The sequence below is a fragment of the Vulpes lagopus genome, chromosome 1 (assembly GCF_018345385.1).
Source record: "Vulpes lagopus strain Blue_001 chromosome 1, ASM1834538v1, whole genome shotgun sequence".
NCBI lineage: Eukaryota > Metazoa > Chordata > Mammalia > Carnivora > Canidae > Vulpes > Vulpes lagopus.
This window is the reverse complement of record NC_054824.1, coordinates 48,574,890-48,697,742: the sequence shown is the minus strand read 5'-3', so window position 1 is coordinate 48,697,742 and position 122,853 is coordinate 48,574,890. Positions and strand designations below refer to the sequence as shown.

The 122,853-nt window shown below is 40.2% G+C and overlaps 3 protein-coding genes across 5 annotated transcripts; 2 read left to right on the top strand and 1 right to left on the bottom strand.

Annotated features, from left to right (window-relative positions):
* Positions 1 to 1,983: 1,983 nt before the first annotated feature.
* BAG2 (BAG cochaperone 2) lies at positions 1,984 to 17,113 on the top strand. Its single transcript, XM_041773931.1, has 3 exons — positions 1,984 to 2,280; positions 13,486 to 13,595; positions 15,694 to 17,113. Exons 1-3 carry the CDS (start codon positions 2,168 to 2,170, stop codon positions 16,104 to 16,106), a joined length of 636 nt encoding a protein of 211 aa, XP_041629865.1. The 5' UTR covers positions 1,984 to 2,167; the 3' UTR covers positions 16,107 to 17,113.
* A 3,550-nt stretch (positions 17,114 to 20,663) lies between these two features.
* LOC121496248 (prefoldin subunit 1-like) lies at positions 20,664 to 34,816 on the bottom strand. Of its 3 annotated transcripts, none has more exons than XM_041764655.1 (2): positions 34,704 to 34,816; positions 20,664 to 21,517 (listed from the first exon to the last, which is right to left on the bottom strand). In XM_041764655.1, exon 2 carries the CDS (start codon positions 21,365 to 21,367, stop codon positions 21,011 to 21,013), a length of 357 nt encoding a protein of 118 aa, XP_041620589.1. In that variant the 5' UTR covers positions 21,368 to 21,517; positions 34,704 to 34,816; the 3' UTR covers positions 20,664 to 21,010. The 3 variants fall into 3 exon arrangements, with proteins under 3 accessions (XP_041620589.1, XP_041620568.1, XP_041620578.1); XM_041764634.1 differs by having other exon boundaries at positions 34,652 to 34,749; XM_041764644.1 differs by lacking the exon at positions 34,704 to 34,816 and adding an exon at positions 28,208 to 28,263.
* Positions 34,817 to 35,068: 252 nt separating this feature from the next.
* RAB23 (RAB23, member RAS oncogene family) lies at positions 35,069 to 70,884 on the top strand. Its single transcript, XM_041764622.1, has 7 exons — positions 35,069 to 35,334; positions 44,421 to 44,636; positions 49,778 to 49,863; positions 61,015 to 61,171; positions 62,705 to 62,787; positions 64,228 to 64,320; positions 67,792 to 70,884. The coding sequence occupies exons 2-7, from the start codon at positions 44,482 to 44,484 to the stop codon at positions 67,929 to 67,931; spliced, it is 714 nt and encodes a 237-aa protein (XP_041620556.1). The 5' UTR covers positions 35,069 to 35,334; positions 44,421 to 44,481; the 3' UTR covers positions 67,932 to 70,884.
* The last annotated feature ends 51,969 nt before the right edge of the window (positions 70,885 to 122,853 follow it).

Here is a 122,853-nt window from a genome sequence, read left to right as displayed (position 1 = left end):
AATGACCACATTGTACTTATAATTTGTATGTTAAAGTCGTCAAACACGGTTTTAGGAGGTAGTCATGAGCTAGACCTTAAGGACATCTTCAGGAGCTTGCTCAATAGTGAGGAGCAGAAAAGATGATCCAGAAAGAAGAGTGGTGAAGCAGATGTGGGGAAGAGAAATCAACACCTCTTTGCCAGAGGTGCCACACATGTACGTTCTGTTAAGCTTTCGTGGCATGTATGGTAGAGAGTAAATGAAGTTTTTTATATGACAGTAAAGGGATATTTCATCATGACCCTTAAAAAAAGATAGTTGGGTTGCTTAATGTTTTAATTAATAATTGTCACTGATTGTATTTCTACTTAAGCAATTAAAAATCATTTTAAAATTACTTCATAATTTGAACTTAATTTAGACACAAGTAATCGGTGGGTATTACAGAAAGTTATATGGATTATTAAATTATCAAAAGTAAATGTTTCCAAATTTGACAAATGCTTATCTTTTCATTACATCATTCATTCACTCCCTCACAAAGTATTTATTGAACACTTATCATATGCCAATGATTGTTCTAACCACTTGGGATATATCAGTGAGCAAAGCAAAGCCCACACTCCTTTATGGAGCACGTAATAGGGGGAAAGAGGGTTGGATAGAGTATTCTCCATTATCATAAGTAAATGTGTCCGGTGGTGGTAACTAATGAAGGAAAATTAGAGAAGGGAAAGATTGTGTTTCTGAGAATAAGTGGTGTGATCTGGCTTATTTGGAAGCATTACTGTAGTTACTGTATTGAGAACACACACACAGCAGAGGCAAGAGTAGAAGCGGGAAGACCAGACAGGAAGGTGTTGTAGAAATGCAGGTGAAAATTGATGGTGGTTGGGACCGGAGTGGTAGCAGTGGAACTGGGGAGAAGAATCCTAGTATATTCTAAAAGTAGAGCTGAGGGGATTTACTTAGGGATTGGATCTGTAGGATAAGAGAGAAAAAGAATCCAAGATAATTCTAAAAGTACATGGTAGACTTTCAAACCATTCCCAGCATATCTTTGGATTCCAAGTCTGTGTCCTGATAATGACAAAATATATGTAATGAAGTCAAATAATACCCTACACAAATAGTTTATTAGTATGTAGATTGAATTCAGAGGGAACTGGGATCCAGGCTGAAGGCCCTGTCTCCGTTCAAGTAGTTAAATGGCTTTGATCTCAGATAAAAAGGTTGTGATTCAGCTTTAAAGTGTTATTATCATTTTATGTGCCCTGTTCATTCTCATCCTTGCAATATAAGGCATACAGCTATAACATGAGAGCAAAGTGCAAATTTTTAAGTACATAAACCTGTGCTCCCAGTCCTGCTCTTACTGACCTTTATAGTATATGCCCCAGTAACGTGCCACGTTTTTTTAAATTACAGGAGATTTAAATAAGTTGGGTGTCAAAGAAAGATGGGATAGCTTTTTCTTTTTTCCCCTGTAAGCCTCAGTAGTGGTGTCCAGGCTTTCATTATTTCCACCTCAGAAAAGGGACTGGTAACAAGCTGAGGCAAGCCCAGACTGCCTGGGAGCTGTACTTAAGTGCTATCCTTTTCTTCCCATGGTTTGGGTTCTGACACGAATGATGGGCGCTGGGAGAAAGTGAGCGAAGCCGGCCCTGGTCATCTACCCACAGCCTACCACCAGGTACCTCCGTGTGGGGGGAGTTGGTTACATTCAAGCCGCACGGAGTCCCGGGTTCCCGGGGCGGGGAGGGGCTGTTCCGTGGGTCTCCGCTGGGCTTTCGGTCGTTCTAGGGTCGCGGCAGAGAGAGAGAGAGAGAGAGAGAGATCCGGCGGTCACGTGAGGCCCCTGCCCGCGCCCGCCCCTCCAGGTGCCTCGGAGGCCGCGGGGCGCGTTTCCTCTGGCCTCGGCCCGGGCGGCCCACCCTCGAGGCCCCGTGGCCAGCGCCCTCCCGCGGGCACCGCAGCCCCCAGCCCGGCGGGCGGCGCGCTTGTCCTTGTTTGGCCACGCGGCAGCGGCGGTGTCGGCGCGTCCTCCCGGGCCGCCCCCCAGCGGGCGTCAGAGGGGGGCGGGCGCCCCGCGCGGTGACGGCGACGCCTGCGGCCGCCGGACTCTCCACTCAACGTCGCCCGAGAGGCCGGTGACCTCTTGGCCGCCCCCGCCTCGGAGGCTCAGATGGCTCAGGCCAAGATCAACGCGAAAGCCAACGAGGGGCGCTTCTGCCGCTCCTCCTCCATGGCGGACCGCTCCAGCCGCCTGCTGGAGAGCCTGGACCAGCTGGAGCTCAGGTGAGCGGCGCGGGCGGCGGGGCGGGCGGCGGGGCGGGGGAGCGCGTGCGCCGCGGGCGGGCCCCGCGCGGCCCCGGGCGGCCCCGGGCGGGCTGCGGCCGGAGAAGTTGCCCGCCTGAGATTCGTTCCCCGCGGAGACCGTGCCGTGCCGCCCGGCTCCGGGGGGCCGCCGCCTCCGCGCCAGAGGAAACGCGCTCGACCTGAGCGAGAGCCCGTGAGCGCGGGAAGGGTGGCCACATTCTCGTGAGCAGACCTGGGCTGTGGGGAACTGAGAGGATCACGGGAGGTAAGAGTTACGGTGGCGTTCCCGGAGGTTAGAGACCGTGACACCCCGTGACACCCGGGTCTACTGAAGGGCTAGAATTTTCTGAGTGCCGCTATGTGGTTCTCCCCAGATGTCTCTAACTTCTCTTTTTCTACTATGCATCTGTAAGAAAGGCGATAGTTCAGGGCCCCCCCCCCCCGCCCCATGTGACTGATAAGTTTCTTTGCTCCAAAACACAGAGAGAGAAAAAGAAAAAGTAAAAATCCAGAAATCTGTCTGAGAGCAAGAAGAGGGAGGAGTAGGACAGATGAGGGGCCGCGGGGTGAACGGCCGCGGGGTACTTGGTGGAGGAAGACCCTGCGGCTTCCATTTTCCCCCTAACCCCGCAAACTGAATTCAGAACTTCTATTAGTTTCTCGCTATTTATTGTGTACCTCCTTCCTTAGAAGGCACCTTCTCGAAAGTGCTAGTCGTTGGCCTGATAGCATAAGATAGGTTTTGTTTGGTTTTTTTTACTCCTCCCACTCACCCCCCCCCCCTTAACTTAGGCTTATATACAATTTCTAAATAACGAACAGCAAATTTTGGAAATTCTTGTTTCCCTTAACAGCGTCTGAAAAAACTTTCACGTACTTCCTCTAAGAGTTTGTCACCAAAGTTACTGTGTAAGTGGTGTGCAGGTGTAGATAGGTCAAAATCTTACTAAGACTCCACAAACCCCTGAGGCTACACGGATTCCCCCCCCCCCCACCCCGTAGTTTTCACCGGGTTCTGGGTGAGCAAAGAAGCACGTCAGCCAAAAATTTTAAGAAGCAGCGCGTGTATGTCTATCTCCCTCAATTTATATACCAAAGCAAGAAGAGGGGTTTATATGCCAGGAGAGTGCATTAATAACCACAATATATCTCAGCAGTTGAGGCATTTATGATTATTATTATTACCCTGAGAGAAGAGTCAGGAAATGAGAAATTCTCCATCCACAACGATTTTGTGGATGACAACAGAGAAACCGGAGTCCAAAACCACATTCTAGGGTTCTGCCCAGAATGACACATATGGAACCAGAGAAAAAGTAATGCTTCCCCTGGGTTGAGCTTGATGCATTTACTCCCCAGAGAAAGTGGAACAAAACTAGAGATCGGTGGCTTCAGCTACTTAATGTCGCCCCAAAGAATAATATTTCTTTCGGTGGAGCAGCACATTACAAGTAATTCACACATCTCCCCAGGTGTTTAGAACTTTGATAATGTGTTCCGAACCATTTCAGGGCTCTCTCCGCACTATCAGAAAAGATTTTTTTCTGAAAGGAATGAGGAACGTTGCCCCTCCCTTCTTCAAGCTGAGTCATTCCCCTCAAACTTGAATTAACATCTCGTGTCTGATAGACACAAAAGCAGTCAGGTACTCATCTTTAAAAGAAGGCCTCTGGTTTTGAGTATTCGTATATTCTAATATTTGATTAATGTAAAGTGAACTGATTATTATACCAGTGATTAGATTATGACTTGCTTAATTAACCCTTGAGCTGAGGAGGAAAGACTAAAATGTGCTAATTGCTCATTTTAAGGACTACGTTAGTAGTTTTAGAGTTTTGTAAGCTTTGTTTCTTCCTTTAAAAAAAAAAAAATGTAGGGCAGCCCAGGTGGCTCAGCGGTTTAGCGCCACCTTCAGCCCAGGGCCTGATCCTGGAGCCTCCGGATCAAGTCCCATGTCAGGCTCCCTGCCTGGAGCCTGCTTCTCCCTCTTCCTGTGTCTCTGCCTCTCCCTCTCTCTGTGTGTTTCTCATGAATACATAAATAAAATCTTTAAAAAATAAAATAAAATAAAGTGAAATTGAGTTTTAAAAAAATAAGTAAAAATTTTAAAAAGTAATTGTGATCTAAGGAAGTGTTTTAAAAGGTAGTAAAAATAAAGAAAAATACTAATGATCCGTTAAAGTTCCTTTGAAACTACATGGGCAGTATCACAGAGCACCACATTGTTAAAAACTAGCATCATGCCTAGAAGATTTGTAAAAGAAACATATAGGTAATTTAGCTCTAATAGTTCAATTTCATATTAAGGATGACTCATAAAGCATTGTTTTAGGTAGAATAAAACACTGTAGTTTGATACTTAAAGTTTGCATGTAGTTCCCCAACTGATTTTATCACTAGTGGTAGACCTTCTTCCATATGAGACTAAAGACAGAATTACGCTAAATGCTTTATGCCTAATGGTGGGCGTGATTTTTTAATCACGTATGGCAGCATTCTATATTGTTGAAGGAATTCCATTTGTTTCTAATACTTTACCATGACACTAGCCTCTTTCTTGACTCCACCTCTTTTCATTTTTTGCTTCCTCTTAAAAATGATTCCTTCCTCTTAAAAATGATTCCTTCCTCTTAAAAATGATTTCTTTCTCTCTCTCTCTCTCTCTTTTTTTTTTTTAAGATTGTATTTTTATTCAAGAGTGAGCGGATTGTGGGGGGGCAGGTGGGAAGAGCACAGGAGGAGGGAGAGGGAGGGAGAAAGAATCTCAAGTAGACTCAGTGCTGAGCCCCATATGGGGCTCCACCTCACAACCCGGAGATCACCACCTGAGCCGAACGAAACCAGTCTTAACAGACTGAGCCCCCAGGCACCCCTCTCTCCCTGTTTTTGGACCAGTTCTAAATGGTGTCCGAGTTTTGCATTCTTTAGTGGCTCAGTGCACCCTAATTTATAAATAATATATGCTAACATTGATTCATTAAATGAGCACTGACTCTATACCAGGCCCCATTCCTTTGTGGAAGTTACTTTCACCTCCATTCTCCAAATGGGAAATTGAATCTTAGGAAGTTAAATGAGTTGTCTAGGGTTCCCCAGTTAGAACACAGGAAGACTGGCTGTAGAGCTTAATAATTCATCCCTGAATTTTCTTAAAATTAGATGTGTCTTATTGTTACCAGGATTTGCCTCTTGTCAGGTATCAAGCCAAAAGACATAACCAAACAAAGAATAGGAAAAGGAAGGGTTTTACTTGCAACAAATAAAGGGGAGAACATGGGGATCTTTCCCAAAGAAGTGACTCCCGAAACAACAAAATTGGGGAAGTTTTAAGTTAAGGGTGCGTACATATTCATGAAGAGGCTTGCACACTGGGGCATACAGAATGGAATTGGGGTGACTAAGTCCAAGTCAAAGTCACATGGGCCATCAAGGTTTGAGCGTCGTCAGTTCTCTGGCTCCAGTTGGTTTGGTATCTGAGTGCTCACAGGTTTAAATCCTACAGAGATACTCAAGAGTGTGCATTAGGTCTGTCTTCACTTCTGAATATGATGAGGCTATCTCCTGGCGTCATGGTGACTCTTCTCACATTCTTTCACAAGATGGCTGGGGGCCTAACATGACTCTTCTTATGTCAAGAAAGCTGTATCTGTCTTTCTTCACCCAGGCAGAGATCCCTAACTATTTCTGCTTAAAGTATTTCAAAATGTAGGAATAGTATATGGATGAATATATGATTTTACTGAAAGAGGTAAAAATTCCATTTGTTTTTCTATTTATTTTTTAAGGATTTTATTTTTAACTAATCTCTACACCCAACATGGAACTTAAACTTACAACCCAAGAGTCACATGCTGCCACCAACTGAGCCAGCCAGGCACCCCAATAATTCCATTTAAATTGGTTGTCAAATTTAGTAAATATCGAACACCTAGTGAGTGCCAAGTACTGAGTGGCCCCTAGAAGGTTCTGAACAGTAATGAAGATGTTTATGGGTTGTGGAAGATGGCAGAGAGGAAGATGTTAGGCCTGGGAGATTGATTGTTCACGAATTTCCCCAAACTGGGGAAACTCCCCAAACTGTCTTAGCTCCTTCTGCCTCCTGTCAGCCATCTGCAGTGACTTTCCTCAGCAGCCAGGGAATGAATGGTGGGGGCCTGGAGTGATACGGATCATTTGGTCAGAAGTTTCCTGTTGCTGAAAGTTTCTTAGGGTGTCTCCCAGAAGTTGCAAAACAAGTGGCATCATAGTTAATACTGAACAACAGCCTATAATTTAAAAGAGCATTTCATAGGTACATTGTTATTTGAACCTTACAAAATCCTTTGAAGTAGAGAAGGACACATGTATGTTAATCTCTCTTAGAAATAAGAGAACTGAGGTCCAGGGGGATTGAGTGGTTTTGCTGAAGGCCACAGTACTGATGAGTAGCTCCTAACAGCAGTCCCGTTAAACACCAGTTTCATTTTTACACTAAAGGGTCTCAGTGGTGAATGTATTTTAATATTTTGGTGGTGATTAGGAAAACTTACCAAAATCTTACGTTGCCAAGAATATAAGTGATCTTTGTAGCATTCTTTAGATACAAGAATTTTTTTAAAAGGTTCATTTATGAGAGAGAAAGAGAGCAGGGAGAGGGGTAGAGGGAGAAGGAGAGAATCCTAAAGTGGACTCCCCGCTGCACAGCCCAGTATGGGGCTCAATCCCAGGACCCTGAGTTCATGACCTGAGCCAAAATCGAGTCAGGCACTCAGCTGACTGAGCCACCTAAGCACCTCACAAGAGTATTTTTTTATTATAACTTTTAATTTTAATTCCAGTGTAGTTAACATACAGTGTTATATTAGTTTCAGGTGCACAATTTAGTGATTCAACAATTCTTACATCACTCAGTGCTCCTCCAGATAAGTGTACTCTTAGTGTGCCTGGCTGGCTCAGTCAGAGCATGTGACTCATGATCTCAGGGTTGTAAGTTCAAGCCCCATGTTGGGTATAGTAATTACTTTAAATAATATCTTAATGAAAAAGAGAGAGAGACATGTGTACTCTTAATCCTCTTCAGTCCCCTTCACCTATTTCACCCTGCCTCCCCCTGGTAACTGGCCATTTGTTTTCTATAAATAGGAGTCTATTTTTTTGGTATGTCTCTTTTTTTCTCCCCCTTTTTCATTTGTTTCTTAAGTGCCATGTATGAGTGAAATCATACCTAATTTGTCTTTCACTGACCGACTTACTTTGCTTAGCCTTATACTCTGTAGCTCCATCCATGTTGTTGCAAATGGCAAGATTTCATTCTTGCTGAATAATATTCTCTGTTTATTTAACACATCTGGGGCATCCTGCATGGCTCAGCGGTTTAGCGCTGCATTCAGTCCAGGGTGTGATCCTGGAGACCCGGGATCGAGTCCCATGTCAGGCTCCCTGAGTGGAGCCTGCTTCTCCCTCTGCCTGTGTCTCCGCCTCTCTCTCTCTCTCTCTCTCTCTCTCTCTCTGTCTCTCATGAATAAATAAATAAAATCTTAAAAAAAAACAAACCACACATCTTCTTTATCCATTCGTGTATTGATGGACACTTGGGCTACTTCCATAATGAAGCTATTGTAAATAATTCTGCAATAAACATAAAAGTACACATATCCCTTCTAATTTGTGTTTTCATATTTTTAGGATATTACCCAATAGCGTGACTACTGGATCATAAGGTAGTTCAATTTTCAAAAAAATTTTTAAAGATTTTATTTTTTTTTTTAAAGATTTTATTTATTTATTCATGAGAGACACAAAGAGAGAGGCAGAGACACAGGCAGAGGGAGAAGTAGGCTTCATGCAGGAAACCATTTGTGGGACTTGATCCCAGAATTCCGGGATCATGCCCTGAGCCAAAGGCAGACACTCAACCGCTGAGCCATCCAGGCATCCGTAAAGATTTTATTTTTAAATAATCTCTGCACCCAACATGGGGCTCAAACCCACAACCCTGAGATCAGGAGTTGCATACTTCACCCACTGGATGGATCCGCAATAACCTCAGTCTGGTGAAGTCACTGTCCGGCCTATAAATCTCTCAACAACGTGTCTTTTTGATAGCTAGGCTGCAGAGATTTGTGAGGTATGGGAGACCTGAAGACTAGCCAAGGATGGGTGCACTTCAGTTTTGCCCTCATAAGAATTTTCTGACTAAAATTTCTTTCTGTCATAGCTGGCTTCATTGTAATTTCATGCAGAGAGTTTTCCAGAAGTACAACCCGGGCCAGCCTTGGTATGAGGAGAAGTTCTTCCCAATTTTGGAAATGTAGCTCTTCTAGGATCTGTTAGTAAAAACAGAACCACCCTTCCCCGCCAAGAGAAGTATTGTCAAATGATGTGTTAAAGAACATGAAGGATAAAGTGAAATGGCTCAACACTTGTCTAACCAGAGTTCCAGAAGAAAATAATATAATGGAAAACGGAATATTTGAAGATACTGTAGCCATATAGTATCTAACGATTTTCTAGAACTAAATGAAAAGGTTGTAGACAGAAGGATTTATATGTGAGATGAATTTAAGGATCTCAGTAACTGAGAAGCAGTACAAATATTACTTAAATAAACTAAGTAGAAATTTAGGTTCAGCTAGAGAGAACAGCAAATGTCAGTGGTACCAAAAAACAAAACAAAATAAAATCCCTTAAAATTCTTTACATTCTGAAGAATGGCGTTTTACCTTTACTATGAAATGAAAAAGGTAAATACAAAAACATATATAAGAAGGTCCACACAAGATGAAATCTGTTTTTCGCAGAGAAAACACCCTGGCAATTTCTAGCATTGGGGGAAAACCAAAAAACCACAAGACTTCAACATTCCATCTATTGTCTGCTGTATTTGGTCTCATTTAACAACAAAATATCTTCCTTATATGATATTTATGTTTTTTTCTAGAGTGTGTCCTTTTAAACCATTTTCTTGTTAACAACCCCCTGAATTTAACTCTTGTAACATGTTGTAAATGAAGCCTTCCGTTTTTGAATAGCATTAAATTCTCTATCAATGTACAATGGTACATTTGAGTACAAACTCAAGAGTCTTGAAAAATTCATTTCTTCTTTCAGCATCTTCTCATTTACCAATTACATGATTCATCTGTGTCATTTAAACACCAGAGTCATGGTTTGTGTTTTTAGCATGAATATTTCATGTTAGTGCCAACTCAATCTCTCTCAGATATACTGGGCCCTAGTTTATCTGTCTGAGAGTTTGCCAACATAAAATGTGTACATAATGATACTGAAGTGGGCCTGCTGTTGTATTCTATTTTATAGAATATTGTTTTTTATTGTATTTTCCAGCCACATTTGTCACATAAGATTCTTACCAGCTCTTTGGTTTTCCCAGCTCTTATAAATACAAAGTTCAGCATATATTTAGTATCTTGATGAACAAAGAGAACCTGTGACTTTGTGACCTATCAGTGCTATTTTGGGGTATAACAGGTGGATGGCTGTTGGGGAAAAGGCAAATGTGGGGTTGGGATGGGTAGGGGAGGGCTTAAATGGAATGGACATGTGCTCAAACATTAGTGAAGTTGTTCCTTCTGTGCCCACTTATGGCAGCAATCAGGATTAGATCTTCCATGATCTCATATTTCTAAGGCTATCTGAATACTAAGGGTAAGTCTGTCAGTGTTCATTTTGGAAAAGTTGGCAACTTATTTATGGGATAACATATAACAAGAAGTGCCCTGAAAACAAAGCACTTTAAATATACAGGATTTTCCTTTCTCTTGCTTTCATGATTCCACAATTTTGTTCTTTAGTGACTGTGTTCATGTGTATGTATAGTTAAGTTCATGTGTGTTTATACTTGAGGGAGTTAGGGAAAGTAGTGCTTCTGTAGTTTGATACGGGCTTTAGACCAAAAACCTACACAGGCATTTCCTTTAAATTCAGGAAAAGACAAAGACTCCGTCTCTCATCACCACTGTGTAATAAAGTAACAGAGGATTTTAGTCAATACTATAAAGAGATATAAGCTAGTAAGATTTAAAAGGAAGAGATTAAACCTGTCATTTTGTGTAGATTATATGATCATCAATCTAGAAGAATCAAAAGACAAATCATTGGACAGCCCGGGTGGCTCAGCGGTTTAGCGCCGCCTTCAGCCCAGGGCCTGATCCTGGAGACCCGGTATCAAGTCCCACGTCAGGCTCCATGCAGGGAGCTTCTCCCTCTGCCTGTGTCTCTGCCCCTCTCTCTCTCTCTCTCTGTGTGTGTGTGTGTGTGTCTCCCATGAATAAATAAATAAAATATTAAAAAAAGACAAATTAAAATTAATAAATCTGTTACCAATTACAAGATGAACCTTACAAAAAACAGCATTTTCTGTTTTCCTAACCAGCAATAACAAGTGAGAAATTATAATTTAAAATAGGGCACCTGGTTTGTTCAGTCTGAAGAGCATGCAACTTTTGATCTTGGGGTCATGAGCTTGAGTCCCACATTGGGTGTAGAGATTACTTTTCAAAAAACTTAAAAAAAATAAAAACATTAAAGATAATTATAATAAATAAAATGTATTATTCACAATAACAGTATCCACAAAGGATCAAAGCACTCAAAAGTGTCCACAAAGACTGTTAAGAAAACTTCAGGGCACCTGAGTGGCTCAGTTAAGCATCTGCCCAGCTCAGGTCATGATCCCAGGGTCCTGAGATGGAACCCCATGTCAGGCTCCGTGCTCAGGGGGGAGTCTACTTCTCCCTTTCTTGCTCCCTGCTGCTTGTGTGCTGCCTGTCTCTCTCTCTCAAAATAAATACATAAAATCTTAAAAAAAAAAAAAAAAAAAAGACTACTTCAAAATTCTAATAAAGAATATGGAAGATGATCTGAATATATAGATGGGTGAAATGACAATATTCTATCTTTTTTTTTTAAAGATTCTATTTATTTATTCATGAGAGACACAGAGAGAGAGGAGACACAGGCAGAGGGAGAAGCAGGCTCCATGCAGGGAGCCCAATGTGGGTCTGGATCCCGGGGCCTCAGGATCACACCCTGAGCCAAAGGCAGATGCCCAACCGCTGAGCCACCCAGGCATCCCGAAATGACAATATTCTAAAGATGCCATATTTACCCCAGTTCTTTGAGAAACCTGATAAACTTACTCGAGAGTTAATATGGAAGACTAAAACTCTAAATAACTATCTTTAAAGAAGATTAGAGGGCTGGTTCTACCAAATATTAAGGCATATTACAAGGCTATTGGTATTTTTTTTAAATGGGTATTGGTGTAAGAGCAGTTAGATACACTACTAGATGGAACAGAGATTTCAGAGTAGACAATGTATAAATCAGAGGAAAGATGGATTTTTGGTGGATATAATGTTGGAAATGGTTCACTATTTGGAGAAAAATAAAACAAAAAATCCTTACCTAAACACAGACAGGTGGATTCTAGATGGACTAAGCCATAAATATGAGAAAAGTAAAACAATGAAGTTAATAGAAAGAAATGTAGGAAAATACCTTATGACCTCAGATGTAAAGACCCTTCAGAAGCATAAACCACAAGGCAAACAAAACCAAGAAAGTATTAATTTGATCACTTCAAAGTAAGGATATCTATTCAGTGAAGAATATCCCAGGCAAAATTCATCTATGATAGGATGGAAGAAGATTATTACAATGTCTGTAACTAAAAAAAAAAAAAAAAAAAAAAAAAAAACAATGTCTGTAACTAACATGGGACTAATTCCTTGAGTATGCAAATCAGCAAGAGGACAGTAACCCCCATTTAAAAAAGAAAAAACAAAATAGGCAAAGGCTGTGAACAGGCTAACAAGAATACAAAGAGATGTCCAAAATTATTAGTAATGAAAGACATGCAGATTAATTATGAATATATCACTGTATACTTAGTAGACTGGCAACAAATAGGAAATTGGAAGATGCTGAGTGTTGGTAGGGATGTGGGAACACAGGGATTCCAATGCTTTGCTGCTGGGAATATTGTGAAGGGGTTCAGGACAGGGCTCCCCAGAATGTGCCACTTTGGCATGTGGGTTCTTTTGAGCTGAATGAAGGCACTTGAGAGCCTGCAGGCTCAGGAGAAACTTCTGCCCCTCCCTTAACCGCACAGAAGAATCTAAATTAGGGGTCTTTCCCAGAATAAAGGTTATAAGCAGAGATAAATTTTATCTGAGTGGCCCATCTGTATGGCAGGGCAAACATCTAATTACCAAACATCTGCTCTTCTTATCACCCTGCGTTCCTTTTCTTTGAAGTCCCAGACCATTAACCCCCTTCTCCTTCTTTTCAGAATAATAGGTATACCTCATTTTGCCTAGTTGTCTTTGGAATTTCCATGTGTATGTGGATTCCCCTAGGTACACTATTAAATTTGATTTTCTCCTGTAAATTGTCTCATGTCAATTTGATTCTTAGTCCAGTTAGAAGAACCTTTGAGGGGACAAAAATACTTGCTTCCCAACAGTGGTCTAGTGTGGCCATTCTGGAGAACAGTGGTAGTACCGAATTAAATGGTGGGTGCACATACCCTGTGTCTCAGCAGTTCTGCCCTGGGATAAATCCTAAGAAGGTTCTCATTCAAGTCCATAGGGGACCTGTATTCATTGAAGTGCTTTTTTGTGCTTATGACAAGTAAGGGGACATGGTAAGCATTTCCACTGGGAGAGAGGAGGTGAAAGCAGGTGAATATACATGGAGTATCATGCAGCAATCAGAAGCTACTGATTAGATATTCACATAGGAATCTGGATGGTTCTTAATAAAATGCTGAGTGAAAAAAGAAACAGTGAAATATAAATTGAAAATAGATGAAAACACAAATACAGATTTTGTTATGAACGAATACAAAATAGATAAACACTAAATAGAATGCCATACATGTGAGGAGGAAAATGAAACTGGGGTGGGTGGATTTAAAACAGTAGAAAAAAAATTTTAATATATATTTTTTTGACAGGCAGCAAAGCAGAGTTTATTGAGCGATAGTAAAGTGATGGTACAAAGCTCCCGAAGAGGGTGGGCCCCAAGAGGGTTGCCTGAAAAATTTTTAAGTTTTTTAAAAAGAATAAAGAACTTTTCAAAAGTGTTCCTAAGGATCTTTAAACTTGAGATGGAGCAAATAATAGAGATGAGGAAAAGGAAACTTCCCTGTGATAACTTTTGTTTTCCCAATTTATATAGGGTGGAAGCCTTGAGAGAAGCCGCAACTGCTGTTGAGCAAGAGAAAGAAATCCTCCTGGAAATGATCCACAGCATCCAGAATAGCCAGGATATGAGGCAGATCAGCGACGGTGAGAGCATTTCCACAGAAGGGAGCTCATCTTTTCCACTCTTTCATGGGATTTAGGATAAGTGTGGGTCCATTTTCACTTGACTTGAGGAATGAGTACACTTGGCTTCAGCATTTCCCGTGAGTAGCGGACAACAGCTGTCAATTTATTATTACAAGAACGATTTACCCAGAGGTCACCCTTCTGGCCTGCTCCCTACCTCAAGGGCATGGTTAGAAATGTTAAAAAAAAAAAAAAAAAAAAAAAAAAAAGGCCTCCAAGCTCCAGAAGAGGTGGTCCCAAGCAGTAAGGTGATGCCTTTGACCTCAGGTTTACAGTCCTGACTTCAATTCCTCAGAAGTTACTGGATGATACAAGCTGTATGAGCAGAGAGGACAAACGAGAGGGGTTGAGGTATTGAGATAAAATGCAGGGGAAAGAAATAATGGACCCAATAAAACCCCATTAATGTAAAAATGTGCTATATGAAAAGCATGACTTTCCATGGAGGAATAGGGCACTTGTATTTCCTTTCACTGGCGGCGATCTTCCTAATTTGGTTGCTCCAGGGCCTCCCTAGACAAGCTCATGGTCCAACAGCTGGTGCCACGAGTGTACAGTTTAACTCCAGGCCCTGCACGGTTAGACACACATGGCAGGATCAAGATCTGGCCGGTCTTTTCATCATCCTGGCCAAAGATTGATGAATTAAGAAGGGAGTTACAGAACAGGACAAAGAGGAGATTGCTGACTTTTTCATGTAAATAATGAAATGTGGATCCTTTTTCCCACCATTGCCTCTCTGTGCTGGCCAAGACTTAGAAACCACTGGCCTGCTTAAATTTCCCTGGAAAGGATGAAGTCACTGCCGAATTTTGAGGCCAGCTTTTTCTCCACCATCATGGTTATGTTTTTTTCAGCCAAAATTGGAGCATTGTATTCTGATATCCATGCAAAATATACCACCTCAAATTTTGCCTCTTTGGCATAAGAATTATTTCAAGCTGATTATTTTTGAGAAACTGCAGACACAGGAGAAGCTCTGAAAACAGAATAGAAGTTACTTGTTTGTAAGGGAAGTTTACATTTATAAGGGATATTTCCATTTGTAAGGGTGCCTGCCTCTGTATACCAGGAAGGATAACTGTAAATCACAAGAAACCCTTATATACGCCAAAGGCAAAACAACCCTTCCCTGGTTTATCCTGCTTTTACTGGTAACCTCACTAAGGAGGGGAAGGCCTCCCTCAACATCTTACTCCTTAGCTGAAGATGGTTTTTAAGGTGGTGGCTTGGACTATCCATCTGTGAGGGAGGCCATCTCAGTGTCCCTAAAATTCTGCTATGTATATGTGAAGTATACATGTTAATAAGCTTCTGCTTTTTTTCTTGTTAATCTGTCTTTTATTACAGGGTTTCTCAGCCAAGAACTCAGAAAGGTACAGGGAAAATTATTTTTCCTCCCCTACATGCACAACCTTATCAAGAGATCCACTGCATCTGATCTCTTGTAACCAGCACAAAACCCTGGTTATGCACGCCATTTGCTCTATGTTAAGACTTGATCTCCATCCGAGTTAGAAATGCATACCTGCCCACACTTTTTCAAACGTGCCCACTTGGAAAAGTCATCTGGTATCCCATGTATAAAAGTTGTCAGAGAATGGTGCCTGGGTGGCTCAGTCCATTAAGCACTCCAACTCTGGATTTCGGCTCAGGTCATGATCTCACGGTTGTGAGATCAATCCCCACATCAGGCTCACACGCTACACATGAAGCCTGCTTGAGATGGTCTGTCTCCCTCTCCTTCTGCCCCTTTCCCACCTGCACACATATGTGCTCACTCTCCCTCTCTCTCAAAAAATGAAATAATTTAAAAAAAAATAAATAATAAAAAAAAATAGACTTTCAGGGAAAGGTATTCTGCAACCTCTCTCTGTAATATAATACAGTTCATTAGTTAATCTTATGTGCTATAATTTTGACTTTTACATTTAAAAATGTTGTAGCCAAGGTGCTTACAGAAAATAACTTTAGCCATAAATGAATGCCTAAATGTTTTCAATATAGGTAAGTTTATGTCTCATATTGATTGATATTTCAAACTTTCCATGTTTAGGAGAAAGAGAAGAATTAAATCTGACAGCAAACCGTTTGATGGGACGAACCCTCACCGTTGAAGTTTCAGTAGAAACAATCAGAAACCCCCAGCAGCAAGAATCCCTAAAGCATGCCACCAGGATTATTGACGAGGTGGTCAGTAAGTTTCTGGATGATTTGGGAAATGCCAGGAGTCACTTGATGTCCCTGTACAGTGCGTGTTCATCCGAGGTGCCACCGGGGCCTGTTGACCAGAAGTTTCAGTCCATAGTAATTGGCTGTGCTCTTGAAGACCAGAAGAAAATTAAGAGAAGATTAGAGACCCTGCTTAGAAATATTGAAAACTCTGACAAGGCCATCAAGCTGTTAGAGCATTCTAAAGGAGCTGGTTCCAAAACTCTGCAACAAAATGCTGAAGGCAAATTTAATTAGTTTTGAAACATAAGAGCATTTAAAAATAATGGCATAAAAATGATTAAACACTAGTTCTTTATGTTAGGTATAACCTTTGATATTGATTGTTGTTTCAGATGAGGAAAATATTCCAGTGTCATCAGTTTTGTGAGTGATACAATTAAAACTAGAAATATTTTAATTATCTTTCTAGAAGTTTTTAGAATGGATTCTTGTCTTGTGTTAGGCTCTAGCATCTAATATATATATATTTTTTACTATTCTGTGGATGAATACTTAGTATATAGGAAAGAGTAACTGCTCAGCCTGGGCACAAAGCATTATTGTTCTGTCCTGGGCTTTGTCTGGCATGGAGATACTCGGGCACATGGGGCATTAGGTTGACTAGAAATTCTTGACCTTAGGCAGCACACAAACTTACCACCACACATCTACTGTTAACTATGTGGTGTGCTTAAAAGGACAGAAGAAATCACAAAGTAAGAAACTTTCCCTACATTATCTTTTTCAGAAAGCACTTTTTTTGGACATCTATCAAATTATTTTGAATTTAAGATTTATGCGTCTGATAATATGAATATAAGTCTTGAATCATATAAAAACTTGGCGTAAAGTGTGAGAGAATTCAACTCTAATATTATCACTGTGAACAACTATATTTCCACCTCATCTTTTTCCAAGTGCATAATTTCTCTAAATTTTTAATCATTACAAAAAACAGTGTTGTACCTTGCCTTTAAAAAAAAAATGCTGCTATAAAGTCTAATTGTCAACTTTAAAACCTCTATTCTGTATGGTTGTATAATTTACTTACCTATTCCCCTTAATAGACTTTTAGGTTGTTCTAATTTGTTGCTTATTCCTGCAACATACTTATATACAGAAACTTTTTTCCTTCTTTGTTTCTGATTTTCTTTATGTAAATTCCCAGTAGTGGGACTTATTGGGTCAAAGGTATATATACATTTTCAAACGTTACATCAGTTTATACTGTCTTCAGTAATTAAAGTGTAGCTGTTTCACTAGAAGCTTTCCAGAACTGAGCGTTATTTTTTCCTAACAATAGATAAGAAACACCTTAATTTAGTTTGCGTTTGTTTACTAACAAGGCTAACCAATGTATTGATTATTCTATTATCTGTGATAAATGAAGCAACTTTAGAACACTTTTGTTTGAAGTAACTAATACTATTGATACACAAAAACCTTAACTCCCCCTCAAATACTTCTTCAAAATGAATACATCAGACTCCATTTTCATGGGAATGTAGGTATTCTTTCACATTGGGGGTGGGGGGGTGGGGGAGTCAACATCCAGATTGGTTTTATATATTTAGATCTCTCAATGCAAACGACATTGAGCTTCATTTTTTGGCCAAAAATGTCAAATTAGTCTCTCTTCATAAGAAGCAATTACAATCTCAGAACATTATGTTTTTGATTGCCATTGCTAAGCCTGCCTCATTTAAATCTTTCCATTTCATGGGAAACATTCATTCTCCTTGATAACTGTGGCAAAGCTTCTTGATTTGTCAGTTGACTCTCATTTGCTATCATCAGGTTCACTGTCAGATAAAGGTTTTCTTTCTGTGCCATCTTTATCAGTTTTTTGAAAATGAAGAACCAACAATCAAGTTTTCTTCCAAGTTCTCTAGGACTGTCAGCATCTTTAAATCCCTTCTACCCTGGAAAATACTCCCCCTTCCCATTCACTCATTCACTCCATGTCAACATAGGACATTCTCTACCACAGAGTATTCAGGCTCTTCCTCCTCAACCTTTGTGCTCTTCACACTGTTCCTTTACCATTTTTTGCAACGGAGTTTTATTAGAGGCCATTCCTTATCACTGACTTGAAGAGCTGTGACCTCTCATCTCCAAGCCACCTCAGTCCTTAGACTTCAGCATTTCCAGCTTTGTACTTCCAGCGTGGGACAAATTCAAGGGGCAGGGACCTCAATGTGTTAATACTTAACATTTTCATTTATTATAAGAATGGATGTGGGTGCTCAGTTGGTTAAGCATCTGCCTTCAGCTCAGGTTGTGATCTTGAGATTGAGCCCTGGTGTTGGGCTCCCTGCTCAGCAGGAAATCTGCTTCTCCCTCACTCTCTACTGCTCCCCCTGCTTGTGCTCTCTCTTTCCCTCTCTTGCTCTGTCAAATAAATAAAATCTTTAAAACAAACAAACAAACAAACAAACAGAATGGACGTATGAGGTGCCTGGATGGCTCAGTCAGTGAGCATCTGACTATGGTTTCAGCTCAGGTCATGATCTCATGGGTGGAGAGATCAAGCCCCAAGTTGGGCCCCACGTTCAGCACAGTCTGCTGAGGACTCTCTCTCCCTCTCCCTTTGCCCCTTCCCCTGCTCACATGCACTCTTTCACTCACTGTCTCTCAAATAAATAAATCTTTAAGAAATAAAAAAGAATGGAAGTGTAACTTCTTTTTAAATGATGAAACTACCAAGAATCACGTTTTACCTTTATCTGTCATTTTTTAGATAAATAATAGTTTGGGACTATAATGGAATTCAGAGTATATTGTCTTTTATTCATATGTTCCCTAATAGCCCCATTCCAATTTCATAGCATTTCTAGAATGTAGCATACAGTTTTAGGAGAGCCATGCTGCCATCCCTCATAAGCACTGCTTCCCAGTAGAGTCCCCATTTATACCCTGGCTCTTCTAATAGGTAGCTAGCAGGACCTGCAGAGTTCACAGAAGAGCACTCAGTGTGCATCAACTGAGGACAAAGTAACAATGCTGTCCAATCTGACGACTGTGCAGTTGACCCTCCTGCTATTTTAACATCGGAACCCTTGACGTTGAAAAAAGAAGGAAAAATCCTGAAAGCTTTCAGAGGGATAGGAAGAAAGGAAGAGAGCGAAACGGTAATGAGTGTAATCTGGGCCTTGCTTCCCTCCCAGTACCAATATTGTATCCTCTAGGGGGCGCCCTTCACACTGTCTTCCACTGGAATGATGTCCTTCAGGAATACATTGGCCAAGTGAGGTATTCTGCTGAGGGACACAATAATGAGTGCAGACAGGGTCCTCTCTATTGATGCAGCTCAAGCTAGCTCAAAATGCTTGGAATTCACCCGACAGAGATGATCGACTAGAGAATTCTGCTTTAACGTTTTAAAATTGGAAAGCATGAAATAATTTTAACAACCCCTGAAAGTAACAGAATGAGGATCTGGCAAATAAGTACATGCAATGATTTTTAAGTAGGAAATATCCACGCATGTATCCCTTTGAGATGACTGTGACAAATGCTGATACATTTGGAGTGCACATATGTGATAATGCTATTTTTGGAGGCTGAATTTTGCAGTTATTCAAAGACAAAAATGAAAGTAAAAGCTGAGAATTTTGGAAAAGAAAAGGCAACAAGGGCAGTGAGATTGAACTTGTTTGTGTGTGTCTATTCAGAACAAGCAAGTAAAATGAAATGGACCTCTGTTTAGGGACATATTAAGTTTTCAGTCATGACCAAAGAGTAAACGACCTGAACTGGGCCACACCAGTCTTCAGTTATCCACCTCAAACCACTAAATATCGGGGATGCCTGGCTGACTCCATCAATAGAGCATACTACTATTGATCTCGGGTTTACGAAGTCAAGCCCCACATTGGGTGGAGAGCTTACTTAACAACTAACAAATTTTAAAAGCCTAAATCTTGTAGCAAACATATTTCACTTGCATATAGTTGGCATTCAAATCACGATGGCATTCACTCACAGCTGTTGGGTGAGGGCCAATTTTAGTATCTAGTCCTGCTTTAATCTGCAACTAAGTTGGGCACAATTTGTGCAGGAATTCAACAAAACCTGTCAGGAAAGATTGAGAAACTTGGCATTGGAAAATTGACCCAGAATTCTAATCCAGGGAGTATTATAAATACATCTCCAAATGTAATCGTCAGACCTCAGGTCTAAAGAGGGTACGGCCCTGGTACGTATGTAGTGGCCTTAAGCTTTGCTGCAGAAAGAGCTGGCGAGCTCCCAGCCCAAGCTCTTATCAGCAGAGGGCCCCACCAACGTCCCTGACTGACCCAACTGTAAAGTCAGGATGATAATGGGCCTGTGAGTTACGAACTTTAAATGAGATGCAGTATGCACAGTGCTTGGCATGGTGGCTCACACAGAAAATGCTTGTTAAATAAATTTGAACAAGGGGGTCTGGCTGGCTCAGTTGGTGGAGCATCCAACTCTTGATCATAGGGTTGTACGTTTGAGCCCCACCCTGTGTGGAAAGATTTCTTTACAAAAAAAATTTTTTTAATTCTACAATTATGGGGATCCCTGGATGGCTCAGCGGTTTAGCGCCTGCGTTTGGCCCGGGGCGCAATCCTGGAGTCCCGGGATCAGGTCCCGCGTCGGGCTTCCGGCATGGAGCCTGCTTCTCCCTCTGCCTATGTCTCTGCCTCTCTCTCTCTATGCCTATCATAAATGAGTAAATGAATAAATCTTTTTTAAAAAATCTATTATTTTGTACAGGGCAAAGTAAATTTATTATTTGGGGGTGGGACACAAAAACCTCAAAATGGAACGACTTTTTTTGGGGGGGGGGGAACACATGCCTTTTATTGGTCTAAGGAGCATAACTAGTTCATAGGCTTGGGCAGAGCTCCCCTATCTGTATGGTTCCCATCTCCCTCTCCTGGGAGTTTGTGACTCACCCCCAGGGAGAAAAGTGTTCTGGACAGGGGTGGCAGACAGAGCCAGGATAAAAAATACAGAACTGGGGTCTGAAAGGGTATCATGGTGAAGTAGAAAACACAGGGTTATGAGATCATCCAAATAAAAAGTCCACCCGGGCAGAAGAGAAGTTTCTCCACGTGGGCCCCCCACCTGCCCTTGCCAGGAATGGGAGGGGGCAGGAAGCTTCCGCTGGAGATTTCCTATTGTGCCCTTCATGCCATCAGCATCTCCCGGATGTTGTCCTCAGCTTCCTTCACACTCCACTCCAGGTAGGATTTTTTCTGTTCTAGTTCTTTAATTTTTTGTTCTGCTATTTTCTGTTTCTCTAACAGCTGACTGTGAATTACCTCCTTGGACTGAAGAATAAACATTCTTCCTACACCTTCATACATGTTAGTCTCATCTACCAAAGTCATAATCTCTGTTTCTGTAAGATGTGCGTGCTTTTTCGTTCTGTTTAGCTGTTCAATCTGTATGTCTGCAAGCTTCACCTTCTGTTGAGTGTCAATAACTTTGGCTTGAAGTTCTGTGAAGGCCTTCTTCAACTCCAGATCCACAGGAGCCGCCATCTTGGTTCTGGAACGACTTTTCTTTACAATAGACTGATAGGTGTCTGGATGACTCCACTGGTTAAATATCCAACTCCTGGTCTCAGCTCTGGTCTTGAGCTCAGGGTTGTGAGTTCAAGCCTCGAATTGAGGTCCACACTGCTGTGGAGCCTACATACAAAAATACAGAAAGAATTAAAAAAGAAACTTCATTTCTTAGACAAAATTATTTAAAGCATGGTGCTACTAAATATCCACCATCAAAGCCAGTATGCTAAATATTGGCATAGTATCTAAAACATGATATATTTTTTATAAAGATTTTATTTATTTGAGTGAGCAAGTGAGAGCACAAGCAAGGGAGAAGGGCAGAGGGGGAGGGAGTAGTGGATCGACCCTAGGATTCAATCCAGAGGCAGAGACTTAACCAACTGAGCCAACCAGGCACCCCATGAAACATAAAATATTTTTAAGATGTTTCAAATTTTAAAGAAGTTACATTATACCTTTTACTACTTTGTTCTGCATTGCTGATACATGTCACAAAATTCTAGTTTTTAAATACATTTATTTTTTGATTATCGAAATTCATCTTTTTAAAAAAATATATTTTATTTATTCAGGAAATTAGAGAGAGAGAGGCAAGGCAGAGGGAGAAGCAGGCTCCATGCAGGAAGCCTGATGTGGGATTTGATTCCGGGACTGCAGGATCACGCCCTGAGCCACAGGCAGATGCTCAACCGCTGAGCCACCCAGGCGTCCCAGAAATTCATCTTTAATGAACTTTTTATTAAGTAGAATATTTTAAATTAAGCTTGAGGGCATAATTGCAACCCAAATAGGTGGTTTTCCATTCAGTTAGTAGTAGAACAAAATTTAGTAGTAACAAAAATACAGAAGTTCAGTTTTCCTTTTAATCCAAAGGTTTTTTTTTTTTTTTTTTTTTTTTGCTTTTTTTTAGAGAGAGAGTGTGCATACGCATACGCAAGGGGAGGCAAAGAGACAGAGAATCTCACTCAAGATGACTCCGCTGAGCCTGGCATGAGGCTCAATCTCACAACCCCTGAGATCATGACCCAAGTGAAACCAAGAGTTGGACACTCAACCAATTGAGCCACCCATGTGCCCCCTAGAGTTTTTTTTATTTTTAAAGAACCATTTACCAACATCCTATCATAGATATTTCAAGGGACAGAAGAAAAGAGTATCAAATAGTAATTATTACAGTCGAATCATACAATTACCTAGGAGTTAGGTGATTAGACACTTCAGAGTCCACTGTGGTTTTAAATATTTTTTATTACCAAATAAATTCACTTGTACAATAGACTTATGTATTTTAGGGTGAAAACCTAAAGTGTTACAATAGTACACATTTGTAACAGTTAAGACTGCATAAATCGAGATGCCTGGGTGGCTCAGTGGTTGGGCATCTGCCTTCAGTTCAGGGTGTCATCTTGGGCTGGAGTCCTGGGATCTAGTCCCATGTCGGGCTCCCTGCATGGAGCCTGCTTCTCCCTCTGCCTGTGTCTCTGCCTCTCTCTGTGTATCTCTCATGAATAAATAAATAGAATCTTAAAAAAAAAAAAAAGACTGAATAAACCTACCTGTTAATTAGATCACTGCACAGCATGGGACAAATTTTCGCCTTGCCAGTCATTTTATTTTCAGATAAACAGGTACTCTATTGATATAGTAATAGGATCAGTTCAGCAAGTTACTGGCAACGATTTCAAACGTTTGGAAAAAGATGCTGACGGTTAATAATATTTTATGTTAAAGTCATATTTGCTTTAAGTTAAACATTAGGTCCTGAGACCAATTCTTCATTCTAAGGTCTTCAGAAAAGATCCCAGTCCTTGAAAGTCATAGGCACAGTGGAGTACATTACTGGGAGTTCTTCCTAAGCTTTGCATTCTGTGACCAGAATCTTCTTTGGGTATATCAATCCCCACCACCACCACCACCCGACTATTCTTTCCTTTTATTAACCACACCCTTAACTACACTGTCAGGACAAAATGTCTTGGATCTGCTCTGGAGATATGACACACACCTATTCCTAACATTCTTCTCCTGGGTGGTCGCCCTGGGTCCCCAGCTGGTCCCCCAGCATATACTCCTCAGCCCCTAGACTATATAAACATGTCCTACAGGAGGTGGAGTTGCAGAGATCTACTTGTCTTGCTGCCACCAAAGATGCGCTTCTTTCCTCAAGTCTCCTTAATAAACCATTTCTTGTCAAGCTAGACTTGTCAGTCTTTTTTCTTCAGTCTTATGGCTCCTTTTGCTTTTAGAATGTTTTGCGTAAACCTCCCATTCATGGAACACATTGCCTAACTTCATTCCACGATGAAGAAAAATGTTCACCCTCTTTCTAGTAGTGTTTTACTTTATTTTGAAAAGTACATATGTGCTATCAATATTGGGCAGACAAAGGGAAATCATTTAGCCTGGTTTTATTTAACTACAGTTGAGCCTGGGTCAATCTGGTGTAACTAGATGCAGGAGTGCAGGAGCACCTGGCTCCTGGCTTCCAAACAGACCACGTTTAGCCACCACTGACAAAATCCAAAGGTAGAGAGACGAATGGTGGTGAAATAAGAGAGGGATTGATTTCAGTGAGACAACACTGGGAAGACAGAGGACTAGTGTTCCAAGAACTGTCTTCAAAGTTCTGAAAATATTTCTATTTTTATATAAGGAAAATGTGGGACAAAGGTCAATGAGTACATACAGGTGGGCAGTAAAGGTCAGGTTGACCATTGTCTTGGGGTCAATCATGAGGGGTCTTGCTGGCATCAGGGCAGCACTTACTACTCAAGGGATTGCTTGGTTCCCATCACAGTATGCTTCACCTCTTGGGTCTTTTGCCTGAGTTAAAGTATAAGCCAGAGGGGTGCCTGGCTGCTATTAAGAAAATCATAAGAGGTACGCCTGTGTGGCTCAGTAGTTGAGCATCTGCCTTTGGGTCACAGCATGATCCCGGAGTCTGGGGGTCGAGTCCCACATCAGGCTCCTTACATGGAGCCTGCTTTTCCTTACCTCTGCCTCTGTCTCTTGCCTCTCTCTCTGTGTCTCATGAATGAATAAATAAAATATTTTTAAAAATAAAAGAAAATCATAAGAGAAACTACATTTACAGTACTGTATTTATCAAAAATATATATATATAAATACAAGTGGACCCATGGCCCATGCAGGTCAGGGTCAACTGTGTATCTGTGCCTATATTTCGCTTTCACTGGAAAGAGAAAGAATGTTCTGATTATTGACTCATAGTCCAGCGTTTTAAAAAGAAATTCCTATAAAATATGGAAGATCAATTCACAGATTGTCTTCAGTTTGCTAGAAATTCCTTCCAAATCATCTAGTTCTATTTGCTTTAATTTTGTGCTTATTGAGCAGCCTTCTGACTTACAAATTGATCTTCTAAGTACATAGCCACAAGAAAGAAAAAAATCAGGAAAGAAAAATGAGAAAGGTGTGGGTGGGGATAAGATGGAGGCTTCCTCTATTTCTAAACAAGAGATGGTGTTTTGTAAAGAAAGCTTCAGGTCTGATTATCATCCTTGGTATATATATCCTACTGTGAGTTATGAAACTAGCATTCTACCTTATGTATATAAGCCCCTTGGAAGATGGGTAGTTTCCCAGTCCCTATCATCGCTTGAGTGAACTGGTAAATTTTAATTCTCAAACATACAAATCTGAGGAGTAGAATCTGGACCCAGCATGTTTCCCTGAAACAACCTAAAACCACCTGGACATGTCTCTGTAATCATCATCAATTCATCATCAGTGCAACAAAACTTGTTTAGTCCCGCATTCTTTCTGTCTCATTTTAATAATGTCTCATGAAAGAAAAATATTTTAGGGGGAAATTCAAGACAGACTATCATTTTTTAATAGAAGTTCTGAGTCTCTAAAGGCCTGATAATGCCAACGTTTAGCCTTTAGAAGGAACCAACTGTAACTTGGGATAGAAAAACGTATAATACTTTGCTTGGGCCACAGACTCTATATCCATTTGACCTTAAAATCTGAGATAATTGAGCTCATTGTACCTGTAATATTAAGAACTAATATACAGAATAATTACAGAATATAGTGTAAATGAAATTTTTACACCGGGAAATATAAGTTTGCCATTTTGATATATTTTGCCAGATTGTTTTCTAATCGTACTGATTTCATTTCTCTTCCAACAATATATCAGGCTTCCCCCACTCCTGTAAGTAGAGCAGTCCAATGAAACTTTCTTAAGCAAAAATGGCATAAAGCAAAGAAGCAATTACCATTAATTTATTATTTTTTTATTACCATTAATTTATACGGGAAAAACTTTTTATCATTCCCAGACCCCCTCCCCCAAAATAACTTCTTGTAGTCTTTTCTGATATTTCAGCACACATCCTGCCGACAGATGCACAAAATAAATTGAGGCAGAGCACAGATGCTTACAGACACAGCTCATGCCTATGGCAGGTTACTGACATGCTGGATGTGATTCTCAAGGAAAGAGTGTGGTGGAGCCATTCTCATTGCTCCCTGTGTATGCTCTCTGCAAAACAAATGCTAAACACTATTTTTGCTTTTTGCCTTTTGTGTGTGTGTGTGAAAGTGAAAATCTTCTTTGGATTTTCTTTGGTTAGTGAAAACATGTACTAATGTAGGTCTTCTGTATAAGCAAGGTGGCATAATGAGAACCTGTGAAAAGCAGGGGATAACTATATATCTGTTCACTCATAGCTTTATTCACATTAAGTAGTATTAACCTGTTAAACTTTGTTAATGGAAAGATGTTGATCAAGGGTACAACTTTCAGTTCTAAGATGAATAAGTTCTGGGGATCTAGTATGTTGTATGGTAATTATAATGAATAATACTGCATTACTTATTTGAAAGTTGCTAAGATGGTAAATCTTAAATGTTCTTACCACAAAAAAGAAATGGTAATTATGTGATATGATAGAACTGTTATTTGACTCTATGATGGTAATAATCTTATGCAGTATGTAAGTATATCAAATCAACACCTTGTATGTCTACATTTAAACAATGTTATACGTTCATTATATCTCAGTAAAGCTAAAATTTTAAAAAACTATAAATAAATCTTAAAAAATCAAATAAAGAGGAGCAAAGTATAAAAGGATCTGGGACACTTGACTGGTTCAGTTGGAGGAGCATGCAACCCTTGATCTCGAGGTTGTGAATTCCAGCCCCACAATTCATGTAGAGATTACCTAAATAAAAATAAAACTTAAAAATAAATAAAAGGACCTAAAAGGTACATTTAAGCCTCTGAATTAGGAAATAAATAATCTTTAATTTAACTTTATTTTTTTAAGTAAGCTCTATGCCCAGTGTGGGGCTTGAACTCACAACCCTGAGATCAAGAGTCACATGCTCTACTGAACCAGCCAGGTGCCCCAGGAAATAAAGAATCTTTTAAAGTTAAAAAAAAAAAAAAGTAATATATTTCTCCTCCCTCTACATGAAAGGAAACCTGACACAGTATTTATGTGTCTGAGCTCCTTACACCTAGTAATATAGAATAAATGTTTGTGATTCCCTCTCTCCAATTAATATGTAAAAGCCCTGACCACCCTCACCCCCACCCCCACCCTCCAGTGTGATGGTATTTGGAAGTGGGGCTTTAGTGAGGTTATTAGATTTGGATGAGGTCATGACAATTAGTCTCCCATGATAGTATTAATGTCCCTATAAGAAAAAGAAAAGGGGGGGGAGGAAAGGAAAGAAAAAAAGAAGAGAGACCAGAACACAGTGAGAAGGTGACTATCTGCAAGCCAGGCAGAGGGCTCTTAAGAGGAACCAAATCAGCTAGGATCTTAGTGTTGGACTTCCAACCTCCAGAACTGTGAGAAATAAATTCCTGTTTTTAAGTGAGCTCTACACCCAATGTGGTGCTTGAGCTCAAGACCCCGAGATCAAGAGTTGCGTGTTTTACCAACTCAGCCAGCCAGCCAGCCAGCCAGGTGCCCTGAAGCAAACAAAAATTTACATTTAGTTCCTTCAAAGGGGACTAAACTAAATCATCCCAGAGATGAACAGAATAGACCGTGCTTTCCAAAGAGAAGTCAAGTGGCGTTTCGGTGCAAGCTTTCTCCGGTATTCCTGGTTTCTAGGCACTAAATAACAATAGCATCCTCAAGTCATTAAGATAACCACATTTTCAAATGTCTTCACCATTTTCACCAAGAGGTGGGTCCTTAGATTGAAAAGGCTTATGGAAATAGTAGGTTCCCAAGTTGCAGTGATCTGTGCCCAGATTTACAAGGAGATATATAGTAGGACTTTTTTTTTTTTTTTTAAGATTTTATTTATTTATTCACGAGACACAGAGAGGAAGAGACATAGGCAGAGGGAGAAGCAGGCTCCATGCCGGGAGCCTGACACGGGAATTGATCCCAGGACTCCAGGATCAGGCCCTGGGCCAAAGGCAGGCACTAAACCACTGAGCCACCCAGGGATCCCCAGGTCACTGATGATTATGATTGACCTAGTACCAGCGGTCTTTCCCCAAGTTTTCCCAACTGTGCAAGCATCTGGCAGCTCTTATGCAATTGTAGAAATGCAAATGTAGTAGGCAACTCCTACTTAAAGACTGATGTTGGGGGGTGTCCAGCTGGCTCCGTCAGAAGAGCATCTAACTGTTGATCTCAGGGTTGTGAGTGTAAGCCCCACATTGAGTGTAGAGATTTTTGAAAAATAAAATCTTTTAAAAGAAGTAAATTAATATAAAATTTTAAAAACCTCACACTGGGCATCTTATAACCCTAGCAAATGAGGGCTCAAACCAGAATTACTTTGATATAGAAAATCAAATAGGGCTACCTTGGTGGCTCAGTGGATTAAGCATCTGCCTTCAGCTCAGGTTGTGATGCCAGGATCCTGGGATGGAGGCTCAAGTGGGCTCTCTGCTCAGCAGGGAGCCTGCTTCTCCCACTTGCCCCTGCTCATGTGCGCACACACTCTCTCTCTCTGTCAAATAAATAAAATCTTTAAAAAAAAAACATAGTAAAACAAAACAAAAAAAAAACATAGTAAAATAAAATGAAACTTCTTGTTCTGTACTAAAGTTAACTGAGTTGATATTAATCCTCCTGCTATCTATCTATCTATCTATCTATCTATCTATCTATCATCTATTGAGAAAGAGACTTGATAAGCACAGGTAAGTATATATAGTTGGATAAACTCTAACAACAGCAAAAATAAATGAACAAGGTGGTGCCTGGGTGACTCAGTCAGTTAAGTGTCTGCCTTCAGCTCAGATCATGATCCAGGGTCCTGGGATCGAGCCCTGTGTCTGGCTCCCTGCTCAGCTGGGGGTGCTGCTTCTCCTTCCCCTCGCTCCTACTCTCACTATGTCTGTCACAAAACAAAACACACACACACACACAAAAACACACAAACAAAACCCAAAAAACCCATAGTGTAAATCAAAAGAAAGAATTCCCAGCACCCTTGGCAATCTAGGAAAGTGCTACATGTGAGGCTCAGAACAGAGGCTGTAATGCCTCCAAGGAACTAAACATATGTCGTAGTCTAGAGGAAAGAGGGAGCTGAAAATGAGATGTTCACATAAAGAAAGACAAGACAGAGAAACCACCAAATCTGTGAGAAGGGAGCTAGAAGAATTCTTTCCAGTAGAACAGAGAGAAGTAGCAAGGAAGCCTATCCCCAATGGTTCTCTCGATTTTTGTTGTTTTTAAGGCTTTATTTATTTGTTTGTTTATTTATTTGAGAGAGAGAGCATGAGAGAGAAAGAGATCATAAGCAGGGAAGAGGGGCAGAGGGAGAAGCAGACTCCCTGCTGAGCAGGGAGCCTAATGTGGAACTTGATCGTAGCACCCTGGATCATGACCTGAGCCGAAGGCAGATGCTTAACTGACTGAGCCATCCAGGCACCCTCCCCTATGGCTCTCAATGAAGAAAATGTTTCTGGGAAGAATCAAACCTCCAAACCTAAACTATGAGTAGGTATGGTTTCTGAATGTATACTATCTATGTGATGTGGAAATTACAAGCTGAAACTGTAATAGAATATCCACTTCATTCGCTTCTAAAAATAGAGTTAACCATTTATTTCCCTTCTTATTTTAAGAATTTAAACCAAAGCGTCTCCTGCCTGAGTGGCTCAGTCAACTAAGCATCTGCTTTCGGCTCAGGTCATGATCCAGAGTCCTGGGATCGAGCCCTGCATCAGGCTCCATGCTCAGCAGGGAGTTGGCTTCTCCCTCTCCCTCTGCCTGCGGCTCCCCCTGCTTTGTGCTCTCTGATTCTTTCTCTGTCAAATAAAACCTTTACAAAACAACAAACGAACAAACAAGAATTTAAATCAAAGAGTGGATAACAAAATGCTGATTGTGAATAAGCTCTTAGAAACACACTGCCAGATCATTGAAAGGATGTCTACACAAATGATCCAATAGCTGTACTAGGAAGAGTATCACACAGATACACCATGTACCATCAGTGAGGTCCTCAAAAATTGGAAAGTTGCCCAGATAGTACAGCGCTTTCAGAGGGGACATCTCTTGGCACAGTATTTCAACAAAAGCAAATTTATACATGAGAATGACCTGGCAGTGAAGGAAAAAAAAAAGATTTTTTTATGTTCTAATGATTGATAAGCACCCTAATCCCAGAAATGTATGTGATGGTAAATACCAGTCTGTATGAGACAAGAATAATTGATGACAAACCAAAAATGGAAATCTAGAAAGAACTGACCTATTCCCAGACTCCCACTTGCTAGGGATTATTAGTAGTACCATAGTGACCACTATTAGCAAGGTGATGTGATATTGCGATTTATTTATTTATTTATATTTAAAGATTTTATTTATTTATTCATGAGAGACACAGAGAGAGAGAGAGAGAGAGAGAGAGAGAGAGGCAGAGACACAGGCAGAGGGAGAAGCAGGCACAATGCAGGGATCCTGATGTGGGACTCGATCCCGAGTCTCCAGGATCACGCCCTGTGCTGAAGGCATACGCTAAACCGCTGAACCACCCGGACTGCCTCGATATTGTGATTTATAAGTATGTTTGGTCCTTGTCCCTGTTCCTGGCATGGAACTCCTAAAACCCAAGAAATTTCCTAAATGTTGAAAGCAGCAGAATCAGGATTTTGCTAGCCACCAGAGGGGGGGGGGGGGTGCTCCCTATCAGGAGAACCAACCATGTGATCAGAAAGTTGGAATTTCAAGTCTCACCTGCTCCCCAAGAACTCGCATCATCCCCTGAGGGAACGCAGAGAGCCTGGAGGTTGACTCAGTCACCAATGGTCAATAGTTTAACCAATCATGCCTATGTAATGAGCCTCCATAAAAACCCAAGAGGACTGGGCCAGAGAGCTTTTGGGTAGATGAACCAATGACGATGTGGGAAGAATAGACACCTGGAGAGGGCATGAAGCTCCATGCTCTTTCCCTATGCATCTCTTCCATCTGGCTGTTCCTGAGTTATATTCTTTCAGAATAAACTGGTAATCTACTAAGTAAAATGTTTCTTAGTTCTGTGATCCACTGTAGCAAATTAATCAAAACCAAGGAAGAGGTCATTGGAGCCTCCAATCTATAAGGAATTGGTCAGACGCACAGGTGATAACCTGAGCTTCTAAAATGTGTGTGTGGGTTGAAGGTGGAAGACAGTCTAGGAGGATTGAATCCTTAGCCTGAGGAAACTTATGCTATCTCTAGATGGTAAGTGTCAAAATTGAGTTAAATTGTGGGACACCCAGCTGGTGTCTGAGAATTGCTTGGTGGTGGTGGTGGGGAACCCCCCACACATTGGAATTAGGTGTCAGAATCTCAGGTGGTCATTCAAAAAACCTGTGAATCATTCCTGACATTCCCTCTTGTTCCTGTTTCATAGCCAAGTCCTATGGATTCTACCTCCAAAACTAAAAACAAATCCAGGGGATCCTTGGGTGGCTCAGCGGTTCAGCACCTGCCTTTGGCCCAGGGCGTGATCCTGGAGTCCTGGAACTGAGTCCTGCATCGGGCTCCCTGCATGGAGCCTGCTTCTCCCTCTGCCTGTGTCTCTGCCTCTCTCTCTCTCTCTCTCATGAAAAAATAAATAAAATCTTTAAAAAAAAAAAACAAATCCATCCACTTTTTCTGTACCACCTCCATTAAGCCTCCATGATCTCTCTTCTGGACCAGTCTTCCACTGGTCCCTTAGTTTCATCTGTTCTGTGCTTTCATTCATTAGACAGCAGTGAGAGAAATCTTCCAAGTAGATCTCCTTATCCCTGCTCTAAAAACCCTTCAAAGGCTTCCCAATGTACTTGCAATATAATCCAAATTGCTATATTGACCCACAGGGTCTTCATGATCTGGCCTCTGCGTCCCTCACTACTTCATGTTATACCACTTACCACCTTATTCTTGCACACTACCTCCCTTTTGATTCCTCAAACCCACCAAATTACCCCCGTACGTGTTTCTCCTTCTACGTAAAGTCTTTTTCTGCCTATTCTTTTTTTTTTTTAAGATTTTATTCATTTATTTGACAGAGACAGAGAAGAGAGAGAGCACAAGCAGGGGGAGTGGTAGGTAGAGGAAGAGGAAGAGGCTCCTCGCTGAGCAGGGAGCCCAACAGGCTTGATCAGGCTAGAACCCTGGGATCACAACCTGAACCGAAGGCAGACACTCAACCAACTGAGCCACGAGGGCGCCTCTCCTGCCTATTCTTTACCCAGCTAACACATTTATCATTTGTTGATGCACATTTTGGTTGCTTCCACTTTTTGTAAAGAATGTTGATGTGGACATAATTGTACAAATATCTGTTTGTTTCCTTGCTTTCAAATCTTTTGAGTATATACCCAGAGGTGAAATTGCTGGATCAGATGGTAATTCTATTTTTAATTTTGTGAGGGACTGCTATACTGTTTCCCATAATGACTGTGCCATTTTACATTTCTACTGGCAGGGAACAGGGGTTACGATTTCTCACCATTCTTGCCAACACTTGATATTTTGGGTTTTTTATTTTGTTTTGTTTTATAACAGCTATTCTAATGGGTGTGAAATAGTATTTCCTTGTGGTTTTCATATGCATTTTACTAATGATGAGTGATATCTAGACTCTTTTTGTGTAATTATTAGCCATTTGTACATCTTCTTTGGAGAAACGTCTATATAAATCCTTTGCCCATTTCTCAATTGGGTGTTTCCTTTTCTTTTAAAGGGAGTACATTACTCAAGTTGAAGAGACTACCAACCAAATCCTAGAGATAAGTCCACTGGCTACTTGACATTAAATTTCTTGTGAATAATCACTATGTTTATTTTACTTATTCATCAGAGACACAGAAAGAGAGAGGCAGAGATGTAGGCAGAGGGAGAAGCAAGCTCCATGCAGGGAGGCCAACGTGGAACCCAATCCCAGGACTCTAAGGTCACACCCTGGGCCAAAGGCAGACACTCAACCCCTGAGCCACCCAGGCATCCCAATCACTATGTTTACATTTACAAAAATATATTGCAATTATAGATAAAACAGATTCAAAATTTTTAATTCTAAAAACTACTGTATGTAAAATATAATTCATATACAGAAAATGTACATGAGAGTACAGTTTGGTGAATTTTCACAAATGAACACACATGTGTAACTAGCACCAAGATCAACAGAGAGCCTTACTAACACCTTGGAAATTCCTCACCCAGGCACTATCCCTTTTCTTTTTTTTTTTCACTATCCCTTTTCTGCCAAGGTAACCGTTATCCTAAATTTTAGCAGATAATTTTTTCTGTTTTTGGCTGAAATGGACTTATTCAGTATGCACTTTTTGCACCCTCCCATTTTTTTTTGAAGATTTATTTTAGAGAGCACATGCATGCACATGCTCGTGCCTATATGCAGGGGACAGAGGCGATGGGAGAGGGAGAGAGAATCCTCAAGCAGACTCCCTGCTGAGCACAGAGCCAGATCCCAGGACCCTGAGATCAGTACCTGAGCCAAAATCATGAGTTGGCTGCTCAACCCACTGAGTGCCCTAGGCATCCTGCATCTTACTTTCTATGCTCAAATTTACATTTCTGAAGTTAAGCCATTTCATGTTGGTCACTGTGGGTCATTCTTCTCATTGTTGCATAGTATTCCATTATATGAACACTGTAGATTTATTAATTTATTCTATTGTTTATGGTCTTTTGAGTTTTTCCATTTGGGGGCTATTAAAACAAGTGCAGCTGTGAACATCATATGCCTGTTTATTGGTGCACCATTAAATACTCATGTCTCCTGGCTGGCTTTGTAAAGGTGGAACTGCTTTCTGGGTCATAGGATGTATTTCTTCAGGAAATAGAGCCAAACTGTTTTTTAAAGGAGTTGTCCTAGTTTACATTCCAGAAGCAAGGTAGATGAATTCAGTTACTCCACATCCTTGTGATGTGGGAAACAAAGGCACAAGGAGAAATTGAATTTCCTTACTACTTATAGCCCATTGACAAATCCTTAAAACAGGGAGATTGACATTCGTCTAGGAACTCAGCTGCCTCGAAGTTAATACTTTGCTAAGGGTAAAAGGTAATCTTAGCTTAAAATTATCCAGACACCCCCCCCCAGGATCCTGTAAGTCTGCTTTAACACTTAAAAATTCCTTTGAAAGGCTTCCTTTATTTCTACTCTCCAAGATATATGTTAGCAATCATTCTCCAAGCATATGGCCCACTGATAAACATCTGAAGGGCTCATGACTTAGGCTTTATTAGACTGTAATAAATGCCGTTTTCCTAACAATAACTAGCCCCCTCCAGGTCCTGGAAACCTTGCTTCCAAAATTCCTTAGAGATTTAACTATCCCTAATCCCCTCTCAACTTGAAAATATATAATCTGCCACTCCTCATGACCCCAGAGCAGCTCTTTCTGCCGAGTCCTGTCCCAGAGCTTTAATAAAAGCATCTTTCTGCACTGAACACTTCTCAAGAATTCTTTTTTTTTTTTTTTTAAGATTTTATTTATTTATTTATTCATGAGAGACACAGAGAGAGGCAGAGACACAGGCAGAGGGAGGAGCGGGCTCCATGCAGGGATCAGGCCCTGAGCCAAAGGCAGGTGCTCAACCACTGAGCCATCCAGGCGTCCCTCAAGAATTCTCTCCTAGCGATGAGCTCCGAACCCCAACATTTCCTAGGTCACTTGGAGTATTTTGCCAACACTTGGTATTTTCCTTTATTCCCTCTTTTCTATCGTATTCTGAAATATAAAAATAAGTCAAGCAAAGTTTCTATTGCTTTTTTTTTTGGGGGGGGGGGGACCTTTCAGTTGTTGGTTTGGTTCTTCGAATTGTTAACTATCTCGGACATGTACATTGTCCAGCTGCAACGCGTGGCCCGTGAGTGCGTTCTCGGTCTTGCTCAACATTTTGGCTCATTCTACCCCTCGGTGCCACTGGGCGAAGAAGATAAGGTGTGCACTCGAGGCGGGGCAAGTCCTCGGAGTACTCTGGAAGCCCGATCCCTTACGCGGACCGTCCTCTGTCAGTCCTTTGCTAGGGCCCGCGATCTCGGAGGTCCGGGCCGCCGCCGGGCTCCCCAGCGTCCCGCGGCCAAGGAGCCGCCCTCGGGGGCAGCCGCCAGAGCAGGGGTGGAGCGGAGCGGGGCCCCCGGCCGCGCGGAGCATGCGCAGACCAAGCCCGGCGCATGCTCCGCAGAGCGGCGCGTCCCCGGACGAGGCGAGTCGAGTCTCCCGCGCCCAACCGTCCTCGCCGGAGTTGCTGCCGAGACGCCGCTCCCGAGCCCCGGCCGCCAATAAAGTTCGTTAAAAAAAAATCCTAGTCATCTTAAAAGAGCGAAGGAGGGCGCGAGCCAGCCAGGCGGCCCCGCCGAGGGAGCTGGCGCGGTGGGCGGCGGCGGCGGCGGCGGCGGCGGCGGCGGCGGTTGCGCCGCGACCAGGAGGAGCCGGTGGCGCCGGACGGCGGGTCCGCGGCCGGCGGGGGACGGTGAGTAGCGGCTCGCGGTCCGGGCGGCGGCGCGGCTCCGGCTCGCCCTCCGCAGCGGCGGGGCGCTCCCCCGGCCCCGCTGGGGCAGGGCCCGCCTCCCGCCGGGGTCCGGGGACTGTGGAGGGGCGTGGGGGGCAGGGGCCTCCAGGCCCGGGCGCCCATCCCCCGGCCCCGGCCGCCGAGCACCCCGCTCCGCCGCCGCCGGGCGCCGCGTCCAGGCTGCTGCCCGGCGCCCGCCCTCGGCGCCCGGCGGCCCGGGGCTCCCGGTGTGGGTCCCCGGGGTTGCCCCGCGGGGCGGGGCGAGGCGAGGCGAGGCGCCGGCCTCCAGCCCCCGGGAGCTGGCGGCTTCTGCACTTGGCCCGCGGCCGCGGGGAGGGGGCGCCCCAGGCCGGGCGAGACCCCAGCCCGGGTGAAGTCGGCTGCGCCGGAGAGCGCCCGGCCCCGCCCGGCCCCGCCCGGCTCCCCGAGCGCCTCCTAGCCCGCGGCGCCCCGCCCTTGGAGACCCGCTAGGCTATGAATGAGCCGGGCTGCGCGGCTTCGTGGGCACTGGCTGCCGCGGCGTCACCAGGTCGGGGACCGGGCGGCCCTGGGCACCGGCGGGCGTGCGACAGCGTTGGCGTCGCCCTCGGGAGTGCCGGGAAAGTCTGACCCGGCCCTTCACTTCTCTAGGCTTTGTAGAACTCCTCGTATTTTCTGCGCAATCTCCTTGAACCCTACAAGTTCTTCAGTGTTTATAAACACAACCGTGCCTGTGCTCAGTACAGCCCGAGATGGAAAAACAACAACAACAACAAAAAAACTAAAGCAAAACCAAAACACAACTCTTTTGATCAGTCACACAACTCTTGATCAGTGACTTAGCTCATCCCGTCCTTTTCTACTATGATTAGACTGCATTGGCTGGGAAAATCTTTAAAATTAAATTTGGGGAAAACAGTATTTAGAGAAGAGGATTTATGTAAAGCATTATTGTCCGCTTTTTATTTATTATGCTCGGAATTATTTTCTCTCTCTCTCTCTCTCTTTTTTTTTTTTTTTTGAGATTTATTTATTTATTCATGAGAGAGAGAGAGAGAGAGGCAGACACAGGCAGAGGGAGAAGCAGGCTCCATGCAGGGGACCCGACGTGGGACTCGATCCCGGGTCTCCAGGAACAAGCCCTGAGCCAATGTCAGGCGCTAAACTGCTGAGCCACCCGGGGATCCCCATCAGGATTATTTTCTAAGAACTTAACTGTTTTGGTATAGTGCTTTACATCTACGGAGTAGTAGGAGCTGATCATCACAGGAGTCAGACTGCCTGTGCTAAAATCTGATTCTACTTCTTTAAAATTTAGTTTTAAGATTATACAATAAAAATTGACTTTTTAAGGAGTGCGCGCGGTTCTATGAATTTTAGATGAATGCAGTCACCATGTCAGGACATAGAACAGATCTTACCACCACCACCCCATCCCTGTTCATGCTATCCTTTTATATCCTTCCTCTTACCCCTAACCCCTGGCAATTACTAAATTTTTCCAGGTGTCATATAAGTAGAATCATACAATATGTAACCTTTTTTAAAAAAGATTTTATTTATTTATTCATGAGAGACACACAGAGAGACAGGGGTGGGCAGAGACACAGGCAGAGGGAGAAGCAGGCTCCATGCAGGGAGCCTGACCTGAGACTCCATGGTGGGTCTCCAGGATCAGGCCCTGGGCTGGAAGGCAGACTCTTAACCCCTGAGCCACCCAGGCATCCCAGATATTGTAACCTTTTGATGCTGTCTTCTCTCACTCAGCTTAACGCCTTTGAGATTCTTCAAAATTTTTGCCTGCATCAACAGTTTCTTCTTTTTTCATTGCTAAGTAGTGTTCCATTAGGTGGATGTGCTACAGTTTGTTTATACATCCACCCACTGAAGGACATTTGGAGTGTTTACAATTCTTGGTGATTTTATTTTATTTTATTTATTTATTTGTTTTTAAATTCTTGGTGATTTTAAATAGAGCTGTTATAAACATTCATGTACAGGTTTTTTGTTTTTGTTTCTTAAAATATTTATTTATTTATTTATTCATGAGAGGCACAGAGAGAGAGAGGCAGAGACACAGGCGGAGGGAGAAGCAGGCTCTTTGCAGGAGCCTAATGCTGCACTTGATCCCGGGTCTTGGGATCATGACCTGAGCTGAAGGCAGCCACCCAACCGCTGAGCCACCCAGGCATTCCTCGTGTACAGGTTTTTGTGTGAACATAAGTGTTCATTTCTGTAGGGTGTTGCTAGGAGTGGGATTGCAGGGTCATATAAAGGATGTTTAACTTTATAAGAAACTGTCATGCTGATTTCCAGAGTGGCTGTATCATTTTGCATTTTTACAAGTACCATGTGAGGGTACTAGTTGTCCACATCCTCCTAAGCACTTGGTATTTTCAGTAATTTTAAATTTAGTCATTCTAATAGGCATGTAGTGGTATCCCATGGTTTAGTGTGTCTTTAACTAATGGCTAATGATTTTGAAGATCTTTTCATGTGTGTATTTGGCATATATAATCTTTGATGAGAACCTAGGCAAGAGTATTGCCCATTTCTCAAATGGGTAAGGTTTGCTTTCTTGTGGTGAGTTTTGAGGGTTCTTTATATGTTCTGGAAACAAGTTATTTGGTAGATATGTGCTTTGCAGATGTTTTCTCACAGTCTGTAGCTTGTCTCTCATTCTTTTAACAGTATTGTCCACAAGGCAAATGTTCTTAATTTTTGTGAAGTCTAATTTATCGATTTTTCCTTTTGTGGAAATTTTTAGTATGATGTCTAAGAACTCTACCTAACCCCAGGTCAACATTTTCACCGTCTAAAAGATTACTTCTAAAAATAATGGTTTTACTTTTATTTTTTTTAATATGTAAATGGTAGAGCCTTTGTTAGAGGGTGTCTGGCTTTTTTTTTTTTTTTTAAAGATTTTATTTATTTATTCATGAGAGACACACACACAGAGAGGCAGAGACATAGGCAGACGGAGAAGCAGGCTTCATGCAGGGAGCCCAATGTGGGATTTGATCCCGGGACTTCAGGATCATGCCCTGGGCCGAAGGCAGGCGCTAAACCACTGAGCCACCCAGGGATCCCCATGGTTTTACTTTTATTTTTAAATTTTTTATTAAAGATTTTATTTTATTTTCTAAAGATTTTATTTATTTATTTGAGGGGGGGCAGACTCCCTGCTGAGCAGGGAGCCTGACATGGGGCTTGATCCCAGGATGCTGAGATCATGTCCTGAGCTGAAGACAGATGATTAACCTACTGAGCCACCCAGGTGCCCCTGAGATTTTAAGTAATCTCTACACCCAACATGAGGCTTGAACTCAAAACCCCTAGATCAAGAGTTGCAAATTCTACCGACTGAGCCATCAAGGGCCTGAATAGTTCTACATTTAGATGTATGATCCATTTAAAATTATTTGCATTCGGTGTGAGGTTTAGGTAAATGCTTACTTGTCTACATCTGAATGTCCAATTTTCCATCACCATTTGTTGAAAAGTCTTTTCTCCATTGAATTGTTTTTGCACCTTTGTCAAAAATCAATTGGCTGAATTCATGTCAGTCTATTTTTGGGCCCTCTGTTCTGTTCTATTGATTTATATATCTTTCTCTTTACCAGTATCACACTCTCTTGATTAGTATAGCTTTATGGTGTCTTAAAATTGGCTGGTATGATTTCCTCCAATTTTATTCTTTTTTCAAAATTGTGTTAGCTATTCTAGTTTATCTGCCTTTCCATATAACATTTAGAATCAGCTTGTCTCAACTACAAAAAGTCCTGCTGGTGCTTTGGAACTGAATTAAACCATGGATCAGTTTGGGGAGAAGGCTGTTTTTACTTTGAGTCCTCCAGTTTGTGAACATGGCACATCTTTTCATTTATTTAGTTCTTTGTTTCATTAGTGTTTTGTAGTTTTCAGCATATAGATCCTGTACATGTTTTATTAAATTTACACCAAAGTATTTAATTTTGGGGGAACTTTTATAAATGTCACATAAACATTTTGGTTTCAGAGGCACCTGGCTGGCTCATTTGGAAGAGCATGCAATTCTTGATCTCAGGGTTGTGAGTTCCAGCCCCACATTGGGTGTAGAGATTACTTAAACAAATACAAACTTTGGTTTGAAATCGTACAGTGTTAGGATATAGAAATACAATTCACTGTTGTGTTTTGCCTTGTATCCAGTGTCCTTGTTAAACTCATTTATTAGTTCTAGGATTTTTTTAAATTCCTTGGACTTTTTTTTTTTTTTAATTTTTATTTATTTATGATAGTCACAGAGAGATAGAGAGAGAGGCAGAGACACAGGCAGAGGGAGAAGCAGGCTCCATGCACCGGGAGCCCGACGTGGGACTCGATCCCGGGTCTCCAGGACCGCGCCCTGGGCCAAAGGCAGGCGCCAAACCGCTGCGCCACCCAGGGATCCCCCTTGGACTTTTTTGTAAAGACATTCATGTAATTTGTGAATAGAGATGTTTTTATTTACTTTTCCCCTAATCTGTAAGTGTTTTTATTTATTTATTTATTTTTTTGTCACCTGTTCCCCCTGGCTAGGACTGAGTATGATAAATAGGAATAGTGAGAGTGAACATACTTACCTTGTTCTCAGTCTAAGGGTAAAAGCAGTCAGGCTTTCAGGGGTGCCTTGCTGGTTCAGTCAGTAGAGCATGGGACTCTTGGTCTTGGGGTCATGAGTTTGACCCCCATGTAGTGGGTAGAGTTTACTTAAAAAAAAAGGCAATCAGGCTTTCAGAGATAAGTATGATGTTAGCTGTAGAGGTTTTTAATTTAATTTTATTTATTTATTCATGAGAGACACAGAAAGAGGCAGGGACACAGAGGAAGAAGCAGGCTCCCTGTGGGGAGCCTGATGTGGGACTTTATCCCAGGACCCCAGGATCATGACCTGAGCCAAAGGCAGATGCTCTACCACTGAGCCGGGTTTCCCTGAAGAGTTTTTTAATAGATGACCTGTATGAGTCTGAAGTAGTCGTCTTCTGTTTCTGGTTTGCTGACTATTTTTCTGACAAATGGACGTTGAATTTTCTTATGTTTCCTCTGTTTCAGTTGATATGGTGATGAGGTTTTCTCTTTTACTTTGTTAATTTGGTAGATTACACTGATTAGTTTTTGAGTATTGAAGCCTTGCATTCCCTGAATAAAGCCCACTTTGTCCTGGCTATTCTTATTATATGTTCCTAGATTTGATACACTAATATTTTGTTAAGGACTTCTGTGTGCCTTTGTCCAGATTTCTCTTTTGTACTGTTTTTGTGTGGTGTTGGTATCAGAATAATAATGGCTTTATAAAATAGGTTGGGAAATATTCCTTTCTCGTCTGTATTCTGGAAGAGATTGTATATCACTGCTGTCAATGCTTGAAAAGTTTGGTAAAATTCCCCAGTGAAATCACCTGAACCTGGAGATTTTTCTTTGAGTTTTTAAGTTACAAATTCAATTTCCTTACAGTTATAGGGCTATTCAAATTATCCGTTTCATATTGAGTGAGTTGTGATAGTGCTGTTCAAGGAATTTGTCCATTTCATTGGTCAGTTTTTTTTAAGTGAGGGGAAGGGCAGAGGGACAGAGAGAGAGAATCTTAAGTGAAGCTCAATCTCACAACCCTGAGATCATGACCTGAGCTGAAATCGAGTCGGACGCTTAACTTTCCCTAAATTGTCAAATTTATGTGTGTAGAGTTGTTTGTTACATTATCCTTTTGAGTCTGCAGAGTACAGAGTGACATTCCTTAATTTATTCCTAATATTGGTAATTTGCATCCTCTCTTTTTTCTGTCAATTTTATTAATTTTGAAAGAATTTTTTTGTGTAATTTTTCCTATTTTTCTGTTTTTAATTTCAGTGATTTCTGCTTACTTACATGATCTCTGTCCTTTGCTTTGGGTTTATTTTGTTCTTTTTCTAGTTTCTTGAGGTGAGGGCTTAAATTATTGATTTGAGTCTTCCCTTCTTTTCTAAGGTAAACGTTTAATACTATAAATTTTCACTCTTAGCACTACATTAGTTATGTCCCACAAATTTTCACATTTCTTATTTTCATTTAATTCAATTTTGTTTTTTAAGAAAATGTCTTTTGAGTTTTTCTTTGGCCCACCGGTTCTTTAGAAGTCTGTGTTTTTAGTTTGCAAATATTTGTAGATTTTCCTGTTATTTTTCTATTACTGATTTCTAGTTTGATTGCATTATGGTACCATTATTTTGTTTGATGAGGTTTGTCTTATGGCCTAGAATCTGTTTTGTCTTGGTATATATTTAGTGGGTACTTAAAAGAAGTATATTCTGGAGCGCCTGGATGGCTCAGTCAGTTGAGTGTCTGACTCTTGATTTTGGCAAAGGTCATCATCTCAAAGTCATGAGATCAATCCCCAAGATAGGCTCTGAGCAGAGTCTGATTGAGATTCTTTCTTCCTCTCTTCCCCTCCCCTGCTTGCACTCTTTCTCTCCCTCTCAATAAATAAATAAAATCTTTGAAAGAAAAAAGTAAATTATGCAGTTGTGTGCACAGTTATAAAATGCCAGTTAGATTCTGGTAATTTTATTGTGTTATTAGACTTTCATTTTGTTTTATTGTAGTGTTTTGGGTTTTTGTTAGATTTTTAAGTTTATTCATATTGAGAAATAGAGAGAGAGAGCATGAGAGAGCAGGAGTGGAGGGGAAGGGTCGGTGGAGAAGTAGACGGCCTGCTGAGCAGGGAGCTTGATGTGGGGCTGGATCTCAGGGCCCTGAGATCATGACCTGAGCCAAAAGCAGATGCTCATAACTGAGCCACCAGGTGCCCCTATTATAGTGTTTTTGAATCTATCTCTTTGTGTACCTTCTTTAGTGTTTGCTCTAGGTATTATACTACATACACTACACATATGTAATTTATCACAGTCTCTTGGTGACAGCATTTTATCAGTATAAGTGAAGCATAGAAATCTTTCCTCTTTTGGGGCACCTGGGTGGCTCAGTCGGTTAAGCGTCTGCCTTTGGCTCAGATGGTGATCTTGGAATTCCAGGATTGAGACCCACATTGGGCTCCCTGCTCAGCGGGGAGTCTGCTTCTCCCTCTAACCCTCCCCCCTCTCAACGCACGTTCTCTCTTTCTCTCTCTCTCAAATAAAATCTTAAAATCTTATTCTCTTTACATTCCTTTATTCTCTCCTGTTTATAATTAATTATGCTAAATATTTTCTCTACACATATTGAAAACCATACTATTGTGTTTGAGTCCAACATAATTTAGAACACTCAAGAGAAATCTATTGTATTTACCTGTATTTTTGCTTCTATCACATTCTTCTTGTCATTCTTTCTACTTTTTTAAATGTATCATTTAGTTATGTTTGAGGTGGAGACCTAGAACCTATACTTTAACAAATCTTCCTAGATGATTCTTATGATTGTGCAAGTTTGTGAAGCACTAAGGACAATTACTGAGACTCCACAGGGAGCAGGAAGGAATGTTCTTCATGTTTCAGACTTGTTTTGTGTAGTGGTTGTTTGGATGGGTTTTTCAGTTAAGGGAGTTGAAATATAATATTATAACATATAATAGTAGTCAGGAACTTAACTAGTAATTTTCTAAGAAATATGAAGAAATTGACTTTCTGTTCTTTTCAATCTAAAATGCAAGCAGTACACATTGCATTACTTTAATTATATGAATAACTGTAACTAGTCTGAAACTAAAGAAAGAACGTATGGTATAAGATTATTTGTAAAGGAGTCATTGTAACCTGAACAGTAAAGCACTGTAAAGGTCCAATGCTGTCACACAGTTGTGTATTATTATGTAAGTCTTTCTTTGGGGTATTTTTCTAGGGATATTAATTATTACCTGTGAGGTTGAAAAGGCAGTTTCCTTAGATTTTGTATTTGTTGCCCATATGGTGGTAACTGTGGAGGATTTATTACATTGTGTAGAACGAAACTAGCATTTTTTGAAAGCTTAGTTTTCCCTATGCTAAGTGCTTTTTTTCTTTTTAAAGATTTTATTTATTTATTCATCACACACACACACACACACACACACACACACACACAGGAGAGGGAGAGAGGCAGAGACACAGGCAGAGGGAGAAGCAGGCTCCCTGCAGGGAGCCTGATGTGGGATTCATCCCATCCTGGGACCCCAGGATCATGGCCTGGGCCAAAGGCAGGCGCTAAACAGCTCAGCCACCCAGGTGTCCCCTTTGCTAAGGGCTTTTTATATGTACCACTAATCAACAATCTTTTGAGGTAAATATCCTTTAGTAAACTGAAGCAAAAAGAGGCTAGCCAGCAACTTCACTAAAATTGCAGAACTAGTAAGTGGCAGCTGTATTAGACCTCAATTCTAACACCCCAGTCTTAGTCTTATTAAAAGGTAGAACTATACAACTACACATTTATTAATATCTGGATGTCATACATTGTGCTATTTTTCAGGCTTCAAAAATGAATGATGTTCTTGTTCCTTCTTTAAAAGAATTTACATGTTGGGATCCCTGGGTGGGCTCACTGGTTTAGCATCGCCTTCAGCCCAGGGTGTGATCCTGGAGACCGGGATTGAGTCCTGCGTCGGGCTCCCTGCATGGAGCCTCCTTCTCCCTCTGCCTGTGTCTCTGCGCCCCCCCGCCCCCCGTGTGTGTGTGTCTTTCATGAATAAATAGTAAATAAATCTTTAAAAAAAAAAAAGAATTTACATGATCTAAACAGGGTGGTAAGAGGACCTCCATCATGGACACAAATTCTTGCAATGCAATATAATTATTTCTTCATAAAGCATTATAATTTATTTTGTACAATTTTTGAGGTTCCTGGGTGGCTCAGTCATTTAAGTGTCTGGCTCTTGGTTTTGGCTCAGGTCATGATCTTGGCGCTGTGGAATACAGCTCCATGTCAGGCTATGCCCTCAGCTGGGAGTTTGCTTGAGATTCCCTCCCTATCCCTCTATCCCTCCCCTTGCCCCTTGCTCATGTATTCTCTTCTTGCTCAAATAAATAGATAAATCTTTAAAATTATAATATTTTATATACTTTTTATTTTATGAAAAATCATTTCATTTTAAACTACAGATTTGAGAAGATCTGATCACCTGGAATTAAAGTTGGTTCAGAAACCTTTTCAACTGCAAAAATGTTGGAGGAAGATATGGAAGTGGCCATCAAGATGGTGGTTGTAGGGAATGGAGCAGTTGGAAAATCAAGTATGATACAGCGATATTGCAAAGGCATTTTTACAAAAGACTACAAGAAAACCATTGGAGTTGATTTTTTGGAGCGACAAATCCAGTATGTACTTGGCCATTTTATCCCTTCAGTTTTGATTTCTGAACTGTATCCCAGGCTTTCACTGGAATAATTCTAATTACAGTATAGTCCAAGGTTAGGAGTCTAGTGGCCGTGGCTAATGGAACAGTTGGTGGTGGTTTTCAAATACTCATTCCTGTGTTTGTCTTTTTTTCTTTTCTCTTTAATGTTTTAAGTTTTTATTTAAATTCTAGTTAGTTAACATATTTCTGTGTGTATCTTTATCCTTCTGTCTTTTTCTTGCCTTTCATCTGTTTTCCCCTCATCATTTCCCCCTTTTTTATACTCCCCTCCTGACCCTTTCTATCTCCTGTTGGTCTGTTTTATATATATTGGTGGCATCTCACATACTTCTTAACCACAAACCAATGCTTGACTCTAATTAGATTTCTGTCCACTACAAGCACAACTTGGAGATTTTGTAGGTTCAGTTCCAGACCACTGCAATAAAGTGAGTCAAATGAATTTTTTGGTTTCCCAGTACATGTAAAAGTTATGTTTACATTATACTGTAGTCTATTAAGTCTGTGGTAGTCTAAAAAAATGATGTACATATTTTCATTTAAAAATACTTTCTTGGGCAGCCCGGGTGGCTTAGCGGTTTAGCGCCGCCTTCAGCCCAGGTGTGATCCTGGAGACCCGGAATTGAGCTCCCTGCGCGGAGCCTGCTTCTCCCTCTGCGTGTGTTTCTGCCTCTCTCTATCTCTCTCTCTCATGAATAAATAAATCTTAAAATAAGATTTGCTAATAAATACAAATAAAATAAAATATGATTTGCTAAGAAATACAGATCATTCTCTGATCTTTCACTGAGCCTTAATCTTTTTGCTGGTGGAGGGTCTTACCTCAATGTTGATGGTTTCTGACTGATGATCAGGGTGGTGGTTGCTGAAGGTGGGGGTAGGTGTGGCTATTTTTAAATATAAAACAGTGAAGTTTGCCTCACTGATTCACTGTACCTTTCAGGAATGATTTCTCTGTAGCACGTGATGCCATTTGATGGCATTTTACCCACAGTAGAACGTTATTCAAAATTGGAGTCAATTCTCTCAAACCTTATTGAATTACTATTTGTATACCTGAAATTAATGCATCACTGTATGATAAATATACTGGGATTAAAATTAAAAACTTAAAAAGAACTCTCTTAAACCCTGCTGCTACTTTATCAACTATCTCTATTTAACATTCTAAGTCCTTTATTGTCATTTCAGCAGTCTGCACAGCATCTTCACCAGGAGTAGGTTCCATGCAAGAAACCACTTTCATAATAAACAATTCATCTGTTCAAGCTTTGTCACGAGCTTGCAGCAATTCAGTCACATTTTCAGACTCCACTTCTAATTCCACTTCTCTCGCTGTTTCTACCCATTCTACAGTTACTTCCTCCACGAAAGTCTTGAAACTCATCTATGAGAGTGGAATCACTGTCTTCCAAAGTCTTGATGTTGATATTTGACCTTTCCTGTGAATCACAAATGTTCTTAATGGCATGTAGAATGGTGACTCTTTCGTATAAAGTTTTCAGTTTACTTTGCCCACATTCATCAGAGAGATCGCCATCTGTGGCAGCTGTAGCTTTACACAGTGTATTTCTTAAATAGCAAGACTTGAAAGTCAAAATTACTTCTTTTCTTTTTTTTTTTTTTTGAAAATTACTTCTTAATACATGGGTCACAGGATGGGTATTGAGTTAGCAGACCTGAAAACAACAATCTCATTGTACATCTCCATCAGAGCTCTTGGGTGACCAGCACATTGTCAGTGAGCAGTCAAATTCTGAAGGAATTTTTGTTCTGAGCAGTAGGTCTCAACAGTGGGCTTAAAATATTCAGTAAAGTATCTTGTAAATAGGTGTGCTGTCATCCAGGCCCTGTCCCATTAATAGAGCACAAGCAGAGTAAATTAGCATAATTCTTAAGGACTCTAAAATTTTCAGAATGGTGAATAAGCATTGGCTTCAACTTAAAGTCACCAGCTACACTGGCCCCTAACAAGGGAGTCAACCTGTCCTTTGAAGCTTTGAAGCCTGGCACAGACTTCTCTCTAGCTGCAAACATCCTGAGTAGCATCTCCTTCCAGTAGAAGGCTGTTTCATCCACATTAAAGCTCTGTGGTTTAGTGTAGTCACCTTTATTAATTCGCTTTGTTAGGTCTTCTGGGTAACCTCCTGTATAGCTTCTACAATAGCACCTACTGCTTCACCTTGTACTTTGATTGCAGAGGCAGTATCTTTCCATTAACCTCAAGAACCAACCTCTGCTAGCTTCAGACTTTTCTTCTGCAGCTTCCTCACCTCTCTCAGCCTTCATAGAATTGAGGAGAGTTTTAGGACCTTTCTCTGGTTTAAGCTTTGGTTTAAGGGAATGTGTGGCTGGTTTTCTCTTCCATCCAGATCACAGAAACTTCCTCCATACGGCAGTGAGGTTATTTTGCTTTTCTAATCTGTGTGTTCACTGGAGTAGCACATTTATTTGTTTATTAAAGTAATCTCTATACCCAACTTGGGGCTTGAACTCAGACCCTGACATCGAGTCACATGCTCTATCGACTGAGCCAGCCAGGTTCCCCTGGAGTAGTGCTTTTAATTTTAAGACTTTTCCTTTGCATTCACAACTTGGCTGTCTGGCACAAGAGACCTAGCTTTCAGCTTATCTCCACTTTCAGCATGCTTTCCTCACTATATTTAATCATTTCTAGCTTTTGATTTAAAGTGAGTGATGTGTGGCTCTTCCTTTCAGTTGAACACGTAGAGGCCATTGTAGGGTTATTAACTGGCTTAATTTCAGTATTATTGTGTCTCAGGGAATAGGGAGACCCAAGAAAAGGGAGAGAGATGGGGGAATGGCTGGTTGGTGGAACAATGAGAGCACACATGACATTGATCCATTTAGTTTGCCATCTTAAATAGAAGCGGTTTGTGGCACCCCAGAACAATTACTGATGTAACATCAGAGATCACTAATCATAGGCTGCCTTAACAAATATGGTAATAATGAAAAAGTTTGAAATATTGTAAGAATTACCAAAATGTGGCACAGACACAAAGTACGCAAATGCTGTTGGAAAAATGATTCTGATAGAATTGTTGAATGCAAGGTTGCCACAAACCTGCACTTTGTAAGAACAAAACAAAACAAAAAACACAAAACAGTATCTGTGAAGCACAGTAAAGCAAAGACTTGTTTTATTGGAAGGACAGTTACCTGTTTCTCAGAATAGTTTTCAGTATTATGGAATCCTAAGACTATCTAGAAGTTAGAGAATTGATAATTTGTTTTAAAGAAATAAATAAGAGCAGATTTGGCAGGATTAAATACTCCAGTGAAAAGGAAACCTTACTTCAGGAAATCCAGTTGGATCCTAAAACACATCAAAAGTAGCAGTTTTTGTCATTAGTCCTACAAACTTTTAAAGATATTTTATTTTTTAATATAGTTGACATATAACGTTATATTAGTTTCAACTATACAACAGAATGATTCAACTTCTCTATAGGTTATGCTGTGTACACCACAAGTGTAGCTACATCTGTCACCCGTATAATGCTGTTACAGTGTCATTGACTATATTCCCTATGCTGTACCTTTTATTCCTGTGACTTACTCATTCTATAACTAGAAGCCTATATCTCCCACTCCCCTCCACTTGTTTTGCCCATTCTTCCCCACCTCAAGTGTATTTTAAATTGTAAGGACAGACTGACAGGTATTAAAGAAATAAGTACCATTAAACAAATCTGACTAGCCTGAGCAGTAGCATTAAAGATAATTAGGTTCATTGTTTTAAAGATTGTTCAATTTCTAATTTGTATTCTGTTGCCCTCTTTTAAAAATATTTCTGTGTTTATTTCCTTTCTCGGGTATTTTAAGAGGATTCATTTTAAGCCTTCATGGCATTCATTTTTGTATTTGTTATCTGAACCAAATTAATATTTTAAATATATAGTTGATCCTTGTTATTTGTAGATTCCAAGTTTACCCTTCAAGGATACTATTGATTCTCATTATTTGTAGGCTCCATATTTGCAAATCCATTTACTTGCTAAAATTTCTGTGTAACCCTAGAGTCAGTAATCCCAGTGCTTTGGTAATCATTTGTGGATATGCACAGAGCAACAAATATTTGCTACCCTATGTGCACACTCTCACCTTAGGTCAAACAAGGCAACCCTCTTCATTCTTTTTTCATTCCTCATACTACAAACAAGTATTTTCTCATGTCTATTTTTGTGCCACGCTTTTGTACTTTTTGTTGATGATGTCACTTTTAAAATAGCCCCTATGCATAGTGCTATCTCGTTTTCTTAAGTACAAGAAGGCTGTGATGTGCCTTATAGAGAAAATACGTATGTTAGGTACACTTCATTTAGGCATGAGTTGCAGTGCTGTCAGCCTTGAGTTAGATGTTAGTGAATTAACACTATGTATTAAATAAGATGTCTTTAAGCAGAACCATAAAAAAAAAAAAAAAACAAGGTTACATGTTGACTCATTGGGGAAAATGTAACCAGGGCTCACATGATCCTAACCCTGTATTTCCCCTAGGAGCAATGTTTGAATATTTGACAATTCAGTGTTTGCAGTGACTTTATAGAACATAACTACCATGAATAAGACAATGGAATAGATGACAAAATAAATAAATTTTTAAGTTGTAGGGAACCAGGCTGCTTTTCCTTCCCTTGCTCCTTCCTTCTCTCCTTCCTTCTCTCCTTCCTTCTGTTCTCCGTGTTTTACTTCTTTCCTTTCTTATTCTTATTCTATCACTTGTGCACCAGAACCCATCAGAATGTTAGCAAGAGGAGAGCAATTACTAACCTGAGGGTATACCATTCTCAGTGATGCTAATGTTAGAGGCACCACTATGATCTGTTATTAAGGGGGAAACCATGACAGGTAAACGCAAATCATGTATAAAGTTAGAGCTTTGGGGGAATGTCTTTCCCCCTTTAGTTTCACTGCTGGTGTTGATAGCACCATTCAAGAGCACTCAGACTTTTTCAGAGTGAAACCAACAATGTAGTATTAAAACCTTCAGATGTGAAAAATAAAAATATGTACAAAGCTAAACATAGCTAAACATTTTCTTCACATATGAAATAAATTCATCTCTTGTTTCAGAGTTAATGATGAAGATGTCAGACTAATGTTGTGGGATACAGCAGGTCAAGAGGAATTTGATGCAATAACAAAGGCCTACTATCGAGGTAAATTATGGGGTTTGTTGATTTGGGCATGTTCTTTTGGCTAAACAAAGAACTTCACTTTTTTTATTCAACATAGAAGGGTTTCTTTTTAAGACTTAAATTAATTTCAGAGTATTTTTAAAAACCTCTTAGGCCATTGTTCTACTAATGATCTTGTTGAGTTGTAAATAATACTGTGTACTATAGATAGTTTGCCTTGGAATTATATGACTCACGTAGTCATTCCCTGTTCTAATCAGTTAGAAACTGTTCAATGCCTGTTTCTGACAACATGGAGATAACTCTATGGTTAGAGTGGAAACTAGCATGAAAAAGTAAAGTCCCTGCAAATAAGATGACAGTTTGCTATGACAGAGATTGCAGAGATAAAACCGTCTCAGTGCCCTAAGAGTTCAGAGAGGTGTGAGATACATGGGGTCAAATTCCTCAAGGAAAGCTGAAATTTCTAAATGGAACCTAAAGTTTCCATTACCATTTTCCTCTAAAATTTTGTCCTTTTCTTTTGGAATTTATGACAGCATTTCCAGTATTTCTCCACCTTAATGCTAATTGTGATTGTAATGAGAACAAAGTAACTGAAAGCTTCATATTGTCCCATGTAGACTTAGACTTATAGAGTGTTGATGCTTTTGAATATATATCTTGTTTTTTCCCACTTTTGAAAATGTAGGCTTTATGAAAACATAATTAGGCTAATATATAAGCAACCAAAGAAGTTGCCTTTCTCACTCAGTACCGGGGAGACTTGACTTCCACTGCCTACTCTAAGAAGACATTCTGGTTCCATGAGAAATTTAAGAGAGATACACCTCTCAGGTGTCATTCTAATAATGCTACCACTGCTTCTCATTCTATTTACTGTGTCCTTAAAGGCTCCCCAGGGGCAGTGGTTTTGACTGTTGCTCTCCTGTAGATGCTAGTTTGGATCTTGAGCACCTGTAACATGATATGAGGCAGGAATTATGTTCTGATGGCCCAAAGCTCTTTGATTAGATGACATTTTTATCAAATTATTAATTTTATGAGCAGTGACACTATTGACTAGCAGGCCAAAAGTGATTTGTATTTTTGAGTAAAAATCATTTGTATTTTCTTAGTGGGGTTATTACATTATCACCTCATTCACACAGAAAAAGAACAAACAAAAAACCTAGGTGGAAACATCAAAAAATAGTAGGAGTACATGAGATTTTCATTGTTTTTACCTAGTTTTTTTCTCTAAATTCTTGGCATGAAATATATGTTCTTTTGTAAGGGAAAAAGATAGGTTGGGTTCTTTCTTTTTTTAATGTTTTATTTATTCACTTGAGAGAGAGTGCGCACAAAGGGGAGGGGCAGAGGAAGGGGGACAAGCAGACTCCTGCTGAGCAGGGAGCCTGAAGACAAGGAAGGACAAAGACATGGGGCCAAAAGATCCCAGGACCCAGAGATCACAACCTGAACTGAAGGCAGCTGCTTAACTAACTGAGCCCATCCAGCTGCCCCTTGGTTCTTCCTTTTTAAGCTTTTGACAATTTGATGTAGCAGTATTACTTAACCAGTGTGGTTATTTTTGGAGAACGTATTTACCATTATTTATCTCTGATCAATAAAAGCAAATTGTGGGGGATCCCTGGGTGGCTTAGCGGTTTGGCGCCTGCCTTTGGCCCAGGGCGTGATCCTGGAGTCCCGGGATCGAGTCCCACGTCGGGCTCCGGGCATGGAGCCTGCTTCTCCCTCTGCCTGTGTCTCTGCTTCTCTCTCTCTCTATGTCTATCATAAATAAATAAATAAATAAATCTTTTTTTTTTTTTTTTTAAAGCAAACTGTGTTAGTCTATAATTATCCCAAAATAAAGTTTAACTTGAAAAAAGACCAAACTGGTCAAATGTCAAAAATGATTTGATTTGCATATAAATAAAAAGGAGAAAATGTTGGAATGTACAGTCACTAGTTATCACTTGGGTCCTTGATTTAAAAAAAAAAAAGACCAGGTTGCTAAAAATATTTTTATTTCCTCTGTAGTTAAGGAATTAATGCTTTCTTAAGTTTTATCCCATGAGACTATGTTCAACGTTATTATCTTTTAATTTTTAAAATTTAACTCATCTGGCTTGTTGTGTACTTCTTGTTTGGTACTTTTTAGGTGTCTACCAATCAAAGATTCTCTTTATAATATCTGCAAAAAGCATTCTTTGCCAGAAAATAAAAAAAGGACCCATGATTGTTAGTATTTACTTATCTTAATTTACTGTGGATGATGTTTAAACTTTTTTCCGCTTTCACTTAGACTGAAATGCTTCAAGCAGGTTTGGTTTCCCTACACTTAACAGTTTAACTTAAAGTGATTTTAAGCATATAAAGATATCTCTTAAAAACTTTTCTAGAAATGTAATTTTTTTAATCAACCATGTTAAAATGGCAAAGAGTGTAGGATACTAAGACAAGTCTTAAGATTTAACTTCTTTTTCTAAGCTATAATAATAAACATCACATCTAAATGAATAAAGGAATGAACAGTAGCAATTATACATAAATTTGAGAAATAGCATATTGAATATTTCTTACATGTTTTCCTTTGGGGTTCTATCAATGCTTTTTTTTTTTTTTTTAAAAAAGACTATTTATTCATAAGATACAGACAGAGGCAGAGGGATCTCTGTAGATGCTAGTAGGTGGCATGGGAAGCAGGCTTCCCACCAGGAGCCCAATGTGGGACTCAATCCAGGGACTCCCGGGATCATGCCCTGAGCCGAAGGCAGATGCTCAACCACTGAGCATCTAGGTGTCCCTATCAGAATGCTTTTGGTTTTTTTGAGAACAGAAAAGCAACTTCAAACTAACATAAACTACAAAAGTGGAAATAGCATAGCTTTTAGTTATGGTTTGTTTTTACTGTAACTTCATTGATTCTCCTGAGTTGACTGTCTCCCTGAATTGACTCTCTCTCCCTCTGGTGATTTTCCTCTTGGTTGTGAGATTGCTACCATCAGCAATGGAAGCCACATGCTTTGTTCACATCCTTGGTGGGGGGGAGGGGGGAGTTAATTTCCACAACAGTGGTTTAAAAGTCCTCAGCTATTATCTGATTAGATCACCTTTGACCAGATCAGTGTAAGTAGTTAGAAGAATGTGATTACCCTAATTGGCTTGATGCACTTAGGGCCTACTACCCCAGAGCAGAGGAGAGATTCAGCCTGCCTAAACCATATGGCTACTATACAGTGAGGCAGGTGTGTTCTCATGGAGGGAGGGGAATTGGATGCCAGCTAGACAACCAGGTAGTCATCGGGTACTAGTATAGATTAAAATATGATGATATAGGGGCAGCCCGGGTGGCTCAGCGGTTTAGTGCTGCCTTCAGCCTGGAGTGGATTCTGGCGACCCAGGATTGAGTTCCACGTCAGGCTCCCTGTGTGGGGCCTGCTTCTGCCTCTCTCTCTGTGTCTGTCCTGAATAAATAAATAAAATCTTAAAAAAAAAAAAAAGGACTTAACTGATTTATATCCTAAAAATGTATTATTCAAAATATAAAAAGTCTTAAAAATGTATATTTAAAGAAGAAAAATTTTATTATAATTCACTTAAAAGAGACCTATCATATAAAAACCCATTGTGTAAAGGCATACTTATATTCTTAGAATGCTGCATTAATTGTATAGTGAGACATGTTGAAATGGCTTTGTAAAGAACAGAGCACAGATCACATTAGGAACCCTTTTGGGATCCCAAATGACTTCTCTTATACTCTTAAGAAGTCCACCGTAGACAGTAGAAACCATACTTAATACAGAAAGTTACACACAATATAAAGCATTTTCATTATACTTTTTTACTGATTTGTTTCTAAGAAAAAAAAATTTTAAGATTTTATTTATTTATTCATGAGAGACACAGAGAGAGAGAGGGAGAGACAGGCAGAGGGAGAAGCAGGCTCCATGCAGGGAGCCCAGGGTGGGACTCCACTCCACATCCCAGGATCTTGCCCTGAGCCACCCAGGGGTCCTGAAAAAAATGTTTTTGACTAACAATATATAGAAATGAGGTTATGGACTTGAGATCTGATATCTGAGATTATACTCCTAAATAGAAGGAAACATTTTTTTAAGTACTTTCTTTCACAAACATAAGTGAATATAAATTGTTGGAAATGGAGTGGCTCTGGACAAGAAGCTATTTAGAGGTTTCTGTTATGCAAAAATTAAGGAACAACAGAATTAGACTATGTACGTCCCTTAGATTTGTTTTGAAATTCTGTGAGTGTGGAATCTGTGATAGATTGGTTCATTAAATAATTTGTGTGCTTCACATTAAATAGAGTGTCAACAAAAATAATAGACTGGCATTTAAAATCCTGAATAGCAGCTATAATAGTATATAAAGCCTTGTGTTTCTGATTGGCCTGTTCTTCCTAAATTATATGCTGTGTTGTATAGACCAGTGTTTTTTAAGCTATAATGTGCACATGAATCCCCTAGAGAGCTTGTTAAAATGCAGTCTCTAATTCAGTACATCAGTGAGTGGCTCTAATATTCTCCATTTCTGCAACCTTCCAGATGACCCTGATGCTGCTGGTCCTCAGCCACACTTGTAAGTCTAGAAACTATCTTTTAGGGTCTTTCAGTGATTTGAGGACAGAATTACTCTCTACATGTTATATGTTTTGAGGAACATTTTCTGAATTGCTTTCAGAAATAGTAACCTTTTTTGAAAGGTAATATTAATTAGAAATAAATATTTGCTAATGGTGATTTATACACAAGACTTTATTCAGATCTCTGTATTTCTGATGTGTGGATAAGAGGAGTAGTTTATTAATGATTAAAAGTGATTCTTTTGTGAGTGGTTTACTGTTATCCATGATGACAAAGTAACTTCTAATGATGTGATTATTAAGAGTAGGAAGATTGAATAGTAGGAAAATAAAGGCCTTTTTAAAATACATGGTTAGAAAACAGTGGATGCTTTAAATATCAAGGGTGTGGGATATGTCCAAATGACTGCAACAGAGAAATTAAAACATTGTTAACATTTTTTTAAACTTTATTAACTTTCTTAAAGATGACTGGTACCAACACAGAACTGCAGGTCAAAGGAAGAAAAAGAAAGGATAACAGTATAGGATCATTTTTCTTTCTTTTTTTTAGGATCATTTTTCAATTAAGAATATTCATGGTAAAAAAAAAAAAAAAAAGAATATTCATGGTAGGGGACGCCTGGGTGGCTCAGCGGTTAAGCATCTGCCTTCAGCTTGGGGCATGGTCCTGGAATCCCGGGATTGACTCCCACATCGGGCTCCCTGGTTGGAGCCTGCTTCTCCCTCTGCCTGTGTCTCTGCCTCTCTCTCTCTCTCTCTCTCTCTCTCTCTCTCTCTCTGTGTGTGTCTCTCATGAATAAATAAATGAAATCTTAAAGAAAAAAAAAAAAAGAATATTCATGGTAGTTATGTTGAACAGGTCTCATGAAGTTAACCAAAATGCCACTTTTGTTTTTGTTTCTCACCATCCTTTGTTTTTATTACGCAGTAGGAGAGGGAGTTCTTTATTCACCCTTGAAGAAAACTCCCTTCAGCTCATGTCTTTTCTGATCACTTTCAAATAGTTTTTCTCAAATTTTTTAGAATTATTTCTAGTCATAAACATAATCTCAATTTGGTAATTAGACAGTCTTGTGTATTAAGCCAAACTACAGATATAATTTAGCATTAAATCTATCCTCTCTGGGGCTTTAATAGTCCAGTCAATATCAGTGGTCTGGGAAGAGAATGTTGGTTGCTTCTGTCCTCTCACTTTTCTTTAGCTTGTTAGAGATATGTCTTCCTTCTCTGCAGTCAGGCCTAGAAGGAAAGGGAATTGAGAGACAAAAGCGCTCTTCTTTTTTTTTTTTTTTTTTAAAGTAATCTCTGCCCAACATGGGGGTCAAACAAGTCCAAGATCAAGAGTCTCATGCTCTACATACTGGACCAGCCAGATGCCCCAGCATGGAGCCCACTTACAGGTGCTCTTGTCTGATGTTGGGGCCTTCTGGGAGGCCGATGTTCAAAGATGATTCTTTCTCTAGGAGATTGTCCTGGATTCCTCCAAGGTTCCCATTTTCGGTGATACTTCTTTTGGGCACATATATACTTGATTCTCGCAGTTCCTTTCCCCCCTTGCTCTCCACTCCTTTATGTTAAACTCCCATCACCCGATAAGCAGTCCTATTGGACATGAATTAAAATGACCCCATGCTAGCTTTTAGATGTGGTTTACCTCTCTCCATAGGAAATTGAAGCCATTGGCAGGAGCACAGGTATTCCCAAAGGCAGCTCTTTTCTTTTTGTCTCTTGGTCTTGGCCTTTGTTCTCACTCCCAGCCACTGCATTTTCCTCTGGCTTGAATCAAGGCACCATCAGTCCAGAGCGTCTCCCTATGGCTGGGAACATATACCAAGCTACTTAAGTAGTCTTGCTGAAGTCCTTCTAGGTTGAGATGAAAGAGGTCATAATAGCACTCTCCCCCATAGCACCCCACCTTAAAAGAGAGAAGGGGAGTGCCTGGTGGCTCACTCCATTAAGTGTGTGATTCTTGATTTTGGCTCAGGTCATGATCTCAGGGTTATGGGGTGGAGCCCCATGTTAGGCTTCATGCTCAGTGCAGAGTCCGCTTGTCCCTCTCCCTCTGCTCCCCCCCCCCCCTTGTGTGCTCTCTTCTATCTCAAATAAATAAATAAAATCTTAGAGAGAGAGAGAGAGAAGGGTTGGTGTGGGCAGCACTTTTTCTAAAGAAATCCTTTCCCCTTCTTCTCAGTTCTTAAAGAAAAAAAATTTCTCCAAGTGCTTGAGGGAGTTCCGAAGTTGTATAATGGATTTTGGTCTTTTCCTTTGTAAATTCTGCAAAGAATGATATTTCGACACATATTTGGAATCTGGTATTTGTCATCTGTTTTATTGGTACCTCAGTCAAAATTTTATATAAAGGCTCTTTAACTTTTTTTGTGGTGGGGGGAAGTTCTTAAGCAGAAAGGAACCACAATGCATCATAATTCCACAGAATATTTATCTGTATGTATGGATGATAATATTCAGTTATGGGAAATTAAATCAAGTAGTTTTGTCCATTGTTTCTCAAAATTATATCTGCAAAAATAATCTACAAAACAGGTCTTGGTACAACTTGGTGGGGCTGGTTTATTTGGTAGGTGATCCCGGGTGGAAGAACTGAGACTGGGGAAAGAAAGGAGAAAAACCTATGAAAGGTGCATTAATGAGCTAATTATTACTGTAGGCAATTGGGGAATCAATTTCTGTGAGGCACCATGTAGCCTTGCCTCAAGATGGTCCCACCAAAGTGAAGCTGAGGTTTAATACCATCTCCCATAATTCAAGTTTCTCCCTGGAGGTATCAGTTCCCCTTAGGATGGGCTAACCCAAGGGTCTTTCTGAGGCATCAGAAAAAGCCTAGATGCAGAAAAGCTAGTGTGGGACACCTGGGTGGCTTAGTTAATTAAGCATATGACTTTGGTTCAGGTCACAATCTTGGAGGTCTGGGATTGAGCCCCATGTTGGGCCCCGCACTCAGCAGTGAGTCTGTTGTTTCTCTCAAATAAATAAATAAAATCTTTAAAGAAAATTAAAGCTGAGTGCCACCTGCAGCGTATACTTTGAGGATATTAACAACAGGCAGGAACTGTCCATAGCTACAGTGATACTCAGGTATCTCTACCCGTATTCGTGTTTATTTACCTCCCTAGATTGCTTAAACATATTAATAGTACGTCTTCCTCCTTTTTAGACTGGCATTTTAGTACTTTTCCGTATTCCTTTGGTCTTTCCCCACACAGTCCTCCACTAAATAATTTTGGGGTTGTTATGGGCATACTTTTATCCATTTTTCATTTATTTTTTAAACGACATTTTGGGGCACCTGACTGGCTCAGTTTGTGGAGCATCTGACTCTTATTCTCGGGGTTGTGAGTTTGAGCCCCATAGTGGGTGTAGAGATTACTTAAAATCTTAAGAAGAAAGAAAGATTTTTTAAACAAGGGTACTTGGGTGGCTCACTCAGTTGGGCATATCTGCCTTCCACTTGGGTCATGATCCCAGGGTTCTGGGATTGAGCCCTACATTGGGCTCCCTGCTTGGTGGGGAGTTTGCTTCTCCCTCTACTTCTGTTCGTGCTCTCTCTCAAATCTTTTTTAAAAAAATATTTTTTTTAATTGTTTTTTAAAAATTTATTTATGATAGTCACGCACAGAGAGAGAGAGAGAGAGGCAGAGACATAGGCAGAGGGAGAAGCAGGCTCCATGCACCGGGAGCCCGACGTGGGATTTGATCCCGGGTCTCCAGGATCGCGCCCTGGGCCAAAGGCAGGCGCTAAACCGCTGCGCCACCCAGGGATCCCCAAAAAAGATTTTTTAAATGACATTTTGTTTTTCTTAAGCTCTCTTGCTGCCTATATCTCTGGGTTTTTTTCTTTTTTTCTTTTACACATTTTTATTAAAGTATACTTCCTGTAAGAGTCCATTGGCCCTCAGATTTAAATAACAGTTGACTGGATATAAAATTCTAGTTTTTTTTTTTTAAAGATTTTGTTTATTTATTCATGAGAGACAGGGAGAGAGAAAGAGGCAGAGACACAGGCAGAGGGAGAAACAGGCCCCATGCAGGGAGCCCAACATGGGACTCAATCCTGGGTCTCCAGGATCATGCCCCAGGCTGAAGGCAGTGCTAAACTGCTGGGCCACTGGGGCTGCCCAAAAGAACAGTTTCTTAAAGTATAATTAAATAATGTTTATTTATAGCTTAAGTAAATATTAGAGTTCAAGTAAATATAAGTTTATTTACTAGTATCCAGTGTGATCTTCTCAGTGTTGGGTTTTGGAGGGGGAGCAGGGGGACGAGGAGAGAGAGAATATTAAGTAGGCTTCATGCCTAGGGTGGAGCCCAACAAGGGGCTCAGTCTCACAACCCTGAGATCATGACCTAACCTGAAATCGAGAGTCTGACACTGAACTGACTGAGCCCACCCAGGCACCCCTCCTCAGTTTTATTTGTTCTTAAATTCCTACAAAGTGTCAGGGAGCATCTGTTTATCTGTGTTGTACACTGTCCCCAGCCCCAGTTTTGTATTAATTTAGACAGTTTTGCAATTAATACATTTTTTGGTTTAAAATCTGTTTTAGAGTGTGGAAGATTTTCCCATATGAAGTCTCTGCTTTTACAGTAATACTTAACTGCTGGTTTTTCTCTTTCATGCTCTTTTGCTTTGTACTATAGTATTCCCTTTAATGGTAATGCAGACCTTTTTTGGCCTTACAGTATCCTAAGTAGCCCAGGTATGTATGTTTTGAGTCTTAGTTGGAAACTTACACCTGAGAAATCTGGAAGGAAGGAGTAATAGTAAGAAAAGGTGCCTTGGTTCCAGGAAATTATCTTGTCCCTAGGGCGATTTACTCTTGTTATCTGCATATCTGCTTTTGTCACCATCCTATCTGCTTGATTGAACATCTAATCATTTATAAAAGACCTTTTGGGGTACGCATGCTATGTCAGTCAGAGCATGCGACTCTTGATCTCAGGTTCATGAGTTCAAGCCCCAAGTTGGACATGGAGCCTACTTTAATAAAGCCATCCCTGGCTTCTTTCAGAAGGTTGCTGCTTACTTTTAATTTACATATTATCAACCTAATGTGATAATTGAAACTTAAAATATCATTTGAGCATGGAAATTAGGCAGTTAAACAGGATAAAAATGAAATTAAACTTTTTCCTCTATTTTAAATATATATGTATTTTTAACTTTTGGCACTGATTCTTAAATTATCTTCGTTTACATCGCTGGTATTCTCCTAAAATAAAATAATTTAGATTTTTTTTTTAAAGTAAATAAAATGATGGGCACCTGGGTGGCTCAGTCAGTTAAGTATCTGCCTTGACTCAGGTCATGATCCCTGGTTCCTGGGATCGAGCCCCGTTTCTGCTTCCAGCTCCCTACTCAGCAGGGAGCCAGCTTCACCCTCTCCCTTTGCCCCTACCCCCTGCTGTGCTCTCACACACACACACACACTCTCTCTCTCTCTCTCAAATTAATAAATAAAAATCTAAAAAATAAAAAAAAATTAAAAATAAATAGAATGAGAAAATTATGATTTGTTTCCTCATAGATTTTTCCTAAATCTGCGTTAAAAGAAATTCAGAAGCAAATGATAGATATTAATAGGAAGAACTTAAAAAAAAATAGGAAGAACTTGGCAACAGTCTATCATTCATACTTAGCTTACCATTCTTTCTTGCTTTTTTTTTTTTTTTTTTTAAGATTTTATTTATTCATGAGAGACACGGAGGCAGAGACATAGGCAGAAGGAGAAGTAGGCTCCATGCAGGGAGCCCGATGTGGGACTCAGTCCTGGGTCCCAGGACCATGCCCTGGTCTGAAGGCAGTGCTAAACCACTGAGCTACCCAGGCACTGCCCATCTTTCGTGCTTTTGTAATATTCAATATATCAGTATTTCATGGTGTTCCAAAAGGAATGTGTAGTTTTTTTTTCTTCTAAGTTTTTATTTAACAATTAACAAGAATGTGTATGGTTTTGAGGATACTTTGACACTTGTGCACAATTTTGAGAACCACTGGTTCTTGGAATATGGAAATATGGTGTTTATATGTTAAAACATAAGCAGAGTCCTGGAAAGAGGGGCTCAATATTCATTTACATAAAAATTGTATTGTTACAATTTACTAATATAACATTGTATCTTTTTTTGGGGGTATATTTTTTTATTGGAGTTTGAATTTGCTAACATAGTATAACACCCAGTATTCATCCCCTCAAGTGCCCCCCTCAGTGCCCGTCACCCAGCCACCCCACCTCCCCTTCTGTAACATTGTATCTTAATTATACTTCAATTTAAAAAAATGTTTGAGGGGATCCCTGGGTGGCGCAGTGGTTTGGCCCCTGCCTTTGGCCCAGGGCGCGATCCTGGAGACCCGGGATCGAATCCCACGTCGGGCTCCCGGTGCATGGAGCCTGCTTCTCCCTCTGCCTATGTCTCTGCCTCTCTCTCTGTGTGTGACTATCATAAATAAAAAAATAAAAATAAAAATAAAATGTTTGAATAGGTAAAAATTGCCCTCATCCTGTATAGGATTGTTTCATTAATGTAAATAACATTTTTATTTTGTGACCTTACAGGAGCCCAGGCTTGTGTGCTTGTATTTTCTACCACAGACAGAGAATCTTTTGAAGCAATTTCCAGTTGGAGAGAGAAAGTAGTAGCTGAAGTTGGAGATATACCAACTGTACTTGTCCAAAACAAGATTGATCTCTTAGATGATTCTTGTATAAAGAAGTAAGATGTTCACTTTTGAGGGGGAGGTGGTAATTCTATAAAGTTAAAACTTATTTTAATTTTTGCATAGATTTAAAAATTTTAGGAAACCTTTTATAGAGACTGCCTTATAATTAAGTTTTCTGTGAGCTATTTTTTATGATTGGTTTGGGTTAAAAAAAATTAACATGAAATCATAAGTAGAGAAAATTCAAGGAATAAACTTTGAAGGCCTTTTAGAATTCCAGTCTTAGGTCTTACACTGGAAATCCAGCTCTTGATGTTGTCAAATCTAAATATAATAATGTTAATAAAAACATCCCTGGGGAAAAAAAAGTCCCTGTATGTTTTAATATCTAGAGCAAGTAGCTATCCTATGGTGATGACTTTAAATAAGTAGTTCAGATTTGTATTGTTTTGTATATTCAGAAATGCAGTTCAAATTTGTGAACTGAGCATCTAGATAATTTCTAAGTATTTGTACATTGTATTATTAACTTTTTGCTAGCTTTTAAAATCTTTGCTTGGTTTTTACCTCATTTTTTGCTATGTTCTTATATTAGTTATCTGTTGCTGTCTAACAGTTTAACCCAAAACTTAGTGCCTTCAACAAAAATTTATTTTTTCCATTTCTCTGTGTCAGGAATTTGAGAGTGGATTAATCATGTGTTTCTGGTTCAGGTTTTTCATGAAAACAAGCTGTTGTCGCAGTCAAGCTGTTACACAGGACAGTAGTCATGTAAAGCATGACTGGGGCTGGAGGATCCAATTCTAGAACGCTCACTCATTTGGCCTGTTGCCATGTGGACCTCTCCCTAGGGCTGCTTGAGTGTCGGCACAGCATGGCAGCAGCTTTCCCCAAGCAGGATTCAAAACAGAGTGAAGCAGAAGCCCTAATGTCTCTTATGACCTAATCTCAGAAGTCACATACTATCACTTCTGTGTATTGATCACACAGACTAACCTTGATTACAGTGTAGGAAGAAACTACACCAGGTTGTGAAGACCAGGAAGAAGGTGAAGAAGGGTGGGGTGGAATCATCCGGAATGATTTTAGAGCAGAGCTACTACAGTCTTATTAAAACTAAGATCAGAGTCATAATAAAACTAAAATTAGGAGTCTGCTCTCATAGACACAGTCGTTAATTTAATGACTTTGGCTTTGACAGCAAAGTAGTTTCACAGCCAGTAAGAGTAAAGTAAGGAATGCAGTGTAAGATTTTCAGAGTATGATTAAATTCAAATGTTTTTAAAAACAGAAAATTAATTTAAGTGTTATATAACAAAAAGTGATATTTAGCCATTTTAAGACTAGAGTTTAATGACCATAGAATTGACAGTATAATGGTGTTTATCCCCCAACAATACTGAAGACTAAAAATCCTGTTTAAGTACTAACAACATAACTTTCAACTAGTCTGGAAGGTCTGACACCCACCCCCCTAAGCTGTATTCAGTAAATGTAATAAAAATTATTTTTTAAAACAAGCTATCAGAAGGTATCTTTATAAGTGCTTTTTTTTTTTTTTTTTTTTTTTTTTAATCGATACATAGTGAGGAAGCCGAGGCACTGGCAAAAAAGTTAAAGCTAAGATTCTACAGAACATCAGTGAAAGAAGATCTAAATGTGACTGAAGGTAAACTGCCTTTAAAAAAAAATTAATAGAGATCCCTGGGTGGCTCAGCAGTTTAGCGCCTGCCTTCGGCCCAGGGCGTGATTCTGGAGTCCCGGGATGAAGTCCCACATCAGGCTCCCTGCATGGAGCCTGCTTCTCCCTCTGCCTGTGTCTCTGCCTCTCTTTCTGTGTCTCTCATGAATAAATAAATAAAATCTTAAAAAAATAGCAAGAAGTTTGTTTTATTCTTCTTACATTTTTTTCTGTTGTGGTTTCTAGAAGTCATATATGTAATAACAGGATTTTCTTGTCACCTATCATTAAGTAAAATTTAAAAGCATGATGTTTCTTAGAGTCCTTAACTAATTACTAATGACTCTGAATACTTATTACTCTCTGTTGCCAAACTTTGGTGGGTTTTGTTTTGTTTTTTATCTTTAAAAATATAGCTGTAAATATTTGAGTGTGTATGCATGTATGTGTTTTTCATGGATACCTTTTTAAATTACTGAATTGTTTGATAACTCCACTATAGTGGATGTTCCATTAGGCGGTTATAATGACCTTAATTTGTTGTTATGTGTGTGTTTTTTAAAGATTTATTAATTTACTTGAGAGGTGAGGGAGGAGAGGCAGAGGGAGAGAATTCTCAAGCAGACTCCCCAGTGAGTACAGAGCCCAACATGGGGCTCATTCCCACGACCCATGAAATAATGACCTCAGCCAAAACCAAGAGATCAGCGCCCAACCAGCTGAGCTACTCAGGCTCCCCTGGTTGTTTTTTGTTTTTGTTTTTTTTTAAGTAATCCCCCAACGTGGGACTGGAACTTATGACCCTGAGGTCAAGAGTCCCGTGCTCTACTGACTTAGCCAGCCAGGCACCCCTGACCTTAATTTGTTTAGTAATATTTCCCAGTTTAAGAAAGTGAGAGTAGAGAAAGATGATTATTTTTCTCATTCCAGAACTGCTACTTATATTGTTAGATTGCAACTTGATTGTTGCTCAAGTGTCTTCTAGATAGTTTTTTCACCTAAAGAAAGGAGGAGATATGTTTTCAAGACTGAGTTAATGTGGTATTGCTGATTGTTGATCCCTATTCAAGTATCTAAAACTAATGACTACTAAGTATTATTTCATTTCTTTACTAATAAAATGCCATATATATTTATAATTACTATTGTACTTAGGCATTGCTCAAATAATTCTTTTTTTGAATGCTCAAGTAATTTTTAAAAGTTGAGTTTTTTCAACTAGATTGTATACTTCCAATTTAATTTTAAATGGAAAGGAAGTAAGGATTCATCCTTTTAGTAAGGATGAATGTAAGAATACAAATATTTCAAAATAAATAAATGTCATTAGCAAGTATACAATATTATAGTGAGTGATATGAAACAACAGATTTTACATGCATAAATTATGCTGACCTGGTAAGATTTTTGCTTTTGCTTTTATTCTAGTTTTTAAATATTTGGCTGAAAAATACCTTCAAAAACTCAAACAGCAAATAGCTGAGGATCCAGAATTAATGCATTCAAGTAGTAACAAAATTGGTAAGTACCCAAGAAATTTCAGTCCCATGTTTACCTGCTAAATTTATTTTCCATTCATTATTACCATATTTACTATTTTTTAATTTTTAACCATCTTTTTATTGTGTGGGTTCTTTTTTTTTTTTTTTAAATAAGCTCCATGCCCAACTTGGAGCCCAGTGCAAGGCTTGAACTCACAACCCTAAGATCAAGACCTGAGCTGAGATCAAGAATCGTATGCTTAACTGATTGAGCTACCCAGGCACCCCATATTTACTATTTCTTTTAAAAATTTATTTATTTATTTTAGAGAAAGAGAGGGCAGTCGGGGGAAGGGTAGAGGGAGAGAGAGAGAGACAAGCAGACTCCACACTGAGTGCAGAGCCTGATGGGGGTTTAGTCAGGACCCCAAGATCATGACCTGAGCCAATATTGAGATGCTTAAACAACTGAACCACTCAGGTGCCCCTGCTATTTTTTAATATAATATGTTCATTTCTTTTTTTTAGAGAGAGATTTTATTTATTTTATTTATTTATTTATTTATGAGAGACACAGAGGCAGAGACACAGGCAGAGGGAGAAGCAGGCTCCTCGCAAGGAGCTGGATGCAGGACTCGATTCCGGATCCCTGGATCAGGCCCTGAGCCAAAGGGAGACGCTCAATCACTGAGCCACCCAGGCGTCCCAATATGTTCATTTCTTTAAGAAATGTGATTAGAAAGTATTAGATTAGCAATTGTTAAACTTAGTATCAACTCTCATATTAAAAGGTATATTGAGTTAAAAGAATTTTTTTAACTCTTGAATTTTCTATGTATTAAGAGAGCAGAGATAAAGATTTTATAAAGGTCTGTCCTATGTATAAATGGGCTCTTAACACTTGTTCTTTTTTTTTTTTTTTTAAGATTTTATTTATTTATTCATGAGAGACACAGAGAGAGAGAGGCAGAGAGACAGGCAGAGGGAGAAGCAGGCTCCATGCAGGGAGCCTGATGTGGGACTCGATCTTGGGACTCCAGGATCACGCCCTGAGCTAAGGGCAGGCACTAAACCGCTGAGCCATCCAGGGATCCCCAACACTTGTTCTTCTGACACTATACTTGTACTATTTCCAGACACTTTACTGATTTTTTTTTTTTTTTTGTAATGCTAACTGCCTACAAAGTTTAACATTTCCTAAAGAATAAGTATGTTGTCTTCTCTATAACAGTAACTGGACTGACTATGTCATGTTTTTTGCTATGGCTACCAGGAAGTTGAGAACCAAATTTTCTGTTACTAAAGCTTCTGTGTAGTCTCTTAGGGACTCCATATCTGTATTTTGACACACACACCCGCCCCCATACATGTACTCACATTATTTTCTTGACCTGTTTTAACTTCTTTTCCCCCTTGGTTCTTGCTTCTTTTTGTTGTTATTTTGCCATTTTTATTGAATATGTTCTTACTGTCAGACACCTCAAATGCTTTGTGAAACAAAATAGGGCAGTTGTAATAAGCTTCTGTCTGGCCTGGTCTTCTGAGCTCCATTCTTGTCTCTTCCAGTTTCCTGAGTGAAGCCCTTTGATAGATTTGTATTATGGAGAATATTAAATGCAGCTCTCTTCATCCTGAGATCTAAAGACAATATCATCTATCCTGTATGGCCTTAAGCCCCACTCATATATGTACCCGTTTTCCAGTTCTGCCAGAGGTCTTGCTGTATCTTAAACATTCTAACACTGTCTTCTTCATTGTTGCTTATTTTGGTTCTTTCATCAAGAATGACTTCTTTCAGGATGCCTGGGTGGCTCAGTGGTTGAGCATCTGCCTTTGGCTCAGGGCGTGATCCCGGAATCCCCGGGATCGAGTCCCACATTGGGCTCCCTGCATGGAGCCTGCTTTTCCCTCTGCCTATGTCTCTGCATCTCTCTCTCTAGGTCTCTCATGAATAAATAAATAAAATCTTTATAAATAATAGATAAATAGATTAGATAGATAGATAGATAGATAGATAGATAGATAGATAGATAGAATGACCTCTTTCCCATCCCTGTCAAAGAACTATTCATTCCTCAAGGACTGTCTAGAAAGCTTTCTCTGCTCGCTGTATATCTAGCTAAAGCCATGACTGCTATGCTTTTCTTCTAAATGAAGAGAGATCTAAGTCCAATACATTGCCAGTTGTCCAGTTCTACCTTTTTTATTAGTCTGTCCTTTCTTATATATTAGATATAATTGGTCCTTCCTTGGAACCATCTGTGGGATCTTGGATCCCTTTTATGACACTTAAGGAAGAGTAGCTAAAGCATTACTTACCTGCATACTACCTCACCTCACTTATTAGATTGTAAACTTCTTGTGGGCAGGAATAGTCATCTTTGTATTGCTGATAGTGTCTCTGGCACAGACTTGTGTATCATGGAGGATAAGTTGTTTATTTATTTATTTATTTATGATAAATTGTTTATAAACTAGAGATTATAGTGTAAGAGCAGCACAGTTTAAAATGGGAACTATAGGGATCCCTGGGTGGCGCAGCGGTTTGGCGCCTGCCTTTGGCCCAGGGCGTGATCCTGGAGACCCGGGATCGAATCCCACGTCGGGCTCCCGGTGCATGGAGCCTGCTTCTCCCTCTGCCTGTCTCTCTCTCTCTCTCTCTCTCTATCATAAATAAATAAAAAAAAATTTAAAAAAAAAAAAAAAATAAATAAATAAATAAATAAAATGGGAACTATAGTAGTTAAAAGTTTTCATTTAGTTCATCCTTTAATTTACTTACCACTTTAATTATTTGTAGACCATTTCGTTGTTGTTTTACCCTAGATAGGAAAATCCCGCATTACTACAGCTTTTACATATGCAATGTTTTTATTAACATAAAATCTCACAAATACTGTTGTGAGCTACAAATCTGGTATTCTTGAGGAAATTATATGATGTAAAAGATAATAAGTGAAATTATTAAAATTATCATACTTGCTGATAGCAAATTCAGAAATAGATTGTTAGTGAAAAGATGCAGAACTGTGTATACATTAATCATCAGTTTGGTAATTAAGAGAGAAAAAAATGCATTTGCATTTTTGCTTAAATATGCATAAAATATCTGTGGAAGGAAACAGGAAAAGTGAAAAACATTCATGCTTTAGGGAAGGTAAACTGGTGATTTGGAAGGGAGACTTTACTGTGTAATCCCTTTTGTACCCTTTGAATTTTGACAAACGATATATATTGGCTATTAAAAATAAACGTGGAGCACTTAGGTGGCTTAGTTGGTAGAACATACAACTCCATCTCAGGGTCATGAGTTCGAGCCCAGTGTTTACTTAAAAAGGAGGGGTAGAGTTTACTTAAAAAAAACTTATAAAATAAATGAAATGAAAACAAAAGATTAAAGTTGTAAATACTGAAAATATTACTGATTTACTAAGATGCTGGATACACAGTGTACAATTGGTAACCCTGAACTATATCAGTATCACTCTCTCTGTTTTTCCTCAATTTACAGGTGTCTTTAATACATCAACTGGAAGTCACTTGGGTCAAAATTCAAGTACCCTTAATGGTGGAGATGTCATCAATCTTCGACCCAACAAACAGAGGACCAAGAAAAATAGAAATCCTTTTAGCAGCTGTAGCATACCCTAAAATGTTTTAGGGAGGAAAAAAAAATTGAGTTATATTGTGCAATTCAGTAAGAAATGCATCCAGCTGTCATGGTATGTTACAAGTTTTTTTTTTGTTTTTTTGTTTTTTTTTTAAGCAGACTTTGCACCTAATGGCTCTGTGAAAGTTGACAGACTTAAATATTGTTCTGCAGTGCTTTTCAGGTGGAGTGAGATCTTTGGTGGAAAGATTACTGCCTTGTGGACTTGTTTTAATTTTTTTTTTTACATCAGACGAAGCTTCTCCTGTTTTTGAAGGAATGCTGTAAAAAATGTCAAAAACAGGTTTTGCTGAATTTTAAGTGCTGGAAAACATAAATGGAATGCCCCAAATATATCGGTACAGATTTTAATATTATTGACCAAGGAGAGATAGCAAGCATTGTATTTCTGAAATTGGTCATATAGCTTTTTTGGAAAGTAGTATTGAATCCAAATACTTACAAAAAAAAATAATATTGAAAGGTAAACCCTAAATCTTGCCAGATTGCATTAGTGTATATTTTGGCAATGTTACTTGTGCAATATCTGTATAACGTAGAATATGGAGGTTTGTATGCAGATATCTGGTACTGAAGTATACTGAAGGTATATTCAGTACATAAGGAAAGAGAATCTAATTCATTCATTCCTAAAATTATTTACACATTGTGTGTATGTTAAAAGTTTTTATTTTCAAATAAGAAATTCCAGACATATATTTTGCAAAACAAGCTCAGATTTTAAAAGTGCTTTGTGCCAAAAATATCATACCTAATTTTTACAGTGCTTTACTATCAGAATTTATATTGTTTATGTCTTTTAAAAGCAGTTTTCCTCTCTGTCAGGGTAGATAAAAGAGGAGTAGAAATGTTCAATGCTAGAGTGTTTCCCAGGTGAGACTTGCTGCAAAATCTTTCTCACATGTCCATCTATAAGCATGAGGAGCTCGTGCTGGCCAAGCCCTTATGATGTCCGGCACCCCTGCAGTTATCCCGTGGGTCCTGTGAAATGCAGTGGTGCATCTAGCGCCTTTTTCTGCTGAAAATGCAGTTTTGAACTTTTAAGGTTATGCTATCAATTTTTTAAATGCAGAAAAGATGATCTTTTGTCTTCATCTGCATGATAGATTTTATAAGGCCCTGCAACTCTAAAGCATCTTTTCGTTTACACATTTTTGTATGGTATTTTAAGATTATCACTTAAAAGTTTCTATAAACTTCGGTTTGTATAGCACTTTCTCAAGGGCTCTGTCAGCACCACATGCAGAATAATTTCTTTTAAGAACTGATTTTCACAGTAATCACATGGCAGAGCATAAATATGGTGACTTGGGACAGTAGTTTTCCAACTAAGAATTGCGTGAACTCTGTTAAAAAACGATTATTGTTCATCAATGACTTTGTTTTTAACCCCTCCCTATATACCTGGTTTTTGCAGGATTTCAAGACATGTAACTTTTCCTGGAAAATGTGTCATAAATTCATTTTTCATTATTTGAACAAATGCATAATGTTGTATGTATTTCTTCTGTATGTTCTGTCTCTCTTTAAGTCTTAAATCTGCACCATCCTCTTCCCTTTGTCCAGATTAACATTGAAAAGAATAGGATTTTCTGGGGTATGTCCTTTCTAAGGGGTCAAGAGTGAATGTTTGCTTTTCATAGTATGATAATAATCTGGTATTATCTATTTTAAAGTAATATAAAATGTTAATTTTTATGTCACCAAGTTGACTCCACTCCCATTGCTGGCAGTGGGATAGGTGTTGGGGGAAAAAATTCCATTCCTTTTTTTTTTTTTTTTAATTTTTATTTATTAATGATAGTCACACAGAGAGAGAGAGGGAGAGAGAGGCAGAGACATAGGCAGAGTGAGAAGCAGGCTCCGTGCACCGGGAGCCCGACGTGGGATTCGATCCCGGGTCTCCAGGATCGGGCCCTGGGCCAAAGGCAGCCGCCAAACCGCTGTGCCACCCAGGGATCCCAAAAATTCCATTCCTAACAATGGGTATCTGTTAATGATTCCTTTTTCCTTTTCTACTCTCTTAGAATACAGTCTCTTTAATTTTTTCACAAAACATATTTTGCAGCAAAAAGTTTTGTGGTCTTTAGTAGCAAAAAAAAAAAAAATCCTGTTATGTAATATGTTGTAGTTCTATTTCATATTAATTAAATATGTGGGGGAAGAGATTGCCACTTTTCTATATAAAAAAGATAATCTCTCATGGTGGTTGAAGTTTCCTGATAGTTGTAATATAATTTTATGTGTTTAGTTTTGTCCTTTTTTCTTATAAGAACTGAGAGAGAGAGCTTTGTTACACATTTGAATTTTTATTTGCACTTGTGTATTTTCCACTTATGATTATTCATTTTAAATCACTAAGTAGGTCTGAAAATCAGTTAAATACTTTCTCAATTTAATTCTAAAACCTAAGTCTAACCCCACCCCCAGCAGCTGGCTCAGCAGTTTAGCGACACCTTCACTGCCTGTGTCTCTGCCTCTCTCTCTCTGTGTCTCTCATGAATAAATAAATAAAATCTTAATCCCCCCACAAGTACCTTAATTCTTCTAAATCACTTTACTGTTAATTTGTAATGAACTACGGACACTAAAGAAAACACTGGCTAAGACTCCAGGATGTTGTTTGTACATGTACTTTTTTTACCTGGTTGCTGGTTTCTAGTATACAGACAGAGAGCTGTGTGATGACTGCCATATTGCAGAGCCCCCAGTTCTCCTTTCCTCTCTGTCAGCCTTACAAATTAGATAGCTTACCGAATAGCCCTTATATTAAGGCAATATACAGTTGAACCTTGGACAATGCCAGTTTGAACTATGTGGGTCCACTTTCATGCGGATTTTTTACAGGACTATAAATGTATTTTTTATTCCTTATGGTTGTCTTAATAACATTTTCTTTTCTCCTGGCTTACTTTATAAGAATACAGTATGGAATACGCACAACATACAGAATATTTGTTAATAGACAGCTTATGTTATCAGTAGGGCTTAGCAGTTAAGTGTTAAGGGAGTCAAAAGTTATACTTGGATTTTTCACAGTGCGGGGGTTGGTGCCTCTTATCCCGGTGTTGTTCAAGGATCAACTGTATTTCTATTGTTATTAGTGCCATAAGATGAAATCCATTGCCATTAATTTAGTACTTACTATCAGGTGGGAACTATACAAAGTACCTTGCAAACAATAATTTAATCTTTACAGCAATTCTATGGAGTATTATTATTCCTTCCCTTTTTTCAAAGGAGGAGGAGAATGAAGATCTAAGTTTGTCAGAGTCACATATTCGATAGCAACAAAGCCATTTTCTATCCTATTTTGTAACTATTATGTTTATATTACCCAGACATAAAAAGATGTGCTATCTTCCATTATACTTTATGGTCTAATATTTATGAATGGATTTGATACTGCTTTATATATGCAGTTATATTTTATGGAGGAATTACTACTGCTAGGAACATTTTCAGCGTATAAATGTCCTAACATAATATTGATTTCGTATTTGATGCATTTGTCTTAAAAAGAGAATTAAAATAATAAAGTAACTATTTTTCGATCAAAAGTCTAATTTCTCATCTGAAATTATGGGGAGGGACGTATCCTAAAAGACTGATTTAATAATATTTTAGTATAGATTTGATAGTTTCATCAAAAAAATTTAAATAATTAGAAATATGAAGAAAACCTTTTGAATTGGGATTATGTACTTAGTTAAAAAAAAAAAAAAAGAAGTTAACCACTCCCAAGTATATTATAAGAGGTTTATGTAAAGGGAATTCTGACTAGCCATTTTTAGTTAAAGTAGAAGATCAAAGTTGAAGGATTTAGCTTGGTTATATTGATTATTAAATGCTGAAATAATTTAATAAAGTAAGTTAAGCAATCTCCATAAATGAATATATTAAATAAAAAAATAGGGGTGCCTGGCTAGTTCACATGGTGGAGCATGCAACTCTTGATCTCTCGGTTCTAAATTTGAGCCCCAAGTGGGTATAGAGAATACTTAAAAAAAAAAAATCTTCAAAACAAAAATTATTACCCATGCTGAATGTCAACATGGATGCAGAAGTTGTCATTGAAAGGTTTTTTATTTTCCCTATTTTTATATTTCTTAGAATTCAGTTTTTCATATATTTAAGTGACAGACCCAAATATATTTCTATTATTTTTCATTGTTAGAGAGAAATCAAAGGCTGAATTTGCTTTTTGTGTTATGTGTGACACCTTGTTTTTTGAGTTACATGTGACACCTCTATAATTCTTACATTCTTTGTGCTATTATTATTTCATCTCTTCTAATTAAAATGTTACTCAAACTTTTCTACTTTTAAAATTGTAATTAGAATATTTTGCTCTTCTATTGGATTGTAAGAAAAAAACACTGTCATACTGATCTTGAAATTTCCTAGTATGGCTTTTACACAGATTTATAAATTACATGAATTAGAGCAGATTATAAAGCAAACACTTAAAATTTAAATGCATGGTACTTATTGCTGAGAGAAATTAAAGGAGATTTAAATGGATGTATTATGTACATGATTGGAAAACTCAGTATTGTTTTGTTGTCAGCTCTTTCTAAATTGATCTATAGATTCAATGCAATTCCAATCAGAATCCCAGCAGGCATTTTACTGAAAATGTTAAAGTTTATCTAAAAGTTATGTGATGAACCTAGGATAGCCAAAACAATTTTGAAAAAGAAAAGAGTTGAAGAACTGCGACTCTATGATTTTAAGATTCTCAGTATAGGTACAGTAAAGAAGATACATAGATCATTGAAACAGACTAGAATCCAGAAATATACCCACAAAAATATGGTCAAGTGATTTTTAACAAAGGCTTCATAACAGTTCCATGGATAAAGGGAAAATGTACTGGAATAACTAGATATTTTGAATCTTATGACTTAACTTCATAATATCCTCAAAATAGAATTTGTGGTGGGTTATTAACCTAATAAAAGCTAAAACTAAGGCTTCTAGAAGAAAACAGGAAATAATCCGCATGACCTTAGGGTAAGCAAGTATATCTTAGGTCTTAGAAAGTGCTAACTGTAAAAGAGAATCAGTAAATTGAATATAATGAAAATTTAAAACTTCTACTCAAAGACATGGTTAAGAAATGAGTAGACAAGCCATATACCAGGAGAATATATCTGTAATAATCATATCTCATGAGGGACTTATAACTATAATACGTTAAAAAAAACCCAACCCTACAACTCATTTATAAAAGACAACACAAATAAAAATGAGTAAAATACTTTAACAGACACATTATAGGGAAAGATATATGAATAATAGGCAATAAGTACACGGGAAAATGCTCAAAATGTTAGTCATCAGGAAAGTGCAAATTAATACAACAATAAGATGCCATTACAAGCCTCTAAAATAGCTAAAATTAACAATTGACAAAATACTTGTATAGATGTGGACTAATTGGAACTCTGATTTAGTCACTTTGGAAACCTTGGCATTTTTTAATAAAATTAAAGATACATCATCTATATAACCCAGAAATTTCCCTTCTAGGTATTTACCCAAGAGAAATAAAATCTTAAGTGTATGAAAAGAGTTGTACAAGAATGTTCATAGCAGCTTTAAAATAGACTGAAACTGTGCCTGGGTGGTTCAGTCGGTTAAGCAAACATCTGCCTTTGTCTCAGGTCATGATCCCAGGGTCCTGGGATCGAGCCTTAGCCTCCCTGATCAGTGAACAATCTATTTCTTCCTCTCCTTCCTCTGCCTCCCATGCCCCACTCATTCTCACTTGCAGTCTCTCAAATAAATAAAATCTTTAAAAAATAAAAGTAGCCCCAAGCCGGAAAAATGCAGATACCACCAACACATGAATAGTTATGCAAATTGTAGTATAATCATACAATGAAATAATACTCATAATTAAAATGAACAAACTATTAATCTACACAACATGAATCTCAAAAAATGCTGAGTAAAAGAAGTCTGAGAAAAAGAGTATGTACTATATAATTTCGTTTATATGAAGTCCTAGAGTGGGCAAATCTAAAACCACAAGAACAGTAGTTGCTTCTGGGAGCATGCATTGACAAGAAAAAGGCATAGCGAATATTCTTGGGTGAGGAAGATATATCTTGATATGGGTGTGTGTTACATAGCTATGCATATGTATGTTTATGCATACACAGCTATATGGGTATGTCAAAACATTGAATTATACACTTAAGATCTGTATATTTCACTGTAAACTACACCTGAATAAAAAATTAGAAAAATAATGTGCTTGTTTTCCGGGAAATACTGCTTAGTGATGAATTATATTTAAATTAATATTTATTTAGGACTACTTCTAAGAAGGGTGATGGCTTAAGCACTAACATTTGGATATCCTTTATGGAATCTGGCCAATGTAATATGAAATCGATGAACAACCTGAGTAGTAGATAGTCTCCAAAGATGGCCCCCCAATATGTGCATGCAGCTACTTCCATCAGGAGGGAGAGCTTATGTCTCTTCTTGAATCTGATGTGGGCCTCTAACTGCTTCATCTAATTAAATGCAGAGACGTAACAGCCTGGGATCTCTGAACCCAGGCATTAATAAGCCTTCTGCTTCCTCCTTCTGAAACCCAGCAGCCATGGTGTGAGGAAACAGTTAAGCGAAAAGGCCCGTGTGGAAAAAATAAAGGGCTCCAGCGAACAGCCCCCGCTGAGCTCCTGTGTGACAGCCAGCACCAATCTGGAGTAGTCTTGGAGATGGATCCCCCAGCCTCAGTCAAACCAACCTTTCTAGTGCCAAATGTAGCAGAGATGAGCTACCCCACTGAGCCCTGCCGAAACTGCAAAATCACAAACAAGTAAATGATTATTGCTTTAAGTTACTAAATTTTGGAGTTGTGTATTACATAGCAATTGATAATTAAAACAACTTACAATGGAACGCCTGGGTGGTATAGCGGTTGAGCATCTGCCTTTGGCTCAGGGCATGATCCCAGTTCGGGGATTAAGTCCCACATCAGGCTCCCTGTGAGGAGCCTGCTTCTCCCTCTGCCTATGTCTCTGCCTCTCTTTGTGTCTTTCATGAATAAATAAATAAAATCTTAAAAAAAATAAAACAACTTACATTAACACTGGAATATGAAAAATACCATCCACATGGCACAAATTTCAAGGAATTTTTCCCACGTGGCATAGATGGAACCAGATTGAAGGAGGACATGTAGGGCTTGCTCAACATTCCTTTCCTGAGGAAGGAGTGCTGGGCTTCCAAGAATAGAAGAAATCCTGATGAAATGCTTCATACAAACCCTTTAGGATTTTGGTTGGGATTGCATAAAAATAGATTAATTTGGGGCAAATTGTCATCTTTGTCATATTGAGTCTTTCTATGTAGGAACATCATAGTGTCCCTTTATTCAAGTCTGTGTGTGTGTGTGTGTGTGTGTGTGTGTGTGTGTGTGTATTTGTCAGTAAAATTTGAAATTTGTTAACTTTTCTAGTGGTTCATCCTAACTATATTGGTCCAGTATTGGGATTTCAAATAAACTGTGTTGGAGATTATCTGGGTCTTTGGGCAAATCTTTTGGTCTCAAAGAAGGAGTAAAAGTTTGTATTTTCTGTGGTGATTTTGCAAGATTTACAGAGTATAGGAAGTAGGGAGGAAGCTATCTCAGAATTTCACTGTTGTGCCCACTGGCTGCTTCTCAAAGTTTATTCTCGAGGGTTGTTCCTTGGTGCTGCCCCACCCACCCCCACCTTCCCACACTCACCTTGGCAACAGGCACCAATCCTCCTCTTAGAGGTTCACTACATCCATCCCCTTTGTCTCACTTCACTAGGGCAGACTTAATGAGCTGCTGTTCTGGCAGGGCTTCCTGCTGACAGCCCTGCAGCTTTACTACCTCCCCTCCAGGTGTGGGGGACTCGGTTCTGTCCTGGGCATCATTGCTTACTTCCCAAGCAAGCTTTTTCCTTTTTCCTTTATTGAATTTCAGGCTGCTTATCCTCACCCCCCCAACCCTCACCCCACTCTGGTCCTGTTTGCACTTTGTCTTGTAGAAATTGCTCTGGCCTATACCTTCTCTTTTTTCATCCCTGAAACAGAATTGTTCCCAAGTTTATATTATACTTGTCATTTCAATGACATTTGAAAACTCCTCCCTGAAATGGGAGATTTCAGAATTATCTTTCTTAAGCAGATATCTGATTATAACCAAAATCTTAATGGTTCTGTGAATACTTAGATGGTGATCTTAATGTCTCTTCTGAGCATTCAGGGCTCCCCAACATTTCACTCTAGCTCACCTTCTTACTGTGGGCTTACATGTATCTGATATTTTGATTACATGTGGGCTTCTTACTGTGGGCTTACATGTGTCTGATTACCATTTCTAGAACCTACCCACAGTTTGCCATCCTCAGCCTTTTATATTGATTTCTTGACCAGAAATGTCCATTCATTTATCATATAGTTGTTGTTGACCCATATAGTTGTTGACTGCCTTCCACATACCAAACACTGTCAATAGTAACATTGTTTAAAAAAAAACAAAAACAAAAACAATCATGCTTAGACTTTGGAAGAAAATAGTTTCTTTGATCAAAACTATACTTTGTGTGTCTAGATGTTTGAAAATATCAAATATTAAACTGTGACAATATGCAGAGACTGTCTATTGACACATGAACTGAGTTAGTGCCAGTGGTTCACATGTAAGGAAGTGAGCTTAAACTTACCCTGAACCAGATCATAATGCACTAGGAGGGACAGGCACGAATCTTGTCAGCTAATGATAAGAGCCAGGAAATAACACTGAAGAAGTCTCTGGGTTTGTAGTGAAAATAGTTCCATAAATAACAGGGAACAGACATGGCAAGAGATACGATAGATTCTATCTTTGGCTAATTATAGATGTCAGATGCTATGACTGATTGTGTGCACCCCCCCCCCCATTCATATGTTGAAATCCTCATCTCCAGCATGATGGTGTTAGGAGGTAGGGCCTTTGATAGAGGATTGGGTCATGAGAGCAGGGCCCTCATCAGTGAGATTAGTGCCCTTATCAAAGGGACTCCAGAGTGCTCATTTGCCCTCTCTGCCATGTGAGGACACAGCAAAAGATGCCTGTCCATGACCCAGGAGGCAGGTTCTCACTGGACACCAAATCTACTGATGCCTTGATCTTGAAATCTACAGCCTCCAGAACGGTGAGAAAAAAATATCTGTTGTTTATAAGCCATTCATTCTATGGATTCCATGGTGTTTTCTTATAGCAGCCCCAAACAACTAAGACAGAAAATGGGTACTAAGAAGTGGGTTACTGATATAACTAATACCTAAAACTATGGAGGTGGCTTTGGAACTGGGTAATGGGCAGAGACTGGAAGGATTTTGGGGTGCATGTGAGAAAAATCCCATATTGCCATGAATGGACCACTGATGGTAGTTCTGGTGAGAAGTCAGAAAGAAATGAGAGCTGCAGAGGAGCTTCCATCCAGTTAGAGAATATCCAAGTAATTCGGAATAGCAACATGGATGGTAAAGCCATTCTAGTGAGGTCTTGGACAGAAATGAGGAACCTATTATTGGAAACTGGAGGAAAGGCCAGCTTTGTTATAAAATGAAGAACTTGGCTGAATTGTGTTCATGTTCTAGTTTTGTTCTACTTTCCACATTCCCAACTGGTCTCTTTGCCTCTACCTGCTACCTCTCTTACATCCTACACATTGCTGCCAGAATGATCTAAATTAAATTGTAAAATCTGCTTCAGAGCCTTGCATAATATCCATTGCCATTTTGTCAAACTCTTGAGTATGACTTTACCCTGATCTTACTCTCTGGTCTTCACTCATGTGCTCCTTATTAAACTGCTATAGAGAGTATGTTGTAATTCACAGATTGCCTCATGTTATTAATATCTCTGTGACTTTGATCATTCTGTTTCTTCTAGAATTCTCTTCTCCTTGCCTTATTTTTTTTTTTTAAGGTTTTTATTTATTTAAGAGAGAAAGTGCAGAAAGAGAGCACAAGTAGGAGTTGGGGAGGTGCAGAGGGAGAAGACGGAGAGGAGAAGCAGACTCCCAAGTGAGTAGGGAGCCCGACAACATGGGGGTTTGATCCCAGGACCCCAGGATCATGAGCTGAAAGCACATGCTAAACTGACTGAGCCATCCAGGCACCCCGCCCCGCCTTACTTCATTTCAGTGCCATCACCCCTTGGAAAGTCCTCCCTTATCATCCCATGCTAAATTAAATGGCTGCACTTATTTCGACCTCTAGAATTCTCCTCTAGTGCCATGATTATATTTATATCATGCTACTCTTTAATCTGTTATTTAAAGTTTGGTCTGCTTCAGGGCACCTACAATGTATCAGGCACCATACTAAATCTAAGTGGTAAAGTAATGTCAATAAAGACACAGTTCTCACCCTTATGGAGCTCTGAGACTAAAAAAAAGACAGACATTAAGCAAGGAATTGTAAGTGCTCCTAAAGAAATAGAAATTCTATGGTAAGTATAACGGAAGACCTCGAGGATCAGGAATCTTTAGGCTCAGACCTTTCTACCCTCTGTTAGACCATGAGCAACTTGAGGTCAGAGAGAACTATGTTGGTCCTAATGGGCACTTGATAGGGGTTCATGAATGAATACGTGTGTTTCATAATGGAAAGCTCTTTATTTCATGAAGCAGCAGATTACATTTTTAGACTGCTCTAATATTTTTTCTTTTACTGAGCTGTAAAATCTCAAACTTCTACTCATTGTTCTTAGTTATGGACTCTGGAGGAGCTCAGGGTAAGTTTATTCTTTCTTCTATGCAGAAGCCCTTTAAATATTTTAAGATAGTTATATGGCCACTATATATCTTGTTTTGGGCAGGTGTAGGGGTGGAGTGTGGTGGTTAAATATTCCCTTCTTTCAGAGTAAGTGGAAAAAGTGTTGGTACTTACTTTGTGACTATCTGTTGAAGATGGTGGATTGAACACAAGCATTCACCTTTACCACCTCTCCAGATCCCATTAAAATGACCTTAAAGAATGTTTAAAAAGGCATAGGGCAGCCCGGGTGGCTCAGCGGTTTGGTGCCTGCCTTTGGCCCAGGGCATGATCCTGGAGACCCGGGATCAAGTCCCGCATCGGGCTCCCTGCATGGAGCCTGCTTCTCCCTCTGCCTGTGTCTCTGCCTCTCTCTCTCTCTCTCTCTCTCTCTCTGTGTGTGTGTCTCTCATTAATAAATAAATAAAAATCTTAAAAAAGAAAAAAGGCATAAATGTCTCATACTTGGAGAGAACAACAGCAAACAATTTTGGAAGCTAGAGAGTGGATGGATTGGGATAAGTCTTCACATGTCATAATCATATTATATCCAGGAAAACAGAACCGTCAACAGGCAGTGGAGCCATCTTGCACCACATATCTCCCAGAGGCTCAGAAATTGCCAGGATTGAGTGTATTAAGCATAACTCTTTATTCTGAAGTTTGACATCTGAGGCCTTACTGGTAGTGGGGAGACTATACCTCCCAGGGCTCCTCTCCTCACCACTTCTAAGGGATTCTTACATTCTGGGCCACTATTCTGCTGCCCTAATCATCCCACACCAGGTATCCACACTTTAAGGACAGCCAGCCCCAAGGCCCCAGAGCCTGCTGAATTTTTTTTTAAATCTATTTTTATTGGTGTTCAATTTACCAACATACAGAATAACACCCAGTGCTCATCCCATCAAGTGCCCCCCTCAGTGCCCGTCACCCATTCACCCCCACCTCCCCGCCCTCCTCCCCTTCCACCACCCCTAGTTCGTTTCCCAGAGTTAGGAGTCTTCATGTTCTGTCTCCCTTTCTGATATTTCCCACACATTTCTTCTCCCTTCCCTTATATTCCCTTTCACTATTATTTATATTCCCCAAATGAATGAGAACATATAATGTTTGTCCTTCTCCGATTGACTTATTTCACTCAGCATAATAGCCTCCAGTTCCATCCACATTGAAGCAAATGGTGGGTATTTGTCGTTTCTAATGGCTGAGGAATATTCCATTGTATACATAAACCACATCTTTATCCATTCATCTTTCGATGGACACCAAGGCTCCTTCCACAGTTTGGCTATTGTGAGTCTGCTGAAATTATTTAAACTAGCCAATCCTCAGCCTGCTTACCCTGCCTCTCCAGAATTCCTCTTTTGAAATTGCAATAAAGGCTGTTCCTTTATTCCCTCTGTCAGCTGACCAACCCTGGTGTTTCCCCTATGGCTCTTTGTGGCGTGGCAGGCTTCCTTCTGGGAATGGTGAATAACAAACTATCTTTTCCATGGCAATTATCTCCTTATCTAAATAATAATAAAACTTAAACTTGAAAACACTGGCAATCTCTGAAAAAGAAGGGTAAAACAGGAGAATTGTTTGAAAGTTTTGATCAGAAGCAGTTAGATACTCCAGATCTCCTTTGCTTTCTCCCTATACTGCCCCCCCCCATTACCTACCACCATATATAGCTAGCCAACTGCCCCTCTCCCACCACAGCAGATTTTGTTTGCTTTCTTAATAAAAGTGAAGCAGAGGGAGCATCAGGCCCATCTGAGAGGAGGCTACCACACTGAGAATAAGAGTAGCAAGTGCAAGTCTGCATATTGAAAGGAGAAACTCTAAAGCCACTCAGCTCCAAGATCAGTAGTAAGCTGACTTAGAGCCTCCACATGCAACATTGGACATGCTTTTTCTGGAGATCTAAGAAGCCCAAAAGAAAAAAGACTAAAGATACTAATAATTGGAGGTTTCTCCAAGAATCACCAAAATCAGATCTCTCTAGTAAAGCCCACTATTTGACAAAGCCGTGCTCATACACACACAGCTTCAAGTCAGGTTTGAATGTTCCTTTTTTTTTTTTTTTTTTAAGATTTTATTTATTTGGGATCCCTGGGTGGCGCAGCAGTTTGGCGCCTGCCTTTGGCCCAGGGCGCGATCCTGGAGACCCGGGATCAAATCCCATGTGGGGCTCCCGGTGCATGGAGACTGCTTCTCCCTCTGCCTATGTCTCTGCCTCTCTCTCTCTCTCTCTCTCTCTCTCTCTGTGACTATCATAAATAAATAAAAATTTAAAAAAAAAGATTTTATTTATTTATTTATTTATTTATTTATTATTTAGAGAGAGAGAGAGAGCAGAGGGAGCTAGAACATGGGGGCGGGGGGACAAAGAGGGAGAGAGAGAAGCCAACTCTCTGCTGAGCAGGGAGCTCAATGACAATGTGGGGCTCCACCCCAGGACCCCAGGATTATGGCCTGAGCAGATGTTTAACCAACTGAGCCACCCAGGTGCCTAATGTTCCACTCTTAAATGTGAATGAATTGTCAAGGATTCCCATACACTGAAACAAAGCCTCCAACATCAAAAACAGAGATAAAATCCAAGGATGAGCTAGAGCTTAGAAAAAAGTTAAAAACAACAAAAAAACCCACACACAACAGCTCATTAAAATCTATAGATAAAAAAATAACACATTCATGTAACAACAGATAAGTAAAAAAGAGGAAAATTATGAGAACAAAAAAGAATTCTTGGAAACTTAAAATAGTATTAATGGGGGATCCCTGGGTGGTGCAGCGGTTTGGCACCTGCCTTTGGCCCAGGGCCCGATCCTGGAGACCCGGGATCAAATCCCACGTCGGGCTCCCGGTGCATGGAGCCTGCTTCTCCCTCTGCCTGTGTCTCTGCCTCTCTCTCTCTCTCTCTGTGACTATCATAAATTTAAAAAAAAAAAAAAAGTATTAATGGGCACCTGAGTGGCTTGATTTCAGCTAGAGTCATGATCTCCAGGTCATGGTATTGAGCCCTGACTCAGACTCCGCCCAGCTTGGAATTCTCTCTTTTCCCTCTGTCCTTAGCCCCCCATGCTTGCATGTGCACGCTGTCTCTAAAAAAAAAAAAAAAGTAGAAAAGCTTTGTCATTAAAAAGTAGTAATAATAGGGGACCCATGGGTAGCTCAGTCAGTTGAGCATTCAAGTCTTCATTTCAGCTCAGGTCATGCTCTCTGGTGTCTGATATCGAGTCCCACATGGGGCTCAGCACTCATTGTGGAGCCTGCTTGTCTTCTCCCTCTGCTCCTCCTCCCAGCCACCTCCCCCATAAAATCTTTAAAAAAAAATATATTATTAACAATAACTGGTTCTTCATTTGGTTCGGTACAATGTTCATTCTAATTAAATGAGATCTGACATGTTAATGTCCAGAACACTGGCACATCATAAATGCTCAATAAATAATGATTTCTTTCTTCTACTACCTCTAAATGAAAGTACCGTAAACTTCTTTCATGTCAAAATATAGTAAAAGCCAGGACACCTGGGTGGCTCAGTGGTTGAGTGTCTGCCTTTGGCTCAGGGCATGATCCTGGGATCTGGGATCGAGTCCCACATCGGGCTCCCTGCAAGGAGCCTGCTTCTCCCTCTGCCTATGTCTCTGCCCTCTCTCTCTCTCTGTGTCTCTCATGAATAAATAAATAAATCTTTAAAAAAATTTATAGTAAAACCCTCTAATAAAGCATTAAAAATTTCCTGCCAATAAAATATACTATAGAGTGTTACCAAATAGAAAAAAATGAGATTTTTTTTTTTTTTGCCTACCCACAAATATTCCTTGAGGGAATTATTATAATATAAATTAGATTACTCCTAATCACAACATGGACATCAAATAACTTGCAATGGACTTAAATTGTTTCATGGTTTCCTTAACTAGTGTGATGGTTACCAAATCAAAAGGAAAAACATTCTAGTTAATCATGGGATAAGCTTTCTTCCTAATATGGTATAAACAATTGTAAAGTTCTTACTGTATGACATGTTAGGGTGTGTATTTTCTTAACTCTCAGAGGAAGATTAGTAACAAACCATGTGCCTGTATGAGAGTGTGTGTGTGTATTTTAAAACAAGTTGCTAAAAAAAAAAAAAAAAAAAAAAAAAAACCACACACAAGTTGCTGCCCAGACTTCATTTAGAGCCCTGAAAAACCCAGGCTCTTTACATTATAATTTAACAATGATGTAATCTGACCTAGTATTTGTATCTAAAGTGATCACAGGCAATCTCACAGTGATGTTTGCCTTGAGTTTTGTTTTAGGAATGATTTCTTATGGGAATGAGGAATTTCCTAGAAATTCTGTTTTAAATATCTTTTATGAATCTCATAAGTGTTCTCAAACAACATGATACTATTTGTTCTAAAACCCATGTGTCCCAGTTTGGTATCAACCAAATACCATCTACCACAGCCAGCCACCTATAAAATGTAAGAAGTTCTTAGAAGGTTTGCAACTTAATTCATAATTTCACATTTTTACACTTTCCAAATGTCAGTATTATGTGTACTCAGAAAATGCAAATGGTGATAAAAATGCAAATGGTAGTGGTCATTCATTACCGAATATTTTCCCCTTAGTAATTGGGAACAGGAAAAGGAACTGTAGTGGGGAACATGAGAAGGATGAGGGGTGTGTGTGTGTGTGTGTGTGTGTGTGTGTGTGTGTGTGTAATAGTGGTGTCTGTGGAGAGAACTGAGTGCAGAATAGGATGCTGTATGAACGTGGGGAACAGGAATGAAGGATGTGGAAAGGAATGGTACTGGTCCCCTAAGATAAAGATTAAGAGGGTATGTTAGTAGAATATTAGCACAGATGAAGAGATTCAATTCTATTTTAGTGTGCAGAATGAGGCACACAGTGGTAGTAGGCTCACTATCTATTCCTTTCTGTATCATTTGAATCTAGCTAATATAATGGGGAAACACAGGTACCCCAATCACCTAAGAAAACCTCTTCTGACTTCCCAGATCTTCCCATTTATATTCTTTTTTTTTCCAAGTGATTTTTGAGGTTGCATTTTACACATATTTATGTGATCCTTTTATAGTTTCACGCACTAGACTGTAAGTACCCTAAGAAGAAGCACTTTGTTTTTTGTGGCTCACATTGTATCCTAGCACAGCAATGGGCCTAGCACATAGTAGATGAATCTGTGGACCTTTGAATAATATGGGGCTGGGGTGCCAACCCTCCATGTGGTTGAAAATCCACATTTCAACTCTTTGAAAACTTAACTACTAATAGCCTATTGTTGACCAGAGGCCTTACCAATAGAAAAAATAGTTAACACATATTTTGTAAGCTATACATATTATATATTGTATTCTTATAATAAAGCTGGAGAAAAGAAAATGTTATTAAGAAAATCATAAGGAAGAGAAAATACATTCACAGAACTGTACTGTAAAAATTTTGTGTATATTCTATTATTTTTGGTTAGAATGTTCTATATATATCTAAACCCATTTGGTAATGTGTCATTCAAGTACATTGTTTCCTTACTGATTTTCTGCCTAGATGATCTATCCATGATGTAAGTGGGGTATTAAAGTCCCCTTACTATTATTGTATTACTAGCAATCTTTTTATTTCTGTTGATATTTACTTTATGTATTTAGATGCTCCAATGTTGAATGCTTAGATATTTATAATTGTTACATCTTGTTGGATTGATCCCTTTATCATTATGTAATGCCCTTCTTTGTCTCTTGTTACGGTCTTTGTTTTAATATATATTTTGTCTGATACAAGTATTGCCACCAGCTTTTTTCCCCCACTTCCATTTGCATGGAATATCTTTTTCCATCCTTTCACTTTCAGTCGTGTGTCTTTAGGTCTGAAGTGAGTTTCCTGTAGACCCCATACATAATGGGTCTTGTTTTTTTATTCATTTGAAGAATGATCTTTAAATAGCATAGCAGGAGTCTAAGGAAAATGACACTACTTAAATAGATTTTTTTTCTTGTTTAATTAGAAAAGGTAATGAAGAGGCACCTGGCTGGTGCAGTCAGAGGAGCATGCAACTCTTCATCTTGGTAGTGAGTTTGAGCCCCACATCAGGTGCAGAGATTACTTAAATAAATAAAACTTAAAAAAAGTGATGAAGTCTTTTGTTTTATTTATATATATATTTTTAAAAATACTATTTATTTATTGAGACAGAGAAAGTACAAGCAGGGGGAGGGAGGCAGAGGGAGAGGGAGAATGCCAAGCAGACTCTACGCCAAGCATGGAGCTGGGCACAGGGCTTGATTCTTGATTCCACGACCCCGAGATCATGACCCGAATGGAAATCAAGAGCCTGATGCCCAACTGACTGAGCCACCCCTCATTTTGTTTTGTTTTATGGACAACCACCACCGATATATTTGTCAGAGGGACCACATTTGACAATGTAGGGACAAAGAAAGAATTCATCTAATAAATATTATTAACTAAAAATTAATATAATTAATAAACCATCAAAATCTATATTTTTAGCTTTCTTGTCACTCTGCATGGCCCCACTCATTGGATTAACATTTAGTTGATAAGAAGGGTTTCTCAAAGTTTTGGTGTTGTTTATTGCCTCAAATATTATAGATCTTCTTTTACAGAATAGAGGTATTTTCACATGAAAGAATTACATTTGAAATAACATCCTCCAGGGCAGCCCGGGTGGCTCAGCAGTTTAGCACCGCCTTCAGTCCAGGGCCTGATCCTGGAGATCCTACACATCAGGTTCCCTGCATGGAGCCTTCTTCTCCCTCTGCTTCTGTCTCTGCCTCTGTCTTTCTCTGTGTGTGTCTCTCATGAATAAATAAACCTTTAAAAAAAATGTAATAACATCCTCCAAAGGCTGGAGGTAGTACAGACACTAAGAATCAAAAAAAGAATGGAGGGAATCCCTGGGTGGCTCAGCGGTTTGGCGCCTGCCTTTGGTCCAGGGCGTGATCCTGGAGTCCGGGGATCAAGTACCGCATCGGGCTCCCTGCATGGAGCCTGCTTCTCCCTCTGCCTGTGTCTCTGCTCCCTACCCTCTCTCTATGTCTGTCATGAATAAATAAATAAAATATTTTAAAAAAAGAATGGAAAATGCATGGAGTGCCTGGCTGGCTCTGTAAGAAGAGCATTGCAAGTCTTGATCTCAGCGTCATGAGTTCGAGGCTCATGTTGGGTATAGAGATAAAAGAAAAAGGAAAATTCATATTGATAGATTGAAAAGTAAGTTTACAAGGGCACTCCTTTGCAAGTTTTATAATTTAATAACTCATTCTTTTATTTAGTCAGATATTTCTTGCCTTGTCTCAGAAAGAACTAGAGGTAGTTCTAAAATAAATGAAGATTACATTATAAGTAATTTTAAGATCTGGGTTAGCTAAAAGGTAAATAAAAGGAGAAAGCCAAGACCTGAAAAAAAAAAAAAAAGGAAGTGTACAGAATATAGAAATAATTCCTCTAAGAGGAAGGGATGTGCCATGCCACCAGGGTTGGGGGTGCCAGGAAGCACTGGGGTCAATCAGGAGGCGATGGAGTAGGGGGAAAATGTAAGAGCCTTTATTGTGGTTTCCATTGGAAGAAACAGGCTAGGAAGGGTAAGCAAGTTTAGGATTGGTTAGTTTGAAAAATTTCAGTGAGCTCTGCTGCACCGGAGCTGTCCGTCCTGTGGTAGCTGTCCCTGCAGTAATTAGGGCACATGGATAGTAGCTCTGAGTGTAGGAGCTAGTGGAGGAGGTAGTTGGGGTGTGGGCTCTGGATTGGTTGCTTTGCATTTGAAAGGCTAACTTTTGGGACTTCTGGGTGGCTCAGTGGTTTAGGACTGCCTTTGGCTCAGGGCATGACCACTTCGGGCTCCCTGCATGGATCCTGCTTCTCCCTCTCTGCCTCTCTCTCTCTGCCTCTCTCTCTCTCTCTCTCTCTCTGTGTCTCTTATGAATAAATAAATAAAATATTTAAAGAAAAAAGAAAAGAAAAGAAAGGCTAGCTTGAGGGGTAAACTGTTGACTATCTCTAGGAATTGGCTAGCCCTGGGAGGGGTAGTTTCTCCAGGTCAGCAAGCCTCCAGATCTCAAAGTATTAAAATACAGAATATAAAGAAGACATAGTTAATATAAGGAGCTTTTCAGAAAATTCTCTTTGCGTTTCACTTAGGTAAATATCGTGTTCCTTACTGCTATGAATCTCCTTTTGATTTAGGAGGAAAAAATATAAGTAACAACTAATAAACTGTTCTTTTTCAAATGGAAGAGTGCTCAGGCATCTGAAAGCAGTATCTCCCAAAGACTACCATATTATTTTGGTTGTAATAATAGCATTTTTTGCTAATTATTAATGTTAACAAGTTATTGATTCAGTTATTGAATATTTTCAGAGTATTGTTCACAGTTTATATTTAGACCACAAAATTTAACCAATCAGTTTACGGCTGCCCATCCGGTGACTAGAAATCATGCTAATCTTTCGTAAAAGGAAAGACAAACAATATCATAGATTATCATGTCTTTTTGCTAGCTCCTTTTTGCCTTTTTCTTTTTTAAAACAGATTATTTTTTAAAAGTTTTTAAAATATTTTATTTGAGAGAGCACGAGCATGAGTAGGGGGAAGGGCAGAGGAAGAGGGAGAAGCAGACTCCTCGCTGAGCAGAGAGCTTGACACAGGGTTCCGTCCCAGGACCCTGGGATCGTGACCTGAGCTGAAGGCAGATGCTTAACTGACTGAGCCACCCAGGTGTCCCAAACGAGATTCTTTGCAAAGAAAATCCCATCATTGTTTCACATGGCATTTCCCACCTTGTTTTTGTAAACAATCATATAGAACAATACTGTGTCCTAGTTCTGCTCTTCAGATTCTTTAAACTCTCAGGATTCATATTCATGATGGAGAGCATTTGGTTAGCTCAGGTTGGGCTCACCTTGTCCAACCACTGTGATCCGGAAGTGATGAAGAAATTAGTCCCTCTATATACATCAAAGCTTCATGTCATATACAGATTAATACTATTAAAATGAAAATGGAGGGCAGCCTGGGTGGCTCAGCAGTTTAGCACCGCCTTCAGCCCAGGGCCTGATCCTGGACACCCGGGATGGAGTCCCACGTTGGGCTCTCTGCATGGAGCCTGCTTCTCCTTCTGCCTGTGTCTCTGCCTCTCTCTCTGTCTCTCGTGAATAAATAAATAAAATCTTAAAATAAAATAAAATAAAATAAAATGAAAATATAAAAAACAGAGCAGTAATTGTATCAAACTAGTAGGATGACTATGATAGAAATTTATTTATTTATTTTAGGATTTTATTTGTTTATTCATGAGAGACACAGGGAGAGGCAGAGACAGGCAGAGGGAGAAGCAGACTTCCTGTGGGGAATGTGCTATCTTGATTGGTCATGAGACTTTTCTGGCTCATGTTTCTGCAAATTCATTTATCAGGTATTCAAAATGTATACTTTTAGTAACTTTATTTTCAATTAATATAATTGAAAGTCATGCCAGTCACATTTGGCAAATGCAAGATCACACATGTACTTTTTAAAATTATTTTTATCATTTAAAAAAATTTATCTTTAAGTAATCTCTACACCCAAGACAGTGTTCAAAGTCACAATCCCCAGATCAAGAGTCACACGCTCTACTGACTGAGCCAGCCAAGTGCTCTTCTGATCAACTTCGTTTTTTTTTTAAGATTTTATTTATTTATTCATGAGTGATACAGAGAGAGAGAGAGAGAGAGAGAGAGAGAGAGAGAGAAGCACAGACACAGGCAGAGGGAGAAGCAGGCTCCATTCCATGCAGGGAGCCTGGTGTAGGACTGGATACCGGGTCTCCAAGACCACACCCTGGACTGAAGGCGGCGCTAAACCGCTGAGCCACCTGAGCTGCCTTGATCAATTATTTTGAAATATAAATTTTAGTATATCTGGACTTGATGATTCTCATGGCACAGCTGATCTAGAAAGATTTACCCCTTCATACAAATCCACTCATGTATGTATGAGTGTGAATTTAACTTTCCATGAAAATTTATGTAGTGACATTGTAATGTTTCTTCTGACATTTCCTATCACTTGTGTATAAGAACCTGCAAGTGGCTTCATAGTTTGTATATAATTTGTATATATTTCAATAGGCCCATTTTTGCATTGTATTGCTGTAATCTGTAATTACAAGGAAAAACTAATTTTAATGCGGAAATTATCTTCTTCATTAATAATTGGCTCACCCAAAGCTTTATATGAAAATAGCATTCTTTTCCATTGAATATGACAATCTTGAAAATTTCTATTTCTATGTCTGGATATCTGCTCTGCTACACTGCAGTTTTCAAAAACAAAGATTCTAACAGAAGAATTGTAATAACTCCCTGTAATGCTTTATTGCAATGTCTGTTGTGGTATCATGGTTTTTCATTGGAATATGTTTCGTCTTTGTCCTTGGCACAGAGGCACAGAGCTCATAAAACCCTTGGAATTTCCTTTGTTTTCTTAAGTAGGCTCCGCACTGAATGTGGCACTCGAACTCACAATCAAACATTGACTGAGCCAGCTAGGTGCCCCACTCTTGGAATTTCCTAAGTGTTGAGAGAAACAAAGGTGTCTGTTGTTATGTTAATGAGGTGACTTTTAGGCCCACCCCCACTCATGCGTAGAGGCTGAGTTGCCTGAGGCCCAAATCTGTAATTGGAGGGTTAGGGCTTTCAATTCCCCCATCAGACCTCTTGGAAAGGAGAGAAGACTGGAGGCTGAATCAGTCAACAAGGGCCAGTGATTGAATCCATGTGCCTGTCTGTTGTAGCCTCCATAAAAACCAAAATGGTGGGTTAAAATGGCAGGTTCAGAGAGCTTCCAGGTTGGTGAACACGGCGAAGTGCTAGGAGAGTGGTTCAACTGGAGAGGGCATGGAAGCTCTGCACCCCAGTACCTCATCCTATGCATCTCTTCCATCTGGCTGTTCTCAGTTACATCCCTTTATGACGAACCAGTGATCTAGTAAGTAAAATGTTTCTCTGGGTTCTTTGAGCCACTAGCAAATTAGTCGAACCTGAGGTGGGGGTTGTGGGAAGCTCTGATTTAGAGCCAGTAGGTGGGATGTATAGGTAACAACCTGGGCTTGGTGCAGGCGTCTTAAGAGAGAGAGAGAGAGAGAGAGAGAGTGTGTGTGTGTGTGTTGGAGGTGGGGGCAGTCTTCCAGCCCTGAACCTGTGGAACCTGAAGCTGTCTCCAAGTAGGTAGCGTCAGAATTGAGTAGAATTCTCAGGCACCTTGCTGGTGTCCAGGAATTGCTGGTGGTTTGTGGTGAGCACCGCACCCCCATGCGACATTGGAATTGTCCGGGAGCCCACAAAGTCCATGTATATCCTTTTACTTTGTAATAATTACAGAAAAAATTTGCTACCTGAGCACTGGCAGGTTCCAGAGTTCAGGTCAGAGAGTTAATACTTGCCTCCCCGGCCTCCTCCGCCCAAGGAGGAACCTGCTCAGAGGATGGACTGGTTTCGGGGCTGCACTGGCTGCTGCGCTCTTACCACGGGTCCCAGCACTGTCCCCCAGTGGAGCTGCTCCCCTTTCCTCTGGGCTCCTCTTACTCCACATGGAGCCCTGGGGCATGCAGGTGCACACCAGGCACTGCGGGCCTGCTCAGGGGCCTGAGCTTCCTGTGCTGTGCTGCTTCGACCCACTCTGCCTCGAGGCTCACGGGCACGCTCCATTGCCCCAGGACACCTCATTGACAAAACCCAAGTTTGAAGACAAAAGAATCTCAGACGTTGTCTTTCTGAAAGCAGAACCCAGGTCACACCCCCACGATGCCCAATCTGCCTGCCTCTCAGGCTTTAAAGATGAATCACATCTGTCTCCTCTGGAAGTGTGTGCCGGTCAGCTCAGAGCGCTGACTTCGCCTTGGGCTTGGTTAGCAAATAACCACAGCCAAAGATGCTCAAGAAACTGCAGCAAGGGTCCATTTTTCACTTTTGCTTCGCTCCCTTCTTCCTGGGTCTCAATTTTGCAGGTTTGGGTCTAGGATTTTCTCTAGCTCAGAGAGAACTGGCCAGTGGAGCTTCCTGGGTTAGCACAAGTGTTGGGATCTCAGAGCTCAGAGGGTCAAACAATAGCTCAGCAAGAACATAATCCCTGGGTCCTGAGTCCTGGGTGCCCTGGAGTGGAGGAGGCGGGGGCAGGGGAGAGTGGGACTCAAATACTAGACTATAAATGGTAGGACAAGAGTGCTCTTGTTTTACAGAATGCAGTGGAACAGAACATTGAATTTTTCTTTTTTTAAAGATTATTTATTTATTTGACAAAGAGAGAGAATAAGCAGAGTGGAGGGGTAGGCAGTGGGAGAGGGAGAAGCAGACTCTCCACTGAACCCCCAACACCAGGCTCCATCCCAGGATCCTGGGGTCATGACCTGAGCTGAAGGGAGATGCTTAACCCACTGAGCCACCCAGCTGTCCCAGAACATTGAAGTTTTCATCCATAATTATAACTTTCAAATATTGAGAAAGATGAGACAATTATGTCTAGTGTCATGCCAGTCACAGAAAACATGCTAATCGCTAACTGGTGTCAGAAGATGAGTCCTATTATTTTAGTGGTTGCTCACTGTATCACATCTTTATCTATTTATCCATATATCATAGATCTTGATAGTATAAAAAAAATTTCTTTAGAAATGAGTATTTTCTCCCTTTCTCTTCTAAGGTTCTTTTCCCCCCAGGAACTCATTTCAGTGGTAAATTGTGGCACAGAAACTCACATTATCTGTTCTCTAGGTCATTTATGAGTGAAAGGATATTACAGAGCTTAACCAGTGGTTAAAGAAGACAAATTAGATGATATTAACAAACTTGATTTGAAACTTCATGAAGTGGATGGTCTCCATTTGGGGAGTGCCAAATAGGGCAAAAGGCAAGAAGCTTTTATAGAACAAACAACAAGAAAGAGAGATAGAAGTATCTGGTTGCTTGGTTGGAGCCATGTAGTCACCGTGTTGGAGGTGAGAAGGCTCAGGGGTTCAAAGGTGGCTTGGGTTTGGGGATTGGCTGACCGGATATCCTGTGCTTTTGGTCACAAGGAGCATTTAGAGGGAGAGGGACGTGAAAGTTGTTTAAGTTTCCATTTAGTGACACAGCACCTCGGGCAGGAGCAGCCCATCTTGGGCCTAGAAATTTATTTCATTACGAGTTTTCTGGGACTGTGTTTCAAAGGCATCAACCCTTTCTGTTCCTGTAACTTTTCACATCTTCAAGTGAAAAACAATAGGATATAATTTGATTTCTTTTCTCCGGGAGGCCAGGAGAACATGGCTGCTGTACTAGAGATAATGCTATTCTGTGTCTGCTAATTTCTTGGCTTCCTCAGAATGTTGATGAGACACAGCTGGAGAAAGGCTTCGGAGGCGAGAGGAAAAAGGAAGCAACTCAGTCCTCTTCTGGCCCAACTCTTACTTACAACTCCCCCTCTCCAGGCTCCACTCACCCATCTGATACTTTGTTCAGGCAATAAACCAGGAGCACGGTTAACCCTAATGCATGAGCACTATGGTTGACACAGTCTGTTTCAGAAACCCGTACCTGTGCCCAGGTGGGTGGAGAAAGGCGAGAGGAGAGGAAGCCCTGGCCCGGACCATTGGGCTGGAGCGGGGAGGGGCAGCTCACCATTGCGAGGAGTGCTAGGCAGATGTGTCCCAAGGTGACTGTTTCTGCTGATTCTCTCACTTGCTAGTGTCTGCATTTGCCTTTATAATCATGTGTTCCATGTGCCTGGGTGACTCCATTGGTTAAGCATCTGCCTTCAGCTCAGGTCATGATCCAGGGGTCCTGTGATCAAGCCCGGTATAAGGCTTCCTGATGAGTGGGAGGCCTGCTTCTCCCTCTCTCTCTGCCTGCCACTCCTGCTTGTGCTCTGTCAAATAAATAAATAAAATCTTAAAAAAAAAAATCATGTGCTCTTTCCTACTTGGTTGACATCTCTGGACATGATTTCTTGCTCACCTAGACCTAGGGTATCCATCATCTCTCCCACTTTGCTGGAAAAGTAAAGCCCTTTTAAGCCAGCCTTCCTTCTCTGCCATCATATCCAGGAATGACAATGATTGAGTTGTATTAGATTATTCACCACCTCTATGGCTTGGATAGATTGTAATGAGTTTTAGAGCCTGTCAAATTTCAAGGCTCTGTTGCATATCACACATATTGTTAGAAATATGAAAAGTGCTTAATAATTATCTATCAATGAGTATGTTTTGAAGGAAGATAGAAAAGTATTATGAAATAAATGACTACGTTAGAATTAAGGCTTATTCAGAGCAAAATTATTTTTGGTATATTTTGAGCACCATATAAATGTCAATGAAACCAATGAGAAATAGCAAGAACTGCTGGAATGGCATAAATTCACATTTTTAGCTGCTATGTATTAAATGAAATTGTTCTTTATGTGGTTGATCTGTGTGAGAGTGTTTCACAGAACTGTCAAAATTATATCTTAGGATGTCATTTTGGATACTAAAAATTTCTTAAGTAGTGATTTAAAGAATCTTGGGGCTTTCTTTAGACATGGCCTAGAAACCTAAGTCCTTTCTTTGTGACTCAAAGGATTTCTCCTAGCAGTGGAAGCCTCTATTTGAGCTTTTAAAAAATAAACTCTATCACTCTGCATGTATTTGTAGCCCTAGCCAGTAGGTGAGCATGAATGAGATTATTTCTGAAATTTTTAGAGAGTAGATTTCTTTAAAAGACTTTATTCACGGAGACACAGAGAGAGGCAGAGTATGAAGCAGACTCCCTGCAGGGAGCTTGATGCAAGACTCAATCCCAGGACCCTAGATGTGAGCCAAAGGCAGATGCTCAACCACTGAGCCATCCAGGTATCCCAAGAATAGAGAGACTGAAGAAAACTGAGGGGGTGCCTGGGTGGCTCAGTGGGTAAAGCCTCAGACTCTTGATTTTGGCTCAGGTCATGATCTCTGGGTTGTGAGATTGGATGCTGGGCATGGACCCTGCTTAAGAGCCTCTCTCTCCAAAAAAAAGAAATTATCTCTCTCCCTCTCTTTACCCCTCCCCTCCTCCATCTCTATTAAAAAAAAAAAAAGAAAGAAAAGAAAAGAAAAAAGAAAAATCAAAACACTGAGTACATTAACACAAGTCAACATGGTGTGTAATTCAATTCATGCTTGGGAATTTTGAATTTAACCAAAAAAGAAGTGGATCCATTACAGGTGCCAAGGGTCAGAATGATACCAAGTGGGGAATTCAGGAATGTCCATAAAATCTTGGACTATATAAATCATATATGTCAAGTGGCATATCCAAATCATGTATCAAACCTAACATGGCATAACCAAATGTATCCAAGTGTAGTTACACAGGGCTTTGAACTGGAACTGCAGAGAGTTGGTCAGGAAAGAGGATTACCCAGGGACTCAGCAAATTAACATTGGAAACAGATGTTAGGAGCAGTTTGAACTCCAGCCAAGCTCTTTGGGTTACAAAGCACTTTTCAAATTCATTTTGCGATCCGTAGAGAGAGATAAATCACACCTATTAACTTACCTAATTGTCCTTAGCTTGCAGTGTAAGGTTCAGTCTTGTACTCCTTTAACTTTCGTTTACTAGCCATTTGAGATGGAATACAGTATTTCAGGAGATGCCTGACAATGGGTTAGTGACTTCTGTTCAATAGCCTTAAGTTATTACTTAGAAAATATCAGAATTCACTGAATAACATTTATGTCCATTTGCTCAGCATGTTGTTCTCTGTAGAACTAATGGCTATCCCTCCCACCCCCAACTGCTCACCCCTACTTTTTTTTTTTTTTTAATTTTTTTTTTAATTTTATCCATCTATGATAGGCACACAGTGAGAGAGAGAGAGAGAGGCAGTAGACACAGGCAGAGGGAGAAGCAGGCTCCATGCACCGGGAGCCCGACGTGGGATTCGATCCCGGGTCTCCAGGATCGCGCCCTGGGCCAAAGGCAGGCGCCAAACCGCTGCGCCACCCAGGGATCCCTCACCCCTACTTTTTTGAAGACAATGTTAATATACTGGGGTAACAGACTCGGTATGCACAATGATCAAAGGACAGTTATGAAATGCGAATCTGAAAGGCTAGACTATGATGCCACAAAATTTTTAAAAAGTTATCCTCCCAAAACATTTACAGCGTGGGTGTGACATGCCTGTTTCAGGAAATATTTTGTAAGGCATGAAATATTGTAGGAAAATCTCAACCACCTTTTCCTTTCCTCTTCTGCTTTTCCAAAGAGCACATTTCCCCCATATATTTGCTGAGCAATTATCTTTTTTATGAAAAGTGGGTCACTTGTGGAAGAAGTCCTTTCCTAGTTGGACAACTGGTTTAGAGGCTAGACTATCTTAAAGTGAGAGTAAGAATAGCACAAGTCTGGTCAGTGTTTGCCAAGAGGGGCTAGATGTTATCTAATGAGAGGTCAGGAGTACCCAGGGTAATGTGCTGCTGAAGGCTTGAAGCCAAAAGGTTGGGCCGAGACTGGAACTGGAACACTAAGTTTGAGAACCTAAACCCAGGGGCTTTAAGTGGGATGTTCGTTACTGCCAAGGGGGAGTGTTGCTCTGTTACGGACCTGCCACTTCTGGTTATTACATTCTTTTTTTTTTTTTTTATCTTAAAGATTTTATTTATTTGAGAGAGCAAGCGAGCACATGGAGGGGGAGCAGCAGGCAGAAGGAGAGGGAGATGCAGGCTCTCCATGGAGCAGGGAGCTCTGTGTGGAGCCCGATCCCAGGACCCTGGGCTCATGACCTGAGCCGAAGGCAGACACTCAACCGACTGAGCCACCCAGGCTCCCCATGAAGTTACCATATCCTGCCTGGTCTAGTTCTTGGCCTCTCCGTTATCAGGATGAACAGTATCTAAAATAAAAGTCCATCTTTCTTATTTCATTGCAAGTTACATTGTGGCAGACAGTTCATCTTGTGGTTTGCAGTGTAAGTCCTGAGAGTTGAAGGAATGGAACTAACGTTTGTTGACTGACCTACTCTGGTATGCTCCACACTGCAGCAGACACTTGGTATCCCCTAAGTGTTTAATTATTTGATTGTACAAATATTGCTATTTCTTCAGTATCCAAATGGTGACTCAGACATTGTATAACATTTCTCCAATGTTTCACATTAGAAGTCTGGGAATTGGGGCACTGGTTGAGTGTCTGCCTTCGGCTCAGGTTGTGATCCTGGGGTCCTGGGATCAAGTCCCACATCAGGCTCCCTGCAGGGAGCCTGCTTCTCCTTCTGCCTATGTCTCTGTCTCTTTCTATGTGACTCTCATGAATAAATAAAATCTTTTTAAAAATCTGAGAATTAACTAAATCAGCAAATATTTCTTGGCTTTTTACCACATTGGGCATTGGGTATAAAAAAGTGAAGTGAAAGAGACATGGTTACTTTCCTCATGATGCTTACAGTTCAGGGTAACAGATTGACCTTAAATAAACATCTTTAGATATATGTTATTACAAGTTACATAGTAATTTGTAGTAAATACTATGAAAGAAAAATTCAAGCTAGAATGAAAGACAATGTTAGGGAGGGGGACATAATTTAGATTGAAGAGTGAAGGAAAGCCTCTCATGAAAGTGACATTATTATTTAGAATCATAACTTCTGTGTTTGATTTATAACTAATCTTCCTGCTTCTATTTTCTCTTTCCCTTTGATCCATCTTGCAGGTCATCTATAGATTAGACTTTTAAAAAAATCTTACTTTCATTAAGGAATCTAAGAGTTTGAAGGAATATTTTTCAGGTGATGTAGTCTAACTTACCATATTAGTCAAGGTAGGTGAACCACTGTTACAAACAACCCTAAATTTTAGTGGCCTAACATAATAAAGCCTTCTTTTCTTTCTTTCTTTCTTTCTTTCTTTCTTTCTTTCTTTCTTTCTTTCTTTCTTTCTTTCTTTCTTTCTCTTTCTTCCTTCCTTCCTTTCTTTCTTTTCTTTCTTTTCTTTCTTTCTTTCTTTCTTTTTCTTTCTTCCTTCCTTTCTTTTCTTTCTTTCTTCTTTTCTTTTTTTTTTTAATGTTAAGGTTCCTGAAGTCTTCTATTTTTTTTTTTAAAGATTTTATTTATTTATTCATGAGAATGCACAGGGAGGAGAGAGAGAGAGGTAGAGAAAGGCAGAGGGAGAAGCAGGCTCCATGCAGGGAGCCCGATGTGGGACTCGATCCAGGGTCTCCAGGATCACACCCTGGGCTGCAGGCGGCACTAAACCGCTGAGCCACCGGGGCTGCCCTCTTTCTTCTTTTCTTGATTATTTATTTGAGAGAGAGCAGGAGAGAGCATGTGCACAGAGGGAGAGGGAGAAGCAGACTCCCCGCTGAGCAAAGAGCCCAATGTGGGACTTGATCTCAGGATCCTGGGATCATGACCTGAGCTGAAGGCAGACACTTAACCAACTGAGCTACACAGACACCCCAGTAAAGGTTTCTTTCTTGGTGGCTCACATCCTAATGCAGTTTGGCAAGAGAATGCTCTACTCTGTGTAGTCAGTGGTTCAGGTCACTTCCATTTAGTGGGTCAGTCACCCTCTAGGTTTTTAACTCCTCTACTGGACCCATCTCAAACTTCCAGAAGAGAGAATTTGAATGCCTAGCTTAGATTAGATCCTTTCTTGGGTCCAGTCAACTGAGCCATGGAGGGGTTGGTTAAGTCCTTTAAACATGGGTACTGTGGTCATTTTTGTGGATTAGGACCGTTTACATAGAAAGGGAAATGAGCTGGGCAGATACTATCCAATTAGGTGTTATTCAGGGAGCCATTTTTACTTCATATGATAGATCTTCACATATTTGAGGAAAATATCCAGTCTTCTTCTTTGTCATGAACTTAATTCTTTGCAGAGTAAATGTTGTCTGTTTTCTGGAGCTTGCACAATTCAGATTTTACTAGCTCACCAACTTTCCTCCTAATATTTCAATTATGAACTTCCTTCAAACTTCACCTCCACTAGGAAGAGGTCCTTAATTAACTCTACTCCTTAATAATTATTCCCTAGTTCTCAAATCCTACAAGACTTGATCCACCCAATCAGGCGACCCTTAACTTTTCTTGTGTAGTTGACCAGCATTAATCTTTAGGTTTTAAAATTCTATGTCTTGGGGCAGCCAAGGGGCTCAGTGGTTTAGCGCCTGCCTTCAGCCCAGGGTGTGGCTCTGGAGACCCAGGATCAAGTCCCACATCAGGCTCCCTGCATGGAGCCTGCTTCTCCCTCTGCCTGTGTCTCTGCCTCTCTCTCTTTGTGTCTCTCATGAATAAATAAATAAAATCTTTTAAAAAAATAAAATTCTATGTCTTGCCTTACACCCTTCACAAAAATAAACTCAAAATGAATCATAGATCCAAATGTAAAATGCAAAATTATAAAATTCCTAGAAGATAATATAGGAGAATACCTAGATGACCTTAGTGTAGTGATGTTTTTTAAAATACAGCACCAGGGGGACGCCTGGTTGGCTCAGTGGTTGAGCGTCTGCCTTCGGCTCAGGGCGTGACCCTGGGGTACTGGTATTGAGTCCCACATCGGGCTCCTTGTGGGAGCCTGCTTCTCCCTCTGCCTGTGTCCCTGCCTCTTTCTGTGTCTCTCATGAATAAACAAATAAAAAATCTTAAAAAAAAAAAAAAAAACAACACCAGGGATGCCTAGGTGGCTCAGTGGTTGAGCACCTGCCTTTGGCTCAGGGTGTGATCCTGGAGTCCCGGAATCAAGTCCCACTTCAGGCTCCCAGGAAGAAGCCTGCCTCTCCCTCTGCCTATGTCTCTGCCTCTCTCTCTCTCTGTCTCTCATGAATAAATAAAATCTAAAAAAAAAAAAAACACCAAAGGCACAAGCCATGAAATAAATAATTGAGAAATTGGTCTTGATTAAAGTTAACAACTTCTCCTCTGTGAAAGACAATATCAAGAGAATTAGAAGACAAGCCACAGACTGGGAGAAAATATTTGTATAAGACACATCTGAAAAGACTGTTATCCAAAATATACAAAGAACTCAAAACTCAGCAGTAAAACAACACAATTAAAAAATGGGCAATGGCTTTAACAGACAAGTCACCAAAGAAGATACACAGATAGCAAATAAGCATACTGAAAGATGCTCCACATCATATGCCATCAGGGAAATGAAAATTAAAACAACAATGAGATGCTACTATACACCTAATTACAAGGACCAAAATCCAGAACACTGATAACTCCAAATACTGCCAAAGATATGAAGTAACAGGAAATCTCATACATTTTTGGTGGGAATACAAAATAGTATCGTGTTGCGTGCGCTGCGGCAACACGGTCAGGGTCCTGAGGATAAGGGGATGAGGAAAATAAAAGAAAAGTAAAGAGATGGGGACAGGAGGGACACAGTGGATGATGTCCAAGCAGTGCCAGCTTTATTCAAGGTTTTACAACATTTTATAGCATGAGCAAAACAAAGCCAAGAAGGTGTTTATTTTTAGCAGGTTTGTGAAACCCTTCAAAGTTCCCCTTTCTCAGCATGCAAGACAGACTCATGGGTGCCAGAAGACCTTGGTAAATAGATAAGCTTGTTGCTCCAGATGTGCATACTTCAAAGGAATATTAGGTATGGTAAACAGACCAGCAAGAACAGCACAGACCCTTATTTACATTTATGACCAGGTCAGAATAAGTTGTATCTATTGTGTTATATGTGGGGGATCACGTACAAATGAGCCCTGAGAACCATTGCTCAAGCCCTTTCTCAAGCGTCTACCAACTATTCACCCTTTAGGCTCCCGAGCCTTTGGAGTGAATGAGGGATGCAAGTCCAGGCCTGGTTTGGTTCAGTTACTCCAGCTAGTCGCCCACAGTATCGCAACTATGGAAGACATTTTGGTAAACACACTCTTAGCATATAATCCAACAATTGTGCTTTTGATATTTGCCCAAAGGAGTTGAAAACATGTCCACACAAAAACCTGCACATGGATGTTTATGGGAGCTTTATTCTTAATTGCCAAAAATTGGAAGCAATCAAGATGTCCTTAAGTAGGTGAATGGGTAAATAAATTATGGTATATCCACACAATGGTGCTAAAAAGAAATGAACTATCAAGCCAAGAAAAAACATGAAGGAAACTTAAATGCATGTTACTAAGTGTGAGAAGGCACTGTGAAATGACTATTTACTGTATGGTTCCAACTATAGAAAAGTCTTGAAAAGGCAAAACTATGGAGGCAATAAAAAGATCAGTGGTTGCCAGGGGCAGGAAAAGGGAAATAGGAATAGGAAGAGCATAGAGAATGTACTAGGACAGTGAAAATACTCTGTATGATATTTTATTTTTTTGTATGATATTTTAATGATGGATATATGTCATTATACTTTTCTCTAAATCCATAGAACATACAACACCAAGAGTGAACTGTAAGTAGACTATAGACTTTGAGTAATTGTGATATATCAATGTAGGCTCACCCTTGGTAAACAATATACCGTTCCAGTGAGTGATGTTGGTAAGGAAGGAGCAAGGGTGCTTACCATGGGGGCAGGGAGTCTATTGGTAATCTCTATACCTACCTCTCAATTTTGTTGTAAATCTAAAGCTTTTTTTTTTTTTTTTAACATGACTGGTTTCTTTTTTTTTATTTATTTATTTATTTATGATAGTCACAGAGAGAGAGAGAGAGAGAGAGAGGCAGAGACATAGGCAGAGGGAGAAGCAGGCTCCATGCACCGGGAGCCCAACATGGGATTCGATCCCGGGTCTCCAGGATCGCGCCCTGGGCCAAAGGCAGGCGCCAAACCGCTGCGCCACCCAGGGATCCCCCCCTGCTTTTTTTTTTTTTTTAAAGAATTGATTGACTGATTGATTGATTGGGTGGTGTTGAGGAACAGAGGGAGAGAGACAAGCAGACTCCATGCTCAGTGTGAGCCAGATGTGGGGCTTGATCCCAAGACCTGAGATCATGACCTGAGCTGAAATCAAGAGTCAGACACTTAACCAGCTAAGCCACCCAGGTGCCCCATAAACCTAGAACTATTTCAAAAAAATAAGGTCTTAGAAACATTCCATGCCTTGTGCCACTAAGGATGAAGACCATGCTTCTTCTCCCTTTAGATTCATCACAACATAGTGCTAACTATATTCTTTCCTGAATCCTATTTGAAGATGTAACAATGTCATTTCTCAGGAATATTTTCGTGTTTACAGAAGGCAGTGTATGCTTCTATATTGTGCATTGTCTTTTATTTTTATTTTTTATTTTTTTAAAGATTTTATTTGTTTATTCATGAGAGACCAGAGAGAGAGGCAGAGACACATGCAGAGGCAGAAGCAAGCTCCATGCAGGGAGCCCGACGTGGGACTCGATTCCGGGTCTCCAGGGTCACGCCCTGGGCTGAAGGCAGCGCTAAACCGCTGAGGCCCCCCCCCCCCCCCCCCCCCGTCCCCCCTACGCTGCCCTGTGCATTGTCTTTTAATTGGTCTAAGAATTGGTCTAAGGGATGGGTAGTTTATTCATAAGAATGCAAACTCCAAGGGCACCTGGCTGGCTCAGTCAGTGGAACGTGTGACTCTTGATTTCGAGGTTGTGAGTTTGAGCCTCGTGTTGGTTGTAGAAATCACTTAAAAATAAAATCTTTTAAAAAAATGCAAACTCCAAGTTACCATTTATTGAGGTTCATCAAGTACTGCAAACTCTGCTAGGGATATTTATATGCACTATCATTTAATCTTTACTATTATATTTAATAATAAGGGGCCTATGAGCCTACTATTTCTACAATCACACAGCTAATAACTATTTCATCTAATTCTGGAACTCAAGTGTGTTTCCAAGTTCTTGCCTTAACCACAACTATACTGACATTCATCCATAAATTGGCCAAGCTGGCATTCCCATAGCAGCGCTATTCCCTGCACTTCTTACTATGGAAGCCTCATCCCACCTTCCTGCTTTGTCCACTCTGGTTGTATTGATCAAAAAGGAGATCTATTTTATTGAAGGGAAGAAATGTATTTGCTTTAGTAGTTATTAGAAATAGAATATGTTAGGGGACATGGGTGGCTCCGTCAGTTAAGCTTCTGCCTTCGGCTCGGGTCACGATCCCAGGGCCCTGGGATAGAGCTCCGTGTTGGGAGTGGGGGGTGTCCCTGTTCAGCAGGGAGTCTGCTCCTCCCACTGCCCTTCCACCCCCTGCTCGTGCTCTCTCTCTCTCTCAAATAACTAAGTGCGAAAAAGAAATAGAAGACGTTTGATCAGTAAATTCAGGGGGAGGAGGACACTGGAAGTAATAAGATAAAGAGGATGAAGTTCTCAAGTGTTTACATTTCTGTGACTGGAGCACAGAGAGCCAAGAACAAAGCTGAAGTTTAGCTAGGAGGAGGAGAGGGTCCAACCGTAATTGAACAGTTGTCTAGATTTCAGGATCCCCCTCCTCAGTCTCCTAAGCAAAACAACATGCAAATGAAGTAAACAGTAGTTAGGAGTGAAGTAACCTGTGTAATTAGGGCTGAAGCACCCTGTGGCCTAGTCAGCTTCATTTGGAGAATGAACACGGTGGTAGTTTGGGGAGGGGTTTGTATCACAGAGAAGGAGGAGACCAGGAGGATAAGACTTGGGGTGTACATCAGAAAGTTTTTACTAACTTGATGAATTTGAGTGCTTTTTAGGCACTGGGGGCTTGTTAATATGCCGCTGGAGTGATCTGGTTCATTTGAGGATAAGCCGAAGATTGTTAGTCCATGTGGCCGTTTGTTCCATCCGATAACTGTAAGTGTGCAAACATTTGCTCCATGTTCAGTTCTGGGTGATAACAGAGTTTTTCTTCCTGCTGGTTTTTATAGTTTAAATTGGATTAATAGTTACTAATTATATGTAATTATTAATAGCATAATTATGGTTATTATAAAATATTGCTGTTATAGTTATTAATTCAGCTTGCTGCCTTGTATTCTCCTGTCCCCAGTTTCTATCAGGATGGCTGAGCCCACCCAAGGGCTTAGGATAGGAAGGAAGAGAGTCAACATTCAGGGCTGCCTCTGGACCACTTGTTGCATTGTAAACAAACTCCTCCCCAGGCCCCCTCCTGCCCCCTCCTCCGGCTTTTCTCCAAAATGCTCTCTCCAGTTTGTGGCTTTCACTGAAATCTAAATTCCACAGATGACTAAAGAAATGATTGTGATGGTAAATGGCTGGGTGCTGACCTGTCATTCAGCTTTGTCTGTGGCAACTTCCAAACCAGTGGTGGTCAAACCCTAGCAAGCCTCAGCATCACCTGGAGGCCTTGATAAATCACAGATTTCACCTGGGTGGCTCAGTGGTTGAGTGGCTGCCTTTGGTTCAGGTCATGATCCCAGGGTCCTGGGATTGAGTCCTGCATCAGGCTCCCAGCAGGCAGCTTGCTTCTCCCTCTCCCTCTGCCTATATCTCTCTCCCTCTCTCTGGGTCTCTCATGAATAAATAAATAAAATCTTTTAAAAACCCACACATTTCTGAGCCCACTCTTGGTTTCTGCTTCAGTAGATCTAGAGGGGAGCCTGGGGTTTGCGTTTCTTTCTTTTTTTTTTTTTTTTAAGATTTTATTTATTTATTCATGAGAGACACACAGAGAGAAAGAGGTAGAGACACAGGCAGAGGGAGAAGCAGGCCCCAATTCAGGGAGCCTGATGTGGGACTCGATCCTGTGTCTCCAGGATCACACCCTGGGCCGAAGGCAGCGCTAAACCGCTGAGCCACCCAGACTGCCCCAGGAGCTTGCATTTCTAACAAGTTCCTAGGTGGTGCCTGTATGGCTGGTCTCGGAACCACTCTCTGAGAATCACTGTTGGGTATCATGACTCTTTCACCCTGGTAAAAGTGCTTCTCTTCCTTTGATACCATTGGCATTACCATGCTATACCATGCACTCTCCGACTTGTAGCTGTTGTCTACTACCATTCCAGTCACCCCACACACACACTCTCAGAAGATCTTATGGCGCTGTGAAATAATAGAAAAAATATATATTGGTCTCTGTCCCTGGTTCCTGGCACAGAGCTCCTACAACCCCTGTAATTTCCTAACAGATAAGAACACTAGGAACATCTCTTATTCTAATATGTCTTTGACCTCCATCCCTGGCACAGGTCTCCTGAAACCCTTGTAAATTCATCAATGTTAGAGCACTAAGAGTATCTTTTGTTCTATTAAAGTGACTCTGGATGAGCTCCTGGATGGCTCCCAAGATGGGGGCTGGTTCCCAGAAAGACAAACCCAAGATTAAAAGCTTGGAATTTTCAGGAACCACCCACCCCGCCCACACCAGAGAGGAAAGAGAGGCTGGAAACAGTAAATAATTGATCATGCCTTCATGGGGAAGCATCCATGACATCCCAGTACTGTGAAGTTTGGGGAGCTTCCAGGTGGGGAACACCTCAACACCAGGAGGGTGACATATCTCAATTCCAGGGGACAGAAGCTCCTGTACTAGGAATGCTACCAGACCTCACCCTATGTATCTCGTCATCTGACTGGTCATCTGTGTCCTTTATCATATCCTTTGATAAACTGGTAAACATAAGTGTTTCCCTGAGTTCTATGAGCTGCTCTAGCAAATGAGTAAAACCCAAGGTGGGGTCTATAGTCTGTTGGTCAGGAGCCCAGGTGATAACATGTGTGTTTTGCAGGGGTGGGGGTGGGTGTCAGTCTTGTGAAACTGAGGCCTTAACCCGTGGGGTGTGACCCTACCTCTGGGTACAACTGAATAAATTGTAAGATAACCAGCTGGTGTCCCAGAGAATTGCCCGGTATGGGGAAAAACCTCCATGCATCTGGTAACCAGAAGTGACCAGAAGTGAAGTTTCCTGGGTAAAAGTTAAAGGAGACTCGTTGAAAAGAAACACACAGGGAAGAACTGGGTTTTCTTCACCAAAGGAAGAAAACGATTTTTCCCATTACAGATGCCCGGGTCACTATTTGTGCTATTCCAGTTCCTGAAATTGTTTGAAGTCTTTCCTCACCCATGAGACCCTCTAGCATCCCAGCTTCCAGAATGTATTCGGTTCCTTAGGTCCACAGATATCCCCCTCGACTCTTGAATCTCATTCCCATTACACACTTGGAGAGTTGCAGCCTGAAGCTTATGGTCATTCTGAGCTTCTCTACCACATACGATGTGAATTTTACTTTTCTTCTCTGTAATCCGAACTCCTGCTCTTAGTTCTAGCGTCTCACTGCACCACCACCGACTATTTGAGCACAGGGAGAGCTTGATCACCCTGATCCCTTTATTGAATTCATCTTTCACTCCCCGCTTGGCTTCTAGCCCTTCTGAACTATATAGCCTGGAACCCACAGCTGATTAGAATTACTCTCAATTTATTCACAAGCTTATCTTTCCACCACTCTTTCCAGTCACCAATGATGTGTCACTGCCACAACCTGTCATTTCTGTTTTTCAGTGTGCTGGCAGAGGTGATAAGATATAAACATAAATAACTGCAATATGCAGTGGTATTCCATATCAGTTAGAAGTAAAATACAGAAATCCATGAACTTTTAAAGAGTACATATAGTTAACGACGATCAGAAAAATCTTCAAGTCTATTATGGGAGATACAAATATGGGTAAGATACTCCCAGACTCTAAAAGCTCTCTCAAAAAAAAATAAAATAAAATAAAAGCTCTCTCAGTGTAGGAATGGTGAAATTTATGTTGATTTCACTGATAGAAAGAGAATGAATAAGTTATGTCTCCTTTAGTATAATTCTTTGTCCATGATGTACTGTGAAAAACCTTAAGGGTGCTCAAATGAATATTTTTGTTTATTTTCAAAGATTTATTTATTTATTTTAGAGAGAGAATGTGTGAGCAGGGGAGAGGGAGGGAGAGAATCCTTAAGCAGACTCCCTGCTGAATGTAGAGCCTGTTGTGGTGCAGGGCTCCATCCTAGAACCTTGAGATCATGGCTGAACCAAAATCAAGAGTTGGCCACCCAACCTATGGAGTCATCCAGGCGCCCCTCAAATGAATAAATTTCAAACGGCAATCTACTACCTCTATGTGTGTGTCAATACTCACATATATTTGTTGTATAAATGTAGAAAAATCTGGGGAGGATAAATACTGTCTTGCTTTATCCATCAGCATAGTGTTTTCATTTGTGATTAGATGAATGCTCCCTTTTACAATTTAAACTTTCGCAATAAAAATACAAATATTTTGGGGAAGAAGAAAATTAACTCACTTTTGGTAAAAAGTGGTAGAAATAATACCTCTTATATTTCCCAAGACCCTACTGTATGTCAGGTATATGTCACCTCTTTTATCCCTCATCATTGCCCTGCAAGGCTGTAGTAGGTATTGTCTTCCTTTGTAAATGAGACTCAAAGAAATTATTGTAGTTCATCTCTTCTTAGATGACATTTTAAAAGAATATTTGTTTTTTTTTTAAAGATTTTATTTATTTATTCATGAGAGACACACAGAGAGGGGGAGGCAGAGATACAGGAAGAGGGAGGAGAAACAGGTTCCATGCAAGGAGCCTGATGTGGGACTTGATCCCAGGACCCCAGGATCACGACCTGAGTCAAAGGGAGATGCTCAACCACTGAGCCACCCAGGCGCCCCTAAAAGAATATTTGAATGAATTTTTTTAACTTTCAAATTTTTATTTAAATTCTAGTCAGTTAACATACAGCATAATACTGGTTTCAAGAGTAGTGAATGAATCTTATAACTGAAGGTATGTTAAATAAGTTGCTCTATTATCACGTGTAATGCTCTCTCTTATTCAAGGTTGAATTGACTCTAATTCCTGTACTATTTTTTCCCATTAAAATGTATTATCTTAAAAAAATAAAATGTATTATCTTGTCTTTTTTTAAAGTATTAATTAATTAATTTATGTAATTTCTACCTCCCACATGGGGCTCAAACTCATGACCCCAAGATCAAGAGTGGCATGCTCTTCCAACTGAGCCAGCCAGGCATGCTAACTGCATTATCTTTTTAACAAAAGCAGACTTTTTGCTCCTTCTCCAAATTTTCTTTTCTCTCCCTCTTACACACACACACACACACACACACACACACACACACACACACATTTCCTCCCCCTTTCTCTCGTATACATTTTTACATCTCAGTCCAAGCTAAAAATATCCTGTTCATAAGATGCTCTGCCTTATGTCAAGCCTTATGCTTATTTTGAGTTTAGCCGTGGTGTACTTCATCTGTCATACTGATGTATTTCTCTCTTTTTCTTGCTAAATTACTTAATCTGTTTCGTTCAATTCCATTTTACCCACAACCCTTTGGAATCAGGTGCTTTGACACTGGGGAAGAAGCTTATCTTCTCTCTTATAAATATGGTTAGTTGGACAAATTAATTCTGACCGATACAATAAAGGTCTTTCCTTTTCTTGGGCAAGGTAGCTGCCCTAGGCTAGTGCTTCTCATACTGGACACATCTAAATACATAGTCTACCTTCTTGGAGCATCAATTTTGGTTGAAGATTTGCTTGAAGAGGAAGTAGGACATGGAAAAATGTAAATGAAAATCTATGAAGGAGGGCACCTGGGTGCTCAGTTGGTTAAACATCTGCCTTTGGTTCAGGTCATGATCCCAGGGTCCGGGGATCGAGCTCCGCATCGAGCTCCCTGCTGAGGGGGGAGCCTGCTTCTCCCTCTCCCTCTGCCTTCTGCTCTGCCTATTTGTGTTCTTTTCTCTGTGTCAAATAAACAAAATCTTTTTTTTTTAAAAGTCTTTTTTAAAAGTTTTTATCTTAAAGCAAATGTGAAGATATTAGTGAATAGAATGAAATATCCATATGCATCTTTTAAAAAGGTTTTTATTATTTGAGAGAGTGAGAGCGAGAGAGCACAGGCAGGGGGAATGGCAGGCAGAGAGAGAGGGACCAGCAGACTCCCTACTCAGTGAACCTGATGCGGCTCAATCCCAGGACTCTGAGATCATGACTTGAGCCTAAGGCAGACGTTTAACCTGACTGAGTCACCCAGGTGCACCTATATATGCATTTTTAAGGTGAAACTTTAATGACATTTGGAGCTTGTGGTAGACCACTCATGGCAACTTGTGGTTGAAACTACAGGTTTTATTTTCTTTTTATTTTTTTAAAGATTTTATTTATTTATTAATGAGAGACACACAGAGAAAGAGAGAGAGAGACAGAGACAGACACAGGCAGAGGGAGAAGCAGGCTCCGTGCAGGGAGCTCGACGTGGGACCCAATCCCGGGTCTCCAGGATCACTCCCTGGGCCGAAGGCAGGTGCCAAACCACTGAGCCACCCAGGGATCCTGAAACTACAGGTTTTAGAGCAAGACTTGAGTCCCAGCTTGACCTTTTTCTATTTTTTGTCCTTTGGCAGGTTGCCTTACCTATATGTGTCTCAGTTTCCTTATCTATAAAATGGAAAAAATAATAACTATATCTGCCTTATATAGTTATCATGAGAATAAATGATGAACATATGTTAAATGTTAGAGCAGTGGCTGGAACAGAGTGAACTTTCACTAATGTTAGCTATTTTCATTTTTATTTAGGCTTCCTGGTATCCCTCGGGGCAATTCTTTTGTTCTCTCTCTCTTTTCTTTTTAAATAAAAAGAAAATTTATCCATACACAGGAAGGAGCTCCATTTCCACCCATGTTCTCTTTTGTTAAGGTGTCTTGGTGCAAAAGTTCAAGAAGCCTTTCCCCAGGATCCTCCCCAGTATGCTGCACTTGCTTCTCTTCTGTTGGTCTTTTGTAATGTTTCAGGAATGTGCTGTTTTCTTTTCTCTTTTCTTTTTTTGCAGCTCCATTAAAAACAAAGAGTAGCTGTTTTAGGAATTTGGGAAATGAAGGAGGAATGAGTCTTAGTTTCACTCACATTTAAAATGAAATAACCTAGTAATTGGAACTAGCAAGCAGATATGTTAAGATTTTGGAGGCATAGATGTGAGGAATTTCAGGCTCAGCTCCCTTTGGAGCAACGGCTTGGACTCGCTGCTCATAAAACATGAAGCCTGTAATTAAAGCTTTCTCTTATAAGACTTAGGATATGTGCAGTCTCATCTGGTTATGGCTCATTGGGGAGTGAATTTTCTGACGCAAATGAGGTTTAAAAAAATCATAGTGCCTCTTTATTTGGTTAACATTATTTCTGTACTTTATTTTTCCTTGTCAGCTTTAAAAGAAAGAAGAAAAAAGTAAAGCATGCTGCCAAAACTTGGCAGTAGACCTTCAGTGAGCAAAACTTCTCTGCCTCCAGCGCCGTTTGAAGTGGCTACACAGTGAGGGCCCCACAGGCGATTCCTCATGCATCTCAACACCCTGGTGTGCATAGTGAAGAAAGCTCGAGAGCCTGGAAACCACAGAAAAGACCACTATAGGACTAGAAGGCACTTGCCCTCTGTTCTTTCTTGCCTCTTCCATCTGATACTATCTTTGGCTTTGTAGTCCAAGAATCGGGGGGCAGATACTGCAATTTACCATTGATATAACTGAACTTCGCTCCACTACCTCTCTGCTGACAAAACCCAAATATTTGATGGGTAGAGGATAAGTGCAGCCTAGGGGATTGGAGGGCAGTGGGAACTGACCCTTCCTTTGCCATCCCCCTTCACCCACTAATATCTTCTAGGCTTATGATGTTTACACCTATGATTAAAGGGTACAAATATTGACTATAACTTTTTTTTTTAAAGATTTTAATTATTTATTCATGGAAGACACACACAGAGAGAGAGAAAGAGAGAGAGGAAGAAAGGCAGAGACACAGGCAGAGGGAGAAGCAGGCTCCATGCAGGGAGCCCGACGTGGGACTTGATCCCGGGTCTCCAGGATCACACCCTGGGCTGAAGGTGGCGCTAAACCACTGAGCCACCAGGGCTGCCCAGTATTGACTATAACTTAATAATGATTGAATGCTTCTAGGTTGCCATGTACCGTGGTAAACTCACAACAACATTATAGAGTAGATACTACGTCTATATCAAGGGTGAACTTGAAGCTTACAAGAAAAGACTGAATAAATTGTTCAAGTCACAAGTAAGTGACTGTATCAGTCAGGGTTTTCCAGAAAAACAGAATCAAAGGGTGATACGTATATCCTTCCTCCTCTGCCTTTTGTTCTATTCAGGCCCTCCATGGATTGGATGATGACCACTCACATTGGGGAGGGCAATCTACTTTACAGATTCTACCAACTCAAATGCTAATCTCAACCAGAAATACCCTCACAGACACATCCAGAAATAATGTTTAATGCGGGTACCCTGTAGCTGGTTAAGTTGACATGTAAAGTTAATCATTAAAGCTGGAAGTATCAGATATTGAACAAGATCTGACTGTTGAGGGCAGCCCAGGTGGCTGAGTGGTTTAGTGCCGCCTTCAGCCCAGGGTGACCCCGGAGACCCGGGATCGAGTCCCATGTCGGGCTCCTTGCGGGAAGCCTGATTCTCCCTCTGCCTATGTCTCTGCTTCTCTCTCTCTCTTCTCTCATGAATAAATAAATAAAATCTTAAAAAAAAAAAAAAGATCTGACTGTTGGGTCATTGACTTGCTATCAATGCATAACAAATCACAGCATACAAAAGTAAACACTCATTTCTATACTGTCTACAGGTCAACTTGGGTGTTAGCTGACCTAAGCCAGGCTTGCCTGTGTGGCTGACTGGGATGGTTCTGGTCTACATGCCTCTCATCTTCCTCCTGAGACCAGCAGGTTAGACTGGACATGTATAAAAAGAAAATTGGAAATATGCAAAGTATCTTAAGACCTATGCTTGAGACTGGTATACTCACTGGTGCCTCGTTCAATTAGTCAAGGTAAGTCAGAAGGGTGAGCCCAATGTCAAGAAGCAAAGAAACACTCCACTTCTGTGGAATATAGTAGATGCTGTGGTGTGCCTCTTGATCCCCCTTCAGAATTTTTCTTATTCCCTCAGCTGCTAGGAGAATTTATTGCTACTGATGGCTCACAGGCCCCCAACACTTCTATCCTCCCACTTCCACCCTTACCCCTGATCTCTCATCCCCACCGCCTGCTAGGAACTGCTTTGCTGCTCAAAGGTGCCTCCATAAGCCAACCACACGCATCTCTGGTCAGGCAGTCACTGGTCAGGCACGACAGTACAAAGACCTAACCCCTTACCTCAGTTCAAACCACTTCCCAAAAACCATTCTAGCTCCAGAACCTCCCGTGGGATTGGCTGAGGTGTTGGCTGCACGTGACTTGGTCCCATTTTTCTCCCTTGCCCAACCTTGCTTCCCTCACTCTGATAAAAGTGCTGTTCCCAAGAACACTCAAAAACTACCACATGCAAATCTAATCTTCAACATGGGATAATTCCAAAGACAGTGGCAAAGGGCATGGAAAAAATAGGAAAGTCAAAACCAACAATGCAATATACCGCAGCTTTGCATTTAACAAGACTAAACTGCATTCCAGATTAGAACAAAGTATGTATTAGAGAAAACAATTTGTCTGAAATATCCTAATGTGTACTTAAATCACTGATACTGGACCTTGAAATACATTTGAGGTTGAACTCAGTGTGCAAAGGCTGGTGATCCTGAAGAGTTGTGGGCAAATGGAAACTTTGTAAATTGAATTCCAAGTGTGCCGTGCTCTAAAGGTAAAAATGCAGGGAATTGTTTTATAGATTACTGTCTTAATAACATTGATTTTTTTTTCATATCAAGATTGCGTATCAGCAGTTTATTTCATTTTTATAAATAAATCACTTCTTAAAAATAATTCCATGCCTGAAATTATGGCATATTGTCATAATTTTTTTTGTCCCTGTTTTTTTTTTAAGATTTTATTTATTTATTCATCACACACACACACACACACACACACACACACAGAGGCAGAGACACAGGCAGAGGGAGAAGCAAGTTCCATGCAGGGAGCCTGATATGGGACTCGATCCCGGGACTCACGCCCTGAGCCGAGGACAGACGCTAAACTGCTGAGCCACCCAGGGACCCCCCCTCATCCCTGGTTCTTAGTGGGTTTCCTTTGCATCAGTTTTATTTTGTTTTTAAATATTTTATTTATTTGAGAGAGAGCACAAGAAGGGTGGCGGGGCAGAGGGAGTGGGAGAAGCAAGCTCCTCGCTGAGCAGGAAGCCCAACGAAGGGCTGGATCCCAGGACCCTGGGATCATAACCTGAGCCGAAGGCAGATGCTTAGCTGACTGAGCCAACAAGGTGCCCCCTCCTTTGCATCGATTTTGAACTGATAGGAACCTTAGTGAGTTCAAGGGACTCCAGGGAAAGGTATGGGTGTGTAGGATTATCGGAATTGGGCTCCATGGATATAGTGAAGAGAACGCATAAACATGTTAGGAGGAGAAATCTCTGGCCACACAGTGTTTCTTCAGAAAAAAGCAGGAACTGAGAAAGTTGTTTGTTCTACTCAGGGATGGGTCTTGATAAGATAGCTATAGAAGGACAGTTAGTTCAGTGAAGAAATTAAGAGAAGTTTTTTGGCTGTTGTTTTGTAGGTTCCATGCCTAGCGTGGAGCCTAACTCAAGGCTTAAACACGTAACCCTGAGATCAAGACCTGAGCTGAGCTCAAGAGTCAGACATTTAATGGACTGAGCCACCCAGGTGCCCCAGGAAACTAAGAGTTCTAATAGAATATTGCTTACATGGCTACTTGTCATTTCCCGGGGTATGAAGAAGTGCCAGCAGGGGCAAAGAGCAGATCAGAGCAGATCACTGGCAGTGGGGGGGTTGGAGGCCCCAGTAAGAGGGAGAAACAGGCTCATAACAGTGATAGATCATCAAAAGTTTATTCAATACTTCTGATATCGTGTTTATTTTCATATTCCTCTTATTTTCTGTGGGAAGGTTGAGGCTTTTTTTTTTTTAATTTTTATTCATTTATGATAGTCACACAGAGAGAGAGAGAGAGAGGCAGAGACACAGGCAGAGGGAGAAGCAGGCTCCATGCACCAGGAGTCCGACGTGGGATTCGATCCCGGGTCTCCAGGATCGCTCCCTGGGCCAAAAGCAGGCGCCAAACTGCTGCGCCACCCAGGGATCCCAAGGTTGAGGCTTTTTGATGTGAGTTTCCTGAATCAAAGTCTAGGAAATAATCTTGATACTCTATTTTATTTTTTTATTTTTAGCAGATTTTATTTATTTGAGAGAGATCATGGGTGGGGGGAGGGACAGAGGAGAGAGAGAGAAGAAAGCACAGAAGAGAGGGAGAGGGAGAAGCAGACTCCCCACTGAGCAGGGAGCCTGGTGTGGGCTCAACCCCACCACCTGTGGGCTCAACCCCACGACCCTGAGATCATGACCTGAGTCGAAGGCAGTCACATAATGGACTGAGCCACCCTGGCACCCCTGCCCTCTGGTTTCTGCATCAATTCAGCCAATGGGAGGCTCTGCAGGAATTCTAGGGGAAGAAAGGGAGAAGCCAAGGTATTTCTCCCTTTCTCTTTCTGCTTCAGGCATTGTGTGTGGCAATGGCCCTCTCTTCTGTGGACCTAGCTCTTAAAGCAAGCCAGGCTGTGGTTCCAGCTTCTGCTTGGTGACCCCAGATCCTGTGATTCCTTTTAAGCTTTAGGCAGTGGTAGTAGCTTCCTACTCTTCATCTCAGAGACGCTGTACTGTTCCACTTCAGGTTTCTCAGTTCAGTCATCTTCTGTGCATCCAATTCCTTACTAAATTCTGTTGTAAAATATCAAGAATAGGCGCACCTGGGTGGCTCAGGTGGAGCGTCTGCCTTCGGCTCAGGGTGTGATCCTGGAGTCCCAGGATCAAGTACCGCACTGGGCTCCCTGCAAGGAGCCTGCTTCTCCCTCTACCTGTGTCTCTGCCTCTCTCTCTCTGTGTCTCTCATGAATAAATAAATAAAATCTTTAAACAAATATACCAAGAATAAGAGTGCTTGGGTGGCTCAGTCAGTTAAGCGTCTGCCTTTGGGTCAGGTCATGATCCCAGGGTCCTGGGAAAGTCCTGCATCCTCTCCTCTGTGTGCTCTCTCATAAATAAATAAATAAATAAATAAATAAATAAATAAATAAATAAAATCTTTATGGAAAAGAAAGAAAGAAACCAACCAGAGGGCAAAGGAAGCTGGGAAAATAAATTCTCATGATACAGAACAGGGCAGAATAGGGCAGGGAATGGATCCAAGAGGAAAACAGGCCAAGATGGACACATGTCCTCAACTTGCCTTCTCTCCACAGAAATGTCTTCCTTCTCTTCCATTTCTGAGTGTCTGATCCCTGATACTGGCCTCATCTAGGCTCCCTTGGCAGCTGGTAAATGGCACAAGCAGGAGATTGAGAGGTGAGAGTTCAGATTATTAGAAAAGTCTGATTATTCTCTAACACCCACCTCACCCTCAATCCCTGCCACTCTCTACCTGTTGGTGTACCTCCCTGGTTACACCAGCTGATGGCCTCTTATGCATGGCTTCCAGTCTCACCAGGACTCATTGGAAGTGCAGTGGCTTCCCTCTATTGCTGGTTTCTGGGTGTCTCAATATCCCCTATTGATTCTCTTAATCCTGCCCATCGCTATGTCAGTTGTATCTTTATTAAAGTCCCTTCATAAAAAAATAATAAAAAATAAAGTCCCTTCATTTGAACAATTCAGATTGCATTTTGTTTCCTGCCAGGATCCTGGCTGATACTCTGACCTACTGTATTCCTTTTCCAACTCCTTGCAAGTGTTTTGCTTTCTGCTCTGCCTAGATCAACAGTGTGGTGTAGCAGGAAAAGCACTGGCCTATTGACAGACACGGTTTTATTTCTGACTCAGTCACATACTGACTGGGTTACTGGCTGGGAAAGTTATTTAACTGAGCCTCAATTTTCTTCCCTGCAAGGTGGGGATAATGGCTATTGGTTGGCTTAAATAAAATCTGTGCCTGACCGGTATGTTTCAGGCCTCATCAGCCTGTTATCACAGAATAAGTTCTCACTTTCTTTTTATATTCCAAATTTTATAGTGTGAATTCCCATCCTATTTAACTGAAGGAAATTAATTCCCTTCAGCCTATCTCTAGTTATTTCTAGAAGCTCTCAAAGAAATTCCCATGCTAACCTTTCTTTTGCAGATGCCATAGGCTTCTGCCCTTTATTTTTCTTCTATCCCAGCTCCCACACGTCCAGCATCTGCTTGCAAGGCCATTTGCTGAGACTTTGCCAAGGGTGACTTTTTTTCCAGGGCCACTGTCCATCATAGGAACATTGCCTGTGCCAGAGCTTTTGGCTCTCAGTGCTCCCAAATAGTCTAGTCCTGGGGAGGCCTCCATGTGGACAGGAGGAGAGAATGGCCTCCCCTGCCTCTGAGCCATCTCAACCCCAAACATATAGAGCTCCTGGAACTTGTTTCCACCATCTTTTCTAGAGGGAGATCATGGCCAGGCTAGAAGGGGAACAGGTGCTTTGCCATCCATCCGTTCCCTCCTTCTCTCCCTCCCTTCCCTATCTCTCCTCAAACCCCAAGCCCTCACTCCTTTTCCATTTACTAAACGGAAGCTTCTATACTGGTCAGCCATTGTGGGATGGAACAGCGAGGGTCAATCAGGGAGGTGAGGTGTGTATGCACTCCCTTATGAGCCTGAGTCCACACCAGTCATACAGAAATGATTTCTAGTATAATACCTGGTGCAGAGGGGAATCCCAACAAAGGGCAGATGCTATTATCATATAAATAGGAAATCCCATGTCTTACTGATCATATACTACAAGTTCTTTGAGATTCCATTTAGGTGTCATTGCTCACAAGAAGTCTGCTGTAATCTGTTTAGTAGGAAGTAATCTCTCTCTGAATTAGTTTCCTATGGTTGCAGTTACAAAGTACCCAAAGCTGAGCGGTTTGTAACAACAGAAATTTCTCTCTCAGGGTTCTGAAACCCAGGTGGCAGCAGAGCCATCCTATCTCTGTTGGCTCTGGGAAGCGATGCCTCCTCGCCCCTGCACTGCTGCTGGCGGTTCCCGGAGGTCTTCAGGGTTCCTTGGCCCGTGGCTGCCTCACTGCTCTCTGCTCCTACCTTCTCTGTTTGTCTCGGTTTTTACAAACTCTTCTCTCTCCAAAGTTCATCAGCTCTAGTGGATTAGGGCCCATCCTAATGACCTCATTTTAACTGGATGATATTTGCAAAGACCCTCCTTCCAAAAAAGTCACATTCTGAAGTCCTGGGAGTTCAGATGGCAACATATCTTTTTGGGGGACACAACTCAATCCATAATACCCTGTAATAATCTAAACACTTAATAGCGACATTCATTTCTTTTTTTTTTTTATGTATATCACATTCTAGCTTATCGTATAGTGATTTTTCTTTTGTCTCCCCTCACAACACTTCAAGGACAGAATGTATTTCTGATTCGCTTTTGTGTTCCCTACACTATCTGCCTGGCTATTATAATAGGCTGGGTAGTTCCTAAATAACTGGGCTCCTCTCCTGACTCACCACTGGTCCATTAGGCTGGAGCACACTGCTGCCTGCTTGGTATGTGCATTTCTGAGTTCCTTCTGTTTTTGGCTCTTTGGCTGATTTCTTTTCTTGGAAGAATATAATTCAGGAGGGTGAGTTTGGCTGGCTGAAATAGCTGGTTACAGCCTGCCTCAGGTGGTGAAATATTTATATTTTCTGGGAGAGAATAGTGGGCTTCACTCTACCAGGGAAACAATCTTGTTTGTCCTCAGTTTATGGCTTTTTTGTTTTTTCTTCTTTTGCATTCTCAGCATCCTGATGATGTCCTTAGTTACAGTTGCTATGGAAGTATTTCAACGTTTCCTGCAGTGCTGGGCGATGTGATGCCTACAGCCCTCTTTAGTGCAGATTTATGACAATGTCCAAACCATGGGTTTCATTTGCTAGTTTTCTGGCCTAGTAACTGCTTGTCATTAGGGGAGTGATGTGCCTTTATTTTGTTCCCCTGACTTATTACATTGATAATCTTTTTCATTGGCTCTGGAGTGCTCATCATCTTAAATACTCAACCGATTATTTCACAGAATATAATGACAGAGCCAGCTCCATTTTCTTATCAAATAATTCAGTAAACAGATGTGGTCTCTCTGATACTAATGTGGCACGGCGTGATCTAGGCTTGTTAAAACACTCAAAGTCTTTTAAGGGTGTAGATAAGGATTGAGACCAATAAGTGGAGGAGAGAAAACTGGGCTATGTGGAGACTCGGACTCTGGTCTCTTTTATAGAATGAGAAAGTAATAGTAATGCATGTGCCATCTACTTGGTAGGATTGTTGTAAGGATAATGTGATTACTGTACATAAAAGCAGCCATAAGCTATACAATGCTGTAAATGCTTTCAAATGCCATTGTGAATAACATCAGCTACAATCTTAATAGCCTCGGCTCTACATTTGACCTGGGTGACCATGAGAAGCCACTTAATCTCTGGTAAAGACCTGAGTTGGCCTCTTTACTAAGCCATCTGGGCAAATAAATGTTCAGGCCATTTTGCAGCATTTTCAAGGTCATCAGATTCTGGGTGTTAACCTCTTCTATTCTTTCTTCATTTTTTACTTTGGGGAGGGAAGGGATAATAGGACTTCAAGTATCAGGTTAAAAAGGAAGAGAAATCTTGATTTTTTTGTGTGTGATCTTTTCCAAGTTCTTTTTTTTTTTAAGACTTTATTTTTTTGGGGGGGATGCCTGGGTGGCTCAGTGGTTGGGCATCTGCCTTTGGCTCAGGGCATGATCCTGGAGACCCGGGATCGAATCCCACATCGGGCTCCCTGTGTGGAGCCTGCTTCTCCCTCTGCCTGTGTCTCTGCCTCTCTCTCTCTGTGTCTCTCATGAATAAATAAATAAAATCTTAAAAAAAAAGATTTTAATTTTTTATTCATGACACACACACACACACACACACACACACACACACACACAGAATGAGAGAGGCAGATACATAAAGAGGGAGAAGCAGGCTCCATGCAGGAAGCCTGATGTGGGACTTGATCCCAGGACTCTGGGATCACACCCTGAGCCAAAGGCAGATCCTCAACCGCTGAGCCACCCAGGCGTCCCTCAAATTCTTTAATATAAAGTCTCTCTAGTGCATCTGATGCTTGTTTGGTGTACGGGCATGTGCCATTATAATTTTGCTCCAAAAAATCTTTGTGTGTGTGACTTTCGTTTAGGGTGGGTAGACAGTCAGCCACTTACTGGAACATGCAGACTTTGATGATTCCAAAGAAAGTTTTGAATGCATTTAGTAATTTCATTTATATATTCTAGCTGCCTTTTTTTTTAAAAAAAAAGATTTTTTTAATTTATTCATGAGAGACATAGGCAGAGGGAGAAGCAGGCTCCCTGCAGGGAGCCTGATGTGAGACTGGACCTGAGTCAAAGGCAGAAGCTCAGCCACTGAGGCACTCAGGCATCCTGTATTATAGGCACTTTTTAAAAAGTATTTTTATTTATTCATTTTAGAGAAAGTGTGAGCAGAGGGTGGGTGAGAGGCAAGGAGGGGGTATGGAGGGACAGAGAGAGAGAGGAAGAGGAATAGGGAGGGGGAGAGAATCTCCAGCAGACTCATTACTTAGCATAGAGCCTGACACAAGGCTTGATCTCATGACCCTGACTGAGATCATGATCTGAGCTAAAACCAAGAGTCAGACACTTACCCGACTGAGCCACTCAGACCCTCCGTATGTATGCTACTTAAAAAACAGAAACAACTATCGATTTATTCTAGAGATGCTCCAGAAGTTGATATCATTGCAATTAAACATTCTTTATGAAGCATTTTGTGCCTGACAACTCCAGATATATTCATTATGCAACTTCTCATAAAGCATTTTCAATTTTCTCATTTGGAGCATATTTTGTGTGTTGAATGCAGTTGGTTCCTAGACACTGACTCATTTTCCGAATACGAGTACACTTTTTTTTTCTTTTCCAATTGCCTTTCTCCTGCCAGTATGTCGTCCAATTCTTCCTTAATGTCCTGTCAGAATATGGTCAGCTCATCATGAACAGGAAATGGGCTTTTTGCCCACTCTTACAAAAGAAGAATGAAGTCACATATTTTGATTTTTAAATTATAAGAAAAGGAGAATAAAAAAAGGAACAGTCAGGGACCTAACTAATTTTCAGGCTCAGGACTGTTATAAGAACTTAAACAAATGAGACACCAAAAAACAAAATCTGCAATTTGCAGATTTTTTTGAGTAGAATGCATCAAACTTTCCATTTTACTTTAAATATCAAATAACTGTGATGTGGTCAGTATAAATAAACCAAGGAACCAAAGTTTTCTTGGAAGACAACAGCAATTTCATGTGGGCAGACAAAACATCTCAACACAAAAACTTGGCCATATGCTCAGGACTATTTCTATGTATTTAGATTTTTGGTGCAAATTCCATCTCTGTCTCTAGAAAACAAACCTAGAAGGCCTACAAAGTCAAAACGAAGAACTCATTTCACTAAAGTGCCAATAATGTCAGTCCTTAAAAAAAAAAAATCACAATTTTTAGTTCTATCTAATCTAATAATCACCTTGACAATTTTTATAGCCACAGTTTCTTATGGGAATGACCAAAGTGACCATTTGTTTAAGATGAAGTCCAAAGTTATTGAAGCATATAACATATAGCACAGATTTGATTCAATCACATAGATAATTCACCCCAAAAATGTTCCTCACAGGGGCGCCTGGCTGGTTCAGTTGATAGAGCATGTGACTTGTGATCTATGGGTTAAATTCAAAGCCCATATGGGGTGTAGAGGTTACTTAAAAATATAATCTTTGAAAAAAATTGCCAAGAAAAGGGATAGTTTGTTGCCATTGAATTATTTGGTGACTTGCCCCGATCTTCCACTTTACTTTGGGGATATACGTAGATTTTATTAAAAATAATATCTTGCAGGATAAAAACAGTTTATTCTGCCACAAGTTTTCTTCATCACTGGCTTAAAAATTTCTCTTAAATTTTTGGTTGGTGCCAATTTGGAATCAATCTCTTTAAGCCTCAATTTCTGCATTTGTGGAATGGGTAAAATTAACACCTCTAAAAGAATATAAAGCTGTTGTATTGATTAGTGGAATGATACAAAGTCTAAACACAGGGCCTCACATATACTAAATGCTCAATAAATCTAAATATTTTTGACTCTTCCTGGTAAAGATGTGACCTTGGAAGTCATTAAACTTTTTTGTGGCCTTATTCCTTAGCTTTGAAAGATAGTGTCTCGATATAAATCTGAAAATACTCTTAGAATGAAAACAGTGCTTCCACATGCAAAGTAAATTATAGAATTTAAGTAGCTACCCTCATGAATTAATATAGACATAGTTTTACCTTATTAGTTGATATATGTTTTGGAGCAGATATTGATGCACAAAGACTTACTTTGCTTAGATATTATTTTTATTACCATTTTGTCATTAAAAAAATATTCATTATCTACTACAATGTGATAAGAATTTGGGTACAAGTAGTTTATTTAGGGCATGACCCCAGCAAGTATGATCAGGGAATGAGAAAGTAAGACTGGCAAGAGAGTAATGTCATTAAGAGTAACTTGATTAGCAGGTCACTGTAGTGGGCAAGGAGAGGTTATCCCACTTGTGCCTCCAAGAGACTTCAAAACCTGTTGCCTTTCGAAGGCCTGGGTGGCTCAGTTGGTTAAGTGGCTGCCTTTCGGCTCAGGTCATGATCCCAGAGTTCTGGAATGGAGACCTGCATCCAGCTCCCTGCTCAGCAGGGTGTCTGCTTCTTCCTCTGCTTGTAGCTCCCAATGCTTGCAGTCTCTCTCTCTGAGATATATAAACAAACAAACAAACAAACTCTTCAAAAAAATTACATAATTCACAAAACCTTTCATCTGCCCCCAACACCTTGTAACTTGGTTGGCAGAAATACAGAGACTTAAACTGGAAAAAGGAAAATTTAGTTAAGTAGTGGGGTCAGAGCGTGTGAGGTCAGAAGTTGGAGGCTTGAAACTGAAAGGGAGGAATTCAGGTAAAAAAAGTCAATGGGAGGAGACCACAAGGAGGCAAATGAACAATATCTGAGCTATGTGAAAAGTATTACAGACTGCTTGTGAAGGGCAATTATCTCATTTGATTCTCGTTAACAGTCACATAGCCTATTTTACTGATGAGAAAAGGGAAGTTTCTGAGGTTTGGTTCTTCACTGCAATGTTGGTATCTGCAAGTGCAGAGATGAGGACTTTGATACATTTGTTGGTGGAGACGTCATTCCATGTTCCTGATTTGCAAATTGTCTTTTTTTTGGTGTGTGTGCACTATAAATTTTTACTAATTACTACTTTGGTGATTCACTGGTTTTACTTCTATTATTTCTGAACTTTTGACATATGCTAAGCCATTGATACTTCCTGTAATTTAAGAATGATTTCTTATATTAAGAATTTGATTTCTTGTTTACTTTAATGGATGCTAAATGTTTTTGAATTACCTTTAATTTGATACTAATAGAAATGACTTGTTAATTGTTTAAAGCATTGATTATTAGCTACTCTCTTTAGTTAGACTGGAATATGCTGTTTGAATCAATAATAGCTTTGGCAACCAGAGGTGATTAAAATAATTGAGCATGAGAAGGTTGTAAATTAGAAGCTAGAAATGCAAACAAAAATGAAGCCTAGCTATTGAAAATGCAGAAGGGAAGATTATGTTGGACTATATTATAGAAAAGACCTGAGAGACATGCAAAATGAAGTGTGCTGTAAAGAGGCTAATAAGCTATAGGAGTTGAGCATATGGAAGCAGGAGCAAAATTGTTTTCAGCTATGCAGTGTTCTTTGGGCTTTAAGAGCATAACAGCTTTTGTTTCTGGTTTTCCAATTTCAGTGAGATTTTAGAATAGCCCTTTGAACATTTTTAAGGTGTTGGAGGCAGATGAAAGGTTGTGTGAATTATGTAAATTGTAATTTCACTGAGGAGGCACCTGCTGGCTCACATTCCCCTTTGGTCTGGAGAAACTATTAGGATTTCCTTCAAATCAGGAATGTAGCCAGAATGCCCACTAGGTGGTGCTCAAATTACTGTATGGAATTCCATGACCTCTAGTAGGATATAAGGATATTAAATATTAGAACCAAAAGCCAGAACATATTCTAAGATTTGAGCCTCAGAACATGAAGTTTTCATATATTAGGATACCATGACTTCTTAAAAAAATATAACGTGATATCAAAATGTATATGCTCAAAGGGTGAAAAAAACCTATGCCAGATTCAAGATTAACATTATTAAAAAAAAGATTAACATTATTGGTGGGAAAGTGGATTTCATTCACTATTTTTTCTGTTGAGCTTTAAGAATAGTTGTAATACTGGAGTTCTGGGGCATTTACAAGGATTATAATTTATGTTGTCATGTCTTTTGGCCACCAACACTGTGAAGAATCTGTTTTTCCACATTTATATGGTCTTTCAATGTCATCTCCAAAATGGATAAGGTGTGGATTGATAACTCTGTAAAAACAATGATCTGGAAGAAAGAGGAGGAAAAAATGCCAATTGCTAAGGCAAGGAAGAAAGGCTAGAGTGAAAAGCAGATGCTGTTACTACTGGATGGTTTCAGACTATCTTAGGTACTATTTATTTATTTATTTCTCTTCTCCATTTCCTCCTTCTTTTTTTAAAAAAAGTAATCTTTACACCCAATGTAGGACTGGGACTTATTACCCAGAGGTCAAGGGTCTCATGCTCTACTGATTAAGCCAGCTGGGTGACCCCCATCTCGGATCCAAGGCACGATTTAAAAATAATTCCCCTACCCCATACCTGGTCCTGGATCAATCTAGATTTTGTTTTCTCCAGTCCTGCTCTTGGACTGGTGTCAGGCAGCTAGAGGAACAGGGTGGTGGGGTGCTATTACAAAGTCCGGTTTTGGATAGAGGGCTGAGCTTCTGGAAAGACGGTAACTTTAACGTATTCTTCTTTGCTCTCACTGCCAACCCAATATAGTTCCCACTCCTGAGCTACCCAGTTCCTGGGTCTGAGGTGTCTAGCTCTGCTGGAGTCCTCATGAAAAAACACTTTGGACTTTATTGCCAAGGGTCAAAGGGATCCCCTTCATCCTTGCCTAAAAGGTAACAAAAATGTCCTAGCATCAGTTGTCATAATAGCAAAAA

What these genes read in the sequence shown, in the direction of transcription:
- BAG2 (XM_041773931.1), top strand. Translation starts at nt 2,168, where the DNA reads ATGGCTCAGGCCAAGATCAACGCGAAAGCCAACGAGGGGCGCTTCTGC. An exon ending in CTGGACCAGCTGGAGCTCAG is followed by an intron (nt 2,281 to 13,485) that starts GTGAGCGGCGCG and finishes CAATTTATATAG; the next exon opens with GGTGGAAGCCTTGAGAGAAG. An exon ending in TATGAGGCAGATCAGCGACG is followed by an intron (nt 13,596 to 15,693) that starts GTGAGAGCATTT and finishes TTCCATGTTTAG; the next exon opens with GAGAAAGAGAAGAATTAAAT.
- LOC121496248 (XM_041764655.1), bottom strand. Translation starts at nt 21,367, where the DNA reads ATGGCGGCTCCTGTGGATCTGGAGTTGAAGAAGGCCTTCACAGAACTT.
- RAB23 (XM_041764622.1), top strand. Translation starts at nt 44,482, where the DNA reads ATGTTGGAGGAAGATATGGAAGTGGCCATCAAGATGGTGGTTGTAGGG. An exon ending in AACAAAGGCCTACTATCGAG is followed by an intron (nt 49,864 to 61,014) that starts GTAAATTATGGG and finishes GTGACCTTACAG; the next exon opens with GAGCCCAGGCTTGTGTGCTT. An exon ending in GATGATTCTTGTATAAAGAA is followed by an intron (nt 61,172 to 62,704) that starts GTAAGATGTTCA and finishes ATCGATACATAG; the next exon opens with TGAGGAAGCCGAGGCACTGG.